This window comes from Sardina pilchardus, chromosome 6 (genome assembly GCF_963854185.1).
Source record: "Sardina pilchardus chromosome 6, fSarPil1.1, whole genome shotgun sequence".
NCBI classification, from domain to species: Eukaryota; Metazoa; Chordata; class Actinopteri; order Clupeiformes; family Clupeidae; genus Sardina; species Sardina pilchardus.
This window is the reverse complement of record NC_084999.1, coordinates 14952402-15096580: the sequence shown is the minus strand read 5'-3', so window position 1 is coordinate 15096580 and position 144179 is coordinate 14952402. Positions and strand designations below refer to the sequence as shown.

Below are 144179 nucleotides of genomic sequence, written 5' to 3'. Positions count from 1 at the left end.
TCCCATAGTGAGACACCTCACTCATGCTATCAGAGAACCAGGGTTATGCAAATAACCTAAAGTGTCCATACAACTGTCATTTTGTAAGGGCAAACAACTGCTATGGCTGCTAACAGGACCTTGCAGAAATACTGGACATGTTGTTCACCATTGTAAGACTAGCTTTAAGGTGAGGAATTCCTTCCTTCTGTAAACAGGAAGCGTTGTCTCTTCACTCTACGTGCTCCCTGGACCTCTACATATTGCTAGAATGCACAGGCCAGAAGAGCAATTAAAATATGAAGGATTCAACAGGCTAGTTTTCTCTAGTTAGCTAACTAAACTTAAATACTTAGTCAGTAGTACAAGCTAATATGTGGTACAGGTCAAACTACATAATCCAGCATGATTTTCATCTTATTTAAACCCAAGGAACACTAGATCATTTTACAAATAGCCTGCTCAAGTTACATACGAAGAATCAATTCTAAGCTTACTAAACATACTAGGAATCAATTTTCCCATTGGGATTTATCAACAGCTGCCTTGATCAAGTTAAACTAAAGCTACTTTTATAGCATATTCACAGCAGAAGTGTATATTTAAAAATAGGCTACAGTAAATACTTACATTGGCTGGTATAAAATTGGCTGAACTCTGGGTTGTTCCTCCTTGAGACAAGTGAGATGTAGAAAAGGTGCAAAGTGATGGCACTCTCTCTAGCCACGCCCCGCCCATTCCTAACTCTGTGCCTGTCTTTGGACCATCCTCCTTTTTCTCTCCTTAGTCTCTGATGTAAAGCATTTCTTTGGTTTGGAGCTTGATCAAGTTGGTAAGAGGGGGGTCACATTATCCCATAGCAATGACAAAGGTGGTAGGCCTAACTTTAAGTTTGTCCTAGTCGTCATTAAGTATGTGTTATGTAGAGGACAACATTTGCACTAAAAGGTGAAATCCTTGGCAGCTCAGTCAGTTGAAGCTTTGAACTAGGCTGGGAGGCTGGTGTGAGGTAAGCCTGTTATTATTGCATTTTATTAGGGTAACCCTGAGCATATATAGTCCACTTTTATTAGGGTAACCCTGAGCATATATAGTCCACTTTTATTAGGGTAACCCTGAGCATATATAGTCCACTTTTTCAAAGGGCATTCATTTAAAGAACCTTTTCAATATCCTTCCTCTTTTATGAAGTAAACTTGATCCCTCAATATTTTTACTCATTAACGAATGAATACGGCTTGACCCATAACTACAGCTTAACTTATTGTATAATTATTCATCCCATTCAATAAACTAGCTGGTAGGCGATGCGATGCCAAACAGCTCGGCGAGGCAATTCATGACAAGCAAAACAGCAGTATTTGCTGTGGCCCAGAGTAGAACTCATTTCCCAGCTGAGCTGGAACACCCAATAGGAGGAGTGCAGTCCTTGTGGGTGATGTGTGAGTGAAAAGTCCTATAGGGACCAGTGTTGCGCGGATTGATTCAAATTGAGCGGGAGAGAATGATTTTCATGTTTGGTTGGGTCGGTTAAAATAAAGATGCACATAAAGATAAACATTTGTAATTGATATAGTACACATAATTGTCATTGAAATACATAATTGACAAAATTTGACGTGTATAGGATCATTATGACACCCTCTGAATGAACTCTGTTCGTGGGGGGGGGGCATACAATAAATTAATTTATGTGTACAGTACATTTAGTGACTGTACACCAACTGGCCTGTAGATGACCAGACACAGTTTTCTGTGAATATCTCGAGAACTGTAGGACCTAAGGACCATGCCAACCCATCCTATAACCACTCATTTAATGTATAGAGCCACCTAGTCAAAAATGAAATAGCAAAAATGAGGCATTGTAATCACAGGTATCTTTAGTTGACAGGTTCGAAACTGCATGGAATTTGAAGTGGATCATTATGACACCCTCTGAATGTATGCCAAGTTTTGTGTAATTTGGTTCATGAGGGACAATAAAATAAATTAATATAAGTGTACACGACTGTACACTACGCATAAACAAATATAAAGATACATGCACACACATGCAGGCGCACACACATACACACACACACACACACACACACAGAGAGAGAGAGAGAGAGAGACACACACACACATACACACACAGGTACTCACACACACAAGCACACACAGATACACACACACACCCACAGATACACACGGATAAATGCACAAACACACATACACTCTAGTACGTCTAGTCATAGACATAAAACACACACACAATTGCAGGCAAGCAGACACACACACACACACACACAAACACACACACACAGCACACACACATACACACATATCCCATTGCCCCCACCTAACACACTCACAAGCAAAAACAAAGAAGCACACATACACAAAAGCAAGCGCACACATGCATGCATAAATGTTGCAGCAGGGGATGGAGTAGGAGATAGTAACAAATTGACCAGTTTGATTAATTTTTGTGGAGAGAATCAATTCAATTCAATTCAATTAAAAAAACGTGATTTATCCCAGAGGGACAATTTCTCCATGCAGGCATAGTGACATTACACAACTAGAATGCATTTCCCCGATGGGAAAGTGCGAAGTGTGCTTGCTCCGACGCGCCGCGACAGCTTCCCGGCAGGAGACGCGACCGCTCGCCCTCAGGTCAAAGCGCCAAAGTTTGGCCAAGACGCGAAGCTGCTTTGAGTTTGGCGGCGTTGCCCTCGATTGCCGAATTCTTAAACTGACGTGAAGGGTTGCCTAGGTTCATCAGTGGTATGTCCCAGAGCACCTCAATGTAAAAATGTGGATGTCATCCCAAAGACGTAAAGAGATATGAGACAAAATGCATGTTTGCTAATTGCGACGCCCCCTAGTGGCCAAATTACACCAAATTTACTGAGGCTACTTTGGATGGTGTCCAAAATCATCCCACCAAATATGGTCTTGACACCTCAAAGCGTTTCCGAGATTTGACCTCACTTCCTGTTTGGAGGCTTCGCCATCGAATTTGATTGGCTGCCATGGGCGAACGCTTTGATGTATGGAAATGAAATGTACACCTCTAAGGTCTGTAGACCTTGTGTTGAATTATGTATGAGTTGTTCACGTGTAGCCAGCATGAAACACGTAACCACTGAAAGAAGGAAGGAGCCTAAGGAACTAGGCATGTTTCTAGAACAAATACGAGTAATGTTAGGAGAATTGCGGGAACATCTACTGTTTACTCACTGTTGAGTAAGTTGCAATGTGTTATAGCCTCAAATTGATGGTAGAATAAACAGGACGACTCACCTGTTCAAATGGTGTAATAGGATCAAATTTGGTGTTGATATGTCAAAGCAACCAGGCTGTTACTGGTTAACGTTTCTGAATATGAAATATGGATTGGTTGCATGTGATAAAAGCTATGCCATTTCCTGTCCAGACAGCATTCATATTCAGAAATACTGTACACCGGCAACAAGGCACACACACACACACACACACACACACACACACACACACACACACACACACACACACATACACACACCCCTTTCAAACCCAAATATCTGTCTGTTACGTCTGCCTCTTGTCCACAAACTGCATGTTGCACAGTTCACCCACATCTACCCACAATTCTTTGATTTATTAATAATCCCTGCATTAAAAAACTGCAATGTGTCAAATCTTAATATATATATATGTATATACTGTATGGGCAATTTCATGCAAAACTGTCAAGTCCATAACCCCACACAGCGTCAAACTACAGTATGATGTGGATGATGATTTCTTAAAAGTTTACCCTTTCGCTCTTCTTGTTTGTACAACATATTCAATGATATTGTTAACTTAATCATTTGCATTATATAAATGTAACCTATTTTTCCACCCTTATGTCTCAACTTATACTGGAGTCACATTCATAAACATAAACAGGATCCTAGGTTCTCAATTTGCTGGACTCGCTGTCTACCATAAAGTTAAAGAATAGTAATAACAGAAGAAAAGGAAAGAAGATGTTGATAGCGTGATTAACTAGTGTGGTGCCTCCACTGAAGAATGTCTTTACCACTGCCCTGGTGGAAATATGTAAATCCTCAGAAATGTCAAGTGACTACAGTTACTTCTACCTGCTTTGATATAGCTTATCCTAAATGAAATACTATGCATAATGCAACCATCACAAAACATTTATTGCATCCTTTGTTTTCAACTCTTAGAATTCAGTTCAGTATGACATAATAAAATGAAAGTACAAAAATAGTTTTTAAACCCCTTTTTAAAAGTTCAACCTATCACTTTCAATTAAATCTCAATTAAGGATTACGTAGTTCTAAATAGTAACTGTGTGGTAATAATTCACCTATACCACCCATAGCCTAAATTAATCAAATGTTTACCATGAACAATAGTTAAATGAAACACACAGTAATACTTTCTATAACACTTTGTGTTGGATGTAATTAATTGGACCTATAATTGTTAACTGCTATAAGTGGGCCAAACTTCCCAGTTTAAGTCTCCACACATAAGCTTGCCTACCGAGTCGAAAAACGTAGCTCCCACTTTCCTTAGCTGTAGTGGAATTCTGGGATTTCTCCCTAAAGCGGAAACTATTATTTTTACCTAATTATAATTACTATTATTACTGGGGAGGTTATAGGTTTGCACTGATTCGGGTAGGGTAGTGGCAATATACTGGATGGTATATCGGTTAGAATATAGGACGGAGAAGAGATGGGGTTTAACTTTGTATTGTTCCAGCAGAGACATTCAGGATTTCCATACAGAGAAATATGGGTGTGGCTATTTATATATATATATATAGATAGTCTGAAATAAGAAAAAGACAAATACAATTTAGGTTCTAGTCTTACAAATAATATATCTGCAGCATACAGAAATGCATCAACACTAAGCTCAATAAACTGAATTGTAAGCCAGGACACACATACAGCAACGCTAACCCCTTCAAGATAGAAAGGGAACCTTTTTGTTCGTGACTACAGTTATTATGTGGTCAATTACGCCATCTAGCGGCGTAAAATGGTACGGTGTAATAGCGTTAAAAACTTCCTCTATTTGGAAATGCAACATCCTTACAACACGCTAAACGGTAGATTCCTAAGCGAAACACATGAAGTATTATAATTTCAAAGAACACTTACACTATATTACTTCATGGAAATAATGTCAAGAGCAAGTTTAACAAGCAAACCTCTTGCATACCAGTGTGAATTAACTCGATGTAAACATCATACAAACTTACTTTTCATCAATGACTCGCAACTCTGAATGTCAAAGACTGGATTACTCAGGATAACTGCAGGAATTGTCAAAAGGTAAATTAATTATCTCTGTTTTAGTGCACAACGAACTTGCACGTCTCTGCAGGTAGGCCTGCTAACAAAAATAAGAAACTTAACAGGAAGGCACGCGAGTTTACCACATGAAATATCGCGACAAATGCTAAATCACAGCGAACACACAAAAGTCCCGGCCTTTTCTACATAATCACTCAAACTATAATGAATTCTACACGCTAATACCTTACAGATGTAAACTTGTGCACATTCAAAGGATACACAACGAATACAAAAGCAGTAGCCTACATATAAAAATGCAAAGCGACAGTAAACAATAGGCCTAATCTCCGTTACATCTTCTAAAGACGTTAAACAACATGTTTCAGGCACGTTACAACATATGCTGAACAGTAAATATTGTAGGCTAGGCTACTGGCCTCATAAGTTCTGAGCTAGCTCAGCTATCCAGCAAGTTTACAATCACTAGGCTAGGACGAACAAAGAATGCAGGAAATCTTCACTTTTTTCTCCTTTCCTTCATTTATGCTGTAAAACTGTGGATACAAAAATAAACTATTTTCAGTCCATTTGTCTTGTCTAACCACGCATATAGCGAATTGCCACTATATCAAAAAACAAATAAATCTTTCTCTTAAACATATCTTATTTTCTGTACTTATGTCTAAACACATATTTCACCAGAACAATGTATACTTACAGGCATTGCCTTCGTATGGGTAAGAAATAACTATAGCAGGTGAAAAACATAAATTGTCCAGACAGCAACCAGTGTGAATCATCTCAGTGACTTCTCTCGTTTTAACGCTAAGCAGGAAGTATTAACTAGCCTACTACACTCCAAAGTAGATTCTGATAAGGCCAGTAGATGGCGCTCTAACATAACAAATGACTGGTAAATACTAGTGCAATAACATAAACGAAATCTTGGTCGGCTCAGACCGTGACAATATTATTGACTAAACAATAAACATGTAGGAATGAGGTGTCAAACTCATTTAATGGTTAATTATCATCACACGCACGCCAAAGATAGCACAATGTCTCTCTCGCTCAGAAAGTGCACGAACATAATGACTGGTGCATTACAGGAAGTGATTTACCCAGAATGCTCCGGTCATTTATGGTAAATAACAAGAAATAAAATCGAATTACTCTCAAAACATCACAAATATATCAAACGATATCCTGTAATCATTACAATCTCCTAAATAGCAATTCATTACGAAGAGAAACTATTACAAATTGTCAAAAACGAAACACCGTCACAGTGAAAACTCGTGTGATTGCAACCTTATATACCACCTGGACATTGATTGAAATTAACAACGAGTAAGTCCGTACTTGCCTCTCGAGGCCATGGCGTCGTTAAGATATACACAGTCTCGGGATGAGACAACGCTGCCGACAACCCACAGTGCACCGTTGCGGATTATCTCAGGCCTGTCTGACAAAGATGTCGGCACAATGCTGCGATACATCTAAGCTGTCATGATACTAACGAGATGATGGATCCTGTCCCAGTTACTTTTGCAAGAATTGGCATACTTTGATTTTTTTTTTTTTTAAATATCAACATTGTATCTTAAATCACTCTGGAATGTCCTTTTGGCATTATTTAAGCAATTTAAGATGAGCTATTCTGCTTAATAGTATACATTCGTCAACACACACGTTTTTGCTAATTATAGAGCCATCGACAGACCGAATAACACCAAATTTATTGAGGGTGCTTTGGATGGGGTCTCAAGTCATCCCACCAAATATGGCTTTCATACGTCACAGTATTTCCAAGATAGGCGCACTTCCTGTTTGGCGGCTTCGCTTGCTGAATTTAATTGGTTATCACAGGCGAACGCTTGGACGTATGAAGGCGAAATCAAGGCGGTTGATCCGCCTTGGTCTGTAGATCACGCGTGCCAAGTTTCATGACGATCGGAGGAACTATGCGGCCAGAGTCGCTTTACTTTGACTTTGGACAAAATTCAAAATGGTGGAAAATCCATCATGGCGGAAAATTACATCACATGGTGCGTTGGAATCAGCTGAGTCAGATGATTCCAATGGTATAAGTTTTATCAAAATCGGCCATACGGATCAAACGTTACAGGCATTAACGTGTTTTCCAACTTTGACCAGTTGGTGGCGCTAGGGCGTGAGAGTGGCGAGCATGAAACCTGGTGGTGTCAATCAGGGTAGTCTCCTCTATCAGTGTACCAAATTTCATGACTTTATGTCTTACGGTTTGGGCTACAGGTGGAAAAATGTGTGGGCATCAGCGCTCAAAAGTCGCTTTTCCATTCATTCCTATGGGAAAAAATCGACCGGAAAAACTGGAATAACGGGAGAACGACAAGGCGTATCAAAAAGCTGTATACAAGCCACCATCGTCGCATCAGGACGCACGCGTGAGAGGTGGAACGGCGTCTCTAGCTCCAAATCCCTAGGACAAGATAGGGAGACAAAAGTTGGATTTAAGATAAATAATATGAAACGCACGGATAACAATAGTGTGCTTTTGCTTGCAGCAAGCACACTAATGATAAATATAGCTGCAAGCAGCAATGTGGGGGCCAAGCAGGCAGGACAAAAAGGCCAGAGTTGCCATGGTAACTCAATGCTGTTACGTCAGGCATGTAGTTTTAAGCAGTCACAAGAATTTTGATGTCAAACAACCCAAGATTGGCCGAGAAGCGAGCTCACTTCCTGTTCGGCGGCTTCGCCGTCAATTTCGATTGGCTATTGCGGGCGGACGGTTTAAGATATCCTTTCGAAAAGCACAGCCTATGTTACACTCGGGCTGAAGATCATCCCTGTGACTTTTCGTGCAGATCGGATACATTTTGTGACCTGTGGAAATGTTTAAGGGATTTTTATTAAATCCAATATGGCGGCCGAATGAAATAAGGTTGATGTCACAAATTGAAATGGGTCAGCCTAAGGACCTCCCACAGTATAACTAGACATCAGTAGCAAGTTTAAATTCCAAACACATCAACAGCTACAGGCCAAAATGCCTTTTTGCTAACTGCGGCGCCCCCTAGAGGTCAAAGGTCACCAAATTTCTTGAGCCTCATCCTGATGGGGTCTAGAGTCCATGTACCAAGTTTGGTTTTGATGCGCGCATGGGTTGCTGAAATATGAGCCCACTTCCTGTTTGGCGGCTTTGCCGCGAAATTCGATTGGCTGTGTAACATACTGGCTCTAGTATGTACATTAAAGGGGAGACCAACGCAGTATAATAATAATAATGAATGAGTTTATTAAGTAAAGTTAACATAAACTAATATTAAGAAATAACGATAAAAGTGTGGTGCGAATCAGTGTAGTGGTAAATACGCAAAATGAGGTGTAAGTCAGTACAAGGAACAAAGGTAACGCAACGAAATCCAATTCAACGCCGGGAGGAGGGCTACCGCCCCAAGCACAGACGGAGCTGGTCCTATATTCACCTCCAAATTAGGCACACCTGGGCACACAGAGGAAGAGAGGAAACGAGCACATAGGCCCGTAATTGCAAAATGGGCGGGGTTAAGACATTGCGCGGCCGGGCCGTAACATATCCCCCCCCTTAAAACAGAGGCCCACGACCACGGGCCTCTGTCTCTAATCACAGCCCAATAGTGAACATAAAATACACCCCTATAGCCAACATTTCAGACTCGTCCCATTATCGCCCAACCGCATCCACCACCAACATACAGTCTCCCCTCCACCATACACTCACATAGGGCCAGATGAAAATCCCAAACCCCACACTCACACCATCACCCCTCACCACGTCTCACTCTCTGGCCCACCGGCCACCCGGCCCTCGACAATTCCAGAACCTGAAAAAGTAATCTAATAGGGACAGAGGTAGATAGACAGGGGAGAAGAGAGTTGAAACAGGCAAGCATCTCGCACATTACCTGACGGACAACTGCAAATGGACCGGTGAATTTTCCCCGAAATGGAGAACCATGCATTGGCACCAGCGCCAATACCTGACCCCCCAGACTGAACAGTCTAGATTCGGTCTTATGATCAAACATCTTTTTCATACATGTCTGCGACTTTTCCACTCCACATTGCGCCGGCAAAATCCATCTGCGCCTACACCCATTCCCAAGATGAACTGGTGACTCAGACTCTTGCAAGCAATCCTTTAAAACAGACAAAGGACCAGCGGACCCTTTTCGTATAAGCAAGCCATCCATAATAAAATACCCCTTATCTATGTTTTGTATTTCCTCTTCAGGCAAAGCCAAATCAACCAACTCAACCAAGCCCTCGTCGTATATCTGAGGCAGAATAAAACCACGGTCAAATGATATAGGCCAAACAGGCAACTGAGGAGCGCGTTCAAACGAGTTATCCACTCCTTTAGCGCAACTCTTTGCACAAGTCCCCGCGCAAGCTGTGAACCCCTCTGGAAATGCTACACACTCATCCGATCTTAAAACCTGGACAGGCTCAGTGGCAACAACAGGAGGTGATTTCCTACTAGCCCACACTTTGTCTTTAGCAAGTATATTTCCTAAAATCACGTCCACGCCAGGCACCGGTAAAGCCGGCCGAACAGCAACAATTACCTCCCCCTCCACAAGATCAGAGCTTAACACAATTCGGTGGAGAGGAACGGACATAGAGGTCATCCCAATGCCCCGAATTAAAACACTTTTCCCAGTGCTAGATTTACCAGAAAAGGGTAGGGCCGATTCAGAGACAAATGTTTCCGTAGCACCAGTGTCACGCAATATTTTTACAGGTTTTCGCTCAGAGGAACCTCCTAATGAGACGAAACCGTCTGTGATGAACGGCCCGTAGCTCTCACCTACAACCTCATCCGCGACAGTGATCTCAGCTCTAGGCGCAATTTTACCTGCAGAGCAAAACAGATTTCCATCTGCTCCACTTCTAATTCTATGCTGTTGGACCGGGACTGCACACAAACCCCACTGGGCAGGTTTTTCCTTGTTCTTATACTTTGCTTTTAACACCTCACAGTCTGCTTTCCAATGTCCAACCTCCCAACAATAATTGCAGCGATCAGGATCAGATTTAGTGTGCTCCGACGAATCTTTACTTTCTGACTTCGAACTCCAATTTTCATAAAAACGAGGCGGCCCATGTTCTTCTCGTGCAGAATGAGGAGTGTTGTAATGATCTCTAGATTTAGCTTTATGTGTTAAAACATACTCATCGGCCAACACTGCTGCTTCCATAATCGTCTTAATTTTGTGTTCATTAATGAATGTAGCCAAGCGGTCGGGGACGATATTCTTAAATTGTTCCAATATCATTAAATCTACCAAATCCTCCTGTGTGTTAATGTTAACAGAGGAACACCAACGGTTAAAAAAACTAACTAGGTCTCTAGCGACCTCGGCATACGTTTGACGGTCATCTTTTCTCCAGTTCCTAAACCGTTGCCTATAGTACTCTGGAACCTGTTCATATGCTCGTAATACCGCTTGTTTTACATTTTGATAGATCTTACGCTCCGACACCGATAACGCCACAAACGCATCTTGAGCACGACCTGTAAAAGTGGTCTGAAGCAGTAGTGTGCGGTCTGCGTCACTCCACTCATGTTCATCAGCAATACCCTCAAAGAGAGAGAAAAAGATGTCAGGCTCACGGTCATTAAACTTCGGCAAAAACCTAATCATATGGGACAGATTTCTCTCCGTGCCCATCAACGACCCAGAGGAATCGCCCCGTATTTTCCCTTCCGCAATTAATTTTAACTTCTCTCTCTGAAGATCGCTGTCTCTCTTAGATTCTACCTGGCGTTGTTTAAGTTTTTCCACTTCTAATTCATGTGTCTTCTTTTCTGCCTCCATGCGCTTGAGTTCTAACTCACTCTCTTTTTCGCGTCTTTTTTCGTCTGCTACTAAACGTCTGAGTTCCCATGCCCGGTCTTTCTCACGTTCCGTTGCCTCAAATCGTTTCTGTTCCATTTGTAGTTTTAGAATTTCAGACTGTTGCTCAAAACTGAAAGCCTGCTCAATGTTAGGAGAGGACGTCGCTGACGGGCCATAGCCACCAGGTGCTGGATTTACTGACATAATGAACACTTCAACCAATTTACTTTTCACACGTTCTTTCAGTTCTTGCTTCGTAAGTCCTTTGGGAATATGTTCAAATTGATAATGGTCAACGACTTTACATAACTGCGCCTTCGTTAGGCTTTCCAACAAAACCTCTGATGGAGACGTAAAAAAATCATTGATGTCCACTGTAGGCATCTCACAACTTTGGTGTAACTCTTCTATTCAACAATCAAAACAATAGGACAAAGATAAACACTATAAACAGGTTTAACAGTCAGGCACAGGTATTACGGCCACCCCATTTCCCGGATAGCTGACAAGAGCTTCCCCGTATCTATCTCCCCAACAATTCCCTAAATATTTCCACCTCTAGTCTTCAGTGTGCCCACATACAATTGAGTTGCTCCTCACGCAACCCCAGCGCGTCCGACACACCAAAAACAATAAACTAAAATAAAAAAGGCAAAGAAATAAACAGCGGTAAGCGCTTATACCTGCGACGGGGTTTCACATTAGCTCGGTAGGTCTAACCTACCTTCCACCCACTTAACAGAAGCACCTGTACCCAATTTACCTGTAGGCCTACGCGTCAACCCTGCAGCCAGAAAAATACACCGGCTGCACGGCTCCAATGGCTCCCCTCCTCCACGGAAACCAAAAGCAAAACAAAGCACAAACCAATCAAAGAATTACCAAGCAAACAATTTAAGCCACTTATCCAAACTAACCACTAGCTAAGCAAACAATTACTGCGTGGTACTCCCCAATTTCAAACACGTTTGCTGCAACAGGCAATTTACACCTGAGCGCACAACTAAACTAGAGGCAATACTTAACCAACAATTTAACTTATTTTTTTAAACCACCAGACGAGTTACCGAAAAATAAGTTACATACCAATTCCGGAACACTCACGGCTCGAGCCCCCACATGTAACATACTGGCTCTAGTATGTACATTAAAGGGGAGACCAACGCAGTATAATAATAATAATGAATGAGTTTATTAAGTAAAGTTAACATAAACTAATATTAAGAAATAACGATAAAAGTGTGGTGCGAATCAGTGTAGTGGTAAATACGCAAAATGAGGTGTAAGTCAGTACAAGGAACAAAGGTAACGCAACGAAATCCAATTCAACGCCGGGAGGAGGGCTACCGCCCCAAGCACAGACGGAGCTGGTCCTATATTCACCTCCAAATTAGGCACACCTGGGCACACAGAGGAAGAGAGGAAACGAGCACATAGGCCCGTAATTGCAAAATGGGCGGGGTTAAGACATTGCGCGGCCGGGCCGTAACAGCTGTTACAGGCGAACGGTTATAGTTCCGAAGAAAAAAAATAATTTCAGTATACAAGATGGTCTGTAGATTATGTGTGTGAAGTTTGGTGTCGATCGGACAAAATCTGTAGGAGGAGAAGGCTTTTAAGTGTTTTTGACAAAATCCAAAATGGCGGAAAATCCATCATGGCGGAAAATGACGTCATAGGGTCCGTTGAACTCAAGCTGGTCCAAGGATTCCAATGATACCTGACTTTTGAAATTTTACCAAAGGGGTCAAAAGTTACGTGTGTGAACGCACTTCCATATTTGACCTGTTGGTGGCGCTAGAGCGTATGAGGTGCCGACATGAAACTTGGTGAAATTAATCATTGGACTGTCCCCAATGAGTGTGCCAAATTTCACAACTTTTCACCAGTCGGTTCTATGGGCTGCCATAGACTTCAATGGCAGAAGAATTATAATAGTTTATAACTAGAAAATGTAATTCCATGGAAGGAATTACCATTGCATGTAAATGCAAAAAGGTTAGGCTACTGACATCATATTAGGCCTATAGTTAAAAAGACAACTAGGCTACACAGACGAATAGATAAATAACAATAACCCAATTACAATTCCACTGAAATTACTTGGAAAGTCACATTTAAAAAGTGATTTATGAAAATGCATCAAAATTGTGGATATAGGCTATTTTGGAAAATAACTCTTCATTTATTAGAATTTGAAAAGACTGAAATGAAGTTGCCAACTTCAAACGAGTTGCAAGAGCTGACACTTTAGTAGTGAAACGACTGGTAGGATAGCTTATAGCCTTCATATCTACACTAATGCAGGTTAAAAGTAGGCATGGAATAGGCTACGGAATACAATCTCATTCTCAAACAACGCCAATCAACGATGATGCAGCAACAAGTAGGATATCTAGCAAATGTAACGTTAGCTTACAGTAGGATATTTTATAGGCTACACATTTTACAGGATGAGCTAGTATGTTCTTCGAAGTGTGTTCAGGTGCGTGATTGTCCTAATAGGAATGTACAATAAGCTTAGGTTTTTAATTTGTGAATGATACCGAAAGCTTGAAATGATTGCCTGGCTGGCAAGTCTAACGACTAGCTTGCTAAACCCTGTTCGCCTTGCAGCCTACCCCGACGTTAAACGTTAGCCTGGAGGAAGTTTGGTTGTCGTTAGCTAAATAGCCTACAGTGTTTACATTGACGTTAGGTTAGATTGTCTTTAGCTGTTGATAACGTTACCGAGAGCAAACCGGTTAGGCTACTGTAACGATATAAACAAATCAAGTAAGGAGTAGCCTAACAGGAGACAAGACGACAACGTCCTGGATTACAGTGGCATGGTAGAATGTCTTCACAGCTGTAGACATAATAACATTCACGTTGAGCCTGGTTCAGAGATCCTTGATTACTGACAGCTGAGCACTGACGTAACAATTAGTCTTTGCCGCCAAAGGGTCTCAATGTAAACTCTATGGGAATTTTAAACTCTTTTATCGTAAATATCTCAAAAAGTATAAAGTTCACAAATGTGAAAAATACATAGAACAAATCTCTGTTACAAGACCTGTGTATGAGTGTTTGAATGACGTCAAACGGTTCAGTGGTTTTAGAGCCTTTGATCGTTGATTTTGGTCGGAAGAAGAATAAAGAAGATAACGATAAGAAGAACAGGGATAACAGTACATTGCATTTACATGCAATGTAATAATAAGAAAACTAAGCATCACTATGGGTGCCTTCGCAGCTTCGCTGCTTGGCCCCCAATAATAGGAAGAACAATAGTGTGCTTTTGCAAGCACACTAATAAGACATACAAGACAGGACAAAGGAGAACAGGACTGACAGGTGTGTGTGTGTGTGTGTGTGTGTGTGTGTGTGTGTGTGTGTGTGTGTGTGTGTGTGTGTGTGTGTGTGTGTGTGTGTGTGTGTGTGTGTGTGTGTGTGTGTGTGTGTGGGGGAGGTTAGTCCCAGGAGTGGGAGGAGGGGGCTGGGGGCATATTTACAGTTTTTGCCTTGCTTGCACGTTTTGCTCATCCTCCATACCTGTTGAAGTTAATGAACATCTCCTTGGTCTTTGTGACATTTAGCTCCAAAAAAGGAGCTATCACTCACACCATTCCAAAAACTCACTGAGGACAGAACCGTGATCTTGGACAGAACCAGATAACAGGGATAGGAGAACAGTGTAGAATGTGCAGGACTGAGTGGCGGTCATATTTTGCACTGCTTTGCGGTACATCTAGTTTGCTGATAGAATGATCAGAATACAGTAAAAGAAGGATGCATGTCATTGGTTTATTATGACTGCCGCTAGCGGTCATATAGTGTATGACTCATCTACTTCCTGAGTTTTTGGTAAACGATTCCTGGGACACCGTAATACCGGGGCACATGAAAATTGGTGGGCATGTAGCCCCACTAGACTTTTACGGGAAAAAAATGGTTTGGTCCCCGGGGGCCACTCCACTAGCCTGGATGCCAGACCGAAGTTTAGACCCGCCTACATTGTTTTTCTGCAGGGAACTTCGGTCTGGCACTGCTCCGTTCAGCTGCTACTATTCGAGATACAGAGCTGTTCGGACCAATCACATTGTCAGGGCGGGCTTTACGTGATGATTGACAGATGAACAGCAGTGAGGTTCACGGCTGCATGCGTCCTCGTTCGACGAGTTGGGTGTGAGACCGTGTTGGATTAGGTTGATTTTGATTGCGACAGAAACGCTATGGCTATGAATGCATAATTTGTTCATGCAGTTTGGCCTTTCGTTTATCTTAGCTATTGAAACGGAGGTTTTATCACGGATTCACACAACTATTTCTGAACACTTAGACCAATGTGGATATGTGGGAAAACTTCAGTTTCACTTTCACTTTCAGTTAAAACAGCATGTTTGGGTGATGTTGTTCCCGTTTGTTTAAAAATGCCTGTTTGCTCGTTGGGTTAACGTAACGACACACTTCCCCAGCTGTTCATTGCATACAGTTTGAAGGAATTATTTTTAAAAACGAAGGAGGATGTTTTCCATATTGCCTACCCTGCTACATATTTCGTTGTCTTAGATTTCGCAGATACTGACAGCCAATAACTTGTTCTGTTTGGTTTGGGCTATCCAATGAGTGCAGAGCTATCCCCCCCACCCTGTATCAGTTGAATCACGCCCCATAATCGCAGCTGAATGGAGCAGTTTCAGACTCATATTCTGATAAGAATTGAGTATGACGTCGTCAGGCTACCACTCCACCCCCGCGAAACCCAAAAAATGCCTGAACCGTGGCACCGAGGACGCTGAAATATTTATGACGTGTTGGTCTTAAGAGCTGGTTATAAACTCAGTTTATAACCAATCATCTGTGATTTGCACTCCATGGTAAAAAAATAAAATGCATTATATTACTTATATTGCCACTATCCTCAGATGAAATATTATGAACTGCACCAAAGTTCATGTGTTTGATCAACCCATCATTCTCTGGGAGTATGCCACGTTTTGTGGAATTTCATCCATGGGGGGCTATAAAATAAACACATTTATGTGTAAACAATCTTACATGTCTATTATACAACTTTAAAGTGGAAAAAACAGGCTTTAAACGGTCAGAATGGCATGACTCCCCCAGTGAATCCTCACCTGAGTAGTTAATTATTCATTTATGCATAACATTAATATTCTTAAAAACTTTTGGAAGAATCACTTAATCATTTTCAAAAGACAGCTTATTGTTTAATTGTCCACATGAGCAGAGATCTAGCCCTAAATAGGAACACAACTCATGTTATGCTAGCGTTAGCATTAGCATTAGCCAATGTAGACCCACCAGCTGAGTTGAGTTAAAGCTGGGCAAACAAAGGTATTCCTAGGCTAATTGTGTCCCTGTGATCACTTGGGGTCTTTTTTTGCGTATTTGTGCCCTTTGGATCTTCCTGGGGGGTATTGTCGTATTCTTTTGGGCATAATGTTATAGGAACTATGAAATTTAGATTTGTACTACAGTAATGGTTGCCAGCTACTAAGGTGTGTAAAATGTACATTGAGTAAGGCTGTGTCTCATTACACTTACTTCCGTCAGTACACTGCTAATGTGCACTGACCACTTACTGCTGTAGTGCTCACTTTTGATGGTTAGTACTGTCCCAAAAGGGGCCTTCCCCAAACTTCCCACAAAGGTGGGAGCATGAAACATTCTAAAATCTCTTGGTTAAATGCTGAAGCATTCAAAGTTCCTTTCACTTGAACTAAGGGACCAAGCCCTGTGCACCAGCGCACAAAGCAAGGTCCATAAAGGCATTGATGACAGAGATTGGTGTGGATGAACTTGACTGGCCTGCACAGGGTCCTGACCTCAACCCAATAGAACACCTTTGGGATGAATTAGATGGACTGAGGGGCAGTCTACTCATCCAACATCAGCGTGTGACCTCACAAATGTGCTTCTGAAAGAATGGTAAAACAAAACCGATAAACACACTGTGGAAAGTCTTCCCTGAAGCTGTTATAGCTGCAAAGGGTGGACCGACATCATATTAAACCCTATGGATTAAGAATGGGATGTGACTGAAATTCATATGTGAGTCAAGGCAGGTGACCAAATACTTTTGGCAATTAGTGTACAGTACTTAGGTTGCTTTTGGTATAGGGCAAAACTTTCAGGAAATACACATCAATAGTGTTTTCAAAACCTTGAGGAAAAGAGCAAGTTCGGCTCTCCCAGGTTTTCTCTCTTTTTCAGGTTGTGATACAACCTTTAGGGCAAAAAGTCAGCATGGGCTGCATGGAAATAATTTCCAGAAGTAACAGGTGCCTTCACTGCTATGACATTAAATCTTTTTCAATTACTTAGCCAGGAAACAAACATATTTGCATTGCTGGAGAGGTACACTTGTGTTCTTTACGATAAGACAACCAATCTTGAAAAATTCAATGAATCTCAGGAAGGATTTGTTTTCTCAAAAATGTCTCTCAATGGAAAATACCCCTACCACACAGGCTGCACTGATCCAGCATTCAAATAGTGCAGTGTACCAAGCTAGCATTTGGTCCAAAGGTCTGCAAGCTATCCAGTCAGTGCTTTCTCCTGAAAAATATGGATGGACTAAATTAGATGATTATTGGACACCTTTATGGACACTTTTACCAGAGGCAGCGAAAGTATGTAGAGAACTTCTTAATGTGACAGCAAAGCTGAGCCTCTCTGCCGAGTGCCGATGCCAGGATGCTGGGTTGCCTTGCACAGCATTATGCCAATGTGCTGAAGCATGTGAATAGATGAAAATATGCAGTATGTAGGCTATGACTAATGTACTACTGTAATCTTACAAAGTTACAGGGCACATGTGTGCATCATTTTATGATTTTATGAGATCTGCCTGAGGTGCTTCTCTGTGTTTACAGTATCCTTGAGATAGTTAGTGGATATATAGGTAGCCATAGTGTATTTCTTTTCATAATTTATTTTCTTTTAAGACAGTTCTTCTTACCCTAGATAGCCCTAGATATTTGGGGCATTCCTTCTAGGATGTCTTAGGATCACCCAAGGAACATACCCAAGAGAGGTTATTTAGAGGTTATTTAGATTCATAGAGGTTGTTTAGATGGTCTTTTGAATTAGCTGCCAATTATGTGGCGGGCACAACCTTAGCGCAACCTTTTTCAATTTCTTTAAAAACTCACTACCTGTTAGAGATAGTTTTGGCCACCCCTTCTAGGATGTCTTAGGGTTATTTTGTCTTTTTATCTATCCTTCCTTCCTTCTTCGGTTCTCCGGCTTGTTCCCACCGATCTAAAGAACACTAGATAGACTATCCCAATGTTGCTGCCCCATCATTCTTTATCTAGGAAGGAAGGAAGGGATGATATAAAAAGATGAATGAGAAGAGCCTTTAGGATCACCCAAGGAACACCAAATTTCAAGTTTATTACAGGTTAATTAGGTGGCCTTTGAAATAGCTGACAATTTTGTGGCGAGCAGCACTGCCTTTTTCAATTTCTTTTAAAACTCACTTCCTGTTAGAGACATATTGGACACTCCTTCTAGGATGTCTTAGGATCACCCAATGAACATATACCAACTTTCAGGCTTTTAACTAAAATACTCTCATCTGCTTTTATATGCTGGTTTTTAGTTTAATTTTATATGATCGTTTTTAGCTTGTTTTTATATGCTGGTTTTAGCTTAATTTTATCTCCTTGTTTTAATTCTTTTGTTAATTTTATCCTGTTTTTTTGGGTGTGTATGTGCATTGTAGCACTTTGAGGTCATTGATTTGGTGTAAAGTGCAATACAAATAAAATTTATTATTATTATTATTATTATTATTTTAGGGGTTGTTTAGATGGTCTTTGAACTAGCTGCCAATTTTGTGGCGGGCAGTACAGCCTTTTCCAATAGTTTTTGAATCTGCATCAATTGTATTGGTGGCCATTTTTAATTTCCTCAAATCTCACTTCCTGTTTGAGATATTTTTGGGCACCCCTTCTGGTGTGTCTTAGGATCACCCAAGGAACATGTATACCAAATTTCAAGCTTTTTAGAGGTTGTTTAGGCAGTCTTTGAATTACCTGCCAATTTTGTGGCAGGAAGCGCAGTATTTTTTAGTTTTTTTCAAAAACCTCACTTCCTGTTTGAGAATTTTGGTGAAATCTTCCAGGATGACTTAGGATCACCCAATGAACATATACACCAACTTTCAAGCTTTTAGGAGGTTGTATAGGTAGTTTTTGAATCAGCTTTCAATTGTATTGGCGGCCATTTTGAATTTCTCCAAAATCTCACTTCCTGTTTGAGATATTTTTGGGCACCCCTTCTGGGATGTCTTAGGATCACCCAATGACCATGTATACCAAATGTCAAGCTTTTTAGAGGTTGTTTAGGCAGTCTTTGAAGTAGCCGCCAATTTTGTGGCAGGAAGCGCAGTATTTTTTAGTCTTTTTCAAAAACCTCACTTCCTGTTTGAGAATTTTGGTGAAATCTTCCAGGATGACTTAGGATCACCCAATGAACATATACACCAAATGTCAAGCTTTTAGGAGGTTGTATAGGTAGTTTTTGAATCAGCTATCAATTGTATTGGCGGCCATTTTGAATTTCTCCAAAATCTCACTTCCTGTTTGAGATATTTTTGGGCACCCCTTCTAGGATGTCTTAGGATCACCCAAGGAACATATCTACCAAATTTCATGCTTCTATCCGCCGCGTAACGATTTTTCACATAATCTCCCCTACTACTAGACGGAGAGATGATTAGAGTATTATGTATTGTTGTTTGTATTGTTGCTTTTTTCTTCAGTGACTGTAAGTGTACAGTACTTTATATCTGTGTACAGATTTTTTATTTTTCTACACTTTAAGTGGTAAGAATATCATTTTGCCATTTTCTGTTGATTGACTTGTCACTGTAACTGAACATATGGTACAGTGAAAGAAAGATATTGTCTGCAGCAGGGCTGTACGCTAAGCTTTTTCACTAGGAGCACAGGTGCTCCTAAATGAAAAAGTTTAGGAGCACAGAAAAAAATTTAGGAGCACTATGAAATTTCCTTGAAAACCTTCTTGCCTTAAGCAGGATACAGATCATTCACAGCCAGTGGCGTAGCGTTGCGCAAGGCCCCGGTGCAAGTCTTGCGCTGGACCCCCACCCCCCCCGCTATCTCGACCATCCATCTCAAGACACACACCGACCGACCACAGAGGGAAAGAACGCACGCACGGTCATTATTACATGGACAGCGACTATTTGCGTAACTTGCACACAGCCTACGATCAAAAACAGGACGCATACAAATTCATTCAACTGAACACACCACGTTCCCTTGCAGCACAACAATGGCCTCATCAAAGAATACACTGAGGACGGCTTGACGCCGAAACGCGTTTGTTTTATAGGCATGGTGCTACGATAAAGTATAAGATAATTAATTAGAGTGCGGTTCTTTTGCACATTGAAATACGATATTTAACTCGCACCCGAAGAAGGAGATAGGCTATCCTGGAGTTTGAGCGCGCCTCTCTCTGCAAACTCATCAAAGAACAGACACATACATTATGGCACAGCGGCCATTTAACTAACCTGTACGCCGATCAGTTGCCGTATAAGCAAAAACACTTGCACTCACCCGTCAGAAGTGTACTTTGCGTGCCTTCTGCTCAGCAAACTCGTTAACTATTGTGGTGAAATCCAATTTCCTCTTCATTTTCGATGGAGAGTATGGCCAATCCACTCAATCGCTCCTGACCCATGGCACTCCTCAGATAGGTCTTTATTAATTTGCTGACTTTCCACGACTTTAGTAAGAGTAGTAGCCTATACCTATTTACATTTGCTAGCATGTGCAGCAGCCTATGATCAGAGATGACGTAAAGATGTTATGACTGGACAAACAGATTTCCCAGCAGGCCATGTTACAACATCTTGTAAATTGACGATAAAATAATCAATAATGGTATTAGTTTTATTGATTAATTTTGATTCTAACGTTGAAATGTCATTAGTTAAATCAAAATGATATGAAAAGTAGGAGAAAATACAAGAATTGGGGAATGGATAGGTGCCACCATGAGACCAAGTTGCAGGAGATAGTGAAGCAGTTAAATAGCAATCAGTTTACTTAATAAAGTAACTCGGAAGAGCCGGCGTCGTTGATGACAATCGATGTCTTTATGTCGCATAGCTGGGAGGCGCTTGATAAATTGCGAATGGTTAAGGGCCCTGCGAAGCTCAGGGGCCCCGGTGCGTTGCACCGCTTGCACCGTCGCACGCTACGCCCCTGTTCACAGCAGTGGTAATAGTCTCTGCTCAAACCCTACACACACAGAAAATGGCTTGTCTTGTTTCTATTTCATATTTTGAATTCAGAATTTGTATACATATTGGTATCTAGTGGTTTATAGCATTTTAGGATCTGCATAATTACTTATAGCTTAAAATATTCAGTAAACGGAATACTTCATATTGATTACACTTGTCTTTAATGATATTACAGGGGTGGTGTGTAGGTCTAATTGAGTGCCTGTCACTTTAAGATGTACATGAACATAATTAGGTTTCATTCGGTTTTAGGAAAAGAGTCAAGCATAGTTCAAGGATACATCATGTTTTCATTAAATAACTTAAATGTTCAAAAAACTAACAAAGGTAAAGACAAATATTTCTGGTGTAATAGAAAAGATGAGTGTCCACTGTCCAGTAACGTTAACTTGATTTAGCCTACCATGGCATGGCATCGTGAGTTGTCACTTTTTCCTTGGTCATGTTTAATTGGCTGGGTGCTTAACTTACTCTACCATGACTCGTCTTGGAGTTTGGTAGGCTATATCTGTTATATCCAATGAGTGACAACCAGTGCTCAAAATAAAACGTTACGGAATTCTCCTGATAACGTTAGTGGAATGGATTTAATGTGAACGTAACCTCCATACAAAGACGCAGAGTGGCTATATGATGTGCACATTTGCAATGAAAATGTTCCGCCTTTTTAAAGCAGGTGTAGCCTACACCAAATCGTGGTTAAATCCATCATTTAGACAACAGAATCAGTCGGATTTCTTTCATAGAAGTCAACCAGGCCTATGTCAAATGCAGGCTGGGGTGAAGCTAACACGTTTCCACACCGTGTTTATCAACCGTGATAATAATAATATTTGAAATGAACACGGTAATTGTAGGCTATATAGTTAACATTCTTATCATGGTTTGCCGTTTCAACGGTAATCGCTACAAAGTCACCAACTGATAACGAACAGATTGAAGAAAAAGAAGAATGGTTTTGGAGTGACATTTCTTGCGTGTGTGAGAGACAGCGAGGTTGGTGCTGAAAGCGTGAGTTTCCAGCCAGGAGCGTTAAAGTTATGAAATTTGTATACAGATGCGCAAAAATTGTACTAGCCTATACTTTGATCCACTTGGTGTGGATTTTTAGGAGCAAAATGCAAATAAAAGGGTTGAATTCAGTACTCGCACCTGTGCTCCCATTTCATATTTTCAATTAGCATTAATATATATTTACTCGCATTTGCGACGAGCTGCTCGCAGTGTACAGCCCTGGTCTGCAGCATCAGTTTTGTGCATTGCTTGATGAGTTTATTGTATATTTTCATTATCTCAAAAGTAATCATGAAGAAAGTCTTGGGTTCATCAAAATAACGTTGTCATCTAAATTCTCCTAATGCTCTCAAACAATATGTCTATTCATAAGATTCATATATTGGAAGAGGGTTTTTATAGATGTGTTTTGAATTTATTGTGTTGGTGTGTATGAGATGGAGACAGTGTAGAATCATTGAAATAATGTGTTAGGGATATGAGAACAGTATAAGATTTTTTATCAATTTGTTTATTGTTTTGACTGAAATATTCCATTTTGCTAACAACCTGTTGTGTTCTGCTAATTTGGTGTGGTGTTTGCTTAATTGTGTGAGGTGTTTAGAAAAAAAGAGCCCTGTTTTCAAAATTGTGTGTAAACGATTGCAAAAAACTGTATTATGTCCTGCTAATGTACTCTGGTGTAGACAATGTAGACAAATAAAAACTACTACATACACTTTGACTCTGGAGAACAACCACTGTGAAAGCAACAAGACTGTACGCCTGAGTGCTGCGTTTTCAATTTTGCATGTGTGCTTACACACCTGGTGGATGTGATTATCCAATTCGTTCATTAGTATGGTCATTGGCAATCCAGGGCTTTGTAATGACAACCTCACAATCCTTATCTGTGTCTAAGGTGTGGAAATGTAGAGTTTTACAAATCACTGTGTGTCATGTTTTGCAAATAGGGTGAAATAGACATTGTGTGTAATGTGCAAATTGTGTGGAGATTTTTATGTTGGTGTGTAAGCAATTGTAAAAAACTGTAAGAATGATACTGTCACACTCACACACACACAGGCACATACACACACACAGATACACACACATACACAGATTACACACACACACACACACACACACGCGTATGCACGCACACATCCACACACACGCATCCACAAACAGAGACACGCACACACACAAACACACACACACACACACACACACACTCTTACACAAAAGCAAACTCACACATGCACACATGTATTTATACACATGAGCTGCAAGAGTAGGAGATATATGCATATGCACAATAGGAGATACAGGAAAGATGACAAGCTTCATTTATTTTTGTGGAGAGGATGTGCAGAACTGAGTGGTGGTCATATTGTGTACCGCTATGCGGTACATCTAGTTCAAATTCACTTCACCAGGGAGGTCTCGCCCATTTCAGAGCCCCAGCCTTGACGTAGTTTACTGTTTCCTGCTGCGCCGCCAAACTCGGGGCCTTAGACTCACATCTAAAACACATGAAGAACATAGAAATATCATTTTAAATAAACCTTCCAAAAATAATTCAGTTACTTCTTTTTCTAGTTAAAGGGGAACTATGCAGTATTTTTGGCTTAATTTACGTTAACTTAACAGCTTCGGAGTCATTGAACTTGGTCATATGACTTTTTCCAGGTTGAATGGTGGCCATCTCACTTCCCCCTAGCGTCTGTGAGTGGAAAAACCAGCCTTGCAACTTTGATCTGGTGAGCCACAGACCTCAGAGCAGGGCTGTACGCTTAGCTTTTTCACTAGGAGCATAGGTGCTCCTCAATGAAAAAAAATTAGGAGCAATAAGGTTTCCTTGAAAACCTTATTGCCTTAAGCAGGATACAGATCATTCACAGCAGTGGCAATCCTAGTCTCTGCTCAAACCCTCCACACACACAGAAAATGGCTTGTCTGGTTATAGTCAACATTTTTATCATGGTTTACCATTTCACCGGTTATCGTTACATACTGTAGTCACCATCTGATAACGAACAGATTGAAGAAAAAGAACAATGGATTTGGAGTGACATTTCTTGTGTGTGTGTGTGTGTGTGTGTGTGTGAGAGAGAGAGAGCGCGAGGTTGATGCTGAAACCGTGAGTGTCCAGCCAGGTGCGTAAGAGAATTTGTATGCGCGAAAATTGTATTATACACTTGGTGTGGATTCATTTTAGGAGCAAAATGCGAATGAAAGGGTTGAAATCAGTACTTGCACGTGTGCCAGCATTTTCATTTTTATACTCGCACTAATATTTTACTCGCATTTGCGACGACCTGCTCGTGTACCTGCAGTGTACAGCCCTGCCTCAGAAAGTCTTGCTGTCTCGCAATATAACGAATTGCTTTACGGCACACACATACATGCTGGCACTGGCCAGAGCAAGGTAGTGATGGAGTTTCTCAGACATTCATGATGGCAGAGCGAAAACAAGCAGAGAGCAAGTAAACTGTTGTCGGAGGAACAGGGAAAGAGGAAACGGCAGACTGACTGAGCAAGGAGTGTTGTAGAATACTCTGAAGCTGTAGGGGTATGGTATAAAATTCTTGGCAAAAGTTTTGTGTCTGTAGAAATATTTTGAGCTCGTAAAAAGTGACTGATTTGCGGTTCAGTAAGTAGGGCTGTGATTGGTTGTTTAGGTCACATGACTTTTGGCGGTGTTTTGTACTCTTGTAAATTTGTTTCGTATCCGTAGATCTGTTTCGTGTCTGTAGAAAACAGATGCACACTTGCAAATGGTAAATCCGTGCATGCAAAAACACACAAAACGCAAACTCACAAAACTTTTTTCCACATAGTGACAAAATGGATTTGCAGATGTACAAATAATTTTTACATGCACAAAAAAAAATTACAACTACAATTTTTTTTTGCATGTACACAAAACATTTTTACGAGCTCAAAATATTTCTACAGACACACAAAACTTTTGGCGAGAATTTTATAACATACAGGGGGAGCTCTGTACAGAAAACTGAGAGCAAAAAGCGAGAAAACTGTGAAGAAATTGCCAGTACTGCATAGGGTCCCTTTAAAGGTAAATTATGCAACGTTTTTTCAGTTAATCAATTCGTTCCATACTGTTATTTATGATTAAATTAGTCATTACCAATCAAACAATGTTTTTTTCGCCCGCCCTAGTGGTCTGTAGCGGTAGAACCACCACTAGCTTGCAATTTCAGGAGCCCTCGGGCACGCACCCATGCTCTACTCCAGGAAGTCTCATGTAAAGTCTCATGAAAAGGCACGGCAGACTGACCGATTGAGGAGTTTTGTAAAATATACACGCTAAAGCTGTAAGGGAAGCTCTGCAGAGAAATATGCAAGCCTAAAACGAGCGAAAACGAAAAGTGAAAGCGAAACCGGCGATGAAATCGCCAATCCTGCATAGTTTTCCTTTAACAAGAAAAAAAAAAATCAAAAACTGCACCAAAAAAAGCATAACGGCCTGAGGCTGTTCATGTAGTCAAAAAAAAGAAAACTTACTTTGTTTGTCATCTTCGCAAAGCGTTTGGGAGATCTTCTTTTGTAGGGTTCCCAAAGCATCAAAGTTGTCCACGTAAAAGACCCTTTCATGTTTGCCTCCCGTCATTACCTGCAGCTCAGTCACTATGGCCCCTGCCACCCCAATGCCATATATCATGATGCCTGCATTCAGGACCTCCAGAGACGATACAGGAAGCAGTAAAGGGTCTGTGGCTGCTCCATCAGTAATGACAAAAAGGATCTGGGGGACACCCTTCTCCCGACGGCCACCATATGGCTGTCCAAAGTAGTCCAGCGCATAGCGAAGAGCCGCGCCTGTGGAAGTGAAACCTCCTGGCTGGACAAGGTTCGCTATGGCACTTCGTACTTCTCCTGCGGTTTTGAACTGGTTCAGAGTGAACTTTGACTCTGCAGTGTTTGCGTAGACAATGGCCCCAAAGCGGACGTGGTCCTCGCCGACTTTCATGCTATCGACAACTGACATCATAAAGCGCTCCATGGTCTTGAATTCATCTGGACTGATACTGTACGAGCCATCCACCAGGAAGATCATATCTGCCACCTGCGTGGTTGCACAATCTACAAGGAAACAGAAACAACACATGAGAGAATGAGAGAGAGACAGAGAGAGAGAGAGGGAGCAATAGAGAGGTAGACAATGGTGGAGAAAGCGGGAGCAAGCAGAGAGAAGAGGGAGAGACTGTGAATGGAATTGGTGGAGAGAGAGTGATAGAGACCAAGAGAGTGATGGAGAGAGAGGGATAGAGAAAGAGAGGGGAAGAGTGATGAAGGTAAAGGGATAGACAGTGTACAACTACTTACTAATGACACTGGTGTCAGTAGTGTCCGACTTGTCCGGCTTGTCTGGCTTGTAAGTTGTGTGAAGCTTGTCGGGCTGACAGATCTTAGACAAAATGTCACTCTCCAAATTCTGGAGGGCATCAGAGCTTGCCTCCACGAACAGCCTGCCCGGGCTACCACTAATCTCCCTCAGCTGGGTCACATTGGCGCTCTCCACACCAATGGAGTAGATGATAATCTTCTTCTCCCTCAGAGCTCGCGCAGGCCTCACAACATCATCATGTGCTTCTCCGTCGGTCAGGATGATAAGGATCTTTGGGACGCCGGGACGCCCGCCCTTCGACGTGTCAAAGAATTGTGAGGTGAGGCTGAGTGCTCCGCCAGTCAGAGTGGTCCCACTCAGCTGCTGCATGAAGTTCACCGCTTGCAAGAAGCTACTGAGGGTTTGGGGGAAGCACAGAGTGTACTCCACCCTCAGGGTTCCACTGTACTGCAGCAGACCCACACGCACGGCGTCTGGTCCGATCTGAATGGAGCGCTGAATCATCACGTTGATGAATCTCTTTATCTTGTGGAATTCGTCCGAGTCAATGCTCCCGGAGCCATCCACCAGAAATAGGACGTCAGCCAGCATTATTTTGCATGCTGTGGAGGATGAATTAAAGATAGGTCAAACTAATTTCATTCACAGAACATCTTAGAAATAATAATAAAAAAACAGCATTTTGTTCACCTGGCTGAGAGCATATGTCATTCACAATATCGTCTTTCATTGGTCTGAAGGCATTAAAGTTATTAATTAAGTACTTCCTCTTAGGGTCACCAGAAATGTAATCTAGCTCTTTCTCCTTGGCACCCTTCAAACCGATGGCATAGGTGGTGATTCCCTGCTGGCGAAGCCGCTTTGCTGGCGCTTCAACATTATCATGTGAGTTTGCATCTGTTATTACAATGAGGTACTTGGGAACCTTATAGCCACGGTCCATTATAGCTTCTTTAAAGAGTGGACTCATGAAATGTAAAGCATGTCCCATGTAGGTGTTCCCGCCAGTTTGGTGGACAGCAATCACAGCGTCCTCCAAAGACTCTCTGTCTGTGTATTGCGACAGTTTGAACTCCAGACTTGGACTGTTAGAGAACTTTACTAGGCCAACACGTACTTTGTGTGGGCCAATACGAAACATCCATATGAGCTCCAAAACAAACTTTTTAATATGCCGAAAATCCTTATAGGAAATGCTGGTTGAGTGGTCAATCAAAAAATAGATATCTGCTTTGTCTGTTGGGATACAGTCTAATAAAGAAACACACATACGCTGTAATTACTATACACATATACAAATTAGCCTGACTGCATTTGATATGAAGTTCATACATTTACAATCACTATTTCTACATTGATTTTGTGTCCTCCCAGCTCTTAAAGAAAGTACATCTTGACACACACTGCTCTCCAGGCCATTACTTTTTTCACTGGTTGTAATACCAATATTGTCCAGCAGAGACTACTCACCACTAACATCATATACTGTAATAACAGTGACAGAAAGGCAGAGACAAGTCTTGAATATAAGTGTTTTGTTTTCAATCACCATATAAGATTAAACTGGCCAGCAGCATTTCAGTTAACCATCACAAGTAAATTATTACAGCACTTACCATTAGAAACTTTGGGGATCTTCTCAGACTCAAAAAGTAATTTGATGTCTTGTGTAGGCCTACTGTGTTGAGTGGATTGTCCATTATTATAATGTCCACCTTCCGATAAATGACCCTCGATGCTTTCGGAACAGTGAGAGGTCTGAGGAGGAGTTTTGGCCATGGTTACAACGGGGGTCGGAATTTTGGGCTGCTTTATGGTCACGACAGGAGTCGGATTGTCGGACTCCTCCACAGTTACAACAGGTGTCGGATTGTCGGACTCCTCCACAGTTACAACAGGAGTCGGATCGATGGGCTCCTTTATATTCACCACGATGGTCGGATTTCCAGACTCCTCCGCGGTAACCACAGTGGAGCAGAGCACACTGACAATCATCTGAGTGACGCCCTGAAGATTGTCTTTGATTGTATCTTTGATGTCATTGGTATTGTCAGCAGTAGCTGTGTCTTGCATTATCTGGTGAGTGCATTGTCCAATAAAGACATAAGACGTTGTTGCAATGATTTCAAGCTCCACCCGGTCAGCTTGGTCAAGCCCAACAGTAAGTACAGTCACACCTTGATCTTTAATAACTTTTGACGCTTCAGTCACATCATCATCAGATTTCCCCGAAACAATGAGCACCAAATATTGTTTATATCCTCGGGTGCCATCCTCGGAGGAGAAAAAATCATGGCTGGCATAAGTTATTGCTTCTCCAGTTTTACGCATCTGACTTCCTGTCAATGTTAACCTTTTGACATGATCCACAACTTCAAATTCAGAGGTGTATTGGTTCAGCTTAAACTCCACAGAAACAGTAGGTCCAAACTGAGCCAAGCCCATGCGATTGCCTTCCTTCTTCACATTGAGTTGGGTGGCAAGTCGAATGAGCATTTTTCTTATGGCCTCAATATGGGACTGGGCTGAACTGTCCACAAGGAAGAGAACTTCGGCATATCTTGCTATTAAGACTGAAAAAAGTCATAAAAACAGAATTTACAATACTGGCATAACGTGGATATAATATTCTACATTAGACAGAGAAGGAAGGAAAATAGAATCACAATGGAGATGTATAAATAATGTAGCCCACAATGTCTTCCTTGAGATACTTTACCCTGTGCTTGAATCTCCACCGAGGTGCAAATTAGTTTCCGCATGTTGTCCATTACGTTCAGCAGCTCCTGGTAGTCGTGGATGCTGATCAAGAATTGCTCACTAGGACTGTTAACGACTGTTTTTAGTTGTTTAGCATCATAGTGGCCAACACCAACGGCGAAGATGACAACCCCATGGCCCTGTAACTCTCTGGCTGGCTCTGCCACTTCATCCATGGAGGCGCCATCTGTTATAACGATAGCAATTTTAGGGACACTGTCTCGGCTACCCCCCTCTGGGGTAAAATAGTTTTTCTGAAGGAAGGTAAGGGCACTGCCCAAGAGAGTCGCTCCTTGATAATACTGAAGTTGGCTAATTTTATCGAGCACGTCTTTGACGTTGTCATGATCCTTCAGCAGGAACTCCTGGTAGGTGCGATCATCAAACTGTGCTAGGCCTATGCGCACCTGGTTTTTGCCCACAGGCAGTCCACTTACAAATGACTTGAGGAACTCCTTCATCTGATTAAAGCTATCATAACCAATGCTACCTGAGCAATCCACAAGGAACACAATATCAGCAACGGTTGCATGTTGACAATCTGAAAGGATAGAAAAAGGGAAAGTTTACCCCTAGAGATAGCAAGTATTGCATCATATTACACTGAAGAGATAGGCTACTGATGTGCAGATCAAGAAAATACTTCTTGTACAATCTGCTAGAATGCAGACTTATTATAACTCTTATCTTGATTACTTTGAGAATTCCCTCCCTTGTACTTTATAGTATTTGCATTTGAAAAACATATACAACCAAAAGTTATTACGTCTGTCTTATGATTGTAAATGAATGGTACTACCTGTAGAAACCTGAATGGCTTGACTTATGGTCTGACTGATGACCACCTGATGAGTAGTATGAGTGATATGACTTATGATCTCCTCCACCTCAATGCACACCCTCTGGACGATCCTCTGAGAGATGCCTTGAAGAGCGGTGAAGTCAGAGACACTGTACACATGCTGGTCTGAAGGCTCACTGGCTATCTCTTTCAGTTGCGACTTGTCTGCATTTTTTACACCAATGGCGTAAACAATGATACCCTTATCTTTCAGATTTTTCGCAGGTAGCTTCACATCATCATCAGACCTACCGTCTGTGATAACAACAGCTACATGGGCCACATTTTCACGGCTTCCTGCACTTTGCACAAAGTGCTCCAACAGGATGAATTCCAGTCCCTTGCCAGTATATGTTTGCCCCATTATATAATCCATCTTGTCAATGTACTCGAGAATCTCTCTTTTATTTTGATAGGTGTTGAGACTGAATTCTGTCTGCGTATAGTTGCTGTACTGCACCATGCCAATACGAACATGATCATGACTAACATCGAAGCCGTCTACCAGACTGTGGAGGAATAGCCGGATACGCTGGAAGTTCTCAGTTCCAATACTCTCAGATCCATCAACCAGGAAGACAATATCAGCCTTCTCTTCTGTGCATTCTGCGAGAAAGATAGAATATCATCAAAATGAAAAGAACCTTTCAGAGGAACAACATTCAAATTACAATTCTTATAGAAAAAAATGTCAGAAAGTAACTGAAGTTCATAGAACAAATCAAATAAGTTATGGTCTGGAAATATATGTAGCATAAACTGTACATGTAATAAACTGAATTGAATATACCTGTTGTTTCTGATGCAACGAGGAGAAAGCAAGATGCTACGATGAAAGCACCGAAAAGAAGATGTGTCTTTGCCATGTTAACGACGTCCTGTGTTTCCAAAGTCCTGCCATAACAGGAGAGGTAAAACACAATGATTTTATCAAAGGAACCAGTATTTTGATACACTGATCCACATAGTGGAGCAGTGTTAACATTTCCACCTCACAATCAGTTGGCCTTGATTCCTATAAATCCACAGAGTCCACTCCTTGACGATCACTTTGGACAATTTGTCTATTAAATACCAGTTTACATACAATAATCAGCTTAATTTTACTCACTTTAGTTTATTAGTGTGCTACCAGTCACTTAATTACTAGTTAGTTAATTAGTTACTAGTTAGTTAATTAGTTACTTAATTTAACTCACTATACTAATTTATCAGTGTAAATACACTTTTCATTTATCTCACTTTGTGAGATACAAATCTATGGCACGCACACACTGTGATTCCAGAGAGAAGTGAGTGGGAAGAGAGTGGGAACCAACTATTGTGATGATAGTTTTGCTCAAACCAACACACACAATGTGTTACTCTGGAAAGGGGGGGGGGGGGGGGGGCGATCAGTCCTAACCTGTTCGGGATGAAGGCGTGCCAGGTGGGGAAAGCACAGTGTTTCTCTGTAATGTGAGCTGGCGTTTGAGGTGGATCAGGCAGCGGGGCGGCCTAACAGGGAAGACTGCTGGTTTTCTGGGAGTGTGAGCTAATTGGTCCTGATACTGACTGGTGTTTGTTTTAGGCTGTTTTGTTGTATTTATTTTTATTTGCGAACTGCTCAAGGAGTTTGTAACTTTTCTAGCTGGCCAGCTACACAGGGGGAGTTAAAGGGACACTTCACCGATTAGCATTAAGCTTTGTATCTTTAGAAAACCAGTCATGTTTTTGAATGGTCCTGCATCATTCCCTCGGTTTGCCATGAGACTGAATTCAGATTTCAATGAAACCCATGAATAGGAGGACTTCCTGCTTTCAATGATGCAAAATGATGATTTTTACATCATTGAAAGCAGGAAATCCAACATTGAAATCCGTATTTCTCCTATCTCAAGGCAAACTGAGGGAATGATGCACGACCATTCAAAAACATGACTGGTTTTCTAAAGATACAAAGCTTAATGCTAATCGGTGAAGTGTCCCAAGAGTGATTCGCAGGTTGGCTGGCTAGTCAACGTTTCTTTCTTTATGTTTCTTTCTTTCTTTCTTTCTTTTCATTTTAATGTGTATGTCTACATGACCCAAAGCAAGCCAATTAGTCCGGGGAAAAGACCGGATTACAGTCAGTCTGCCCTTCCTTCACAGCGTGCTGTGGGGTTTCTCATGATGAACTGAAGTGCTTTCGACAAGCTTTGTGCAATATCTTAGAATACATTGTGTATACATTGCCGTTTGTTTGTCATTCGTGTCTGTGATAATTTGTGGCTAAATTAAAAAGAAATAAAAGTATTTATTTTTATACGAGATATGCACTGATTTCTCAGTTTGTCCTGCAGAACAGATTCTGTAGCAATAGAGCTCCCCTGTGCCCTATAGTTAAACCTAGAGGTGGCGTAGTCTCCCTCCCTCCCTCTTTCCTTCTGGAGGGTAATTGTTTGTTAAGTGAGGCAAATGCAAATGCAATATGCAAATACCACTTCTCAATCATTTCTGTACCTGTATTATTTTTGCTCTGTTTGAATATTAATAATAAATATTTCCTTCTTTTCCATGCTATTCCGAATTAAATAGAAATACCCAACTGAATGAATTTTCAGAAAGGCAGAGATACAAATGTGTAATGATATGGTTGTAAATAAATCCATATACACAAGATATGACCAATTCTCCTTATTCACACGGTGCCATTGTGTAAACTAGAGAAGGCTAAAGGGTACACTAACCATATCATTAATGTGTTTCTGCCACCTGGTGAATGCATAGACCATAACAATCCTATGGTTTGTGTATTCTGTATGTCTCAGTTTACAATGGCCACCATGTGAATAAGGTGAATTACACAGATGGGACTTGTTTGGAAACATGAAGATCTCCTGGTGAAAACCTTTTCAGCCCACCTGGTCATTCATTGGTCAGGCCCGGATATGCTTTTTTTTTTTATCTTTCACTAATTCTGATGCTTTTTTGTTTCTTTTTGTTTGTGAGATATGATATTAACTGTGGAAAGCCATGCATCAGTTGGGTGCAGCTCTGTAGAACCTGATAATGTAATAACCCAATAATGTAACAGACAATAATGCTATAAAAAAAAACCTTTAGACCATCAAAAACATGTAATAAAACCTGATAGCCTATTGTAATTATTTCCCAATGGTGTAGCCTAATAAAAGAAACGTCATAACTAAAAAAAAAACATGTAGAAATCCATGATAATGTAATAGAGTGCATTTCCCTTTTCCCATGCATGCAGTTACTTAAGCATTCTAAAACGGTTCCGGTCCTTGAATGCAGTCAATGTGTGAGTTTATTGTGATATTTACAACGGTATTGAACGCGATTCAGCCAATCACAATCAAGGACCGGAACTATCCGTTTTAGAATGTTCAATAGACAATGTCACCACGCCGGCCAGCATAAAACATTCCAGAGAAGTTTTGCATTGAGTAAGATACAGTATCTTCCACTGTGATGACAAAAAGTTCAGGAGTGTCAGCAGTATCTGTCTATTTGCATGTTATCATGCTGAGCGGTGATGCAATTACATGGTGCACACATAGACAGAGGAGAAAAATAGGCCTACAACTGTCTTTTTGCAAGGACAAAAAACTATGGATTAGGACCTTGCGGAAATACTGGACATGTTGTTCACCATTGTAAGACTAGATTTAAGGTGAGGAATCCCTTCCTTCCCTGTCTCCTCACTGTAAGTGCTCCCTGGACCTCTACATATGCACAGGCCAGAAGAGCAATTTAAAGTATGAAGGATTCAACAGTTTAGTTTTCTGTAGTTGGCTAACTAGACTTCAATACTAGCCAGTACAAGCTAACTTGAAGATAGTACATGAATAGTAAGTCTAATACTTACATCGGCTGGTAAAGGTGGCTGAACTCTGGGTTGTTCCTCCTCAGCCTAGAGACAAGTGAGATGTGGAAAAGGTGGCAAAGTGATGGCACTCTCTCTAGCCACCGCCCATTCCTAACTCTGTGCCTGTCTTTGGTCACATGACCATCCTCCTTTTTCTCTCCTTAGTCTCTCATGTAAAACATTTCTTTAGTTTGGAGGGGGGTCATGTAAAAGTGGTAGACTTATGTAACTTTAATCTTGCCCTGGTAATGAAGTATACTATATTGTGTGATGTTGGACAACATTTGCACTCAAAGGTGAAATCCTTGCCAGCTCAGTTAGTTGAAGCTTTGAATCCCACATAATTGAACTAGGCTGGCTTGTGTGCTATTACAGTAGATAGGCATACAGTACTTTTATTGCCTTTTATTAGGGTGACCCTGAACATTATAGTCCACTTCATTCAAGGGGCATTAGTTTAAAGAACCTTTTCAACATTCCTTTGATCCTTGATCCTTTCCTTGACCGCTGAGTATTTGTGGTTTAGTCATAAATGAATGAATATGGCTTGACCCATACAGCTTAACCTACTGAATAATTGTTCATCCCATTCAATAAACTTACGCAAAACAACTCGACAAAGGCATGATAGGCAAAACAGCAACATTTGCAGTGACTCAGAGTAGCATTCATTTCCTAACACCTTAAATACTTAAACACCTTAAACACCTTAAATACTTAAATAAATAAATAAATAAATATTTCCAACTAGTTTTTCATGTCCAAAATATTGCATTTACTTCATATGAACTGCAAATACTTCCCCCAAAACTGCTGTTTCCATACATGGAAATATAGTGCAGCTATTTTTGTGTTAGGGTTTTGTCAGCGCTAACTTTCCCCACCATGCCAGACAACAAATTGTCACTACAATGAATAGTCTCTTCAACGTGTAACTTTGTGTTACTGTAACTGTTGGGTTAAGAGTAACCAGCTGAATGTAGCTGCATGCTGTGAGTACATAGCAGAATCATCAGTATTATTTTATGTCCCATAGTGTTAAATTCAACACCATCCCAGAATGTATATAATTCTCACTGATTCAGAGTTAATTTTACACAAAATAGTGTTAAACTATTAACTAGTGTTAAAAATAACACTAGTTAATAGTGTTGCAACAACACCCACACATTTTTGCCACATTTAGGGTTTAATGTTCACACTGGATAATGTTATATTTTCCCTGGGTGTTACTTCATAACATTAGTATTCTTTTTGACACATGTACTGTAAGTGTTCATTTCCACACTGGATTGTGCTAACTCTTTTCACTGGTGGTGTTTGAACTTTTGCATTTTCAGAGAAAATGACAGCACAATGTAAAGTCCAGCATCATCATCACCATAAACACTTTGGAAGTCAAAGGGATTATATTTCAATACAGTGCTTAAATTAATTTGGTTTCAGCTTCAAACACTGTAGACGTGAAAATGTTCACTGAAGTTTTCACTTGTTTGACTCAGCGCAGTAATATCATCCCTCTTGCACTTTCAGTACCACTTTGGAGTGAGGATATTACTGCGCCGAGTTGAAGTGCTCCCATTTGTTATTCCGCCAGTTATCCCTCTTACCTTACCGCTTAGAAATGCACCACATTTTATTTTGTCTCACCATACTTGGTGTGTGACTACTCGTGTTACTGTATTTTAATAGGGAAAACATGGAGATGTTTGGTCGTTTCTAAATTCATCTGTTTGGATCTTCACAGGTGTGTTTGGATACTTCACAGGTGTGTTTGGGACCCCTTTTGATGGTTTTTGTGGGCTTTCTGACCATTTTGACCACTTGGGCACTTCTCAGTAACCTGGCATTGTTAGCACAAATGCCTGCACGCCTTTGTTTTTCCACGTGTGTGCAAAGCTGGAAACACTACTTGCTTGCTACTGGCACTGTTGGTTAAACTTATATATTGTTGCAAACTAAGCTGAAACAACATACGTTCAGCAACTGTGGGGTAGTCTACTAGTTCTAGAAAAAATATTTTAGGATAGTTTATCGAAATGGGTTTATCACTTGTAGGGCAAATGTAGGGCTAATGGTCATACTAATCCGAGATGTTTAGAAGGCCCAAAATGAACACCGAGGGCTCCTCCAACTGACAATGGTATGGGACACACCAGACTCAAGACCCCCGGCCTTTAAGTGGGCCTCCATGTCCATCATGCATGCATCATGCTCAAATGCCCTCACACCTGTGCTTTTTCACAAAACGGTGACAGAGTGTCTCCTTCCATATCGCGGTTAGGATTCCTGGTTTTCACCCAGGCAGCCCAAGTTCGACTCCTGGTATGGGAAGCAGTTTTGTCTTCCTGACTGTCACTATAGGCTTTTTCCAAGTAGAGCCCTCAGCTTAAGGCATTGCCTCAACAGTGCGTTCTGTCTCCACCTGCATGGGCTCTCGATCCTTCTCCTGCTGGACACCTTTCACATGGCTATACTGTCTCCCTCATCTATGTGAACCATGCCCTTCTTCAGCTGCTTTTTCCAGCCTTCAGCAGCTCTTTCACATGCACGTTGGTCCCACCCAGTACCACCCGCTAGCCGGTCCCCAGCCTCTGCAGTGCCACCCACCAGCCGGTTGCCAGCAGCTGGCCCCAAGAGGACACAACTGTGTAGTGCAACATAGCAACCACTTTTTAACATAGTAACCACTATGATCACCTTAACAACTCCCACTTAAATTACCCTAGCAACTGTTTTAATTAGCATAGCAAACACATATCCAATCTAGCAACACCCTCCATCTCAAATACCTTACTAACAACCTATAGCAACCACCAGAGCCGTATAGTTCCGCCAACTAAATTCAGAGGTGCCATCTTTAAGACACAAGTCAGATCATTCATGTGGATTGCTGAAATCACATTTGCGTAAAATACATGGATATTGAATGGCAATTAAGTAGGCTGGGTAAACCCTGATCTGCCGGCGATTTGGATTTTGCCCTGCAGCTCAGGCTACATCTCTCCTGCCCTGCGTCCTGTCCACATCGTCTGGGTCCAATCACAAACTAGCTTATCCAAAAGGCGCCCCTGGATCATTGGTCTGGTTGGTTGAAGGACTGTCCAAAAGTGTACAGACTCAGAGTCATTCGAACTATGCCCATTGATCATGCTTAAAAATCATGCTGTAAAAATAAAGCACAGACTCCCCAGACTAGGCCTAATGTTCAATCTTAAAAGATTGAGCGTATGGTAATACCCAGAACAACAATTAATCGTAATTTAGAGAAAACATATTGTAAAAACTGTGGGCTAAACAGGTTTTTTTTCACACTTTTGTCGTATAGGATAGAATTTGTTGGTCCCCAAGTATGCTACAACAACGTTGACATCTGATTCTGTACAGGGGAAATGAGTCCGCCAACCTCCAGGGGGCAATAGTCACGAAATAACGCCTTTATATTTAAACACTGAGCTGCTTGCAGAAACGATGAAGAGGGGGGCTGGAAATCGGGGGTGAAGGGCTGGCCGTTTTTGTTCCACTGGAGAATCCTGCTTGAACGGTGAGCAGGAATATAACAGACCACAACACCAAACAGTGCCGCGGGCATTTCGAGTTGTCAATCCGATTCAGGACATTTCCGTAAGGGTGGACTTGAAGATTGGAAAGCGATCTTTGGGGCCCTTGTCGGAGTACTGCTTGGGGAGACCAGCAAGAAAGCTATTGTCGTTAGCTACAACTCTGCGGGTCTGGGGGTTCCAGCAGGGGCAGGGGGCGGGAGGTTACCGAGGAAGGAAAAGCTTGAATGCTGAGAGGAGGCTGGAAGTCTGAAACGCTTCCAGCCTGACGCGGCCGGCGTTGTGGCGATATAGCTTTGGACTGTGTTTTGAACCCTCGCGGCTAAGTGGATGGGATGGAGCCGGGACCATCTGGCGCTGGTAGGTCTTTCTACGCTGTCATTTCAGTTCGCTAGACAATAATTTCAGGTGGGCTATGTGATAATCATAATGGGAAAACTGTGTTGCTCATATGTGTCTCTTTACAAACCTTGTCGGTGAACATCATGTTTTGGCAGTGCATCAAACGCAAAGAACATTCTGTAACAATTTCTTACTGAATATCAATAACGTTAAACACAAATATTTACTATTTAAGGTACATTTTAATACTTAGTGAAAGGAAGGATGCCGTATGCATTGACAATGTTCGAGGTCAGGGGCGGGGGCAGGGGGTCGTGGGAATCGTTAACCGTAGATCTTCGAGGTAAAGCCCGCCTTCCACCAAAAGCAGCTGGGCGCACCCTAGGACCTCCCTGAAAATTCACGCGCGCGCACGGACCCGACATCCAGAACGCCTCTCTATGTTATTAACATACTATTACAATGTGCACTGACATTGTTGAGGACAGTGCAATTAACACTGCACTCGAATGTCCCTTTTCATTTGCATCTGGGGGGGATTATATAATGACTGCAGTGACATAAATAAGTCATTGCCCACGAACACAATAACAAACATCTCTAAGATAGTTGAAAATCACTGATAAGTAGTCATTGTTGTGTTTTCCTAATAAGTTTGCGAGGCCTTGGATGGGTCAGTACTAAAAATTGCTAAGGGTCATAGTACCATCTGTGTCGAAATGCAACCAGGTGAATAGCTGAACCCGTGTCTGAGGGCTTTTACTTTGCTGTTGTCCCGTGTGTTTCTGTAAAGGGCAAGCTCCTCAGAGATCCATGCCTTGCTGCCAAGAGTAAGACCAACCAGCTCGTTTTCAGCAGGTCCCCTTCTTACCAACTGAGGTGTTCCAGAGGAGCGCAGAGAACCATTTTGACAGTGTCATAGTTCTGGGCGCATAAACACATATTGATGGTTTTTGAAATATAGGAAGTTCCTTTTCCTTGCCCTCTAGCTGATCTAGTTTTTACTCTAGTCTTCACCTGTGACAGCCTCCGCTTGTTCATTTGTTTGCTACATACCTGCCCAGTGCCCAGACTTCATGGTGATCCTGACAGAAGTCCATGAATAAACATGGAAATGTATTACATGTGCTTCTCCTAATAATGCTACAAAGCAGGCGAGTGCCAGTGTGTTCAGATGATCTTGGGAAGTGTTTGCCCCTATGGAAAGTGTCTAGTTCACTAGTTCAGAGGTGATGATCTTCTCAGTTAATTGTGCAGTGAATTGACACTCACTGTAGCAATATGCAAGCCAGCTTCCTAAACCAAATAGAGATTGGACTGATTGTCTTTACCCGTTGTTAAAATTGAATTATTCCTCCAAACAACATGCTTCATATTTTCAGGTAATGCATGGTTTGCAGGTGTTTCTTGACCTACTTAATGCCTTATCATTCACGAGGATGGTTAGACAATGTGTGAAGTAGTTCCTCAAAACAAAATCAAAACAAGCATAGTAGTCCCAGTTCAGGAAACTGAAGTGTGAGTCCCTCATACAGGGTACCCTGGTTTTCACCCTCTGCCTCTCATCCAGTTGTCATAGTTTAGAGGAATAACCAGGCCTAGCGGAAAGTTGGCATGTTGGCCCTAGTGTTCAGGTAAGACAAATGAAAGTTCATGCCAGTTCATGTACAGGGATCTTTTCTCACCTTTTGCTCTTGGTTGAAGATTGTCTTTTGGCACATCTTTTAGAGTGCAGTCACTAAACCTCTCCTCTATCTGGTATTATTTGTCAAGGTAGTCACAAAGCATTGAAAATTTAACTTTTCTCTCAGGTCAATATTCGCTCATGTAGAAATCCTGTGTTGAATTGCAAATTTTAATTGACACTGTTTTTTTAAACAGTTTTTAAAAATGAGATTGAGACCATTCATTTTTATTGTGTTTGTGATCTGTATCCTTAGCAAGATCTATAGCCTAGAAGGTTAAAGTCAGTGCAATATCTTAACGAATGCGAGTGAAGCCAGAATTCTTAATAGAGGTCACCATGGTTACCATGGAATGACCGTCCCAAATAAAGGGACATAGAACAATCTGTCAGAGGTCAAAGGCTGGAAGAATGGGGGGGGGGGGGGGGGGGGGGCTTGCCAGGTGGTGCACACACTACTGCACACTCACTCAACAAACTCCTGTCCACACACACACACACATGCATACACACGCACACAACACACAAGCGTACTGTTTTTGTGCCTACAGTGAGACAGCTGGAGATCCTGATGCCAGGCACAACCAGGTGGGTGCTGGCAGATTTGGGGTTCTGAATCGGCAGCCTCCCCTCCCCTCCCTGTTGCTCCGGTTCTGGCTGCTCACTCCCTCTCTGTCTGTCTGAGGGTGCGGCTATTGTTCCCGGGTGCTCAAGCCCTGGCTGCTGCTTTCAAACCATCTGCTTTTGTTGGGTGAAAGTATGATGTGTCTCTTTGTGTGTGTTGGTGTGTGTGTGTGTGTGTGAACATGAACCAGTGAGTGAGAGAGGAAAACGAAGAGGAAGAACAGGAGGGAGAAGGGAAGAAGTCCGGTTAAATGTTAAATGAGTTGCTGAGTGCTGGGCATCCATGATGAGTATGGGTTAAGTCAGTCTTGGACATCCATGACGAGTAGGGGTTAGTCAGTGTTGAGCATCAGTGAGTAGGAGGGGTTAGTTATGGTTCTGGAATTTAGCAGACACTTTTGTCCAAAGTGACTTACAAAATAGAAACAATGCAATGGTTAAAAATGACCAGTAAACATTTTTTAAAAGTTAACGCTACATGAAGGATAATAGCACTAATTACAATAATGTCAGTGCAGTATCTACATATCAATATACATTATCAAAATAAACACATGCCATAAATATACAAACCATAACTTATGGTTTTAATTGATTAAGTGTAAGCTGAACAGATGTGTCTTTAACCCCCTCTTGAAAGACTCAAAGCTATCACAGGAATGCTGAGGACTGGGCAACTTAGGGTTTAGACATGCACATGCATCAATCCTTCTTGACTGCTATTGGCAAATTTACTAGCATCCAGGAGAGCTTGGCCTTTGCCCTGAAAACCCTGTCTGATGCATTACTCTTGTGAGTGTGCCAATAAGGGTTATTTGTGACATAAGCTGTTTTTTGTTGCCCTTGTTCTTTTGCACTGCATCACAGTACAACATAAAGATGGATGTCTGTTCCTCGATCATGGCCCCCTGAAGGCACTGCCGCATAGCTGACACCATTCAGAGATATGTCTTTGAAGTAACTGCTACTGCGTTATAAAATGTGACACCATGAAATTGGCCCTTTGGTTCTGATAACTGTGCACATTGATATCTTATCTGTGGTGGGTTTATAAAGTTAGTAGCTGAAATACTCTGGTTGAGTTTGCCGGTGAGGGTGGGTTTTGGTGTTGTTTTGCATGGTTTGGTCCTTTAAATGGTCTCTGATTGGGCTTATGAATGGGGGTCTGGTGGGAAGATTGGGAGATTGATGTGCTGGGGGCTCCGGTGGTGTGGGGAGTGGCTCTGTCACGCCTGCTGCGGGATGAATAAGGCTAAGATCCCCCACCCCTCAAGACACACACACACACACACACACACAAGCATATACACACACACAAGCATATACACACACAAACATGCACACACACACACAAACATACACACACGGTCACTCACAACCAACCGCACACAGACATGCATGCAAAGGCACACACACACACACACACACACACTCACTCGTCTCCGTCTCATGCACACACATAGTTCTACACACGCACTCACTTGTGCTCTCACACCCAGGTTTCCTTATCTCCATGACAATGCATGTTGCTGTGGAGTCGTCATGGTGAGCCTGGGAATGTTTTGGGGGGCCCTCGTATTTGTGTTGGTGGAGAAATGTGGGGGTGCGGGGTGTACTCCTTCCCTGTCTCTCATGCCCATCTCTTGTAAGTCTGTCTTTCTCGCTCTCTCGCTCTCGCTCTCTCCCTCTCTCCATATATATCCCCTCTCTTTCCCTCTCCATTTCCTCTCTCTCTCTCTCCATATATATCCCCTCTCTTTCCCTCTCCATTTTCTCTCTCTCTCTCTCTCTCTCTCTCTCTCTCTCTCTCTCCCTCCCTGAGTCACTTTCTCACCCCTTTTCATTCCCTGCGTCTCTCTCCCCTGTTTTCTGATGGAGATGGAGGGCAGCTGGGGTCTTTGTTGTGATGGAGGGAGGGTTCTCCTGGGATGGAGGGGTTAGACTTTGGGGCCCCTTTGAAAAGACAGATCCCCACTTATCCTCCTTGTACCCTTCAGGCCTTTCTCCTCCCTCCTTCCCTCTCTCTTTCCCTCTCTTTCTCTCTCTCTTTTTATCTCTCGCTATCTCTGATGATTACATAAATACATTACAGTATTCACAAGGAAGCGCAATGGCCACCATTTATCCCACAATCAGAGAGTTTATCCGCCAGTGCGTTTGCCAAAAGAAGTCACTCCCTCTCCGCAACAATAAATCTGTCCATTGTTGGACAGTGACATTATAAACACGACACCGCATAATATAAAACTGTTGGCCTGTTAAAGTGTATCCTGACACATCTACTAGATGAGTTACATACAACTTTATACATGGTCCAGGAGCATTAGGGAACTTTTTGAAAGGGCTGAATTAATTATACGGTCTCTACCAGTTGTTTTGTTAGTTGGTAGGTATGAGAGTTTTGCTCATAGTTCTTTTAAAGTCAGGAAGTAAAGATTATGATGTGTGATGTTGTTTCAGAATGTGACACTAACCGTCAAGTCCAGTTTATTATATTCATACACAGGGGTCATTCAATGTGCTTTGCATAAACAAAAGCAAGCAAGCAAGCAATAATAGCAAATAAGAGTAAACCGTCATTTTCCAACTATTAGCTGTGGCTCATACATTGATTTTGAAGAAAAAAAAAAAATGGCTTAATAGGCGGGACAGTTGATGATTTTGTTTCTTTTAACTTCCATAAAACACGGCCCTGCGGTTTATACACAGTGCGGCTAAAACACAGGAAATTACAGTAGAAGGGTAATAATAATAATACAATAGAATAATAATAGAATAGTTTAAAAGGTGATGTTTATGAATGTGATGCTAAATGTGATGTTGGTGAATGTGGTGCTTAATATGCTTGTTTCTCCTATTTGTTTCTCCACCTCGTCTCTCCCTCCCCCTCCCTCCTGTTGGCCACTCTTTCGTCTTTGTTCACCCTCTTTTCTTTTGTCCCTCACTCGTTAATATCCTCCTCTCCGGTCACACTCTCTACCACTCTTAATCCTGTCGTTCTCTCCCTGCCCCCTTCAATACTTTCCTACCCCTCCCTCATCCCAATGCCACAATCAATTCTTATCCTTCCTATCTCTGGCATGGCTCTGTCTCTATTCCCCTCATTCACCCACCCCCCTATCTTTCTTTCTCAATCTCTCTTTTATTTCTTTCTCTTTTCCAAAAATCACTTACAATCCTTTTGCTCTTCCTCACCTCATTTTTCCTAATCCACTGAACCCCATTTGTCCACACATCCTTTACCTTGGATTTCCTTCTCCCCCCAACCACTCCTCTGGTGTGTGCCCCTGCCTGCTTCTTCCCACCCCATCTCCAGTGCCCATGGGGCCTTACCCCCCTCCCCTGCAGCAGGTGTTCCAGGCCCCACGCCGTCCGGGGATGGGCACTGTGGGCAAACCCATCAAGCTGCTGGCCAACTACTTTGAGGTGGAGATCCCCAAGATGGACGTCTTCCACTACGAGGTGGACATCAAGCCTGACAAGTGCCCCCGCCGAGTCAACAGGTAGCCCGTCTTGGCAGGCCGCTCACACACAGTGCTTGTCTGGCCAGTGATGTAATCGATGCCTGGAAGTCCCACGTCACATGCGTCTGCTGTTGCTGAAAGGACACCCCCACTCCCTTCAGTAACCCTCAGTTGCTTTTGAACCATTGTAGACTGATGTAATAGCTCTAGATTTTAAACTGCACCGAGTTTGTAAGTCTGTAACTTGGCTAAAGTCTACAGCCTTGGTCAGTCAATTCCCTTTGCTTCATCTCAGGTCTCTGTAGTGGCACAGAGTCTAAACCTCCCAAAGAACAGGTGCCTGCTCAGCTTCATTTTGAGATCCCATCCCTTAAGATGGCGTGCCCTCTAGCATGAGATGAGAACAAGCCAGAGCAGGAGGCTTCCATCAATATCTTGTTTTCTCTGGTCTCGCTTGGGATTCTCCATTTGTCACGCAGGCCTGGTGCCTAGTGGGGTCATTTCGGGTCAGCTACATGTCACGCCAGGCATATTTACAGTCGCTCTAAAATCCATGGTCGATTAGTCTGAACACGGGTTGCATTTCATTTGACAGAGAGAGTAATAGGCTTGATCTGATAACTGAGGCTTGATCCTACCCAGTTATAAACAGCCTGTGTGGTGTGTGTGTGTGTGTGTGTGTGTGTGTGTGTGTGTGTGTGTGTGTGTGTGTGTGTGTGTGTGTGTGTGTGTGTGTGTGTGTGTGTGTGTGTGTGTGTGTGTGTGTGTGTGTGTGTGTGTGTGTGTGTGTGTGTGTGTGTGTGTGTGTGTGTGTGTGTGTGTAACAGAAAGGAAGAGAGCATGGCCTGTCTTTATCGGGTAAGGTGTGTTTCTCAACGGGGCCTGTAGAGTTTTGTGTCACAGTGATCACCTACTTTCACCTTCCATGCATAACAATTCCCATTAGGCTGCTGCAGCCTTAATTGTAGATTAAGGCTAGTCCCAGACGAGCCTCACTGCTGCTGTTTGCAGGGACATGATACAATTTGCAATCTGCTCATGTGGTACTGATAATATTGTGCATCCCTAGTGTTAGTGTTCACCGTTTTTTCAAATTAAACTACGTTATTCCCTTAACTAAGACGAGTTGATACATACCTCTCACGTTTCAATGCGTGCACTCACTGGCTCTGTCGCGCGGCGCAACTTTGATAGCATTAAAGGTATACTATGCAGGATTGGCGATTTCATCGCCGGTTTCGCTTTCACTTTTCATTTTCGCTCGTTTTATGCTTGCATATTTCTCTGCAGAGCTTCCCCTACAGCTTTAGCGTGTATATTTGACAAAAATCCTCAATCGGTCAGTCTGCCGTGCCTTTTCATGAGACTTTACATGACACTTCCTGGAGTAGAGCATGGGTGCGTGCCCGGTGTCTCCTGAAGTTGCAAGTGTGGTTCTACCGCTACAGACCACTAGAGCGGCCAAAAAAAACACCGTTCGACCGGTAATGACTCATTTAATCATATATAACAGTATGGAACGAATTGATTAACTGAAAAACTTTGCATAGTATACCTTTAAGCTTTGCATAGTATACCTTAAGCCCAATGCATTCATTCCGCCACACAATATAGTTATCCCTTTTGCCTGCTTAGAAATGCACCACGTTTTATTTTGTCTCACCATACTTGGTCGTGTGACTACTCGTGTAACTGTATTTTAATAGGGAAAACATGGAGGTGTTTGGTCGCTTCTAACTTCATCTCTGTTTGGATCCTAATGAATGCATTGGGCTAGCTTAATGCTATCAAAGTTGTGCCGCGCGCCAGAGCCAGTGAGTGCACGCATTGAAACGTGAGAGGTATGTATCAATTCGTCTTAATTAAGGGAATAACAGGGTTTAATATGAAAAAACGGTGAAGTGTTCCTTTAATGGCACAAGGGTTTCAACATTTTCTCTATTCTGATCAGGACATTTTACTATGCGTATTCTCATAGCAAAGCATCCTATTGTCTTGTGTCTTCAGTGTTCACACAAGAGCTTCGTTATTGGTTGTTGTACTGGTGATAAACAGTGGGATCAGATCAATAGCTATAAAAATCTGCCACTTGGTTCTGCAAATACTCCGGTAACTTCAATCAATACATTTAGCATCACAAGTCTCTACACTGGGTTCATGTGAGCAGCCAGAGTACAATATCTGTAGAGTCTGTGGGGGTGTGTGCTTCCTTTTGACATGTCATCTGACATGGATCTGATTGTTCCCCCACAGGGAGGTAGTGGAGTACATGGTGCAGCACTTCAAACCTCAGCTGTTTGGTGACCGTAAACCGGTGTACGACGGCAAGAAGAACATCTACACCGTGCTGGCTCTGCCAATCGGTAGCGAGAAGGTAGGCAACGCAGGGACAACGCGGGCAACACATACTTAACACACTTGGCATGTCATTTTTTTTTCTTTCTTTTGATTCTTTTTGTTTTCATTCATCCCTTGCTTCTTATTTACTTATTTATTTATTACAGTGCATGCAAATGCACTGTTCTGTTCTTCCTAGGCATCTTCTTCTTCTTCTTCTTCTTATTATTCTCCTAACCAGGTCCTAATCAGCTTCAACCGTTTAACGTAGAAACTTGGTTCAAACTTTGAAGACACAAAAGGGCTTAGGGCGCTCAGGAGTCTATAAATCTACTCAGGTGCTCTTCTGCTACGGGTGACTAAGTGGCTTCCTTTGTCTATGCCCTGATGAAGGCCAATATGGCCGTAACGCGTAGGCCCATGTGCTTTTAAATTATCCTTGCCATGAACTATTAAAGGCTTTTTATATTCATAAAAATCTCAAAGTGCCTCTGCTAACCCTTTTTTCCTTTGGTTCAAACTTTGTTACGTAGGTCTTGAAAATAAGACTAAGTCTATGTATATTTCAGTTCTGTAAACTTGATACTTTTTGAAATATTAGCAAAATATTTTTCCCCATTGACTTTTCATAGACCTCTGAAGCTGCCCTGTTGGCCATATAAGGAGATCCGGGAGTTAATTGAAGCCAACTGCCCATATATGGCAAGCTTTTTTGTAGGCGAACTTCAGAGGTCTATCGCACTGCACTGCTGATTAAGCTGATTTGCACCTGCAGCTGCTCAAGGCCCTATCAAGTTTAATTGACAGCCAGTTAAATTGAACCTGCATTATCAGCTCTCTCTGTCTACCCATTCACTCATACACACACACACCACACACACACACACACACACACACACACACACACACACACACACACACACACACACACACACACACACACACACACACACACACACACACACACACACACACACACACACACACACACACACACACACACACACACACACACACACACACACACACACACACACACACACACACACACCCACCTGACTGCAGCACTTCATATATACCACACTTCTCCATGCACTCCACAACATTCTCACCTTAACCCAACTCTCCCATTTCACTGCATCATAGAAAGCCATGCTCCTTACATCCACTTACATCCACTCACACACGCACGCACGCACACTCACACGCACTCACACTCAGAGGTGGAAAAGTCAAGCTTCAGAGAGTAAAAGTCCAATCACGTATTGGTTCTATCTGTGCACTTAAACACAGGTGATCTCACCAATTAGCTGCTCTGCCTGGCTGAAGAGTTACTACTGAGAATCAGCTGGTTGGTTGGACTTTTCCACCTCTGCCCCTAAGCCACATACATACAACACACTGCCCCCCCCTTCCCTCACCTTCCTCTGTCCACAACTGTTTGTAAATTTAAGTTTGTTTCACATTTTATCTTATGTCTTGCTTTTGCATGCACTGGTAATTTCCTTGAAATTACGTTTTCTAGTTTCTAATTTATTCTTTCTCTCGCTCTCTCTGCTCTGCCTTTTAATGTCCTACCCTGTCAATCAGTGTCTTATGTCTCTCTCTGATATACAGCTTGCTCTACAAACACCTATGTCTCTCTCTGATGCACAGCTGCCTGTATACAAACACATTTTTCTACCCACCTCATCGCTCTCTTCTTCTCTACATCCCCTTCCCCCCTCCTCCCCTGCTCCGCTAGGTGGACTTTGAGGTGACAATTCCAGGCGAGGGGAAGGACCGCATCTTCAAGGTGTCCATTCGCTGGCTGGCCAAAGTGTCATGGCGGCTGCTCCAGGAGACGTTGGTGAGCGGGCGGCTGCAGGTGCCTCTGGACTCGGTGCAGGCGCTGGACGTGGCCATGCGACACCTGGCCTCCATGAGGTGCTTCTTCTCCTCAACACTCTCTCTTGCTCACTCTCTCTTTCCCTCTCTTAACACAGTCTACCTTTCCCTTTTTCTCCTTCAATACTCTCTTCCCTCTCTCTTTATCTCTTTCTCTCTCTCTCTCAACACTCTCTCTTGCTCTCCCTCTCTTTTCTCTCTCTATTCCTCTCTCTCAATACTCTCTTATTCCCTGTCTTCCCCTCTCTCTCTTCATCCCTCTCTCTTTCAAAAAAGCTTTAAAAGTGTCTTCAATTTATGAAGTTGAGAAGGATTTTCAGCGATACTATCATTTTTCTCCTCTATTATTAAACACATACACATTTGGTACTGATTCCTTCCAACACACTGCAAATTAGTAATCCAGTACTCCAGACATCAGATGTACATGGTCCTGCCATCGCTCATTGCTTCTGCAAATGAGTAATCCAGTAATCCAGACATCAGATGTACATGGCCCTGCCATTGCTCATTACTTCTAGCCAGGTGGCAGGTTGGAATGTTCATCTTTAAAACTGAACTCCGCAATAGAGATGCCGTAACGAACGAGAGAAATTGCAAATGGTGGATTTCCAGTGCTCTAACCCTCCTGTTCTCCTCGTAAAGGTACACTCCGGTGGGTCGCTCCTTCTTCTCTCCCCCGGAAGGGTATTACCACCCCCTGGGCGGTGGCAGGGAAGTGTGGTTCGGCTTCCATCAGTCGGTCAGGCCAGCCATGTGGAAGATGATGCTCAACATAGACGGTGAGTACTAGCTGAGTAATAAGGAATCAAACGGCAGTAGCACACCTGTGCTGGTTTACTCAAGTAATTTCAAGAGTAGCGTATTGGTGTTTGATATAACTTCCTGATTAACCCATCTAATTCACTTTGGATATAGGCGCCTGTTAAATAACAGTAACCATAACCATAATCATAACCATAATTCAATGTTACCTATATTTGAATCGCCCCACTGTTCACAAATCTATCATTTTGCTATGTGAAGATGTTTAAAGGCCGTCAAAATCCTTCTGCTTGTCCTGATGATCATTATGAAAGATATTCCCTCCCATGAGGAATGCAGTGAAATAATTAGTTGCTTTAAAGAAATTAAATAAACTTTAACACCCTGGAGGTAAAAAGACATGAGGGACTTGTTGACAGCTGTGACAGAGTGCTGTCACTACAGCGAAGGGGTAGGACAGTCACCCCACCTGGCCTCGAACCTGGGTCTCCAGGGTACTGAACCTGCAACTTGAGGGAACCTGCATTCCCATGAGGGAATATGATCTCGCTGGTGGCTGTTGAAGTCAGATGCCATGTGTTGGTATACTGCATGCACTGTTAGTTGCTTTGCGATTTTTGCCACTGGAGACTGATCGCTTATTAATATAACATTTGATTGATCAATTAATGCTGATATCCAATGAAAAATCTAGCCGCTGCTGTAGGCTATTCTGTGCACCTTGGCATAATTGCCTAGACTAACGCTAGACGTGAACTGATCAGTTTTTTCATATGATTTGCCTAAGCTGATTGGTGGGTGTGATTAACTGTAGCTCATACATTGGCATAAGAAGTAGGCAGAGGAGGTAATTACAAATCAAAATGACCTGCAATAGGCTAGCAATCATTAATTTACTAGTTCACATTTTTCTCTTTCTTAAAATTCAAATGTTATGAAATTGTAGATGCTATGTGGTAGCGGCTCCTATATGCCCTTACATTGCAGTCATATTATACAGTATATTAGACAAAACAGGCTAAACAAGAAAACTATCGTATAGCAAATAATACACTCTAATGGCAGTGTTGTTGAATATGCGCTCTGACTGCCATACCAACGAGCCTGGCTCTGTGGCATCGTAGTCAACCTGTAGGATCGGTACCCTGGAGACCTAAGTTGGAGGCCAGGTGCCGTGCACTCTCCCTTTCGTTGCCTAACTCGTAGTGACGGCACTCTGTCACAGCTGTCAACAAGCCAAGGTGTTAAAGTTGATTTAATCTCTTTAAAGCAACTAGTTATTTTACTGCATTCCACTGGGGTTCATAAGAAAGAGCTGCATGAACCAATTGGTCAAAAACTCTCTGGCCTGTGTTGGCAAACCCTCCCCTTCATGCGAACATACACAAACAAAGTTTAGTTAGCATAGCGTTAACGGAGTATCATTCTGGTATCTTGAGGAGAGAAGCATGCCAACTGAAATTCATTTAATTTCGGCATGGCCGATGTTGGGACCTTTTACTGACGGTAGTTGGTGTGTTTTTCTGTCCCTCTTCTTCCCCGCTGCAGTATCTGCCACGGCCTTCTACAAAGCACAGCCGGTCATCGAGTTCATGTGTGAGGTCCTGGACATCCGCAACATCGACGAGCAGCCCAAAACACTCACCGACTCCCAGAGGGTCCGCTTCACCAAGGAGATCAAAGGTGGGCCTATAACTGGTACTGCTCCTATTACTACTACTACACTACACATTTCCATACGTTTCCCTCTCCCATAGCTGAAACAGCTTGGGTATGGCCTGTCTGATGCGTGCATGTTTTTGTGTGTGTGTGTGTGTGGCCTGGTCATTGGTGACTGTCGGCAGGCCTGAAGGTGGAGGTGACGCACTGTGGTCAGATGAAGAGAAAGTACCGCGTCTGCAACGTCACGCGCCGCCCCGCCAGCCACCAGACGTGAGTGTCCGTCTGCTCACACCTGTTTGCACGCGTCTCTCGGCGCACAGTCACCTTCAGACAAACAAATCCTCTCGTCTTGCAGTATGTCATATTTTATGGATATTATGGTCCAATAGCTTTATTTGGAATCATCTTATAAGTTAAAAGAATATAGAAAAATCCCATGACCAGCCAAGACCTTAAATTCTGATGAAAACTGCATTTGCCATTCACAGACACCCATCATATGGGTGCCACACGCTGGAGAACCATGTTCCCTTCCACCTCTCGGTTTTCAGATGTTTCCTTTTGTTGACGTTGTTCTTGTGTCCCCTCCAGGTTTCCCCTGCAGTTGGAGAGCGGGCAGACGGTTGAGTGTACAGTAGCACAGTATTTCAAGCAGAAGTACAATCTGCAGCTCAAGTACCCCCACCTGCCCTGCTTACAGGTGGGGCAGGAGCAGAAGCACACCTACCTTCCCCTGGAGGTGAGCCACGTCAGGAGTCAATTATTAGCCCCTAGTGCCCCGCTAACGAACGGGATTTACCTGTTCCGCATATGTTGGGTGAATCTGAAACGACACTTTTTGTTTTGTTGTTTTCTCCCCCTACAGGTTTGTAACATAGTAGCAGGTCAGCGCTGCATTAAGAAACTGACAGATAATCAGACCTCCACCATGATCAAAGCCACGGCACGCTCTGCACCGGACAGACAGGAGGAGATCAGCAGGCTGGTGAGTGCTGACACCTAGTGGTTGGAGGATGTACTTCAACAGAAAGTCAGCCCCATTTTTTTTCTTGAGTGTCCACAGTTACTACTTAATTAACAATCACAGTTAATTTCAATTACTTCAGATTGCCATAAGATGTAATCTGATTTTGTAATAAAATGTTAGAGATAAGGTTGGATAGTTTGATAGTAATATGCTAGATTTACACATATACAAAACTGATTACCTACCATTGAATTGCACAGAAGATGTTTTCTCAGCTTTGGTCACAAATTCAGTGTTTCCCGGCTGGGATGTAATGCTCATGTTGTACTGACTAGACATGCTAGGGCAAGTTGTTGATGACTCTGCTATTCTGGTACGAAAATCCCACATGAATGAAGCATCTCAAGTTTGAAAAGGGCCAGGTACCTTGAAATGTTGAAAGGTTGTATTCAAATGTCTGCCTATTCTCTGCTTCTGAAATGAAGAAAGTAAGGTTTACTAAAGGTGTACCTGCAATTCTAATTGTAGTTGATCCAGTGTAGGGGTTGGGTATTATGTGGAAATACTATTAGCGGAACCTGATCTTTGACCACACAATGCTTATTTTACCTAAGCGTGTTTTAGTGGGAAGTAATTATGTAGTCTCATGGAGAGGCCCACACCCACTCACACGCCACCAGCTAAGTGTCTCCATTGTTAAAATAGCTGATAATGTCCTTTGTGATAAATCATACCCGCAGCATTGCTCGGTGAATGAAGAGCTTGTTTTTAGTCATTCAGTGTCATTGATTAAAAAAAGTGGTATAACAAAAACACAGCAATTAGTTTTTAGGACTCTTTAGGACATGTAGTGTGCGGTTCTGCAAATAGACAATGTCACGAGGTGGCTGAAGAGACAAACGTCTGAGCATCTGTTCATCTTTAGAATTATTATTCCGCTGTGCAGGTAGCCTAGGCACAAAGAATACGCTTTTGTTTTGCATTTTTAAAGGTAGAACATAAGACTGAGACTGAGCTACAAAGTATCCCACCAACATTGTTACTGTATGGTGGTAGAATTCCAGAGTGAAAGCAAAAAGTCTCAACTTTTTTTGTTGGTTCCATTTAACTTGGCTAGATTGGTAATTATAACAAGTCATCGTTGAATGCATTATTTAATTGATGTCTGGTTCACTCATTCAGATTTGATAGATATTTAGCATATTTAAGTGATAATGTTACTCTGAACTGGGATCAATTTTAGCAACTCGACGTAGACATGATCTAAAATGTTAGTGACACATAAAATGTACATGAATTGGAAGAAATTTAGGATTTGCCAATGTCCAGCAGGTCACGCTAAATGGACTAGAATACAGGAAATTGCATCTTAAAAATTTAAAATTTTCTGGGGGAGGACCCCCATACCCCCCGCAAGACTAATTCCCAGATGTGCATTTTAAAATCCACCATCCCCCCTGCCATTTTTTAACAACTCGACTACTGGGCCTAGCCATCTGCAAACGTATGACAATAGTGCTAAGATATTGAGCTGAATTTTTAGTGGAAATGGCCTACTGTAGCATTGTGCTGATAGATGAAAAAAGTCGCCTATTTAAAGACAGTCTGAATTTTAATCCTAGCTCTCCATTTAGTTAGTACGTGCACTTAGACAACTAGTGATGTAGCCTACTGTATAACAGTGCCTGTCATTTATTTTCGGAGGAGAGGTGTAGGACATGTTACTTTGGAAGGAGAGGGAGTGCTGCAATTTGATTTTCTTTGGAACTTAAATACAACAACTTTCAAGCAACCTCTTCAATCAGCATCAATATCAATAGGCCTATGGTTCACTATATTGTACAGGACTAGAGGACTGTAAGGGCTGTTATCACGTAGGCCTATACTAAATAATGTAGTCAAAATGATAACTTTATGTTGGTTTAAGTTAAAACAAAACATGTTATGAACTGAGAGAATAAATGGTTCTACATCATTGTTGGCAAAATGATCATGATAGCCTACATATTTCAGCCATATCTGGTTTAGTCTTGAGTAGGCCTAGGTTACTTTTCTATAAATGAGTTTCTTTAGGCCTTATAGACTATATTGTAATATTTTATAATGTTTGAAATATATTCATCAATAGTTCTCAAAGTCATCAGATGTCGTCATTTAAGGGGTTATTTTTCAAAAAAATCTCCCGGGCCTGCCTAGTAAATTACATTTATGAAGTGCACAGTAGCCGACACTACAGTACAGCAGTTCACAAACTTTTTTTTTTTTTTGGGGGGGGGGTATTTTCCTGCTTTTCTGTCCTTTGCCAATCACATCCCTGAGTGACTGTTTCTCTTTTCATGGACTATAGATATTAAGAACAGAATGTTCCACCGCATTGTAAGCATTGCAATTTGCTCCCCAAGAAGTAGCCCCTCTGTTGCAGTGTTTGTTAAAACTGTTTGTGGTTGTTAAAACTGACCCCTTCAGACCCTTCCATCTGTCACGTAAGCTCTGCCCTGATTTTGAGTTTGTGTGGCTGCCCCCAGATGAAGAATGCCAACTTCAACCTGGACCCCTACATTCAAGAGTTTGGCATCAAGGTGAAGGATGACATGGCGGAGGTGACTGGAAGAGTTCTGCCTGCTCCTATCCTTCAGTACGGTGGTCGGGTGAGGAACTCTCCATCTTCTCTTTTGGTCTATTTGGCTCAAGTAAAGGCGTTTCCATTATTATTGTTTAGATTCTGTTCCCCATATCTTTAAGATAGACTAAAATGGACAGCAGCCAACCTCAGAACCTTCTCAAAATGTGTCAAAAAGGCATATGGGGCTTACTGTGCTGGCCTTGTTTTGATTTCAGTTTTACTTCCGTCTCTGTCCAGACAGGTTTGAGCAGACACAACTTCCTGTGCAGAGCTTAACTTTTTGGGGAAATACCCCTCCACTGTTTGACTTTGAGTCTTTTTTTTTTTTTTTTGTCATGCTGTCGTTACAGAACCGAGCCATCGCCACACCAAACCAGGGCGTGTGGGACATGAGAGGAAAGCAGTTCTACAACGGCATTGAGATCAAGGTGTGGGCCATCGCCTGTTTCGCTCCACAGAAACAGTGCCGCGAGGAAGTGCTCAAGTAAGCTGCGTCCTGAGAATACCCTCACTCACTCACCCACTTTTTTTTCTTTTCTTTAAATCTCCCACAGCCACCTGCTTACTTCTGCAAATTCTGCATTTTTCCTTTAGAATTTAAGGGCTCCTATAAGTGCATATTTTAAAGCAGCATGTTTTCCCTGAGGCTTGTGCTAGATATTAAAGCCAATTTGTTTTTCCCCCGTTTGTTCTGCACACATGATTCTGACCATCTGTTCCTGCCTGTAAGAGAGTGAAGCTGTTCCACACCAGTAGATTTTATGTTTGGTCTTCTAGTTCTCACGACACCTCCGCTCCAATGAAACAGCTGTGGTGCAGTGACTGATTTTCTCAACTTGGTACACATTGCATAATTACACAAGACAAACGAGTTCAAGCACAAGCCAGTTGCTGTAGCATTGAGGCTGTAACAAGTAGCTAGTATGCAGACAAGATTGCAGTGAAGGTTTTAGACTTGCTTGGTTTGGTTCGGTTTGGTTTGGTGTAAGATGGTTGAAGTCTAGCTGTTCACGTAATGCAGTGGTTCTCAAAGTGTGGGGCGGACATGACAGGTGGGGCGCGAGGAACAGGAGGAAATTTGTTCTTTTGTGCCTGTCTTTAATAATGCCTTTTATATTATATTATTATTGTATTTTTTAGCGAGGAATATCATAGATTCAAAATGAAATAGCTACACACAAGCATAAGTCATAAACAGACAGACATAAGAATTAAAGTAACATCTAATCCAGTGGACTGAGACAGGAAATGGAGGCTAATATGGAACCAAAATGTGAAAAAAAAAGTGATTTAACGTTACCATTTTGCTGGGTGGATGGGGTAAGATGGGGCTTGAAAATTTCCCACCTTCAAAGTGGGGAATGACCGGAAAAGTTTGAGAACCACTGATGTAACGGAACCATGTATTTCAGGAACTTCACCGACCAGCTGCGCAAGATCTCCAAGGACGCGGGGATGCCCATCCAGGGCCAGCCGTGCTTCTGTAAGTACGCGCAGGGAGCGGACAGCGTGGAGCCCATGTTCAGACACCTGAAGAACACCTACTCTGGCCTGCAGCTCATCATCGTCATCCTGCCCGGCAAGACCCCCGTCTACGGTAAGGGGAAGGGAAGGGAGGACTTTTCTTATTCCCAGTTTCAGTTGGACAGCAGTACAGTCCATTTATTCCTCTCAAGGATTACTGTCAACTCTTTGAATAACAATAGTGATCAACTGTTTAGTACGAACTAGTTTTGAATTTCAACGCTCTCTTGGTCTTTGTCTCCATTCCTCCCTCCTTCCTCCCCTCAGCGGAGGTGAAGCGGGTAGGGGACACCCTCTTGGGAATGGCCACTCAGTGTGTTCAGGTGAAGAACGTGGTGAAGACGTCACCTCAGACCCTCTCCAACCTCTGCCTCAAGATCAACGTCAAGCTGGGCGGCATCAACAACATCCTGGTACCACACCAGCGGTGAGTTGTTTTATTTTGTTGTGAAGTTGTAAATATTTGCAAGCTACTTTGAGGGGTTTCACAACAATCAACAGGGGTTGATTTTTACTAGGTTACTCTTTTTCATAATAGCAGTCTGCTAGTCGTTATGTACCGGTACAGTGTTGGTTACTGCTAATGCTAGCTATTTCATCTTTTGGATGGTCATCCTTGGCAGAAGTGTTCTTGTACATTAGTACAGCTGTACACAACTTACGTGTCACATTTTTGGAGAATTACCTCCATACATAAGAATGTAGTCACTTTTTTTAGTTTAAAGAATAGTAGTGCATGCTAAACACAGTCACATTAGTGGTATGTGGCCACATGTCATGCCATTTCATGAATTTGCCTTTGAAACAAGACCATTACCAATCCTTGCGGCACTTGTATACCCCAGGTGTTGTGGTTGGAGTTCATCTATTAGGAATGATAAAGGTCGAACAAAGATCATGAGATTATTTCTGATAGGTGTGTTTATCTTTGTGATTATCATCCAACACAACAGGAGTGAAATAAAAGGAAGATGAGGTGTGTGGTAACTGACATCTCATTGGTTGTCTCTTTAGGTCGGCAGTGTTCCAGCAGCCCGTCATCTTCCTTGGGGCAGACGTCACTCACCCACCTGCTGGGGATGGGAAGAAGCCCTCCATTACTGCTGTAAGTATGGCTACCCAGTCCCCCCAAACCGGCACTCTTTATCTAACAATGAGTATGTTTACATGGGCATTCATATTCCAAGTATTGACCTTATTCAGAATAAGACAATATTGCGAATATGGTGTTTACATGAGTTCTTAATTCCGTTCATGTTCCCATTTACATGTCATGCAGCATACTGTACTCTGATTAATAGCAACTTAATCAAAGTTCTAAACGTTCCTTCCCTGAATGTTTCCATAGTAACCTCATCTCTACCAAAGCTATGCTGCCACTTATGCTCCTACTATGCTGTCTTACTGTACATGTGTTTGTTCCTTTCCCCAACATGTACAGTAGCCTACCTTCTTCATACCGACTTCTTTTCTGAAGCTCTGCTTTCAAATAACTTTGGGCTGTCCATGGGCTGTCAAAAACTAGTTGTTATTTGCCATAATTCTGCAAAATAACATAAAAATAACATTAACATAACATAATGCATAATGCTTAATTGTCGCGAAATACTGTGAATATGTCTAGAAAGTATCTCAATCTTGCGAATAAGATTGGAATACTCCACATACCATACCTTATTATTACCGGTTATTGCTTATTCTGAATATGATATTATTCCGGTTAAAGCAATCGGAAAAAGTTGTTTACGTGGAAACATCTTTCTGAATATTGTCCTAACTGGGTTAATATCAGATTATTGACAATCTTTCTAATAGTGTATAAATTGCACACCCTTCCTTCATTACTTGAACTTTATGAGATCTATGGAGTGAAGCCAGCCCCCTAAAACAATGCCAGTCTATCTGTCTTCAGTTGCTGTAGTTTTTAAGCCACCTAACACACTGACAGAGGAAGTAAGATGGCTGCTGGAACAAATACCTAAACGTTGAGTGTTTTTCACCACACGCTTGGCCAAAGCCTTGTCTTTTTTGTTTCCTTTTTTTTTTAAAGAGTTATTTTAAGTAACAAGATACTTGAGAAGGTGGCGGATACAGCCATAATGAGCTATAATGAGGACCTTCTTGTCTTGTGGTAGCCTGTACCTCCGCCTGCTTGTGGTCTACAGAGCTACCACCCTTAGACTTCTGAGAGTATACGCAGGATGACCGCGAGGAAGGCCGCCTGGATCTGTTGAGGGAGTGAAGTGGAGAGCGAAGGGTAGGAGAGCGAGTGAACGAACGGAGTATGAGTCACAGGCAGGCAGGAAATGACATCACCCCCCCTCGCCCTGCCGATCCGAGACACTGCGGAGCATCAGAGCCCGCTCTTATGGTTGCCAAGAGACGGTGGTGACACAGCACTGAGTCAGAGAGCGAGAGAGAGAGCCTGTTGGTATGGATGGACCAAGTGTGTGTGTGTGTGTGTGTGTGTGTGTATGAATTTGTGTCTGCGTTTGAATATGGCTTTGTTGGAGTGTATGGTACGTGGTGTTGTGGTTAGAGCATGACTGTGCGTCATACAGTAATGGCTGCTGGACAAAAGTAATGACTCCACCAACAAGCCTCTGCCCCGTCCCACGGCAACCAGTCTGTGACATTCACGTATTTCTCGGCCTGTTTGTTGTCAGCAATACGCAACTGTTAGTAAATACTAGAATAGTCCATTCATTATGGTAATATATTAATTTCGTATGAGTTGGTTTGGCATCTGTTACAGTGGTCCTGCACTAATTACTCCAGCCAATCATTGTGGTGTACCTCCATGTCTGGGAAATCAAGAAAATGACGACGAGGGCTGTGATACTCGAGTCCAGTTTTGAACTCTGCGACTTTTTTATGGTCTCATCTTGGGCTCACGGTATTTGGACTTGGCCTTGTCTCAGGCTTGGCCATTGGTCTCTAGCAGACTTAAAACATTGTCGTAGTTAGCTTATGCAGGCTGTCCACATGAGTCAGTGTTTTGTGTGCTCTTTGGTGTGGCTGGTTGTGGGCAGATCAGATAGAAAATAGGGACTAATCTCGCTAAATCTGACCTCCTAAAATGAATTCGAATGTCTAATAAAGCTGTATTAAAAGCAGTCCCATCCCAGTTTTATGGCATCCATACACCATTACATGCATGTTGTGTGCAATATTCCTATAATCCAGTAGAAAAATAAAACATGACATTGTAAAGTTTTATGTATCCACAGTGCTGCCTACTTCGCACTTTCTCATCTTCAGCCTTTGGTGTCTGGTGTTTATGTCCTGCTCCAAGTAAATGAGGACATCTCAGAATTGTTTTCTTGTGGAAATTTGCGTTTGTATTAGTCACACAGCAGAAAGAGATTATGTTGCCAAAAAAAATCCTGATTATTCCTTCTGGAAATAGGAGCCTCAGGAAGTGGTCAGTGTCGGAGAAGCGCTACTGATAATTGAGTGGGTGTAGTTTGACAGGGACTGCTCGTCTTTTTCTGTCACTTGGGATTTGAGTCCATCTGAAATACTTCTACTACTTTTGAAAAAAATTATTTCATGTGACGTTAAGAAGCTTATCTCCTACAGGCCTCACTTTTGGTGTTGCAGTAGGCATTATAAAGCCCTTTCTTGGGCTGCATCCTTTTCTGTCGTCTCCAAATATGATTAGGCTGCTTTTGACCCATTTATCGATTCCCCTGTGGAGCGAGCATACATGCTGTAAGGCCTGGATTGAATCGGTGCATATCATTGTTTCCCGAAGGCTAATTACTTATGCCAACTTGCTAATTACTTATGCTAAGGCTATAACACGCCTCATTCAGATGAGAAAAGATTGGCTCAAAATTACACATGCATCCATTGCCTGTGTGCATGAACTACTAAATACACTAATTTCTATTTCAGGTCATTGTGTACTTGATTCGGTTTAAAACAGTGTTGCCCTGGGCTATTAATTGTGTTAAAATACTCTTTCTCATCACTGTTTTCTCTGTCTCTCTAGGTGGTTGGCAGTATGGACGCCCACCCCAGCAGGTACTGTGCCACGGTGCGGGTGCAGAGGCCCAGGCAGGAGATCATCGAAGACCTCTCGTTTATGGTGCGCGAGCTGCTCATTCAGTTCTACAAGTCCACGCGCTTCAAGCCCACTCGCATCATCTTCTACCGGGACGGGGTTCCTGAAGGACAGCTGCCACAGGTACACACTCACTCACACAACCTCAAGCCTCTTTAAAACTGTCCCATGACCCATCTCCAGCTCTACTGCTGGCTCAGCTGAGACGGCAGCTGAAACGGCAAACTCTATTCATATCAGGTTCACTTGAGAAAGGGCCCTTTTTATATTGAGTAAAAAGCAGCTTTTTGGGCCACCTAGTTGGTGGAAATGAGAAGGGGGAACAGAAATGAGAGTTAATAGCAGAGGCATGCACTCATTCTTCATATTGTGCCCCGGGATACAAACTCCTCACCTTTTTGATAAACAAAGTAGGTCACATGTGAGAATTGTACAGATCTGAGGAGAAATTGTTCATGCCACACCCAGCTCTAGTCTGTCTCTGATTGGGACCAAATCTCACAATTTCACCCTCACCATTTCATCCCTTACCAACAATCCAGCGAAGGCAACGAGTACTAGCCCATCAGAGGAGGAGTATGATGTACGGATGCACAATATATTGGTGGATGATATAATATTGGCAGAAAAGTGAAAAAAGATTGTTGTCACCCAGGAGGGATGTAAACTTTGACAAGGGGGAATATTTTTGAGGCTAAAGGGACACTGCAAACATACTTGGTTTAACTTGAAATGAGCATGTAAAGTGAGCATCTTTCAAAAAATGAATAAGGGAAAGTAATCCATCCAGAAGCTCCATGTGGTGTTGTGTGGTGATGTTTACCGTCTGGTCTGTGTCAAAAGGCCACAAAGAAGATTTGTATGAGTGGCTGTTTATGAGAGTGGATGACCTCATGGGATGACCTCAGCCAGTGTGTATGAATCAACATGACTGCTGTTCCTCCTTTGTGATTTAGAGAAAGTTTTGACTCTTTTTATACAGCAAAAGCTTTTTTTATATAAAGTAGATAATTCCTGACTCTGAAATCAGACCCTTTTGTTTGACTTTTCATTTTTCCTTTGTCTCCATTGCACTCTCTCTCTACAGATCCTTCACTACGAGCTGCTGGCCATCAGAGATGCCTGCATTAAACTGGAGAAGGATTACCAGCCGGGGATCACCTACATTGTGGTGCAGAAACGCCACCACACCCGCCTCTTCTGCGCCGACAAGTCAGAGAGGGTGAGTTGGTCTGTCTGTTTGTTTGTCCATCCATCTCCTTCCACTGATTTGCCCTGCCTTTGCTTCATTAAAGTTATTATTTCTATTGGTGAATTCAATTGTATGTTGTGTTGCTTTTCAACATGTTCATGTGATGATTGTTGATGTGGAGACAGAGTCTGTGTGTGTGTGTGTGTGTGTGTGTGTGTGTGTGTGTGTGTGTGGAGGTGGGGAGATATACAATTTTGTTCAATTAGTAAATGGCAGTTGGCCAGAATAGTACATCTGGACTGTGCAAGAGTGCAACATTTTTGAATAGCGATAATTTAGCATCTGAAAGGGATGATGCAGGTCTTGATGGTATGATTGGTAATGATGCATCAGCATCATAGGTCTCTGGGAACATAACTCACCGCTCAAGCTCAGCCATACCTGAACAACCAGAGGCTCTTACCTCAGGACTGCTTTTCATAAAGATACACACACTGCAGCGATTCTCTCTGGGATTGGTTGCTAGGTCTTGTTACTAAGGGGGTTGCTAGAAGACTAGCTCGGTCTGACTGTGTGTATTTTGAAGTATTCTTTCCCCCCCACTTCTTGCCAAAACCCTTAAAGCAAAGGAAATGTGAAGGTTTTTTTAGCTATGTGAAAATTAAAAATAGAAGTATCCATTTCCTGTTTGTTTTTCACCTCTTTTCTCAGATTGGGAAGAGTGGCAATATTCCAGCAGGCACTACAGTGGACACCAGCATCACTCACCCCTTTGAGTTTGACTTTTACCTGTGCAGTCATGCTGGCATTCAGGTGAGCTACCCCAGGGGTTCTTTGACTTTCCAGAGCAAGTTCTGCCACTGCTCCGCTGTTGCCATGGTGATGGTTTGCTGCTGGGAACCGTGTATTCTTGGCTCACGCCATCCCCTCTCCTCTGAGGTCTACTGCGCACGTTTTAACCATCTCTTCTCGCACACAAGGATCTATATTTAGATTATAGTTGCAGTTTACAGATATACTGATATCATTCACTGAAAGCTATTACTGTGCTATTGTTTTTGATTTGGGCAACTACACAATTAATCATTGTAAATTCATGTCTGTCTTGAAAACACAACTTTGCAATTTTGGTAACTGCATTAGTAGTGTTATTAGAGACAAAGTATAGTTTCTGTCATTTATAATAGTATAATTGAAATCAATGCAAATATGGTGCATTGTCTGTTGGCACCTTTCACATTTCACAATTTCACATCTGAGTTGCTCCGGTGAACATTGTTTCTTTACTACAGTTTGTCCTTTCCCGTTGACGCACCAGATAGTGATTTCAGGAGCGCGGCGGACTTTTTGGTTTTTCTTCATGGTGCATTGTCTCTTCTTTTACTGGACAGGGCACAAGCCGGCCTTCTCACTACTATGTGCTGTGGGACGACAACCGCTTCACGGCAGATGAGCTGCAGATCCTCACCTACCAGCTGTGCCACACCTACGTGCGCTGCACCCGCTCCGTCTCCATCCCCGCGCCAGCCTACTACGCTCGTCTTGTGGCCTTCCGCGCCCGCTACCACCTGGTGGACAAGGAGCACGACAGGTGAGTGTGTGGGGGCTGTGGGGGCTGTGGCTTCAAGCCGCCCGACTGGATGTGGATGCTAATATTGAATACTTAAATGGCAAATGAAGCAGAATTCACCAATATGCCTTAACCCATGATTGAGCTCAGTTGTGAAAGAGAATAAATTATTGAGTGCTTTTAAGCAAAACAAGACCTCACAGCACTCATTTAGGTACACTCTAAAAGATTTTCACCTTAAAGCTGCAGTCGGCAAGATGTGTTTGATCATATTCACTGAAACCGAACGTATGCTTCGACAGAACAACATAAATCAGCTGCTTCTACCTCCACCTAGAGCCTGTTATTTGCTTTGCAAAAATCCGCCGCTCCCAGTTCTTCTGGTCCAATAAGCATAGGGCTGTATGATCATTGGCAGATCTGACCGCCAATTACAGTTCGTGAACAGTCACTAACGAGCACAAACTCGATGGGAGGGTACTCGGTGGTAGTGGGGGAGGGGCATGAGAGTTGTATACATTCAAAATGTTGGTTTAAGTCCCCTCAATGTACCAGACTTGTCCACTGCAGCTTTAATATCACCTTTACGAAGCCAATTTGATGCTAAATGAACTTGTAATAGGCAAATCGTTCACCTAGCATAGCTGTACAGTGTCTAATAAGATGTACTGTAGTGAGTTGCTACCAAGAAAACCAGCCATGAAACTTCCAAGAACAGCGGCCCGACAAATCATCAGAAATCCGCATGCATAGTCGTTTTGTGCCCGTTAGCGAGGTATTTGCTGAAATCACCTTTATGACATTCGTCTCAGTTAGAAGTGAACTGAAATTAACTGGTCTCTTCTTCTTTCTGCTCTGGCAGTGGGGAGGGCAGCCACGTGTCGGGTCAGAGTAACGGCCGGGACCCCCAGGCGCTGGCCAAAGCTGTGCAGATCCACCATGACACCCTGAGGACCATGTACTTTGCCTGAGCACACACCCACACCCACTCGACCTCATATCCTTCCATCATTCTATCCCACCAAGACTGGACGCGGCACCGGACGCCTCCTGGCCACTCAAGCACCCTCCACCCCGGCCCACTCCTCACCTCTCGCTCGAGACGAACCTTCAAATGCACCACATCAGACATCATACACACTACAGTGCAGCAGAGGTGACCTTCAAACACAGCACCTTGTCCCCAAAACTATATGAAGATCATCGTGATGAAGATTTCTCTGTTTGGATTTACTTGGCAGGCCCACTATACCCCTGCAAGTTCCTCATTTTATTTTGATTTCTTTGTTTTCATACTTTTCTTTTAATGAAGAGTTCAATGGTATTAATGTTGTGTATACCTTTGCCCTTCTGTGTATGAAATGTATGCATGTATGCAATATGAAGAGAAGGACTGGATAGGGAAACCTATGAAGATGTTTTTGTTTTGTTTACTTTTGACTGCCACCACAACTCTGCCTCAATCAGCTTCCCTTGCCGGAGAACGGTGTTTGTGCCCCTTTTCAACATTTTACACACACATGCTTGCATGCAAAACACACACACATACACACACACACACACACACACATTCATTTTAAAATTTTAATTTTATAAATGACTATTGTTACATTTTTATTGTTTAAATGGAAAACGTTTTCTTTTTTTTAATATGGCCTTTATGGATGCCCTAAATGTAATGGTACATTAGCACTTAGCGTTAGCATTGTAGACCGCATAAGCCCAGCGTCCATGAATTGTCTCTGTGTATGACTTGCATTAGTGACCCATGACCGAGGCTGGGAGCGTGGGAAGAGGCTGTAGCATTACTGTAGGTGCAGAGAGCACTCCTCTGATTGTGCACTCTACTTGGACAGTGTCATTTGTAGCCAAACTTTGTATAGACTTAGCTAGCGCCAGGTAATGGCACAAAAATTAGCCAAAAAAGAAAGAAAAGACGAGAAGATCCTTAACTAAAAAAAAGGTAGAACAGAACAGACCAATGAGTGCTTTAAGTATTACGCTCAGCGCACCCAACACTGAAACCAGCATTGTAAACCAGCCAAATGTGATGCCAACCATGCAGAGTACGGGGCACAAGCGTCACGTGGGGGGGTGCTGCACCTCACATGCCATTTTATTTATTTATGTTTTTTTTTTTTTTATTGTGGCACTTCCTGTTACTGAATGGTCCCCTTCCTTTAGAGATGGAATATATATATGCTCTTGTTTTTTTTATTATTATTTGTTTCTCTTTTTTTTTAAATATTTGTTTTTACTTTGCCTTTGCTGTAGGTCTCAAAACCATTCTGACAGTTAGCACCTAGTCCTTCCTATGCACGTGCCGTAACAGCGCAGTCTCCACACTCTCCCACGGGTTACTTGAGTGAGCAATAAAGATGCTGTTTTCTCTCCCCCCCCCCCCAAATGAAGCTTGAACGCTGTCAGCCACAATCATGGACACAGGCCTGTCCATGACACAGCCTTGACAGTGGACCAGCATTTCCTGTTGCCTCTCTCGCGCGGCCCACTCCTATAGCGTACATTCCAGCACGTAGAGAAGGATGCAGCGGACAGGTGCAGCACCGGCTCACACGCGTGTAGTGCAACGCATGAACACAGACCATGTTCAGAACTAGTGCGGAATTGTTTTGATTTTTTTTTACATTTGTTTTTGTTTTGTTTTGTTATGTACATATGAACGTTCCACCATTGCTTGGCTTCAGACATCCGAGCTCCCCGCCACCAAGTAGACATACATTATGCACACTCTAGAAGCCCCTATGCACCTTTGTTGAATTCCCATGTACACCAATGCACCGCCTTAAACACTGCCACTTCTTTCCACAAACGACACACACACACACACACACACACATATACACAACATACACACACACACACATACACTCACACACACATATTCAGCACACATTTTACTGGCCTGTCTCCCTCGCTCACCCTTCGTATCCCCCGGCCTGTTGGCCACAGACGCCCATTGGTGCGCTGTGGGCGTTGGCCACACAGAAGCGAGCGTCTGGCCTCGGGCCCGTGGGGTTACGAGCATCTCATCTCAAGGCTTTGTGAACTGCATGTTCTCGTTAGTGGAAATTGGTGAAAGTTGACCCGTGCACCTTTGTTTTTTTTGTTTTTTTTTAGCAGATCATGTCTCAAGTCCTGTAGACAAGAGCTTGTGGAGCTCTGTACTCTGCCTGTTGTATGTTGCCTCAATCTGAAATTCATTTTTCTCTCTCTTGTTTTTCGTAACGGTTAAAACAATTGCACTTGTATTTTCTCATTTGACTTATTTGTTTTCGCTACAGTTGTGAGTAGTGTCAGGCGTTGTCCTCAAGGGGGAGCTGTGGAAATGTCCCTTTTGATTTTGAACTATCTGCCTCAAAGCACCTCAAGGTGTCAGATTTATACTGAGGGTGCTTGTTTAAGTCAAAAGGGATTTCTGATTTTGGTCAGCCAACCGTTGTTTTGACTCCTGTTTAATGGAATATTGTGGAATCAAAATGCCTTTGTACAGTGTTGTACCAATCCTGTGTCTCTGAAGGTGATTTGTATTTATAAGTTGATAACTTTTGGTTGCATTGATATAGACTGAGTACAGAATTCATCAGAAATGTAAGTGATAACGAGGTAAGGATTCAGTCGAAGGGAGGGGGGAGAGGGACAGGATCTAAATGGCATTTATTTACAGTGGTTCTCAGCCACGTGATTGCCCTCTGTTATAACCTAGAGCCAGTGTTTCCTCAAGAAGATAAATATGATTTCAAAGAACGATGGTTCCCCATGGAGGAACAGTAGCCCTGTTTGCTGCATTGTTGGACTGTTCTACTGCCTTCTCTGTGTGGATGCAGCTTGTAAGGCATTAATGGGTAATATGGGAGGGGGGGCTGAGGAATTCGGACAAACCTCCCTTGTGATTGTCATGGGAGCTCTCACCCTTTCTGATGCACTCATTTCACTCTACTCTGAAACAGGCATTGTATACAGGGCAGTTTAGAGGTACATTATCAGAGGGCTCCACATTCACCCTCACAGATTTAAGCAATATAAAATAGCCACTGAACAAGTCCTTGTCATAGCACTTCCCAGTAGATCTGAATGAAAGGGCACAAGCAACGTATTTTGGCTGTGTATGTCATAGTAATGGGACTTTGTTGGGGAGGGTTATTTTTAAAGAAAATAAAAAAAAATGTTTTTTATTAATCATCATGACTCGTGTGTTTTTCCTCACAAGTTGATGTGGATATAAAAGCGCTACCCCACTTATGTTATTAACCTCTTTTTAAGGTTATTTCTGCTTGATCTTATTGAAATTCTAATATGATATCGATAACATTCTTTTTGTTACATGAACAAATGCATCGTGTGATTATGTGTGTGTGTGTGGTTCAGAGTTAATCTATTGAACACATGGGCCTGTGTAGAACAGTGGATATGAACGCTCACACTGACGTATGGTGTTTCCGATTTGAGTTTCAACCCTCCTCCTTACCTCCGAGAACCCACCAATCAACACTCGATTGCCTCGCAGGTTCCTGTCGGCGTCAGATCACCATATTTAGCTAGCCAGAGAGCCCCAGCTACGGAGTTGATCACCGAAAACCGGGCTGAAAATTGCTGGTTATAACTGCGAGTGAATCGTCGAGTCGACGACTTACAGTCACCGTGACGGCTAGGGGAAACGCAGTCACATCGATGAACGCGATCTGGTTTCATGTCAGGGGCTGTAACGAAATGACAGCAGAGTTTCGGCGATAAGAAGACGTCGCTTTTTTCTGATGAGAATCCAGCTAGCAGTCCTGCTAGCAAGCAAGCTAATGTTAGTCAGCCAGCCAAGTATTGAGAAGTCAGTGGAAACAGGTTTTTTTGGGACGGATACTTCCAAGTAACAAGTCTATCTGGTTGATGAGTAGTTAATATCATATGTGTCTTAATTAAGTTATCGCTTGGCGTATAGATCGGTTACTGTGACTTTGTCAAATGTATCTTTTCGTCAACCAATGTTAGCTGGCTAACACCAGTAGGCAACCCTGGCACTGACGGAGGTTTCTGATTGGTTGTGATACCGTGAGAGCGACTTGTAGACGGGGACACGGAAGACCCCCCTCCCCTCCCGGTCCCCCTGAGTTAAGAGGACTTCGGTACATCAAGACGAGTTCAGTCTAACAGCGAGTGTGGACTACTGAAGTCAGTGTCTTACGAGAGAAGACACGCGGCTAAAGCGCCGTTTCTCTCCGGGGAACCTTGGTGTTCCCAGAGCTAAGTCGAGTGTCTACGGGGTGTTCTACAAAGTGAGCCGGGGAGGGATCCGGACAGAGACCCCATGAATGGAAATCGGAACTACAGGTAAAACAAATGCTTCTTACTGCTGTAACTGTATCTAGCATCGTGTAAATGGTCAGTGGACATCTCTGGTGCTGATGGCAGATTCACTGTAAGTCGACATTGAGAAACTTTGTGTCAACCCTTTTGCGTTAAATATGCTATATAGATCAATTATCTTGCTTTGATAACGCGACAATTGCTTGCGTTTTGTCATATTTTAGATAATGATGGTTATTTGGGGAGGGTGGGGGGAGTAAAGTAGGCTAATGTCATAGGCCTACTCAAGGGATTGATGGGCTACTTTTGTCATCGAATAACGTGTTTGGGTTATGAATTTAAGTTTAGCATTCTATCATTTCATTCTCAAAATGTGTAGTCAAATTTAGGCTTCAGTGTGTGTGTCCCGCATGCTGTGATGTCCCAGTATCCCACGTCACTCGCTCAGGTGTGTAACGGACAGATGGTAGGCTAGGTACAGGTGTGTCCAGTTACTGGCACCCGCCCCCTCGCCCTTTGGGTGGATCTTTTGCATGAACAGAAGGGAATTCCACAGGCTAGTGTATGAGTCACCAACGTGTGTTTCATTAAACCGTGTCTTTTTTTTTAATACTTGGGAACTTGGCTTTGAGATGCTGCTCTGTGTTAAACTAACCAATGTTGTGATTCACCTTTTACTAACCATGATGAATGACTGACTTAAATTAGTTATATGCAAGTGCATTTTAAAAACTGTATGATATCATAGCCTAGTTTATCCTGTATCATGACATAGATGAGAAATTCATGAATGAGCTCAACAGGGGTCTAATTAACTGTGAGCAATTTAACAGATACAATAAAAGTTGTGGTTGGAAGCATGAGTCATTGTGTGAAAGGGGGAAACAGGACAAATCCTCAAGTACAATAGAAGAGGACACATATTGACTTGAGATGCTTATTTTGGTATTTTAGACCCCATTCTTGATCAACATGCCATTGGAGCGGTCCCGTCAAGTCCAGGCAAGTTTATTTATATAGTGCATTTCATACACAGAGGTCATTCAATGTGATTTACATAAACAAAAGCAAACAGCAATAACAATTAAAAGCATAGAAGGGCAATAGTCAAAGAATAGTTTAAACGGTAAATGTCATAATAAAAAAGAAAACACAACCCATAAGGTAAAATCATTCACAAATAAAGAATAATTAAAAAGACTAAATAAGACACAAGGTTTCCAATGTACAGTAGGTTCAGTATTTGTAACTCCGTGCAGTTAGAAGAAAACATCTGAGAACAGTTTTGTCTCAAGTCTAGATTTAAAACTGGCTACAGTTGGGGCCTTTTTAAATATCATCCTAAAGTTGGTTCCAGAGCTGAGCAGCATAGCAGCTAAAAGCTGCTTCACCATGTTTAGTTCTAACAGCAGCTTTTACTAACAGGTTTTTCTCCTGAGAGGACGAGAAGGTATTTACTGCTGAAGCATGTCTGATAGGTCCTGCTCCATTTACTGATTTATAAACAAGCAGTAGTAGTGCTTTAAAGTCAGTTCTGTGACTTACTGGAAGCTAGCGCAGGGACTTAAGAATTGGAATAATGTGATCAGTTCTTATTGTTTTTGCGAGAACCCTAGCTGCTGCATTTTGAATCACCTGAAGCCGTTTGATAGTCTTTTTAGGAAGGCCTGTGAAAATTCCATTGCTGTAATCAACTCTGCTGGAGATGAATACATGAATGAGTTTTTCTAAATCATGTTTTGACATCAGCCCCCTTAATATGTTTGCCAATATTTTTGAGGTGGTAAAAAGATGATTTAGTTATCGCTGTCATGTGGCTGTTGAAATTTAGATCACTGTCGATTAATACATCAAGATTTTAAACAGTATCCTTTGCTTTCAACCCCTTTGTGTCAAGGAGAGTGACCATGGTCTGTTCCTGTCAGGGAAGCAGTGACCAACCCTGAGTAACCTTAGCATGAATTAATGACACCACTAGCAGAGGCTACTGTCAGTTTTCAGCTCCCAATTGGAACCTCCGTCTGTTTTTTTGGGACCAGATATTGTAACGGCTGAATCATTAGTGTATGAGTAGGCTACCGTTAAAATGACAAAATGAAACTGTCATTTTAAGATGAACATTAATTGATTATGTAATTGTGCAAAATTAGTCCACAAACATGGATTATTGGCCATGGCATTGTAAGTTATGCTCACAGCAGAAAATGTGTTTTAATAGAAAACCGCAGCAGTACAAATAGACTGCAATTCTTTGACAGTGAACTCCTCTCCAAACTTGAAGAGCAAAGTAGCTTAACACAGAGAGACCATATACAAAATTCATGAAATTCCTTAAATTTAATGCTCCTTAACTTAACACTTAACTGAGCTTTGAGCTGCCTTGAATGTGTGATCTGACCTTTACCGTCTTTATCTGATGTTATTGTGTGATCACTAGCGCTGTAATAGTCCTGCATATTTTCTAATCTACACCTAGACAGTATGTCAGGTGCACCTTTGGTGACCTTAAGGGTAAGGTTCAGAATCCAATAAGGTCAGCAAAAGGTGAACCAGGCTTGATGGTCCACAGGTCATGTTCTGGCCTTAGTGCAGACAGAAGGTCTCTGCATTACACGCATGCAAATGCTGCGACGTGATCCTCGGTGTAGCCTGCAGGCTAATTGAAGTGTTGATGGAGGCCAGGCGTGAGAAAATGCAAATGAAGGGTGCGTTCAGTAGAGAGCGAGGCCGTTTTCTCCTCTCTCTCCCTCTCTCTCTCTCACTCATCTCTTCTTAGTGGCACCCATCCTTCTTACTCTGTCTGATGAGTCCTCCTGTCTTTTCTAGAGTGATAACAAATCTGTTTTGTTTTGTTGTCAGTTTGTTTTTCTTATTATCCATCAGAGGCTGCTAGACTAGTGTGACCCAAACTTCCAAAGCGCCTTGTTTCCCAACCTGCTGAGTGTCTAATTGTGACCATGGTGAAGATGATGATGGATGTGGTCCAAGTGTTCCACACATGCAAACTCATTCTCACACACTCACACACTCTGTGTTTGTAACTTGACGCATAACCAGTTCACAGAAACGACAAAGGAACGCGTAGTGTCAGGTGCTTCCTGCTGGACCCCAAGTAAGACCAAGACTGAGGGGGACATCCCAGGGTCTCCAGGGACAGCACCCGGGGCCCTATGGCCCTATGGGACCACGGCTGTGGTAGGGTGGGGGGTGGGTTCTTGTTTTCTTTCTCTGAACAAACTGTTGGAAATGGTGAGGTCTGGGTTATCTTGTACAAGTATTAGATCCTGCTCTTAGTCCTGTTTTGAATGGTAGTGGTGTGACGGTGCTGGGAGTCTGTGATGGGGGGGCCATGTGGCCACGATGCTCTCCAGCGCAGTCATTCTCCTTCCTCTCTCCCGGCCCATTCCCATGGCCGTCCTCCCTCGTGTCTCTTGGTTTTCCCGCTCTTTTACAGCCTTTTTGTTTCTGTCTGTCTCTGTCTCTGCATTGGTGCTTTTTTCCACACACCACTGTCACTCAGAGACCCCCCCCCCCCCCCCCCCCCCCACCCCACAAACTTCCTCTCTGTCTCTCCCCTCAGTGCCTTTTCTCTCCCTCTCCCATGGGGTCCTGGCGACTTCTGATCCCCATGCTTCACAGTCTTTATTGTAGCCTATAGACATAGGCAGTGAGAGTTAGGAGTGGTGGATGTGGGGGGGGGGGGGGGTCATTTGCAGTCTCTATCACACTTCTCCCAACTCATTTAAACACCACCCCACCCCCATATCCTCTTCCCTTCGACTCCACTCAAGCCAGTCCACCACCCATGTGCAGACGGCATATTGTGGCCGGTTGCTATGGTGAGTGCACTTTGCCGTGCCGCTCTTGCGGGGCCATTGTGGCGAGGCAGTTCTTTATCCTGCCAGAGAGAGAAGTCGGGGGGGACCCCCACTCTCTGTTGTTCTTTTCTTTTCTTCGGTCTCCCTTGAAGTTGAAGTCGCCATGATGGCTCAGTCAGTCAGTCAGTCAGGCAGGCAGTCTAGGCTGTTCCAGTTGCCTCGCTGTCTGACAGCAAATTAAGAAGCACGTTTTGGCCTGAGCTCAACATGTTAACTTCTGGAATGTAGTATTTGTAGTTGCTTAATGTGTGGTAATAGTGGAATGAGTTTTCAACCCTTGGCTCAACAGGGGATTCTAAACCCTGTAGCCTCCTAGTGTTCCTCAGGATAGAGGTGGACCAATGAAGCCTGATGCTGAAGAACATGCTCTCAAATACTCAAGAGAGAGCATCCCTCTCTCAGCTGATTGATTACCTCACAGGTTTCTTGTCTGGCTGTTTGAGGGTGATGTTTTCTTCCATGTGTGTTGACAGTGAATAGTCAATGATTTTAAGCAAAATGCACAAATGTAAGGCATCTGTGCGTGGGCTATGAGGAAGGGCACAGATGCAGTACTTGCACTTGTGTCTTTTCTAGAAGAGGTGAAGAGAGGAGGAGCAGAAGAGTAGGATCAGGAGATGAGACCGAGTAGCTGTGAGAAGCTTCTGGAGTAAGCGGAGTGCATGAGGGCCTCTCCCTCTTCTCTGTCCTGTTGCTCTGGTGCATCTCCTGAACCATTGAGGATGGAACATTCAGTTTGAAAGTTAGCATGGTGAAAAAGGACTGTCTATCTGTCTCTGTCTCTCTCACTAACTCCTACTGTCTCTCTCTCTCTTTCTTTCTTTCTCTCTTTCTTTCTCTTTCTTTCTTTTTCCTTTCTTTATCTCTTTCTTTCTTTCTTTCTTTTTCTTTCTTTCTTTATCTCTCTCTTGCTCTGTGTATATTAGGGTCCTCAAGCCAGAATGGCTTGTACCTCGAGAGCTTGTCTGTGTTAGCAGTGGGGGGTTTGGAGAGAGTTTGTGTGTGTGTGTGGTTTCAGACAGGAAGTGGAGGCTGCAGGCAGACATCAGAGGAGGGGGCTCTTAAGGGGGTCCATGTTTAGGGAAAGATTGGGGGAGGTTGGCGACTCAGTGGAGCAGGCTGTCACCTGTGTCTGTGGCCCTCTCTCTCTGTCTGATTGTGAAGAACGCTTGTCTTTTCACGCACAGCGTCTCTTTTTGGGATACTACGACCACCCTCCCACCACCGCACGACTGCACTTATCATCCTGATTTTCCTCTGTTCCTCTAAAACCAGTGTCATTGAAGACTTTGCTGAGCCAGGGTTGGTTGGCCGTGCAGGGGTTTACTCTTCAAGAGTTTGCATCTGACGACTGCTCAGGCCTGAAATGCTCCTTACATTTTTACTCTTCGCTCTCGCCACCAGTTTTCCCCCCTCACTCTTTCTCTCTTGTTGTGTCGTTCCCTCTCTCTCTCTCTCTCTCTCACTCCCTCTGTCCATCTCGCTGGAGCGCTGTGCATTGCACTGGCCTGCGGGCTACAGAAGGCTCTATTCAGGCAGCCATCAGTGGAATCCAGCTCCAGAAAGAAGCCCATTCATGGGCCGCGCACCCGGCCACCCCTCACCCCCTTTCCCTGCCCAAACACTGGCCGACTTCTCTGCGTACGTGTGCATGATTGTGTGTGTGATTTCAGCAAGATGCACATTTCCCTATCTTGAGAGCACGGCCTTACTCATGACATGCGCGCACGCCAGACACTCTCACACACACACACTCACTCACTCACTCACTCACTCACTCACTCACTCACTCACTCACTCACTCACTCACTAGAGTGCGGTTCGGGCCACATATTTCTGTCCGAACCCGGCCCACATCCGACAGAGTTGTGTCCGAACCTGACAGGCCTTTTTTATTTTTATTTCCAAACCTAACCCGAGCCCAACGCAGATGATGCGTCAGTTATTCTCATGCTAGTGGTTCAATGTTCCAGTCTTAGCCTCTATACTAAACAGTCAAAATGGCACTCTTAATTGTCTAAAGAATCAGGTGAGCGCATACCGCATTGGATATAGCATAGCCTATTGAAATAGAATTCATGTCTTCCATTGACAAAACTTCTTGAAATGAACTGCAACAGTTTTTGAAACTATGGTCACTGTCACTGATCCATATGCAACACCAACGTTAATTGAGGCAAATCAAGGAAATCCTCTCCTCCAATTGAACGAGATGTCCTTATATGATATGCAGAGGCCCATCAGCATCACACGTTTTGCACTCTTTCTCAATCTCTTCATAGCCTCATAGTATTGCTACCAGGCAGAATTCAGTGTATTGTGTACGTCTGTTTCATGACAACTCCACCTCTTACATGGAGCATAGCCACCGGCTTCATCCTCACCATCAGCCTTGACCATTAAGCAGGAATACCTCCACATAGTAGGCCTAGACTTCCCTTCGTTGTCTTTGGTCTTAAACTCTTCCAATGATCACTTTTTTTTTTTTCTTTTTTTTTTAATATCTCCCAAGATAGCCTTGCCTGAAATGGAGTTGCATTGTCAAGGCTACATAAGCAAATCTTGCACACAGGAAGAAGGCCATTAGGTGCTATTTTATTTTATTGTCAAAAAAAAACAAACTTTTGCATGATGTGAAGCAGATCTGTTGGCCACCCAACATAACAAATAATTTTAAATATAACGGCCAATGCCATCGCGCCGACATGTCTGAAATATTTGTCCAAACCCGAACCTAGCCTGTCAGGTCCCGTTGGACACACACACACATGGGCTTCTTGCCGTTGCTGCAGTGATGCCTTTTTGTGGGGAAACAGATGTTCTGTGCTGATGCGTCTCTGGTCCATTCGCTCTGAGCCCCAACCTGCTGCCAGGAGATCTGGCTGGTGCACTGTGGTCGGGGAAGCCTGGTGGTGGTGGTGGTGGGGGGGGGCACGGACCAGAGTGAGCACTACTGGGAATGTCGGGCCTTTTCCCCTGTTTCTGTCTTTATCTCCAAAATCTTGCTTAATGCAATGACGCAGTGGAGAAGCACCTGTTTGAACATATGGACCATCAATAGGCTTCTAGTGTAGACGTGCAAGTGAAGTCTTCACATTAATTTTTGTCTCATCCGTGTGACGTTGCACAGACGTAATATCGACTGCAATCTTACTGCTAAGAACTAAAACTATATATACTTTGTCGTAGGGATGTGATGCACAAACCACGATTCGATATGTACCTCTGACTTCAGAAAAAAAGAGTCAAGGCTAGATATCTATCTGCGTATCTATCCTGCTCTTCCCGTTCTCTCTGTCTATCCCTGCATTCCCTACCTCTCTGTTTCTGTGTAGGTTTCCATCCCCCTCTCCAGAGCTGTCACTCAAGCGCTCAGTGTGTAGTCTGTCTGCAGTGACTGACCGCATTATGCCTCAGCTCTCAACTTGTTCCCACAGAGCAGCTCTCTCGGGAGTGCACATATACAACAGCTGTATTGTGTGTGTGTGCGTGTGTGTATGTGTGTGTTGGAACTGAGAGTGAGTATATGCACTAGTGCTGTCTACATGGTGTGCTTGTGTGTGTTAAAATGAGAGATGAGATGTACACTTGTGCTGGCCACATAGTTTGTGTGTGTGTGTGTGTGTGTGTGTGTGAAGCAAGGACATGCTGCTATGTTCTTGCTTAGCCTGAGTGCTGCGTTGTTGCGGTTAGCGTACACATGTGCAGTACAACAGGTAGTCAACACCACACACACACACACACCCTCCCTCTTAATTTCCAAAACACACATACACACGCCGACTGTTCTGTGTTCATTTAATTTCTCCTGGACCATTAAGGATGGAACATTCAGTTCAAAAGTGAGCAGGGTGAAAAATGTCTCTCTGTTTCTCTCGGTCACTTCCTGTCTGTTCCAGCCACTCACATACTCATCTCTTCATCTCGATGTCTGTCTTTTGCCAAATGATCTCCTTCCTGTAATCCACTGTTTCTTATTTACAAACATCTAGCTTCTAACATCTCTGCTCGAAGTCACAATATTCAGAGAGGCTCTTGAACCATTTGCACTCGAGCATAGCATGCGATTCCTGTCATAAATCCCCTCTAGAAACTAATGCAATGGTTGTTTTTAAACCAAGTCTATATCTGACTCTGTTTTATTTTCGTGTCTTTTGAAATTGAATTTCTGAGTCTCACACAGACCTACTGTTAGGGCTATAATTCCATCCACGATATAGGCATCATCCAAACACCTGTACAGTAGCATACTCTTTTCCCACTTCTGGCCTAGGTGATTATTGGTGATTCAATCTTGCCAAACACCAAACTGTGCTTCTGTGTTCGCTGCTAGCTGTAAGCGTAGCTTAAGACTGGCTCTCTGGCTCTCTGGCTCTCTGGCTCTGATAAGAAGAGAAGGATGCAGAGAGGGATGGACAGACCGAGGGAAGAGCGGAGGAGATTCCAGCAGTACTGAAAGCATGTGGGGCAACACTGTGGCGGCCCTGCCATTTCCCTGACTGCAGCTGTGAGGCTAATGAGCGGTTTCAGGATCAGCGGAAAGCTTGGAGTGCTCGTTCAAGACCAGTAACTCGTCTCTGTTCTCAAAGCCGCGCGACCGCAAAACGGCTACTCCAGAGCTCCCCGAAGTGTGCACTGGCCGTCAGATCTCCGACGTCGACGACGATCCTGGGTTTTAGCCTGGGAACGGAAGAATGGTGGAGAGCTACTGTTAATAAATGCCAGCATTGTGGTTCTCTGTTCCTTGGTGGAATTGGGTGAAGTGTGCAACACCAGGAAAGTAGATGACTGACTAAATCCTAAAGCTTCTCGAGCAGAAGTCTTGTCTAGAAGTGATGAATTACGGGTTCGGCTCGCAGTAACGACACGCAGTACGCGAGTAGAGAGCGTCTCCTGTGACTGGAGGTAAACAGTAGCAGAGGTAGACATGTACACCACTGAGCCCCGGCGGTTGAGTCCACCTCTCGAGGTCTCCTGTCGGAAAACCGAAGAACAGCAGCACGGAAGAGAAGCCGATCGATGCGTGCTGAGAAAAAGGCCTGGGGAGATCTTCAGCTCTGCCGTCTGCAGAGCAACCTGAATACGTGTTCAAGTGTCTTCTTATCTCACACACAGACATCTCGGTGGGTGTTTTTTGTGTGCCGTCTGTGCTATGATCTCTCCTGCCCTGATTCTGCTGATTTTTACAGGGCTGAAAAAGGTGATGGCATTAGTCAGATAATTATTGTATCGGCTAGATTAAATGAATAAACACTCATCTGATCAAAGGGTTATTTGTTGTTGCCGAACGCATCTATTGGGTTAGCAGATGGGTGGCCAATTTGTTAACTGAAATTTGTCTGGTTGGCAGTCATGGAAACATTGTCAGTGTTAAGTAAGATACAGAGATGCTTAAACTGTAACGATTTGGTTAAACAAATGACCCATTGGCTGTTGGATGTAGAAACAGTTTTGTCATTGGCCAGGTGTGAGTTATGTATGTTAGGATTATGGAGAGTGGAAAGTGTTATTTGGAGAGTGGTTATTTTCACGCTGATCTGATGCCAGGCTGGCCTGGCTATTGATGACATCTGCATCACGATGAGGCAGAAAACTGCTTCTGGACCAGTGCTTAGCAGAAGCTTTTTTTTCTCTCTCCAACAGTCTGAGAACAGCCAAAGGGAGATGACACGGGAGCACAGCACAGACTCACTCACTTGTAGTTGCTCTCTCTTTCCCCCTCCTCCCTCCCTCACTTGTCCTCTCTCTCTCTCTCTTTCTCTCTCTCCCCCTCTCTCTTTCACAACCCTTCACTGGGTCTTGTCAGTTCAGGAGCTGTTGTTGTTGTAAATAAACCTCAGATTTGTTTACTAATTCTGCTCAGCTGTCATCTGTTTGGCTCTAGTGCCCAGGAGCCTGAAACGCCGTGTGCAGAGTGACGCTGCAACAGCATTCCACACGCCGAGCTTGGCTGGCCCCAAAACCGCCCGATTCCCAACGTAATCGCTCTCTCCGACACGATTGTCAGTGTTTGGTTAGAGTAGTGTCATCGTATTTCTGTACTTTTAAAGTTACTGAGAGATATGGGGCACTTTGATTTTGCCTGAGGCTGGGCTGGATGGCTGGATGGGTGGGTGGGGAGGAAGGGAGGGAGGGAGGGAGAGGATGGCAGGCAGGAAAGGAGGGGACCTGCATCTCTGTTGGCCAACAGTTTTTGTTTTTCATCTTTATTTACACTCATCTTTTTATAGTATTGATAAGATGGCCAGCTTCCCTGACCTTTCTGCTGGTGGTGCCATTGTGTGCGTGTGTGTGTGTGTGTCTGTGTGTGTTTGTGTGTGTGTATACACACTAGAGTGTGCCATATAAGGCTGTGGAGTTTGGGTGACTTAGGGTCATGGTTTGGACTCGGCTGGCCAGCTCCTCTAAAGCACCCCATCCCCCTGTGCATTTCAAGAACACACCGCTCCTGGGTCACCTCTGCTGAACGGTGCAGGCTGCAGGCTGTCAATACACTCCAACAGTCACCAACAGTTGGGTCAGTGTGAACCACCAGTCTGTGTTTATTGGACGGAGTGGTTTGAGTTTGACATGTCAAAAAGTCATTCTCTTGGATTACTCTCTCGGGAGTGTGGAGCTGGAAGTTTTCAGTTTTCTGACCAAAGACAGCAACCAACAACTGCCAACTTTAAGGCTTTCGCACTCAGGCGCCAACATGAGTGTGGCGCACTACGTTACCTACGTTCGATTCCATTGGATTCCATTGTTTTCAATACAAGCCCGCACAACACCACTGAACCCTTCAGCAGATTACAATCCATTTCTGTTTTTGTCGGTGCCTCTCAATGAAATCCAATGGTAATAGAATTCTTTTCAGTTGACAATTTCGCCACTTATGTGCATGGCAAGCGGCAAAGTGTTGCCACACTCATGAAGACTTCTTTTTGGGAGGCCCTTTAGAATATTGAGGTTTGTGGGCCATTGGCCGGGCCAACAAATGTTGAGGTTTCTTGTGCAATGTCTTGATGGTGTACTAGCACCTTTTTAAAGACACCTATGTTGATGGCGTAATGTCTGCATTGGTGGGAGTACCTGTCAAAGAGTGAAGGGAAAATGAATCTGTGCGTGTGTGTCCTTGCTGTGATGTGCATGTGCTTATTCTGTGAGTTTTCTCACTTCTTGAAACAGTTGGTCTTCTTTCCTCTCCATGGCCTTCAGAACATCTATGTGTATGTGTGTGCGCACATGTGAGTGCGCAAGTGATTGTACGTAGGGCTGTGTGAATGAATGAGTGACGTTGGCAGTGTGTGTGTGGGAGGCTGTGTGAGAAGAAGCTCCCCCCGCCCTGAGTGTGTGTGTGTGTGTGTGTGTGTGTGAACCTACCCAGCAATACCCACGTTGGCTGCTTCGCTGACTCATTTGTGGTGGTTTGTGGGTCTCTGTGTGCAGCAAGTGCTCTTGCAGAGAATGAATGGAAGAAACACTTCCTCTGCCTCCTCCTACTCCTCCACCAATTTCCCTCTGTCATCTCGTTTTCATCCATAGCTCACTCCATCAGAGATAGAAAGAAAGATAGAGAGAGAGAGAGAGTCACTGACTACTGACTAGTTCCCAACTGTACAAGTACATGAACAAAACAGTGTGTTTGTGCTTTGTGCAGTTACGAAGGTCTACTCACTGATGTGGTCTCCAGTGCCTCTATAAACGATGACACATGGAACACACACATTTAGGCTACTACACACGCACACTATTTAAGTACTAGGATTCCTGACCTGAGGGGCGGTTTGTTGGATGCGTGCACGAGTGTAGCACAAGGGTTGTAGTACAGAATGAACACACACACGCATGGCGGAGAGAGAGTGTGAGGGTTGGGAGGCGATTTGACGTGTGAACAGACCGAGCCGTGACATCAATGTAGCGGAAAGCAGAACCACGCAACTGAGCAGAAAGGTGAAGGTTATCCAGGAAATGGAAGCTGTGTGTCTGTGTGTGTGTGTCTGTGTGTGTGTGTGCGTTTGCGTGTGTGTGTGTGTGTGTGTGTGTGTGTGTGTGTGTGTGTGTGTGTGTGTGTGTGTGTGTGTGTGTGTGTGTGTGTGTGTGTGTGTGTGTGTGTGTGTGTGTGTGTGTGTGTGTGTGTGTGTGTGTGTGTGTGTACAACATCAGGCACAGTTTAAATCTGACTGATGTGTGTGGATTAAAGTGACTCATGTGTAAAACACGTGTCTGGGGGAGGTGACATGTGACTGCCACACACACATGTGTATACACTCCCACACACACACACACATGTGTACACACTCCCACACACACATGTGTATACACTCCCACATATGCATGGACAGTTTATTGTTTGTCCACCCTGCTTGTGTGCCCTCTCTTCTCATTGAATATACTTCAATATTCATACCCTCTTTTAGCCACTGAGGGATGCACTGCACCTTAATTCTCTTTAATGTGTGTGTGTGTGTGTGTGTGAGAGATGTTGATATTGATTTCTAACTTCCTAGTGGACCTTATCTATTTGTGTGCGAAAGAGGCGGACAGATCTGAAGAGTATAGAGTGTTTCTCTCTCTCTCTTTCTCTCTCTTTCTCTTTCTCTCTCTTTCTCTCTCTGTCTTTTTGTGTGTGTGTCTCTCTCTCTCTCTCTCTCTCTCTCTCTCTCTCTCTCTCTCTCTCTCTCTCTCTCTCTCTGACTGACGCAATGTGTGGGACCGGAGTGAAATGCTGCTGTTGGAAAACGTTCTGTCCTTGTGTGAGACAGCCCTTAGTCACTCTTTGCATCTGGTGGCAGCCTTGTGAGGCTCGCTGAGTTGTTGTTTTCGTCCCTCTCCCTCGTTGTATCATCTTTTTTTGGCCTCCGATTTGATCTGGCCTGTCTCTTGATTTGTGCAGCGTGATTCAGAAGGGCCCAGCCACGTTGAAAAATAGCACTGCTTAAGGGGAACGGAAGCCTAAATGCAGCTTAATTTATTTAATTCTCACACATTTCATTTTGATTACCTGATGCAGTGAATCTGTCAAGGACAGTCACAGTAGGGATTTAGTTCTTGTTCGTGTGTGTGTGTTTCATTATATTTTTATCCTGGCTATGGCTTAATGTCAGTACCATCACTTAACACACATCCCAAACACAGACCCCTAGGGCTCTGTTTTAACAACTGTTTAAGCATGTTTAGGGTGTGGCCAGTCCAAAATCACTATCTTTTCAGCGTAAAAAGTTTATCAGGCGCATCGTTCAAAAGGGTTTTTCTTATGTTTCTTAATCAGTCATGGGTGTGTTTTGGGCATAACCTCCATTAAACCAATGAGAGTGACATCTGTCATCCCCTTTAAGAGCAACAAGCTCAACACCAAATGGCGCTTTGCTATTTTAAGTCGGCACATAATAGTGGGGAAGGCAGCAATTTCTCTCTGTGATTGCATTAGATTGATGGAACAGGATTGGTATGCTGTAACTGCACCTTTTTCCACTCCTCTTCATATTGGGTAAATCATGCAACTACAGTAATTTCCCGCATATAAGCCGCATTGTGTATAAGCCGCAGGACAGTGTTTTATGCAAGATAAAATAAACAAAACAAAATTAGCACCATATTAACTGCCCACCCCTGTATTAACTTCACAGCGGAAGAAATTTAGCAAACTCAATGTATAAGCCGCGGCTAATAGTCTGGAAATTACGGGTAAATGACTAAATGCAGTAAATGGCCGACACTATTGAGAAGTGGCTGACGAGCTGGTGTGTCCCTGCGTGTGTCCAGGAGCGGTTGGGGCGCAGGCCCTCTTCACCGTGCCGCGGCGGCCAGGCTATGGCACCATGGGCAAGCCCATCAAGCTGCTGGCCAACTGCTTCCAGGTGGAGATCCCCAAGATGGACGTCTACCTCTACGAGGTGGACATCAAGCCGGAGAAGTGCCCACGGAGGGTCAACAGGTAGGTGACTGGGCCGGGCTAAGAACGCCCCAGTCAGCATCTTGGTTAAGACTTGGATGTTGGTTTGTAAATGAATTTGCTAATGATGTTGTACCTGTGTGGTGTGTGCGTGTTTTATAGGGAGGTGGTTGACTCCATGGTGCAGCATTTCAAGGTGACCATCTTTGGGGATCGACGGCCAGTGTACGATGGGAAGAAGAGCCTCTACACAGCTAACCCACTGCCTGTGGCTCCAACAGGGGTAACACACACACACACACACACACACACACACTCAGACACAAGCTGGAATGCGCGCACACACACGTGCATGCAGAAGCAGAGCACTGCTCATTAGTAAACATGGTAGCACATCAGCACCAATGCCACTTTAGTGATGCTAACTTTGTTGATCTCCATTAGATGTGACAAATGGATTATGAATACAAGTGCCTCGCCAACCCATGAATATTAGCTGAAACCACACACACACACACACACACACACACACACACACACACACACACACACACACTCTCACACGCTTTCTGATACTCATACTGCCCTCCTCGCCTCCGACAGGTGGATCTGGACGTGACGCTGCCGGGGGAGGGGGGAAAGGACCGTCCGTTTAAGGTGTCCATCCGGTTCGTGTCGCTGGTGAGCTGGCACCTGCTGCACGAGGTGCTGACGGGCCGCAGCATGCCCGAGCCCCTGGAGCTGGACAAGCCCATCAGCACCAACCCCGTGCACGCCGTCGACGTGGTGCTGCGCCACCTGCCCTCCATGAAGTACGGCTCGCTCGCTCTCTCTGTGGACACAGACACAGACACAGACACAGACACAGACACAGACACAGACACAGACACAGACACAGACACAGACACAGACACAGACACAGACACAGACACAGACACAGACACAGACACAGACACAGACACAGACACAGACACAGACACAGACACAGACACAGACACAGACACAGACACAGACACAGACACATGCTGTGGATGTGTAACACGCATATGCACAGAGAACAGTATAGAGATGTAACTACATATGGACAAATACACAAATACACATACCCTTCATTTTGAATTTTTTTTTTAGATCCGAATGCTTTGTGAGAGCCTGCCTATCCCAAACACAATCATGACCTACACCAGCCAACAAGCCTGTATTATTGTTCCTCCTGATAAGAAGCTTGTAGACACGCACACACACACACACACACACACACACACACACACACACACACTGGCCAATAAAGTAGATTTTGTGGTACCTTTAATAATGCTATTAGCAGTTCCCTGCTGGTCCATTGTACAGTAAGCTGCTGTAGACCTGAGCTCTGTGGATGAGGTCATGCTGGCTCCTACTGATGGCCAGTGTGGGTGTCGAGCATGTACTGTACTGTATGTCAGACTTCATCTCTGTGCAGCGGTGTGAAGGATGAGCTCATCCAGCCCCGTAGAAAAAAAAAAAAAATCCCTAGATCTTGTATGTTGGGGCGGTAGTTGGGGGAGGTAGTAGTACACACAAGGGAAGGGTGAATGACATTTGTTTGACCTATGAGCAGGTGCATCATCCTCAGGTGTATTTCTTGCTTGATTGATTAATTTCTGTTTCAAGCATGATATGACTGTGCTTGTTTCAGTCTGTCTGTCTCTCACTCTCTCTTTTGATGTTGTACTCAGAATTGAAGTGATCTCATAGTATGATATCATTGTGTAAATTCCCTTCTCTCTCTCTCTCTCTCTCTCTCTCCCTCTCTCTCTCTCCCTCTCAGGTACACTCCGGTGGGCCGGTCCTTCTTCTCCGCTCCAGAGGGCTATGACCACCCCCTGGGCGGGGGCAGGGAAGTGTGGTTCGGCTTCCATCAGTCTGTCCGGCCAGCCATGTGGAAGATGATGCTCAACATAGACGGTGAGGATGCATTACCACATGTCCCCAGCAGGGTGGGCTTGTGAGACCGAGCTGTCAGATATGACTGGAGAGACGAGTGCTCTCTCTACTCACAAGGACAGCAGTGTTTCCCACACATAGACAAATTTGTGGCGGTGCGCCACAGATTCAGCACCGGCCGCCACATATTGCGTCTCGTTATTCTTTTATTTATTTATTTATTCTTATTTTGAAACGCTATTGAAAAACACGCAGCATTCGTAAAGCTGCATTTCCTTTCCCTGCGCTCCCTCTCTGTTACTCGCGCGTCTGTCTCTCATACACACAAACACGCACAGCCCCTATACTCTGTGCACACCGCGGCTGTCTGTCTCCATGAAAACCAACGAGATCATCCCTGGAAGCGTGGTCGGTGGTCGCACTGATGCACCTGACGCTGCTCGGGTAGAAGCATAAAGTTCTCCCGCAACTTTTGTAGTCTATGCGTGCAACTTAATTACCAAACAGTAGAAGTAAACTCATTCTCCTTGGCCCGCTCTCGTGCGCGCACAATGGACAGCCGCCCTCCACATGCACATTTAATCCAAATAAAACATTCACAATCGTGGACGCATTGACGACGACTAGCTAAATTACTGTTATATTCGGTTAGCATCATTAGTAGGCTATGCTACAGACATTTGATTAAATTGCATTCGAGTTGACTGACCACCAATGTTTTTCAACTCCAAGACTGGCCTGTCCAGAGGAGAAAAAGTATTAGCTTACCTTGAAACTTATAACACATGTGGGGAAAATGAACAGTCCAACCAGTAGAGTATGATAAGCTTAGCCTGCTATGTTTACAATATTTTGAGGCTTCAACCAGACAGCTGAATTTAAGAAGTGGAGTTGTAATATGAATAGTAGGCTATAATCTGCATAAAGTTTGCTGTTATGAATATCAGAAATGTCAGTATAGGCCTATATAATGTAAATAGTTACATAATATGTGCGTGTTTCAAATAAAGGCAAGCTTCACATCTTGGTAAAAAAAAATAAAAATTACATTATATGAAAGGAGAGCGATAAAAAGGCTATGCAATGACCGCCACACCGACCGACCACCACACATTGCCTTCTAATCTGTGGGAAACACTGGACAGTCAGGCCACGGAGAGCAGGTCGAGCAGGTGTTTAAACAGCTGGTAGCGGTAATTGTCTGATATACTGTATGTGGCAGTGGTGTGATTGTTCAGGTGGTGCAAATATTCTTCTGTCCGGCTAAACCTGAAGGAATTGACCCACCCTGTTTTTTTAAAAAATATTTTTGCATGTTTCTAGGTGTAGGAGTGTTCACATGAAAAGAATTTTCACATTAATGTTTAACCAACTTTACTGTTAGTTTCAGTTATTTGTTTTGGTTCAGTCGTTTGAACAGTTTTCAGTAAGTTGGACAGCAAGTGGATGTAGCTTCCTTGGATAGGGCATGGAGTTGTAAACAAGGGGACAGGAGAGGGGTTTTGTTGTTGTGAGGGAACTGAAAAACTAGCCACCTCCCCCTGCTTTTCCCCCTGGTAGAATGTGGCATTTCAGTTATTCTCTTTCTCTCTCTCTCACTCGCTCGCCCACCCGCCCAGTAAGGAAGTTTTCTTATTTTTTACTCTGTCTTTTACCTAGTAGTGGCCTCGGCCTCAATACGTCATTTGTAATTTAATACCATCAAAACATTATCTCTCTCTCTCTCTCTCTCTCTCTCTCTTTCTCTCTCTCTCTCTCCCCCTCTCTCTTTCTCTCTTTTGTCCTCTTCAATGGCCCTCTCTAGTTTGCCGCGCTCCCTGTCATAAATCACATGCCCCCGAGTCTGTTATTGCTCCTGTTCTCCGCTCTCCACTTGCACTCTGTCTCTCACTCCCTCCAGTCACTCTATCCCCTGCCTCCAAAAAAAAGCAGAAAACATCCAACCGCCTGAAAATAATTCTTCCTTTTCTGTGTCTTTGTTCACTCGATAATGGAGGGAATGTGTGAAGGGGAGGGAGGGGGGGGGGGGGGGAGAGCGTGAAAGATGGCAACAGGAGCGACATTGCCGGGCACGAGGATTAAACATTGACTCGGTGGGGGACCAAGGAAGACTAACCCAAACAATATCCCAAGAGCAAGTGCTTGATTAACTTCCCTGAGCGTCACCCCTTCAGAATTGATATTCCGATCTCTGAGATCAATTGAGGCGTTTTAGCGCTTAAGTCGTTGGATGACCTTTCCAGTTGATTTTCCTGACTCTTTCCTCCCCCTCGGCAAAATAATAATGGAAAAAAAAAAGCACCTCTGTTGAGTTCTCTGTGATTGCCCATATCACTTAGAATGTTGCAGCTAGAATGTTTGGAGGGATTTTTCTCTTCAGAACTTCACTCCCGTCTTTAGTATCAAATAGTTGGCCCGTCCTTTGGATTTGAGCTGGGGTGTCTTTCTGTCATTCCAGTGGATGATGTAGGGAAGGGAGGTGGTGTTGTTGGTGGTGGATGTTTGGTGGTGGATGTTTGGGGGTGGGGTCAAAGAAGGTTCACAGACAGCCAGACGAGAGGGGAGCTGCTTTTGGTTGGTGGGGGCTGTCAAGTTGGTCATGTGATCAGCGGTGCTGTCTTTGTGTCTGCAGTGCCATGCCTCTGTCTAGAAGTGTGCACGGATGCTCGTCAGAGTGAGACAATCTCTAGACCTTACACCCACTCCACCATCACCCCCTCCTGCTCCCACTCCCAGCCCCACTCAACGTCAATTGTCCCCCCCCCCCCCCCCCCCAAACATGTCTCGCACAAGCCTCGCTGTGCGTGGGGATTAGGTGACTGAATGTGAGGAAGACTGAATCTCAAGTAATGCCCTGCGCTGCTCTAATGGCATGCTCCCAGTCAGGGCATCAGGAGCGGATCAGGTGCCCGCAGCTCTAATCAGGGATGGCTTATTGCGCCTTTGGACCAGACAAATACAATTACAAAAGGGCATTTAGCACTAGACTGCTCAACATCACAATTCAAGAATGACATTTTCCGCTATTCAGCATTCCAATCAGTTTGTAGATTTTGAGCAAGCAAAACCGGTTATAAATTGGTCATAAAGCTGTAAACTGTAAGACCTCAAAGAGAGGGATTAGTTTAGTCAAGTATAAGTTATAATAAAGTAGATATAGCCACTGATTTAGCATTATTGTCACCCCATTACCTCTGACTATTATTATTTTATTACCAGCTGAAGTTAACTTTAGAATGAATCCATTTGATGACAGGAAAATCATATTGATTTGGAATTGATGTATATGCGGTCTCCAACATAGTCCAGCTGTGTGTGTGTGTGTGTGTGTGTGTGTGTTCAAATGTACCTGCACGTGTGCTTGTGTGTAACGTGTGAAAAGCACATGGGACTGGACAATGTGGTCAGGGTCTGACAGACGGCCAGGGACGCGGCGTGCTCCGGAACGCTCTCTCTGCCAGCAGGCCTGTGGCCCAGCGTCCACTCCGACGGTAGCAGGCGTCTGGTGCTCCCTGCCGTCTCCCTCGTCCTGGCCCTCAACGCCGCAGCGTGCAGGACACCAGCAGAAGCGCTGTGCGCCATAAGGATGCCAGTGTTGGGGTCGGACAGACATTGTGCACGTCTATGCCCTGTCTGCACGGTATTTGTTGGACAGAGAAAGAGTTGGAGATATTTTATTGCGGCACAGGCTGTTTTGATGTCCTTGGGCAAATTTTGTGTTTTATCTTTGTCATTTTCTGGTTTTGAAATAAGGCTGTGAGTATGTGTCCTTCTCTAGTGCTGATCAAGTAGTGGTTTGTGTTGTGTGTTTTTAGTTGTAGGCCTTTTGCACTTCTTCACACAGGTTATTTCTGTTTCACACAGTGTCCGCCACGGCCTTCTACAAAGCGCAGCCAGTCATTCAGTTTATGTGTGAAGTCCTGGACATCCACAACATAGATGAGCAGCCTCGTCCCCTCACCGACTCGCACCGGGTCAAATTCACCAAAGAAATCAAGGGTGAGTTCAAGTGTGTGAGTGTGTTGCTGCTATGAGCTTGTGTTCTTACATGCTTATGTGACCTTATTTAAGTGTGTGTTGGTTGAGATTGTGTGTGTGTGTGTGTGTCTGTCTGTGTCTGTGTCTGTGTCTGTGTCTGTGTCTGTGTCTGTGTCTGTGTCTGTGTGTGTGTGTGTGTGTGTGTGTGTGTGTGTGTGTGTTCTAGCTAATGTTAATGTGCGTCTGCTGTCCATTTCCAGGTCTTAAGGTTGAGGTGACGCACTGTGGAACGATGCGGAGGAAGTACCGTGTGTGTAACGTAACCCGCCGACCAGCCAGCCACCAGACGTGAGTCAGTCAGGCCCCTTGGGACTGTGTGTGTGTGTGTGTATATGTGTGCATGCGTGTGCCGTGTGTGCATGTGTATGAGAGAGAATGAGTGTGCGTTTTGCTGTGGATGTGTTGAGATGATTCATAGGCCTGCCTCTCTTACCTTTGGTTTACAACAGAATCATTATAAGTTAGTGATGGTGGTGATGACTGCTCTGTCCTCCCTATGACACCTCACTGCCACACTCATTTTTTCCACTCCATGCTTGCCATTAAAAAGGGGGCCCGCCCTCTAGTGGCGGCCTGTGATAGTACTCTAGCGCACCAGTTCAGATGGGATAAATGGTCCTAACCAGTGTGCCGTGAAATGTTAAGGAACCCTATAGGCTTTATTACAGGCTCACGAAGAGGACTATTTTTAAACGCCTCAAATGATGGAGCTTCTTAATTAAAACGGGTTTAGGTAGTCATCAAGTGGTTGTTATGAGGTAGCCTAATAGGCATGTGCTCACATGATGTTTATCTGTAGCCTGTCACTGAACACTCTGTATAGAAGCACATGTGGAAATGAACACCCCTGTTATAACCTAATCTAATGAATGTGATGCTTCATAATCATTAACCAGAAGTCTGTGTGCCTTGGCGTTTTGGTTTGACCTTTGATGTGCCTTAGCTCCCAAAAGGTTGAGAACCTCTGCCAGTATTAAATTCTGATCTATCTATCTTTTATTAATTAACTTCGGCCTGACTCTCACCTATTTTTGCTTATATTTTTGTTCAATGTTCAGTATACATTACATAGCGTCAAAACCTAGCATGAAGCACTGTTGGTGTTTATCCCGCAACCATATAAATATGAGTATATGCGGTCCTGTAATTCTACATTTGTGCTTGTGTGGTCAACAGGTTTCCCCTGCAGTTGGAGAGCGGGCAGACGGTGGAGCGCACAGTGGCCCAGTACTTCAGAGAGAAGTACAATCTGCAGCTCAAGTACCCCCACCTGCCCTGCTTACAGGTGGGGCAGGAGCAGAAGCACACCTACCTGCCCCTGGAGGTGAGCCATGTCACTCAAGTCAATTATCAGCCCCTAATGCCCCGCTAACGAACGGGATTGACCTGTTCCGCTTATGTTGGGTAAATCTGAAACAATGCTTTTGTTTTGTTATTTTCTCCCCTACAGGTTTGTAACATAGTAGCAGGTCAGCGCTGCATTAAGAAACTGACCGATAATCAGACCTCCACCATGATCAAAGCCACGGCACGCTCTGCACCGGACAGACAGGAGGAGATCAGCAGGCTGGTGAGTGCTGACACCTAGTGGTTGGAGGCTGCATGATGCCTTCATTCATCACACTTAAGCTTGAAGATGAGCTCACTCTGCTATTGCAATGGCATCATGCAAACATGACGGCAACAGATACAAATGCATTTAGTATGATTTAGGTTCATAAAGTATGAATGTGCCTGCTTTTACATAGTTTTTTTTATTATGAGGTGTTGATAAAGATGTGCAGACTCTTCTTAGTCTTGTCCTTAATTGAAAAAAAGACAGCCGCATGGTAGAACATGAAGTTGTCCATTTTCTGTATCAGACAGAAGTGTACCAGAAATGTATGTATGCATTTATTTACAAATGTGCTTGCTCAATCTGAGTACTATACAAAGGGGCACCCTTCTGTGAGTGTAGATGGGTGGGTTTGGCAGCCCTGAGGATTGCAATGAGGTGTGACAGACCAGCTGGGCACTAGAAAAAGATCTTAAAATATGTATGTTTTGCCTGTGATTGTTCAAGTATGCTGGCGGAAACAGACTGTCGAACACAATGTGCATGGGCCGCTTCCTTGGCATTCTCCATGTTGTGATGGTCATTGATGGGTCACAATGTCTACCTTATTCTGCATATTTTACCTGGGATTCTAGAGCAGCAATGTGGGTATGGGGAGTTTGTTAAATGTTGGATTGATGTTTGCTGGCGTAGTGCTATTCAGAGATCATCAGGGGCGTAATAAACTACCGTCAGGATGCTTCCGAATGATTTGACATGTATCCTCATCCGAGTCCCTGGGTTGTTATGTGACGCAGGTACGGAGTGCAAACTACGAGGCGGATCCCTTCGTGCAGGAGTTCCAGTTTAAGGTCCGAGACGAGATGGCCCACGTGACGGGGCGCGTCCTGCCGGCCCCCATGCTGCAGTACGGCGGCAGGGTGAGCTCAGAGCCCTTTATGGTACCTCCCCCTTAAATCACACACATCTCACCGCAGATCCACCTTCAAGCACACGCATCTCAATGCAGATCCACCTATAAAGCACACGCATCGCAACGCAGATCCACCTTAAATAACGCACATCTCACTGCAGATCCACCTTAAATAACGCACATCTCACTGCAGATCCACCTTAAATAACTCGCATCCCACCGCAGATCCACCTTTAATGACGCACATCTCACTGCAGATCCACCTTAAATAACCAACATCTCACCGCAGATCCACCTTAAAGCACACGCATCTCCATGCACATCTCCGCTTCAGGGTTAACAGAAATGACAGTCTACCAACAACCTAGGGTCTATTTTTGGATGATCAAATACTCTTACTCAGAACTTCACTAATTGACGTCAAACTAAAATGTACAGTTGTCATCAAAAAACAGACATAAAGTTGTTGATCGACCGCAGTTGCTCTTTAAATCCCACCTCAGCCCATCCAGTTCAAATCACTGGCATCTTACCTCAGCTGTACTCAACACCACAGGCATCTCAGCTATTCTCCAGAACTCTGTGTTGCATAACCTTGATCTTGACCCTACTCCTCCCCTCTCACTTCCACGATAACTCAAAAGTTATATTATTTGATCTGCTCTATAATTCAAGTCATTCCGTTATTGATTCTGAACAGAAAAACACACTTCACTATGACCCCCCCCCCCCCCCCTCCACCCCATCCATTTGAAATCAACATCTTCCATTCATAAACATTTCATCTCTCAAAATCTCACCAGTCACCCACAGCCTTATTTTGTGTCGTAATATCTCATTATCTCCTCAACCAATGCTGATTAAGCCAATCATGGGAGGGCCGGGGCGGGGGTGGGGAGATTCTACATATCTCACACAACTCTGTCTGCTTTGGCTTCTGCTTGTGTGATTTCTGTGTGCGTATTCCTAAGGATGTTTGATTGCTTTTATATCATGGTGAATTATAGATCCTTTGTCAAACTGTGATTTTAAGTCTTTGAACTATTATTAGCTACTATTATTATGCAAGTCTTCACTTTCTCCTATCTTGCTTTTTAAAAAAATGTGAATGCACCTTACATTTGACCGGGTGTGTGTGTGTGTGTGTGTGTGTGTATGTGTGTGCTTGTTTGTTTGTTTGTTTGTTTGTGTGTGTGTGTGTGTGTGTGTGTGTGTGTGTGTGTGTGTGTGTGCTTGTTTGTGTTTGTGTGTCTGTGCGTGTGTGCACGCTTGTGTGCACACACCTCGTGCAGCAGATGACGGGTGTGGTGTCGTTGCAGAACCGCACGGTGGCCACGCCCAGCCACGGCGTCTGGGACATGCGGGGGAAGCAGTTCCACACCGGCGTGGAGATCAAGATGTGGGCCATCGCCTGCTTCGCCACCCAGCGGCAGTGCAGGGAGGAGATCCTCAAGTAAGAGCACACACACACACACACACACACACACACACACACACACAGAGAGAGCGAGCGAGAACTTGTATTTATTCTATTCAGACATACCCAAAGTTACCCAAATGTGTTGTTATAGAAGGTAATTCACCGTACGCCAATGAAAGACAGAAAGATTTGTAGAATACAGATTGGAAGACACTTTTCTATTTCACAGGCACACTTGCCTTAATACTGCTATACATATATTACAGGTCAGTATTGAGAGGGATTTAACGAGATCTTGATACGTTTACAAACCTCATATTATGTTTCTACTCTATGGTCGTTGTCCATCCTTGTCCAGCTCTCCTGGACAAGGCTGGTTTGGCTGGTAGTGCTCTATGTAACTCCTTCCTGACCCTCTCCACAGCTGTTATCTGTTATCTCCCAGCGCACGGCAGGGGCTCACCTCACAATGCTCTCTGTTCTCTCAGGGGTTTCACCGACCAGCTGCGCAAGATCTCCAAGGACGCGGGGATGCCCATCCAGGGCCAGCCGTGCTTCTGTAAGTACGCGCAGGGAGCGGACAGCGTGGAGCCCATGTTCAGACACCTGAAGAACACCTACTCTGGCCTGCAGCTCATCATCGTCATCCTGCCCGGCAAGACCCCCGTCTACGGTAAGGGGAAGGGAGGACTTTTCTTATTCCCAGTTTCAGTTGGACAGCAGTACAGTCCATTTATTCCTCTCAAGGATGACGGTCAACTGTTTAACATGAACTAGTTTTTCATTTCAACTCTGGAAAAGCTGGGAGTGAGAATTGCAATGTAATGTCCCCTAATTCTTCATGTAGACAAAGCATTTCTCTCTCTCTCTCTCTCTCTCCATTCTTCTCCTCCCTCCTTCATCCCCTCAGCGGAGGTGAAGCGGGTAGGGGACACCCTCTTGGGAATGGCCACTCAGTGTGTTCAGGTGAAGAACGTGGTGAAGACGTCACCTCAGACCCTCTCCAACCTCTGCCTCAAGATCAACGTCAAGCTGGGCGGCATCAACAACATCCTGGTGCCACACCAGCGGTGAGTCCCATTCGCTCTGTGAGGACACCATCGCTCCTGCCATGGGTTCTTTTAAAGAGGACATAGAATGGATGAATAGAGTATTGCACTGTGTTCTCTGATGTTACAATTGTATATATTCAGCTTTGATTCATAAAAATTCAGCTCAATTGCAATTTTACAAGCCCAATTAAAACCTTGTATTTAGGCTGGGTATTGAAATGTCCCGCTTGACTAAATGGCGCCCTCTTTGGCAATCCCAATTCAACTTCAATGGCTTTGCGATGTTTGACATCACAAGAAGGCTATGTTCTAATTCGCCCATTTTTTAGCGCCTATTTCTAAATTCAAGATTTTGGTATGAAGGAGGGCACAACCACGCCTCATGTTCATGATAGGAGAGGTTGTGCATAACCAAAGAGCTAATTCATCAAAACCAAGACAAAAATGATTTCCATTCTATGTCACCTTTAAAGAGACCCTATGCAACTTTCTGCAGGAGACGATCGCTCCTTGTTTACATCTGGAAGTCTGAGACGCAAGGAACAAGAAGAACCACGCTTGCAATTTATATATTTAAATATAGCCTATATATGTATAAATATACACGCTAAAGCTGTCAGGGAAGCTCTGCAGAGAAAATGCAAGCAGAAAACGAAAAACGAAACCGAAACCAGAGATGAAATCGCCAATCCTGCATAGTTCCTCTTTAAGTCGATGAACAGCCAGCCACAAATGTCAAGCTTTGTCTGTGGAGTTATTGTCCGTCCTTGTGTCTGTGTCAGTGCATGATTGTTGTCTGTTTCTCTCTGCCCCCCATCTCTGGCCACAGGCCATCAGTGTTCCAGCAGCCTGTGATCTTCCTGGGGGCAGATGTCACGCACCCACCTGCTGGGGATGGGAAGAAGCCTTCTATTGCAGCGGTCAGTTGCCAATTTACACACAAACACACAAACACACAAACAAACACATTCACACAGTCAGTCATAGGCATATGCACATACACAGAACTCCTGTTACACACACTGAATGGCTTGTAGGCAGGTTGGAAAAGCAAAAACGTAACTACAAGTATCATAAATGACCACCACTTCTGTTGCATAGCAACCTTAGCCTCTCCTAGTCTTGCTCTTTTTGCACTATAGTCCACTATGCTGACTGAGGAAAACATGGTTATTATCAACAATTATCACACACGGAAGAAAATGGCACATAATTACTGGCATAAATGTTACTCTTTTTCCTTGCCCTGTTGTGCTTATCACCCACTCTCTGACCATCCCTGTTCTGGTCCGTCTGTCTGTCTGTCCCTGTCTGTGTGTAGGTGGTGGGCAGTATGGACGCCCACCCCAGCCGGTACTGTGCCACGGTGCGGGTGCAGAGGCCCAGGCAGGAGGTGATCCAGGACCTGGCCTCCATGGTGCGCGAGCTGCTCATTCAGTTCTACAAGTCCACGCGCTACAAGCCCACACGCATCATCTTCTACCGGGACGGGGTGTCCGAGGGACAGTTCAGACAGGTGAGAACGCTTTAGTTGGACGCTCAAACACACACACACACACACACACACACAAACACACACAGACCAAATTTCATCAGATGAAACTATACAGAGCATACGTATGCACTGCCTACTTATTCACCTTGTCCACACAATGCATATCTAATCAGATATGTCATGTAATAGAGTGCAAGAGTAATATTCAGGCATACATTTTCAAGTAGCCTCTCATAAATGTAATACGTTTTGTGTGTTTATACAAACACACATACACACACACATACAGTATAACTCACAGCTCTGGTGTGTGTGTTGAAGGTGCTTTATTACGAGCTGCTGGCCATTCGTGAGGCCTGTATCAGCCTAGAGAAGGAGTACCAGCCCGGCATCACCTACATCGTGGTGCAGAAACGCCACCACACACGCCTCTTCTGCGCTGATCGCAACGAGAGGGTGAGTTGAAGCATCACACTGAGGGGTGCAATATGTGCCACAATGTCCTTCATGTGTAGTCTGTCTTTAGTTCATACCTGTGCTGTAGGTGGAACTTTCAGAAGCTCAGGAGGTTTTCTGTGTCTCTGTGCCAGCTGAAGGCTCATATGAACTGCCATCATTTCCTCATCGTTTTCCTCTGCGTTTTTCACTTCCAGGTTGGACGAAGTGGAAACATTCCTGCTGGAACAACAGTGGATACAGACATCACACACCCTTATGAGTTTGACTTTTACCTCTGCAGTCATGCGGGAATACAGGTAGTCCACACACACACACACACACACACACACACACACACACACACACACACACACACACACACACACACACACACACACCCTACCTAAATGATTGTCTTGGTATGCTGGTATGTCTGAGGACAATCTCTCATCCTATACTGTGAAACTTTAGTAATTGCCTCCCCGCCTGCTATGGGAAATCCTTATTTAGCGGATAATGTCCCACTAGGAAAGACTGACTACAGTGACCCTAAGCCTCACTGTCATGGACTGTTATTCAAGCTGTAAGTCAATGTCACCGACAAGTGCCTGCTTAACAGCCTGTAAAAGCAAACTAAAACAGGCGGGCAAGGATGATCTCCTTTTCCCCACTGTTATCCTCTCTTGTTGCTTCTTTCACATTCTGTATCATGATCTTGTACTGGTAGATATACCGTAGATGGCTCTTCTGTGGTGCTGCTCATCTTGACTCTGATTGGCCCATGGAGGGTGCTAGCTGTGCCTTCCCACTTACCGTGATGGCCTACATACAGTGTTGGGAATAGCGTAGATGGCTATTTGGCACGGTTCACGTTTGTCCACGATGGCTAATCTTGGTTTTGATTGGACGCAGGGCACGAGCCGGCCCTCCCACTACCACGTGCTGTGGGACGACAACTGCTTCACGGCGGACGAGTTCCAGCTGCTCACCTACCAGCTGTGCCACACCTACGTGCGCTGCACCCGCTCCGTCTCCATCCCCGCGCCAGCCTACTACGCCCACCTGGTGGCCTTCCGCGCCCGCTACCACCTGGTGGACAAGGAGCACGACAGGTAGGGGGCACGAGAAAGTTGCTGAAAATCGGCATCTAAAATCTGAGGCCACAATAAACAATGTTATACTGTATGTTGTATGGTTTCAATTCCAAGTAATACTCAATGCAAATGTAACGCACGCCATGGACTATTGATGAGCTGCTGGCCGCTGGCAAATTACTTATGTCCAGAGAAGCGTTGCACACGCTGGCTCCATATTGATGTTTTTATTAAGGATAGTGTTTCAGCCTGGGGCCTGAACCACTATCATGAATAAAAAAGCATTGATATGGAGCCAGAGGATGTGGTGCTTAAAGTAGTGCCAGTCAATTTGAATCTGTAAATCTGAAACATTTAGCAAGTGCTTTTTTAGTCCCGAGTGGCAATAGTGTACAGATGGCCTTTTTTGTATTTCAGTGTATGAACTTCCAGGGTGCAAATTCAGACTAGAGGAGATAAGTTCCAATGTAGCTACAAGAGACCATGAACTCCAAATGAAATTCAGATTGATGAATGAACCAGGCAAATTAAACCATTGGTGGTGTGAATTTTTAAAAAAATGTCACCGTTTGCCAGCTGAGTTGATCAGGCTTCACACTGACCTCCCTCTCCTCCCCTCTCCTCTCCCCCCACTTTAGTGCTGAGGGCAGCCACGTGTCGGGTCAGAGTAACGGCCGGGACCCCCAGGCGCTGGCCAAAGCTGTGCAGATCCACCATGACACCCTGAGGACCATGTACTTTGCCTGAGCAAGTGCACACACACACACACACATGCACACATACTTACAGTACATGCATACATATACATGTTCATACATTAATGCATACTTGCGTACATATATGCATACATACCACATTTGGTGGCGCACACCTTTCTTCATACACACCTACACACACACACACACACACCCACACATCCTACCAATCTGTGCATCCCAGAGGGTCCACATGAAGAGCCAGCCAGTGGAGCCTGACCTGGTCAGTCTGGACCCAGCCACTGTGTGGAAGAGAAGAGATGGAAGGTGATTGAGAGTGACAGAAGGAAGAAGAGAAGAACAGAATCTATGTATGTATGTATGTAGTGTGAGAAGAGAGTGATTGAGCAGGCCAGTGTTGAAGAGCCCACCACCCCCAAACCCCCCTCCCCCCCCCCCCCCCGTTCCGGCCCAAAAGTACAAGTCCCACTTAATAGAAGAACAGAACTCTGCACTTATATGCAATATCAAACCAGCCAACCTGCTTCTATGACCTGATCCTCCCCATAGCTCTCCCATCTCCTCCTCTTTCCTTCCCACAAAACACCTCTCCAGCCCTACCCTCAGAGAGGAAAACACACCTCTCCATCCCTACCCTCAGAGAGGAAAACACACCTCTCCATCCTCACCCACAGAGGGGAGAGTGGTGTTTGTGTTGTACCGCCACCCCCCTGCTCTTCTGTTTTGTAATTGTCTTCTGTCGTTCCAGTGTCTCTCTCTATGTCATGCCTCTTACCTCAAGTTTTATCCACTGCACTTTTTTTTCCATTGTTGTCTTGCTTCGTTTGAACTGCTCTTTCCAAATGCAGCTGAGGGGGTTGAACGAAAGGAAGGATTTAGTCTCACAGCTGGTGTTGCTGCAAAGCCGGAGAGACTGTTTCTCTGATTGTGTGAATGAAGGGGAGGGTACGTTTGTGTGTGTCAATTTCCGCATACTCTAGTGTTCAGTAACACATTTTCTTTTCTCCTACCTTTTTTTTCTTTTTTTTTTTGTAGCCAATGGTGACTTAACAACGTGTAATTGTGTCAATTATGTGTCAATTGTGTCTGAGGTGATGATGAAAAACATTGACGTGTCAGTAAGCTCAATGGCACTTAGTCACATACGATTACAGCTCCCAACTGGGTGTTGGTCATTTTTAAATGTATCCTCATCATACTGAATGATCTCGAGTCTCGACCTTTGATAGCCTGGGCCTTAATAGAGCCATCAAAAAGCTTTCATGTATAACTGCAAAGACATCCCGATATAACAGTCTTTCCACTTTACATCAGGGTTTTTTTTTCTTTTTTTTCTATTCTTTTCTTTCTCTCTAGCAGTGTTTATGTGAGTGACTGACTTTTTTATTTCAACAACATCTTTTCTTTTCTCTGATTTTCTCACCTGTTTGTCATTTTTGTTTTCTTCAAATGATGGCGTGTCAGTGGCGAGATAATTTTGTCTGATCGATCATGTTGTTGCTATGTTTTAGTGCAATAATGCATTGACAGGAGCGTGACCTCTTCCTGACTGGAAGGTGTTGTGATTGGAGCTCTCTTGAAGTAAGGGGAAGTGTAGCAGATATGTGTGCTGCTTTTTCGCGTGGAATATTCCAGAAAGCTGAAAGCCGAGTTTGATTCTAATTGAAAGGGAATGTAAAACCTTGCAGTTTGTAATAATGGCTGAATTTGGCCCTACCTGCCTTTGGCACAAGTTATATTTTGATATGACACTTTTTTCCCCTTCTATTTTGAATGAAATCGCATGACGAGAAGGTTTTAAGAGATTGCTAATGTGCATGATTGTTATTGGGGAGGGATGTTATTAAGTGCCTGGTTTTGGAGACAATAGATTTTCTGGATGTTGGTTAGAGGGTGAAATGAAGAGAAGAGGTCTCATGCAAATATAAAAACTGAAGCCAAGAAGTATCATGGGGGCACAGTTGCTCGTCTACTTGCCTTTCTTTTTTTTCTTAGCCATTTTTTGGTTTTGATAACCTTGAAATCAGCACTGATGCAGCAACCATTGATTCTTTTGAAAAGGGGTGTCTATAGTTCTTGTTTGTACCCTCCCTTTTAGCCGTTGAGATTCTCCTCTTAAGTCTGCCTGCCATGCAGTCTCAACTACGTCTTGTTAGATCTCCTGGTGATTCAAACTGTTTTTAAACCTAGACAGACAGACTGGAGACTGGGGAGAACAAAGAGCCAAGGGTCGAACTTGAGGCCTCCAATACTGCTCAAGCGGTTCAACTCGATTTCTTCCTCTGTCTGACTCTCCCATTGATTCTAGTATTTCTCAGTGATCTGCATATCACATTTTTTGTTACTATATGTTTTTTATTTTTTATTTTGAAAGAAAACAGGATTTAGCTGCTAATTGAGAAACGTAAAGCTTCAGGGTGTCAACAGATGAGAAAAATAAAAGTATTTGACCCCACACCAGTCAGCCTAAATAAAATGTGATCGCACCAGGAAGCTCTCACACTTCAGTGCTTAGGGCACATGTATTCACTGTTGGCCAGTAGAGGGCAGTGTGGAGACTTACTTGAAAATGGGGAGCACTATGGGTGACCATTAAGTTTCTTTCATGTACACAGTTATTTTGTACAGTGAGTGCCTTGCTCTCTTGTGCCACGCCCTGCCTAAGGAAGGCAAACCCAGTCTGGGGCAAAGAAGAATGACAATAAACTGCACTAAACGCTGTACATTACAAATGTGTGTCGATCTGGACACAAGTCTGGTGCTATGAAGTGTGGCCTTCGGGCTACACCTTCACAAGAATAAGACTGGTGTCTGTTGAGGCTGAGGGGGAAGGGGGGGGGGGATGCTGACTACATCTTTGTTTGAGCTCTCTTGAAAGTCACCTTTCCTCCTTTATACTGTGTTTTCTTTGGAGCTGAACTACAGTTGGGGGATAACCTTAAATAATGCTGTGTATGCCGAAGCAGTTTCCAGTGAGCAAAGGTACACATTTGACAGACTTATTTCCCTACAAAGTTGCTATGTCATGTTGGTGGATGAATGTGTAGCTACAGTGAAATAGTGTAAGTGACATTTTTATTTCTTTTCATAGTCTACTTGATGTACATGTATTTAGCCGTGTTTCTTGGTACTCTTAATTTGGAAAGCCCACTAATCTTATCCATATTTTTTTCCCATGGAATGGTTTTAAGGACCTTTTTACACAGTCTCGATATATATATTTTTTAATTATGAAAGTATGCAATGTACACTACTTATTTTTTGCTCATCAAATTCTAAAAAGTAGGCCACGTGTATAGAGGTCCAGTCATCATGAAGAAGCTGATTACGTGGAAGTATTTTGTGGACGTCGCAATAGATTGCTCCTGAGATTCACGCAGTTGTCGTTCAAAGCATCGATTTATGTTTTTAGTGTGTGTTGTGGCCCATACTGAGACCGAAGTCGTGTTGTGTGAATACCGGGTCATTCCGACTGTTAGCATTATGGCCCACATGTCGCTCTGCATCTGCATATGTTCGAGTATCTATGTTGATGCCAATGGGCAGCTCACCCTTCCTGTGAAAGTGACGCATGACATACAATTGTGTTTTGGAGGACTTGAAATTTGATCTGTTGGAGTCAGCACTAAAGCACAGAATAAGTATAAGTAACGATAAGAAATGACATGGCATAACTGGCTACAGGAGGATTGATGCTAAACAGTCTTTAAAAATGCTGGTACTCCTCATTTGTTTTAGGCTGCTGCCAGCAGATTACTAAAACTGTGCTAGTCTGCTGCTTTTGAAGACTTTTGGACTTTAAGAGGCGTGACTTAGCTTGGGATTTGCATTGATATAGTGAGATCACTTAAACTGGCTTTCCTTTACCTTTAACATGTTGTTTTATTGGGCAGTGAAATAATCCAGTGAATACAAAAAAATGACTGTTTTCCTTTTGGCTTGGTTAAACTGGAACCACTATCTGCCTTGTTTTGTAGTGATGGCCTTTTGGCTGTGTCATCAGAGAAATGCTCGTTTCTCCATCAGTGGTTACTCACTGTGTTCTAACTGCAACCTCTAAGAGGGGTTTTGTCTATCAGCTAAAACATGTCCTTACATGCAGTGTTACTGTGTTTGAGTGCAAAAAACAGCAATCTTGTTCAAAATGGACCAGATTGGTTGCTCTGCGACCTCCATCCTGAAGTGGTAGCTTATCTTCAGCTGACTGGCCAAGACTGCGCAAACCATAGCCTGTATCGTGGTGGGGTAGAGGAGCTCTTCTTATGAGTAGATGGTTGGACAGTTTTTTTTGTGTGTGTATGTTTGTGTGTGGGTGGGTGTGTATGCGTGGAAGTCTAAATGTTAAATCTGTATAAAACTCCTCTCACTGACACAGTGGTTGTTTTAAGTTAAGTAAGGGAAAGCATGCATTACATTTATGTATGTATGAATGCATCTCTTTCATGGTTGATTATCTCCTCAAGCTGTTTGTGATTGTCAAGACTGTTGGTGGTGTTATGCTGATGAATTATTGTTATAATGGTTTATTATTGTTTTGGCAGTGAGAGAACAAAGAGTGTGTAGCCAGTTGAAACGGGCGTGTTCCCTACTTCTGCAATCCTGTTTTGTGCTAAGAAAGTTGAGTGAATTGTATTCACAGAAAGTGCCTTTCTTAATGATGGTGCTGAATAATATCGTACAAGAAATTTAGAAGAGGTATTTATCTAACGTTGAAATTGCAGTGCAAGGATTAAAAATATATATTAAGAGGTGTACAGTTAACACTTGACCCTCACACCCTTTTATATTCAGAGGGGGAGGACCTCATACCATTCTCGACACATACCCCCCCCTTCCCCACCCCACCCCGGTGTCCCGCTCTCTACTTCATCTATATACTGTATATATTAATATATTTAGATGTTACCATAAGAAGAAATGCCAAGTATATTAACATGCGGTTGATCTCTTCATTCTCCTCTGATAAGAGTCAGGACCGATGATTGTGTTGGTACCCAGTGGGCACGACAGGTGCAGTGGGCAGGCGCGTGCCACCTTTTGGGCTCACGAGAGGGTGTAGCCTAGCACAGCACTTTATAGACTGCCGACCACACAGGAGACTAAGCCACAGCACTTTTGCCTTCAAACACAAGCCCCTCTGACTCTAACCACCCCCACGCCATTGAGCGCCATTGAGACAAACTCTTCAAAAGTCAGTCAGAGAAGACCACAAAAGATTCTGACCGTAGACAGCTGATAATGAGAGGAGAGCTTTATCTATATTTTAAAAATGACGACAGTGTTGCTCCTAAGCCAGGAATCATGTTGCAAGCTGTGTTCGACGTTGCTCATCACTTAGCGAAATGCTGAGCCTCTCGCTGTCTCCATGGAAACTTGCCTTCATTTTCTTTAGCATAGTTTTTTTTTGTTTGGTGTTCCCAATGGCTCCTCACCACTTGTGCAGTACCCAGAAACATTTGTACCCCAAGACTTGGATGAGTATGAGGGGAAGGTGCATAATACCAGAGCCTAACCCCCCTCCAACCCCTCACCCTATAGCCCGTTTGAGTCACATAGCTGCCTGTTGGTCCAGGAGAACATACCTCTATGAGAGATCTCCAAAAATACTGCACCTCACAAACCTTGGTATGCTGCAACAAAAAAAAAAAAAGAAAAAGAAAAAAAAGGAAAAAGGAAAAAAAATGTTACTAAAAATGAGACAAACTGCAAATACCGCTTTGATTATTATATAGTGCTTGATTGCCTGACAATAATATCCTTGTTATTTTAGAATAAGAAGTATAATTGTAAAGTTATTCTTTTGTCTTAACACTTATCTGACCTTTTTATTGTTCTTCATTGAGCCAACATTTAATTTTTTGTTGTCCTATTTAAATGTGTGTTGTTGTTTTTGTTTTTGTTTTCTTCCTTTTTAATATATTATGAAATATATATGGGAAATATTTTATGGTGTATTTATTAAGAGTGCATATGAGTAGCTGGAGCCTCCATATTAACAGACAGCATTATGGGGAGGTGCCAGGCCTCTGTCACCCAAACTGGTTTCCAAGGATACAGAGCCTGGGCCTCCCCTTAGACACAAGCACAACACCATGATGGGGTGGAGAGAGCCAATCGGAAACGCTGAGAGGAGGGAAAATGGCAAGTGGAAACGGATGGAGTAGATGTAGGCACAAGGAGCCAAACCTTCGGCCCCATATACCAAAACCTTGTTTTTCTTCAGTCATGAAGTTTTAAGTTCTTCTTCAGTGAAGGATCAGCCAGACAACTTCAAGCCAATGTCCATCCGTTTACCCTACATCTCCCAGAATGCCATCTTCCTTTCTCCACTGCAGCCAGAGCACTCTGCAGACCCCACATGTTGCATTTCATCTCTTTAGGTTAAGGAGAACCACACTGAATTAACAATTTTTTTTTTTATGTTTTGTTCCGTTTCTTCTGTTAGCAACAGCCGTCCCTCTCGCCCAGAACCGCTAAGTATGCTAGCCATATGCATCTGCCTGATCTGGGTGAAGGAGAGAGGTTGTTTTGGAAGCGCCAAGGGTAGGGAGATGGTGCAGAAAAGGGACTTTGGTCTTTGCAGTCCTCTCGGGGTCATGGTTTTTTTTTTTTGTTTTTTTTTCTCCTCCTTCTGTGCCAGTGCTGTGTTATTTTGTTTTCTTGTCAGACTTTTTTCTTCCCTTTTATCCTTGGTTGGAGTATGTATAAATCTGTGATAGTCCTATTCCACTCGGATGTACAAGTCTCGGCCTTTACTGTGTTCTTTTGTGTTGCTGGGGTCCTAGTTATGTCTTTCCGAGTAAAGCAGAAGTATACTTGCCTTCCCAAGCCCCCACCCCACCCCCCCTCCTGAAACCACTAGCTAGTTAGCCAAGCAAGCCGGAAGTGTTTAATGTGTTCTGTCTAAAGTGATCTGTGTACTGGGCTAACTTTGTGACAAGGGGAAAGAGGCTGTTCTGATGTCCATGCTTTACAGTTTCTGTGCCTGTATCATCCGTATCACCCGTGCTGTTGTCGTGGTATTCACTCTGCTGGGTGACTTTCTTCTGTTATTCGAGCCTCTTGATTTCTGTTTTGGGTCTCATTTCAAAGTCACCCACCATCACATTCACTAGCCAAGAGGCATATTGCTCCAGTGGGAGTCTTGGGTCTTGCTTTTTCAACAAAAAAAACACAGATCTTTTACTGTCCAAAACTAATTGAGAAAGTCACACTTTTTTTGTCCACTTTATGTAGACGTTTACATGTAAACCCTGTTTACTAAAGCTACTGATCATAGCATTCCAGCCGAAAGGGTTCTGAACCAAATCTTGCAAGTGTGATATTTTTTTATTTTTTTATTTTTTTTCCTTAAGAAAAAAAGAAGGAGAATTTCCGGGTGACACTGGTGTTGATGATGGCTGAACAAGACCCCCTTGCCACTGCATTTGGAGCTCCTCTAGGACTCTGTGCTGGAACGCTCAAACATAGCCAATAACAAAGATACCGGTCATTCGCTCTTCTCGAGTCATGTGGCCTCGCAGAGGTGCTGAAGCACAGTTAAGGAGGCCCAGTAAGCATGGAGGGTGTGGGGGGGGGGGAGTGGGAGTGGGAGTGGGTGGTGTTGCAGTGGTCTGGAACGCATGAGCGAGCAGAGAAACATCTTTCCCACCTGTAGCTTTGTGCCTCGGCCTCAAGTTCCCCTTCTCCATCTCCGGTGTTCTTTTTTAATTTTGTTTGTTTGTTACCTTCTCTTTGTAGATGACATGGCCTTTATAGTGTTGCTTTGCTTCAGTTTGAAGTGTATATTTCACTAATACCTGCAATAAAAAGCTTTGCTTTTCAAACATAAATCTGGTTTCATGGGCTCATCTGTGCAGTTACTCAGTAGTCTGTAAGATAAATGTTGAAAACTATTGAAATACACCCGAGAGTCCTATTTCATTCATATTTCTTCCCCATTTAATTTAGACAATGGTTTGATGCATGCAAGTCTGTGTAATGTTAATAGCTCAAGACCAATTATTGTGATCTCAGTCAGAACAAACGAGATGTGCAGAAACTCTGAAATTGATAGATCAGGTCCATTGGGCCATGTGACACAAAAAAGTTATTTGTTTTGGTTCTCAAAGCCATCTTAATTATGCAACTAGAGGGATTACCCTCTATTGTCAATCGCTGCCTGCAATTCCTTACATCACCAGAGGTTGGAGCACAATGTAATGTTGTGTAGTGTCATAATCCCTGATGTCCTGTTGCGGAGACACATCTGGTTTGACTGAAACCAACTCTTCTCAACCCAATTCTCCTCATTCTTAACCTTAGAGGGAAGCAAAAGTCCTAAAAAAGAAAGAAAGAAAGAAAGAAAAGCAATTTGAACAAAAACAAATGGCACAATTATTGGCACCCCTGTTTGTTTGGTAAAGCCCCGCCTTCACCAATAACTGCTCAGTTAGAGTACTTTTTTATTCTGAGGAAATACTTTTCTCCACAATGACTATAATTCTTGGGATTTTCCTTAGGGTTAAATAAAGATGATGAGAAAGAGAAATATGTGTATAGAAATAGCTGAAGCAAAGAGAGATGTCTAAAGAAATAGCTGAAGCTGTTACGTCTTAATATTTTATACAGTCTACAGTATGGTGTTAAAATACTGTTTGTGATGTACTCAGACTGAAAACGGTGATGAAAGCATGTATGTGTGCATGGATGAGATAACCGTGTAATCAGATTTCAGCCGTCAGGTTGAATGGAAACTTCAGGAGCGGTCGGGGCAGGGGAAGTGGTGCTGGGATTGCCATTGCCATGGGTATAACGGGTCACTTCCTGTGTCAACAGCCACAACGGTTCCTCATTTTTGAATGCATAATAAGTAAAGGCAGCACACTTAAATAGTCTGAGACAAGTTTGACTCCCTGATGAAGGCTACATTGCCGAAATGCGTTTTGAAAGAAAGGTTTAATGTGACCAAGCCGCTCCAATAAAGGCTTTTTAACTTTTGCTATATGAGAGTGCCTTGGAGCTCCTCTTGCTTTTTCATCTGAATTTTCCCCATCCAAAGAGCACCTCAAACAAACCTTTTCTGAGTCCAAGAAGCGCTCCTAGACAGAAGTTTTCTGAGACAAGGGTTGGAGCATATTTTTCCATGATAAGTTGCATCTGGTAGTTTTGTGATTTAACAGCCTCATAGGTAGATCTCCTATTCACAGTTAATAGAATGAGAAGTGACTGTTTTTCTACTGTTACACCACAGCATTTGTGCAATGTGTCCTGATTACGTTGAACGTTGACACGCTTAATTGTCATGAAGGCCAGATAGACTGATTACTTACTGATTGCTACAACACTGTTTGCACGAGTAAAGGTACAGTAGAACTAATGCACTGAGTAGGTGGTTTAACTGAAGCATGAAGGCTGGAAAAAGTGAGGATGATTATGGCTTGTCCCTTGACTCGACAGCATAACTGTGGCTATGACATGGTAGTTCATGGTAGAGAATGTGACATGACCGACCTACTGTATAGGTGCTGACACGTCTGATTATGGGCCATATCAGACAGGAAAGAATGACATCAGATGATGAAAAGGTGGTGCAGTATTTACTGTGGGCTACTAAATGATTGCCGCCTAAACATTTCCTGGCACAATCTATGGCAGAACTGCATTTGAGTTAGACAAAGGTCAAGACTACAAACGTGACCAGGGACATGCAACAGCTTATATCTCAGTCTCACATCACGATAACGATCCCGATCCCACGAACAAAGGGGAAAAAAGGAAATGTGGCTATGTGCCAAGCATACACACGACTGTTTAATGTAAAGCAATCAGCCTATCTACAGCTGTGTTATCCTTATTAAGAGTGTTCTTACAGTGGCGTTGATTGAGAATATCCTGCATCGAGCCTTGCATAACCGGATGCACATAGATTGGAGTCCTCTCACACCCCTTTGCCTGAAGTTTACCCTATTTCACCTCATCATACAGGCCCTGAAGAAACCCTTCTCCTCTTGGGTCCATTGTCTAGTGGAGAGCCCCGCAGGAACACTTACTGCCCCACTGATCTCCATACGTAAACATGAACTCAAACTGCAGACAAGGTGGCACGGAAGTAGGGAAGATAACATGAATGCAATAGGGGGGTGTGCTGATACAGATAAAAATGACAATATTTCAGCAAAGGTTATGTTCACAAAACTGACCTTTGTATAGCGGTGGGATGTAGAATAGAACTGGCCTATGTGTAATATAACTATGTAAACTTAGATTAAGTTCAATGAAGAAGGAGTGGGCCTACCTACAGTGCCCATGTTGAGTGATCTTTAGATGAACTGGATTTGAACTTATGGATGTACAGTCACAGTGGAACACCGTGCATCGAGGACTTGCAAAGTGCATTGGACAACTCCACTACATAGGCCTACTGGCCATTGGAAAAGTTAGTTGGATCATAATTATCTTTAAAGATCTCAGTGGACCAGAAATAGACCGTTATTATATCCATCTCCTTGTTATGTATATATGTTTATGGTTTTTAGCAGACACTTTTGTCCAAAGCAACTTACAATGACATTGATACATTAAAATGAACAGTTTAAAAGTTAAGTCATATAGCAAAAAAAAAATAAAAAATAGTGTCATGAAATGTAACAGAATAACGAGAATAACCATAAACATCATTAGATACAAGTTAAACAAACTTTCGCTAAAACAAAGAGCATTAATGTTAATCATTCCGCCAACAAAGAACCGCCAACGAAAAGTCTCGACTGTGATGACACAGTGACAAGTGTTGATGGAAGGCATACAGTATATAGCAGATGCTAATCAGTGGACCGCAGCGGATCCGAGGGGACGTAGAGCTGGATCATGCAATTAAAGCCTACCTTACACTGACAGACTTTGACAAGATTTGGGAAAGATTCTTGAAAGATTGTAGTCTTTTAACTAATGCCCCTCATTCAAACTTTACTCGAAAGACTACAATCTTTCAAGAATCTTTCCCAAATCTTGTCAAAGTCTGTCAGTATGAGGTAGGCTTAAGATAGCAAGGTGCAAGTGTCTTATAGGCCAGAGTGAGGATTTTGAATTGAATTCTGGCTGCTATAGGAAGTTAATGAAGAGTAACTACGGTAACAACAGATGAGTTACATCTGTCTTCTTAGGCTGATTAAAGACTCTCTCTGGTAGTTCAATTTATTTGAAATCAGAGAGGCGAGGAAATTCCATCATATAGTCACAGAAAATATTTCAGTGCAGTCACAGTGTGTTCTATCCTTTACTGGAATCAGTGTGGATTTCTGTACTGTGTGTTTGCTGCATATCACAGACCATAATCCTTGGTAACACCAAACACAGAATCAAATGTGGTCAATTTGGCCGCAGGCAAGCCTTGAATATACATGTACATTGCGTTTATTCACAACCAGGGATTACATGATGTTTCAGGGTGCATGCTTAAAGCACCACTAACTTTGATAATTACTGCCCAGACATCTCTGCAAGGTATCATTGGTGAAAATCATCAATTGACCATCAGCAACTAGACTACAAGGTTATTATGTGTCCTTGCCATATGCAAATAAATGGCTCCATATGGATCATTGCATGCTGAATACATTATGCATCATTCCAGCCTGATACCTTTGTCTCCATCCCATGCTCACCATAAAGAACATCATGCTAACCATGCTTCGTTGTAGCTCAACAGAACTACGTGCTGATCTGTCTTATAAGTACAAGGCTATTATTGCTATAGGGTATTCTATCTTTCCAGTGTTTAAAGTCTTCAACAGACCAGTGCAAGTTTGAAATGAGCAGTGGTTACTTTGTAAACACTACAAAATCACAGCTGTGATATTGAACAATACTGACATAACTATTAGCACTTTCAGTAATATGGACACAATCATGGTCTGAAATAACACACTTTGTTATAAATAAGCAGCTAATAATACCGCCCAGAAGAATGGAGAAGTCTGAGATGTGTTCATTTGTTTGCCAGAGAACTTCAAACTGCTGCCAAGCAATCAGCTCCATACTGACATCCATGTTGTGTGTGTGGTTCAGTTCTCTGAGGTCACCATGCAGACCCAAACAGGAAACCCCTCCTTAAAGATTCTGGGTGCCTGAGAGGGGTTTCTCAGTCAGGACACACAAACACACACACACTTCTAGGTGAGTGTGCCAGATGTCCTCATAAGGGGCCGTCGTACTCCCTCAGCCTTTCTCCTCTGCTCCTGTGCTGCCGTCGTCGCCTGAGAACAAGGGTCACGGAACAAATGAGGACAAACGCACTGCCGAGATATGACACCGCAGCACTGGGATTATCTTTGGACTGAATGGTTCATACAGGGTGCTACTGTGAAGCATTAGTCTACAGATTCACAGCATAGTTAACTGAAGTACTGCTTTAAATAATATAAAGTTACAAGCTGTAAGAGCAGAATTATTATGAATCACTGACGGTGAAATCACTGAATCAGTGACAAAATCACACCATATTACGAAAATACACTGCAATAGGTAATGGGAAATTTATTATGTATACATAATGTCATGCATTTTTACTTCACTAAAGCTTGCATCTTTTTTTTAGGAAATTTAGCAACTGTTCTAAACATTTAACCAGATGCTTCCAGTGTAGAGTGGACAGGATAATGTTGGCATGTGGCATTGTGTTTGAGTCCAGGCCTAACTGGCTTACCTCCACAGCAGGAAGAGCAGAGCCCCTGCCCCGATGAGCAAGAGGAAGAGGCAGACCACCGCCACAGTTCCACCATTCCCTTTCCTCTCACACGGTTCTAACACACAACACACCCAGCACACCAGAACAGAACACACACAGCCAAACAGTGAGTAATGTTCTCCTGACACAAAACTAATACACATGGGGTGAAAGGGTGGTGACAGGAAAGGCTAGATTAACAAAGCCTATATTCGTACATTTGTTAAAATGTTTAAATGATACTTTTCAGGGACCAACATTTGAAATAATGAATATAAAAAATCTATTTTAGCAAGCAATATTTCTGAAACTTTAACCTGTGACTCCTATTTACTCATTTATTTTATTTCTGAGACACTGAAATTCAGAATGAAAAACATAGCATAGCGTAGCTCTTTTCGTATAGGATGAAAAGTTTCCTCAAATCTGCTCACATTTACCTGAGAAGTTAAAGGCTTAGTCAAAGTGCCATTTCAAAATATCTCAAAATCATGTTGAGACTAATGTCAAGTTTCACTAATATCTCATAGAATCCACTATTGCCACTGTACTGTATCTACTATTACAAACTGTTGGGAACCATGGGAAAACACATCTTATCTCATCCGCCCACCATAACTGTGGCACTGCATAGACTCTTTCCAGAGGTGTAAAAGGCCGAGCTTGTGGCACAGCATAGACTCTTACCGGAGGTGTAGGTGGCCGAGCTGTGGCCCAGCCTGTTGCTGACCACGCAGGTGAAGAGGCCACAGAGGCGCGCCGTGACGAAGAGGGTGGAGTTGTCTGGCGAGAGGCGGCCGTGCGAGCCGTCCACCTTGGCCTGCTCGTGCATCCAGCTGAAGACGGGCTGGGTGCCCCACGCCTCCTTGCAGTGGAGCGAGGTGTGAGACACGTTCACCATCACCGACACGTGGTGCACGGCCACTGGACACAAGGAAGCACAGAGGGCATGAGACGCTAACCTGCTAAACATTCAACTACTGAGAGCAAGACGTCACAGGAAAAGCTACGTATGAAGTATGAAAAAGTGAGTTTTTTAAAAATATATACAGTAGAATAGATTTATCTACAGGTTTGGACATCACAGAGGTCAAGTTAAGTCATAGTTGGAGCGAAGTTGTGGCAAGTGCAACACATTTGGCCAGAGTGTACAAATGAATATTATTTTAAGCAGCAGTACACATGGAAACAGAAAATGGCACTTTTTAAATAAGATTTTATAATCAATGTCTTACTATACTCTTCAACAATGTGCTGAGCAGAGGCTACGCGTCCCAAATGATCGGTCACATTGATGGTGTACACTCCGCTGTCGGCATGGACAAAGTTGGTAATCTTTAACACAGCGCCTTGCTCTTCTATGAATATACGCTTGTCTGGTGCCTGCCCAGGGTACTCGGCAACCTTGACCGGGTGCTTGGCGTCGGGGGACACACGTTCCCACACCACCGTGGGAACCGCCTCCTTGGTTGTGATGCCGATCTCGGTGTGCAGAGCCAGAATCTGCCCTTGGACCACATACAGTGGCTTTGGGTCCAGGAAGTGGACAGATACTGATCGGCACACCTGGGACCCTACACAGAAACAGCAAAACAAATGTGAGAAGTCTTCTCTTTGCAAATAGCAGAACACTGTATCACACAATAAGCAACTACTGCAGAAAACTGGTCACGTAAATAACTACAACTGTGATCTGATTTTTGTTGCAGACAGTGAACCACAACTGTTTCTAAAACAAGATTCACAAAACAAAGCAACACAGGTTGAAGGTAAGAAAGCCTTTTAAATTTTCACTTCATTTTACAAGCCAAGAGATTTCTGTAAAATAAATATCCATGATTCGTCATAGTAGAAATTCTCAGGAACTGAGAATGTAACTTGGTTTCAGACTTCTTTCACTTGTCTATGATAAGTCTAAAATGCAGAGATGGGAAAAGGCTGCACTTTGCATAGAAACGTGTTTTATTGCACATTTTATGAACAAATGTGCAATAAAACACGTTTATGCAAAGTGAGGCTTTTTTTCCTTCTCTGAGTTAACATGTACGTTTGGCCAAGCACTCTAAAAACAGACACAAGAGACTAAGTGAAGCCTGCTCCTACCATACAATTGCTCTAAGTCTACAATGCAGCCATGAGCCACATGTTAGGATGAATTATTTATCTATTTTTCTGCTCTACTATTCCCTCTTAGAAAGTCACAGATGTAACAGAGAGTGCATCTGTTTATTTGAACTTTAACACGAAAAGTGTGATGAGGGAGTGTTGCCATTACAACTCCTCTGTAAAAAATAACAGGATAGCTAGGTCCAGGACATGATATCAAATCACAACATACGCTTGACAGTGCGTGCCTGCCTTCCCTGATTTACACAGTGGAGCTGCCAAAGAATCTAGAACAACCTCCAATTGTCTGATTCACCTCAAGTGACCACTGCTTCACACAATGCAAACATAAACAGACATGCACATTCACACTGCTTCGGCTATAATGTCTGGGTTCCAGTGTCCCAGCAGAATTTGAGTATGGCAAGATTATCCATGCTAGTTACTTTGTGTCCAGACAACCATGCAGAAATCACACCACCCATAACCAACCACTGGAAAGTCACATATGCACACATGCATTAGACTGAAGGTCTAACAGTCCAGTTGCTCTGTTTCTAACTAGTACATGTAGCACTTGTTTCTTGTAAACACATCATAAGTGAACAAAATAAACCTTGGCACTGAAGGTACATTTCAAAGAGGGGAATAGCAGCTATTCAGTTAACATACAGACTTGCTCAAAGGCGATTACACAACCCATGTTCTACTAACTTTCCCAAGACAAAAGACAATAAAGAGAAGTCAGAAGTTGAACTGGAAGCGATAGACAGAAAGAGAAGAGAGACACTGAAAAGAAAACTCACACAAGCTCAGCATTAAGAAGAAAGCCCAGAGAACTGGCTGTGTCTTCAGTTCCATGTTTACACGCCTGGGAGGGGAAAAAAACAAGTCCAGCACAGCAGTCCAACACCAACATAAACTTCTCTGGCACAGCATGAACAAAATGGATCTATGGATCACTCTTCAGATAGCAACAGTATCAGTAGCAACACACAAGATACTATCAGTGCCTGCTGCGTGGGAATCACCTACCTTTCTTTTGTTGAGACACGCCGATGTTGCTCTGGGACTTTCGTAAAAAGAGGGGCTTCTCTCTACCACGCACACACACACGCAAAAGGTTTTACCGGCAAGGAGTGGCTACACGATCCACCCGGGTCACAAGGGCCGACCATAAAATCCTTCCACTGCCGTTAACAAACCTGCCAGGCCGCCCTCTGAGCACAACAGATGGGAGAGAGAGACTGAACGCGCCTCAGAAATCCTCTGGCGCAGATAAGGAAACACTTCAACAGGAAACGTCAGTGAGATGAGTGACAAGCCAGCGAGTTAGTATGTCTGTGCAGTTCAGGTTTGGCTCTGAACATGTGCTTCCTCCCTGTAGATCAACACAGGCAGAGGTCTGCGAGGCGTCAACTTGTTTTTCAGTCAGACCAACTTCCTTCTACTATCCTGTTCAGCAAGGGGCACTATAGATAGTGGTGTCCACTTCAGGCGACCTGATCTCTCTGAGCTGATATTACAGCATGTTATGTGTAGGAGCAAAGATTGTCTCGCGACTGAGTTGAAATACTGGCACAAAGCAATTTTTTTTTATTGTCTCCACATAATGTTTTTTACCATATGAGTCGGTGTTGACAATAACCAGAACAGTGCAACAATAAAAGAAACGTGAAAGCATATTCAGAACGTGAAACAATATACAAATGTTTTCTCAAGAGAATGGCAAGCTGTAGGAACAAAATGCCTTTCTTTCTTTACATGTTGTGTGAAAATCCTAAAATGAAACTTCTCAAACTGGCAACAATAATGCACATTCCAAGGAATCTAGAGTTGGAACTATGTAGAGTAACAATAATTTCAACAGATATTGTTCAGCATGTCTGAGCAGGCACTATATACCAATTATAACAATGGTATCACTTGTCATTATTAAGCATTGAAATTCCCCTGTCTTCTACATTCAAACATGACAGGTGGCTGAACTGAGGTAGTAGAACTTTGGAAAAAAAATATTATTATATATTATATACCAATAATTACAGCACTATAACAAAATCCAACTAAAGCCATGGTCAAATAGTTGGTTGGCACTGGATCAAGTTTGGTGGCCACTGACGTACTTCCTGAAAAAAAAAATGGTTAAATATTACTTTTGCAGAGTAGCTTGAATGTTAAATGCAAAATGTAACATACTTTAGTATCACACATGACTATGAAGGGAATTCCAGGAAAGCGGGGACTGCCGGGTGGAAATTTGCCTAAAACATGAAACATCAACACTGAAATCAGTAAAATCAGTGCTTCAATGGTCAAGGCTATAGCAACACTGGAGCAGACAGATTCTTTGGGACATTCTGAATAGGAAAGAAATATCAGCACATTGAAGTATTACATGTCAAAAAGATCTAGGGTCCTCTTTCTTACCTGGTATGATGAAATGAGCCACACTGGTTCCCAAGCTGCTGTTACTGATGCAGGTGTAGTTATGGCCGTTTGCCTCCTGTAGGTGGATTTTGCTTCCTCCATCAGATATATTGGCTGTCTGGTTGGTCACCTCCACACCGTCAACCAGCCATGTGACTACAGGACTGTCCCACTGGGCTCTCTCATGAGACACGTCACACCTGAGTTGAACAGAGGCCTTTGGAGGCTTCTCTGTGGGAGGGGGGGCACATGCACATATATGCCAGAGAAAGAGAGAGAGACAGAGAGAGATGCACAATAACACAGCTGAAGCTTGATCAAAACTCTATTTAATGCGTGTCAGTGACTTAAAAGTTAACACAAAGTCTACGTACATCACCATGTGAGGGAAAAGAGCAAGTCCAATTTAAGCAGTAAGCCCCAAGAGGCCGTTCTATATCGAGAATATAGTTTACCAAACGCTTTTGCACACCTCTTTTGTGGGGACAGGTGCGTCGGAATAGGTTACCCAGTTATACTTGAAAAAGAGAATCCCGCACACTGTCCATTCCGCATGCAAACATCTATTTAGTATTCACAACGTTTCGGTCATGGACCTTCCTCAGGTGAATTATCGAGAATATGGCACAGCTGAGGGTGCTGGGGTGTTGTACAATATGTGGCTTAATGTTCTGCATTATGTCCAATATTCCAATATGTGGTTTAATGTTTGGTATTTCTGATTACTTTGACACTAAAAGCATGCTCCTACATTGTGACCCTGTATGATATACTGTTCCTAAACATGGTAGGCGCCAGGGTTGTTATCTCTTATTATTCTCTGTTTTGTGTCAACAGCCATTGATTAGGGTAGACTGGATGTCTGCTGACTTTGCCACTGTTACTGTATGATTATCTATTCTTTACTGTTGAATACTTAAACCCTAACTATGTCCTTGTCTAGTTAGAGCAGCTGATGGATCTTTAGGGTGAAGTCATGCTGTCTCTCCCTTAATGCGCATCATTGTAAATAAAACTCTGCTCCTGATTTTTCATGGTCTGACTGGGTCTTCATTCATCTGTGGTATCAAAATTATCACATGCTAGTATTGGACATGTTTCCAAATCGTGAGTCTCCAGACTAGTTTTCAGGCTAACAAGAATAGCTTCACAGAGAGAACTTACCACTTTTGCTAACGTATTTTTCCATTGATGTTTGTCGCCCGTCTTGGTCAGTGGCAGTGATGGTGTAGCGGCCAAAGTCAGACTCTCGAACACCAGAGATCTTCAGAGTAGCTCCTCCCTTCTCTATACTGATTCTGGGGTCTTGCATATTACCAGGGTCGCCCTGCCAGGTTGCCAGCCTCCTAGACCCTGCGGCAGTATTGCACTCCCACGCCACCATGAAGATGTTTTCAGCAGGAGTCTTCTCAATGGAAGCCTCCAGTACAAGCTCTCTGCCCAGAGCAACATAGAATGGATGTGGATTTTTGAAGCGTACCGATAAGCCCTCGACCATAAGCACACCTGCGGAAGACATTACAAGGGGCTGAATCTTATTGTTATCAGCAGGTAATTTATTAGAGAATGTAAATATGAAATTGAGGCTTACACATAGCCATGATAGAACAAGCATTCCATTTCAGATTCATCTTCAGCTTTAAAGTTGATCTGAGGAGTATTTCACAAAGGCAGAATAAGACATCCAAGATAAGTGATAAAGCGTAATTAAAGATAATTACTTTGTCTAGTCATCCTAGCTCAACTCGTTTCACTAAGGCCAATCTAATGCAGGAGACGGAGCGACTAGGACAAACCAAGTCATTCTCATGTGCGCATTCTCATTTCTCCCCCATAGAACTCACGGTTGGAATAAAATAGATGCACACAAAGTGTACAACCGCTTTTGATAGACTAACAAATGACACGTCAACCCACTGCTTCCTTGTCTCGGCATTAAAAAGAAAATGAAGAAAGCGCTTGTCTACACCACTATTTCCTCAGTAGGCCACTGATCACGCATACAATTTTGTTATACTGTAAACGTCTGCAATTAATTGTGTGAAGACATTGAACTCTACACCGCATTCCAAATTATTATGCAAATCAAATTTTTCTCAGATTTTCCTAAATAGTTGATGCAAAAGCCAGTCAGTCTAATTTTAAAGTCATCAACTGTAAGAGAATAATTAAAATTTTAATGAACAAACCTCCCAATGATAGCAGTATTGTTTTTTTAAATAAAAAACGAAAAATGCACTGTTCCAAATTATTATGCACAACAGAGTTTCAAGACATTGTATAGGTTATAAAGAACAAAAAAAATGTAATTTGTTGAATTTGCAGCATTGCAGAGGTGATGTAAATTAAATCAAGTTATTTCAAAAACAGCTTAACAGGACAAGTTCCATGTTATCATAGGACCCCTTCATTGATATCACTTTCACAATTCATGCATCCATTGAACTTGTGAGTTCTTGGAGAGTTTATTTTTTAATGTCTTTGCAGAATAGCCTCCCAGAGCTGCCAGAATGTCAGAATAGCATCCCAGAGCTGCTGCTTGGATGTGAACTGAGTTTTAGACCATGCCTTAGGCTAACCAGCTACGACGTGACTCATACCAGAGCCCATTTGGGGAGAGCTGGTTCACTCCCTATTAACTCCATTATACCGGCATTTTACCTGCAATCTGTTGCAGTTCCACTAGGGGCAATCGCAAGTAAGTGCAAATGCAATGGGGGTCTATGGGGCTAGACAGCTAAATTGGTCTGTTTCACCTGATTGTCATTGAAAAATCGAAGATTGGATTTTAGTTTCTGCAAGCTCAATATGGATTCTAGATCGAAAGTTTAATGAACAAGTACTTATGGCCCTTTGGTTTCTTACAGACTTGGTCGTCGTTGCCCATAACACACTAGCATCCTGCTGATGAATGACGTCATTGACACGTTTGAAAGGCTTTTTAGAACAATTAAGTGACTTGAAAAATCTAATACACAGCCATGTGTATTTTCTTTGACCCCCCTTTCAAATGCAATATTCCAATGTCTACACAAAAAATTGTAGTCTTTTCAAACGTATAGTAGCCTTTTTTTATTTTGCACATTTTTGGCGTAATGATAGTTTAACATGCTTGTATTCTAATCTGAGATAAGAAGATGATTAACCTCCTACCATTTCCACTGAGTAAATTCAACATCCAAGATGAGAAAACTGCTTTTATTGGACGGCCACACATTGGTTCTGACCATAGAAATAAACACTAGAAGTCGCGTTGAGCCTCTTGGAATGCGTCGATACGGCCGCCATCTTGGTACAGGGGTTCAGTCATTTGACTACGCCTTTTCACAGTGTGAAAGCAGAGAAGATGCCGGACTTTTACGCCGCATGCGGCTGTTCAAACGAGCGAAACAAGAAGACAAAGGAGAAAGGCATAACATTTTACTTTAACTTTAACATCTTCCAAAACAGAAGCAACAGCGGCTGCCGCTTTCGTTTCGTTGCTGCTTAAAGAGAAACTCTGCAGGATTGGCGATTTCATCTTAAGTTTCGGTTTTGTTTTTCATTTTCGCTCGTTTTATGCTTGCATATTTCTCTGCAGAGCTTCCCCGACAGCATTAGCGTGTATATTTATACATATATAGGCTATATATAAATACCGTATATCAATTGCAAGCGTGGTTCTTCTTGTTCTTTATGCGTCTCAGCCTTCCAGGTGTAAACAGGGAACGATCGTCTCCTGAACAAACTGCAAGGTTGCAATAGCGGATAGGGACACTGGGGGCGGGAGGAAATATTACTGTTTTCGATAAAACTGGTCAGTCAAGCAAAACAATGATTTCTAAGCGATTTTATGACTATGAAAAAGTTGCATAGGGTCTCTTTAAGTTTCGCTATCGTCACGTCACCGACCAATAGCGTGCCAGGACTAGAGTATGGCCGTTTCTGATTGGAGCCAAAGATTCTGGCAGTGAAACAGAGAAGATAGATCTGCTGGTATCCAGCCTGAGCTGCCGGGCGAAATTCAAATTCCCCGGAAGTTCAGGCAGGGTTCACCCAGCCTAGAATGTAGGCCTATCGTAAATAAATAAATGTTATTCCTTAAATGGCCTACAGAGGGTATAAGTATTTGACCCCTATGTTAAATTCCTATAGGAGCAGGAGGATTTTTAAAATATGTATATGTTTTTATTTTTAAAGGCCAGCTATTTCATGGATTCAGGATAGACTATGCATTCTGATAAAATTCCCTTGGCCTTTGGAATTAAAATAGCCCCACATCAGCACTAGAGATTGGCATGGTTTTTCCAGTTAGCCTAGCCTGTTTGATTTGTTTGAACAGGCCGCCGCTCGAGTTAGGCCATTTTCATTATGATCGTGGCCAGACCCTTAATCTGAAAGATTCCAGGGTCTGGTTTACTACCAGGCTACAGGGAAATTACAACGATATACAACAGCACGACACACGCATGGTGCAAGTGTCAAACGTCTTTGTTATGAAACATCGCAAAGGTAGCCTACAATCATGTTAACTCGTTAGTACGTCCAATTCTCTGAGCTCATGTGGTCTCACATAGGCTACACTTAAGGGCTCACCTTGGGATTAAGCTGTCAAGCTTGTAGCCTACTATTTTCTGTCATCTCCAAATCAGGTTGCGCGAGCTAATGGTTATGCGGGGACTACATGTCCCAGTCAGAAGCGTCACTCCCCGGTTTCCCCCAAGGCAAAGCGGCCTACTTCTGAAGCTGTCTTGCCCTATCGTCTTGCCTAGCAAAGAGGCCCATCACCGCACGTTATCACCAATTAAGCTGATCTAACAGGCTGAAAATGCCTACCGGTCTGGAACTGTGAATAAAAACACTCAAACACCTAAGTAGTTATGTAAAACGATTGTCTGTTAAGGGGGAACACATCAAATTTAAAGAAGCATTTGGGAACACATAGATAAACTTGAACTTGCTATTAGGCTATTGCTCCAGCAGGGTGTACTCATGGCTAGCTGTTTTAACATCACGCCATCTGCAATTAGAATTATGACAATGATGTTGATGCAGTGAAATAGTTACATTTCATGTAAAATTGTCTTCATTTGAAAAAAAAACTATTTAGTGTTTTGAACCATTGGTTTGGGCATTTTGTTTCTTCTTGGAGTAGGTTACACCAGAATGCTTTATTTAAATGTTAAATCCCAAAATGTTCTTCTGGGTGATGTCCACTTGTTTACTTGTGAATATGCTTTTTCAGCCCTTCTCAGTTTGCAGACCTAGGCCTATCAGTAAGCACTGTGATTTAGAGTAGGCTATCACTAATTTATCTTAGTAGGCTACTGTATATTTTATTCATTGTAAAAATGTAATAATATAATAGGCTATTTGATGTCTTGATACCCGCTAATAGGCCTACATGTACATCGATACACCATACGATACATGATGAGTTAGGCCTACTTTTTTTTCTCCACTTCAAGCACTGCCCTTTGTGCTATAGCCTGGTTAACACCAGAGACTTTTCAAATCTCAATTTAATTATGAGATCATATCAGCGGAGTAGCAATCTTTCTTGTAGCTCATAATGCATTGCAATAGTCCTAGTTGAGAAAGAACTGCACTTGTGCAGCCAGAGGGTGTCTTACTGTACTTCTAAGCATATTTGGTTGGCAATATACTGCGAGTGCTTAGACATAATGAGAGTCTGGTCATCAACAGGTAGCAGACTATGGGAGAGCTGGTTGCGCTGATGCAGCATTTCATGGCCAGTAAGGCCACGGGATCTCACAGAGCTGTTCAAGCATGCTGTGGCAACAGATAGATAGATAGATAGATAGATAGATACTTTACAGAGAGGAGTAAGGGGGTAACTGCTCTGCAGTTGGGCTCAGCAGTTGGGCTCAGCACGCAAACTCTTACCTTTGGAGCTCTTGAACAGCTTTCTCCGGTAACTGCTCTGCGGCTGGGCTCAACACACAAAATCTTACCTTTGGAGCTCTTGAACAGCTTTCTGAGGTTCTCTTGGGTTCTCGGTTTTTTATTGACATTCTTGGTATTGTACCTCACAGCAGTCAATCTGTGTTTAGCCAGCAGCTCATCTCCAGCCAGTGCAGCAGGCCCTGGATCAGTCCTAATCACTGCAAAAGAGCCATCAAGGGGACACAGACTGAGGCACAGAGCTGTCTCTTTCAGAAAACCAATGTAAATGATGTGACACCTAAACTGCTAGTCACGTCTGAACATAAGCCACAGAGCCGACAATCTCAGGGTGGGTCACCTGTTGGCTGGGCACACATGAACACAGGAGCCTTTCTCAAAGCTGCACATTCATGGCAGCCATTGGTGACACGCTGAACACCAGAGTCCATGTCTAACGCATAAAAATAACCCTGCACAATCATGGAGGTGGGGTGGTCAAGCGTTACATGAAGAAAAGTGAGCAGACCATTGAGGACAGACCTGGGAACCACAGTGCAGTTGGTTGACGTAGTAAGAGGAGTGTGTCAACGGACAACAAACAGGCTGTCTTTAGACAGGGTGGTGACATACAAGTTAGGGTTGGGAGTTACTACAAACGACACTAACTGAGTCACTCTGAAGAAGACGCAGTGCGTCGAAACGTCAGTCATTTGTGCACCACAATAAAAAAAGTTATTTAATCTGAGTGCTCCAGTCATCTCTGGGTTAGTCTTTTAGAGGTAGCCCAGCCAGTGTTTCGCATTACTGCAATGCCATGAAGCAGACGCAACCTTTTATGTGTGTGTTCCAACATTCCATTTGTCTTTAGGCCTATGAGTAGGGGAGAACCGGTACAATCTTAAAAGTTTTCCATTCTTTGTTTAAACTCAATTTAAGACGATAGACTTGAAAGCTGTGAAATTTGGTTAGAAAGAAGTCATACATTTTTACTCTGTGAAACTTAAAAAGTGACATGGATACCTTTGTTACAACCTGACATTAAAAACACTATAGGCTAAGCACAAAACAGACATGCACTTTCATGGGCAGTTTAAGTATAGGGGAATACCTAATTGGGTGCATTTTTATGTCGCTCCCCCCATTTTTTTTACATAAAACTCATACTTTCCCCTGACACTCCAATGAAAGCATATGCAGGAGATGGAAAAGCGCACTTTGACATTCTCAGCTCTCACGACAGGCAGTCTGTGCGAGTCTGCCCTCGCCATTTTTTCACACATACGAAACAAATACGCCTGAAGTGGGTGCAAAAGTGTTAGAACATCTGGCCCTCAGACTGAATAGCCAGCCATGCTGGTAAAAGGCAGCCTTCAGGAACCAAACATGATGTCATTGGCAGTAAACTAGCACACAATAGTGTCAGCAGTGGTGTGGACAAAGGAACATACAGTATCTGGCACGTACTGTAGGGCTGTCATAATCATCATAGGGCAGTTTGGAAGGAATCTCTCCATCACGTCTTTGAACTGACATCATGAGGGTGGGCTTCAGCTCATGCAGTCCGTGGAAAGACAACTGCAAAAACTGGATGCAGGCGCAGACACCCGTCTGTCATGTGACATTGTGACACGAAGGTAGGTTCCTCCCCGGCTGCCAGAAGTCGGACAGTATGCATTGCGTTCATCCCATATGCATCACATCAAGTCAGATCTGTGCAGATCTGCATCAAGTCGATTGGGCCTATTGGCACAGTAGATATGGCCCAAGTCTTATCAATACTTAAAGTTAGCAGCATTTCTTTAGAAATTAATATTTGAAAATACTTATAGCATTTATAGAAATAATGTATAGCCATTTTGCGTTACATTAGTTGTTTGTGTCACATTTTGTGTTATCATTCAAATATTATTACATTGGTTATTTCTAACCATATTGTTAGTTGTTGTTGTTGTTGTTGTGTTGGGGGTAGGGGCGCCGTCATCCATCTCTGCACCAGGGCCCTGTGTGCAGTTGTTCTGCCAATGTCATCTCTATTGCAGCTACTCTGCTGCACACAGGAATACAGTCCAGCGGATTGTTAAACTGGCCCAGCAAACCATCAGCTGCAGCCTACCCAGCATTGAGGACATAATACACCATGCAGGTGCAAAAACAGAGCCTCCGTCATGAAGGATGACACAACCTGAACACAGACTGTTTGCCTCCTCCCATTGTAAGCAACATTAGCCTACAGAGTTTTGGTCTAGAATAAAACTAGCATAGGTCTACTGAAAAAAGTATGCAAATACTTCACAAACACCACCACCTAGACGATAAATGGTTTCTTTTCACAATATAGTCGGCAGTGTTGCGCTATTATTTGGAGTGTTCCTATCTGGAACATAGAACTCCACAATGCAGATTCTGGATGGCTGGTAGTAATGCAGCACTTGTGTTCACCTGAAACAACTATTTCACAAATTAGTTTGCTGTAAGTCCCTACAAATTAGAAATAGCTGTTTTCCTGAGACCTGACTCCTCATCTGATGTCTGAGACCTGACTGATAACTTTTCACCTGAGACCTTTTCGTCTGACGCTTTTTTCTGACAGCAGTTTTACTGACACCTGCACCCTTTTCTTCTCGTCTTCAAAATGATTGTGTAATTTTGTAAATTTGACAGCAGTTTTCCTGAGACCTGATGCCTTTTCATCTGATGTCTGACACCTGATTCTGACAGCTGAGGATGTCCTAAAATGTACACCTTAGGCCTACTTTCCAGACCCATCAACTTCTGGTGCTGTTTTAGGCTAAGCCGGCTGTTATACGCAGTTGTCAAACGTATTATGAATTCATAACATTATTTTGTCATTGTTCGCCCTACTCGTGCTGCCCTTTTCCGTGACGATAAACAATGCAGGTCGTTTATAGTAGCCAATGTAGCAGCCTATGATGTTTTCGTTAAATGCATTGCTGAAATAATGTAATATTTAAAGCAGACGCGGGTGATTGGGCTATGGTTGAATGTCATTGGACGGACACTGCACTTTAGCCAACACACAAATTACTGAAAGAGATATTGCTGTCTTTATAACTTACATCAAGGAGAGTTGCAATCGAGTTACATAGGTTGGATGCCATGTAGCCTATTCGAAATATTTCTTCAGGTGTGTTTCATGTTCTTGATCCCCTCGTCAGCATCGTTTTCCCTATCGAGTCCGTTTCAGCCATAGTTTTCAGCACAGAGACGATGGAGTCTGATGCACAGCTGACGAGTTTGTTCAACTCCGTCATCAATTCTGGAAACGAGCCAGTGCTGCGGTAGCTACTGTAGATAGCCTAGGGCTCTTCAATTAGCGGCCCACGCGCCGGTGAAGCACCCGATTTGGTTCCCCCCCAGTTCGTGTTTCCCCTAGTAGGTCTTCCTGCAGAAGCTCTAGTCGGCTACCGTAGGTGAAGTACCCGATTTGGTTCCCCCCCAATTCGTGTTTCCTTTACGCCACTATACTAAAGTTCTTGCGTAGTGGCTAGGTTACCGTACGTATTCTTAGTACTGAATTGCGTTTTCCGGTTTTCAGCTACGGTAGCCGACTAGAGCTTCTGCAGGAAGACCTACTAGGGGAAACACGAACTGGGGGGGAACCAAATCGGGTGCTTCACCGGCCCCCGTGATACTTTGTAGTGGCCCTTGAAATGTTGGCTGATGTTATCTGAGCAAATCTTTATATTCGGTAGAGACGTAAATAGCTGGTGGAAAACACGATAATGGAGGTAGGCTACAGCAATAGGCTACACTGCGAGTAGCGCCTATAAATAATGTTCTGTGTGGTGCGTTGCCGTTGTAGGCTACTGTGTTATTATGCAAAGACGTTACTTGTGCCTTGCTTCGTTTTTACGCAGCGTCACCAACATGTTGACGTGCGCCAAATCCAAGTTGTTTTCCTTAAAGCATGAAGCATTTTTGGTGCATGAAATTTCACCGGTAGTGTGCCTCTCCAGTCCAAGCAGGTCCTCGCGAAAACATTCGCCCTTCGTAATGTACTGTAGCTATTGGAGCAAATAGTCGGTTTAAAAGTTATGTTGCATGCTCTCACTCGCTCTGAAGTCCTGCAGCCACTGCACCTCAGCCAATTGCACGTAACGTTTACGAGTTGAACATAAGTTCCATCTTGGCTTAGTTTCAACGTAAATTGCCACTACGTTGGAGTATATATGCTACTAACATTTTAACGGGTTTCACCACGTAAATAGTTTCAGTGTGAAACTACACATCCATCGCCTTGATGTCAAGTCCACTGTAAGTAACATTGATTTGTGAACGCGTTCATCCAATATAAATGGTGGGAACGTTAAATGTACAAGTATGTTGAGAAGAGTTACATATGCGACCGATTATGCACGGCACATTTGATTCATTTGAGAAGAGTTACACATATGCGACCGATTACGCACGGCACATTTGATTCATTTGAGAAGTTACATATGCGACCGATTACGCACGGCACATTTGATTCATTTGAACACTGCTTGAAACCTGTTTGTACCCATTGGAAATTGTATGGACCTAGCAGTTACTGAGCACAGCTCGGATATACAACTCAGCTCAGCTGTTAATGTTATCACAGATTTCATATTAGCCATATTAGCAATGTAGATTCAGTGTCACCTTCCCGATGCCTACCATTGTGGTAGTCTGAGCCTGTGGCAGAAATATTCCCAAAACACAAACAAAATAACCACCAAAAAACGATATTATGCTTTTACAAAATGCAACATATTAGCAATATAGATCCAGTGTCACCTTCCCATTGTTTGCCTACCACTGTGGTAGTCTGGGCCTGTAGCAGAAATATTCCCAAAACACAAATACAACAAAATAACCACCAAAAAACGATATTATGCTTTTACAAAATGCAACATATTAGCAATAGATCCAGTGTCACCTTCCCAATGTTGGCCTACCACTGTGGTAGTCTGGGCCTGTGGCAGAAATATTCCCAAAACACAAATAACGACCAAAAAACGATATTATGCATTTACAAAATGCAACATTTGAACACCCATATTGGTGCTGTTGTAGTTTATTGTATCTACATTTCATACGTGATTACTCATATTTCAAGCGGTAGGCCTATTTCTCCGGCCCCTCAGTTGTGATACTTTTCATGAACTGGCCCCTATTACAAACTAATTGAATAGCCCTGCTCCAGAGGGTTAATACCACCATCTACAGGCCGATGGGTATACAGTCCTGAATGTACACATAAATCCATTTATTTTATAGCCCCCCATGGATGAAATTCCACAAAACTTGGCATACTCCCAGAGGGTGTCAGGTTAATCATACACATGAAATTTGGTGCAGTTCATAACATCTCATCTGAAGATAGGGGAAATTAAAGAAATATTACATTGCATGTTCAATTTTTACCATGGGGGTGCAAATCACAAATGACTGGTTATAAGCTAAGTTGATGCAAGTTCTTAAGACCAACATACCATAAACATTTTGTCATCCTCGGTGCCACAGTGGTAGTTATGTAGGAAAAACTGCAATTTTTAGGCTTCGGGCGGGGCTGGAGTGACCCCCAGGGACGAAACGAAAATTTTCTGCAGAAGTCTACTGGGGCTACATGCCCACCAAGTTTCATGTGCCCTGGTGTTATGGTGTCCCGGGAATCGTTGACCAAAAATTCAGAATCAATGACGAAAAAAAAAAAAAACTTTGACAACAACTATATAATATATAATAATAGGCTAGAGATAATCATGGGTTGATGTGACAGTCTAGGCCTGAATAGAAAATAGCCTACTTCATAATACTTCATAAACAAATACAAACAAATACAAATAGATGTAAACGTTCACTTTGGATAAAGGTGTCAGCCTTGCAGTGCTGCCATTTGTGCCACAGTCCATTCATATAACCTATCACACAACTGTGTCGTGAGGTAGGCATTGTTTCCCAACAGGACCCCGTGTGGGGTCGCCTGAAATTCAAATGGGGTCGCCTGAGATACAGGGTAGGCTATATCTTACAATTTACCTTTGCATTACATTAAAATACACGTAGGCCTACATTAAATAACCCCATAATATCAAAGTTAAGCAACTAATTGGATCCTTCATTACAATCTGGGCACAAAAAAATAAAAATGAGATGTTTGATTGGTGTAATCATGCCTGATCAATGTTCCAAACAAAGTAGCAAAACATCCAGACATGCAAATGTTAGTCAAACGTTTTGTGACATCAAAAAAAAAAAAAGGGTTACCGGCCAAAAAAGAGTGGGAACCCCTGCTATGGTAATGTAGGACTGTATAGTACTGTAGTAAAGTAGAGGTGATAGCATAGCAGGGTGGTGGTAGTGTAGCGGTTAAGGAAAGCGGCGAGCATGCAGTAGTTAGAGAAGTTGTAGGTTCTGTCCCTGGCTTCTGCCATTGTACCCCCGAGCACATCACTTAACTCTGAGTAGTTCTGGGAACAATGAAACAATGCCCTAAATATTTGACATATGTTGATTGTTGAAGAAACTGTCTTCTAAATGAATAAATAAATTACATTGTATTACATTTAGCGGACTCTTTTTAACCAAAGCGACTTACAACATGATAAAACATTTAAGCTTTTAAGAGCACTTTTAACAACAAATAAAAAAGCCCATAATACTGTAAGTGTAAGTGCATCAATGAGTGTAAATAAATCTAGTGACTGATGTTTGGCGGTAACTACAGATGTCTGTCATCTGTCCTTCGTCTCCTAGAAGAAGTACAATAACATGAATAAATTAATAGTACATTTCTTCTGATATGTAATTTACGTAAGAATATTGCAATTTCTGTAGTCTTACTTACCGATACAGAGATATCACTATTGCAAGCAGCGTAATGGCCAAAGCAACCCCTAAAACAATTGCTGCGGTGCAGCATGATGGACCAGGTATGTGCTCTGAGGAATTTAGAAATGAAAACAAGCAAATTACACAACTGATGCACTGCTATTTTCTAATAATTCATTTTTTTTATTTTTTACCTGGTATGATGAAATGAGCCACACTGGTTCCCAAGCTGCTGTTACTGATGCAGGTGTAGTTATGGCCGTTTGCCTCCTGTAGGTGGAGTTTGCTTCCTCCATCAGATATATTGGCTGTCTGGTTGGTCACCTCCACACCGTCAACCAGCCATGTGACTACAGGACTGTCCCACTGGGCTCTCTCATGAGACACGTCACACCTGAGTTCAACAGCGGCCTTTGGAGGCTTCTCTGTGGGAGGGGGCACATGCTCATATATGGTGGAGAGAGAGAGAGAGACAGAGAGATGCACAATAAGCCTCCTTACTTTTTTCCTACTAATATTTTGCTCTGAGCTGTTTTTAATCTAGTGACAGCAGACGCTGTTGACTACCTGTAAACTCTGTTTAATTTATGCTTTGCTAACACAGAGCAGCTATAGCCTGGCTATCACCACACTAAGCTCAATCTTTTAAGATTGAACATTAGTCTGGGGAGCCTGCGCTTTATTTCTACTGCACAAGAGGCCTGATCAAGAGGTGCGGCTTTTGGATAAGCTAGTAGTTTGTGACTGGACGCAGAAGATGTGGACAGGAAGCAGGAGAGATTGATGTGCAGTTTTCCATCCCGAGCTGCAGGGCGAATTCCAAATGGCTGGCAGATCAGGCAGGGTTTACCCAGCCTAGGCTACAGAGCAGTATGATAAATCTTGAACTGTGAGGAAGTGTCTTTATTTCATGAAGTTGGTCATTGAACAAAGAACTCCTGCAGAAAAGGATTTGGGTTGGATTTGGATATCTCATAGCTTTTTAGATATATTTTATACAATTTAATACGTCTGTAAATGCATTTTATTTTATTTTCAATCTGGCAAGAGGTGCAAAATCTCATTTCCATAAAGTGTGCAAATGAAGGAGACAGACCTACTTTACCACAAGTTGTGTCCAGTTAAGGTAGCACTTTACTGTATGTGATGATTGTGGGCTATTATACCCATTTAAGTTACTGGACTTTTGTAAATTGACCTGCACCATTGCAGCATCAGTGAGCGCACCCTAATACACTGTATGGTAAATTATTTATCAAATGACCTCATATTAGAAGAAAACAGTCAGTATTTTAAATATGTCTTTACGTTTGATGTCTATGAATGCAAAATACGCTGCTTAACCGGTAAAAAGCTTCTATTTTTCCCCTAAAGGCCCCATCACATTACACACGGCATGCGCTATGAAACCCATCACTTTCAATGGTTTGAGCGCGCAAAAACTGGTCTGCCGCTGCCACTGCGCTCTGTACTGAGCGCAGCGGCAGACCAGTTTTTGCCGCTCTTGTGCGAAAGTTGAAATATGTTGAACTTTGACCACGCCGTGCCGATAGCTTACCGCTAGGTTGCTCTTAGTCTCTAACGATGTTGTGGTTACCGCTGGGCTCCATGCAAAAGACCATTGACTTACTGTACAGCGCGCCGTGGTCAAAGTTCAACATATTTCAACTTTGACCGCGGTAAGGCCCCAATCAAGGCCCCATCACATTACAGGCGGCATGCGCTATGAAACCCATTACTTTCAATGGTTTGAACACGCAAGAACTGGTCTGCCGCTGCGCTCAGTATAGCGGCATTTTGGCCGCTTTGCCGCTCTTGCGCTACCGTGGTCAAAGTTGAAATATGTTGAACTTTGACCGCGGCGCGCTGTAAGTCAATGGTCTTTTGCGCGGAACCCAGCGGTAACTACAACAACAATCGTTAGAACGTTACCTCAACCTAGAGCATTCTAGCGGTGAGCGCAGCGCATGCCTCCTGTAATGTGACTGGCCCTTGATGGGGCCTTCACATTGCACATGGCATGCGCTATGAAACTTTCAATGAGTTGAGAGCGCAAAAAGCGCAGCGCCGGCGGCATTTTGCCGCTTTGCTGCTGTTGTGTGTACTGCGGTCAAAGTTGAAATATGTTGAACTTTGACCGCGGTGCGCTGTAAGTGAATGGTCTTTTGCGCGGAGCCCAGCAGTAACCATAGAAATAGGAGCGGTAACCGCAACAAAAATCATAGAACTTTACCTTACCCAGAGCCATATAGATACATCTATATGGCTCTGACCTTACCTATGCCTTGAGCGGCAGAGCAGTTCCTGCGCACTCAAACCATTGAAAGTAATGGGTTTCACAGCACATACCGTGTGCAATGTGATGGGGCCTTAATGCTTTACAGAGAGAATCCACCTTACCGCTTTTGCTAACATATTTTTCCGTATATGATTGTGTCCCGTCTTGGTCAGTGACAGTGACGGTGTAGCGGCCAAAGTCAGACTCTCGAACACCAGAAATCTTCAGAGTAGCTCCTCCCTTCTCTATACTGATTCTGGGATCTTTTCCCAGCGTTTTAGGGTCGCCCTGCCAGGTTGCCAGCCTCCTAGACCCTGCGGCAGTATTGCACTCCCACGCCACCATGAAGATGTTTTCAACAGGAGTCTTCTCAATGGAAGCCTCCAGTACAAGCTCTCTGCCCAGAGCAACATAGAATGGATGTGGATTTTTGAAGCGTACCGATAAGCCCTCGACCATAAGCACACCTGCGGAAGACAATGACAAGGGGCTGAATCTGACTGTTATCAGCAGGTAATTTATTAGGCTTAAAGGGTCACTGCACCCTAAAATAGGTTTTTTGAGCTGTTGATTGATTGAAAATACTCATAAGTGGTGAACTGTACTATTACCAGGGTTAATATTGACAAAAATCGTGTTTCTCGACAAAAGTAACATTTCGTCTGATTTTGTATTGGAGATATTGCTCTCTCGCGCATACTACCGTTTGAAAACATGCCATGGCATGTTGGTCCAAAATACTATTGGAATGCTGACGTTGTCCTGTACTTCTAGTCCGACACTACGTCACCGGGTCGTTACAAATTAGGACTGAAACGCCCCAACACCTGCTGCCCTGATTAGCCTACCTGTGATAAGCCATGTCTGCAGCACTCATTCCCAGATTGAGTCCACCCACTTTCAGAAATGTGAAGTGGGTGGAGTTATGGGGTGAAGTGACTCTTTAACTGTTGTGTGAACTGACAATGTGAACATGAAAATGAGACTTACACATAGCCATGATAGAACAAGCATTCCATTTCAGATTCATTCTCAGCTTTGAAGTTGACCTGTTGTGATTTTCTTTCTCTAAGAATAAAGCAGTGTAATTAATACAAAATTAACATTTAGTAAAATATGTAGCATACTGTCATGTAGGCTATTTGTTACGTGCTGTAGTTATATTGTTGTGCTGCCTCGACGGTGGATGCCCAAAAAACCTTAGATCTAGTGTTAACCATAAATAAACAGAAATAAAATGTTCAATGAGAACTAAAGAAGTTGCTCTTACTCAGTTTGACACTGTCTGGATAGCTTCTTCTCATACAAATGAAATGGTGTGCAGCTTGTTTTTGTGGCTTGTGCTAGACCAGCCCTGCGCGGAAATACAGTAAAGGCCTTAATTATCCATAGGCCCTATAATCACGCTTAGATCACGCTTTCATCTTAGCCTGGCTAACGCCTCCCACTTCTCAAATGAGACGTGGTCTGGCAACCAGACGTTAATTTTCTCGTATTTGAAAAGATGCCCAGATCCGTTCATTGGGCGCCACGGATGTCAATCAAATGCGTCTCTGCATAGCTCTTCATGGTCTTGCTTTCTCCCCTGTTCTGTGATTGGCCTCCAACATCAGGCGAACATGGGGGCGTTAGTTTCCAGACTGCCTTAGCAGCGTGAAAGAAATCACCGCGCAAGGCAGTATGGGAAACCCAGGCTACTTTCATCTCAGCATGGGCAACAAAACAGCCAAAACAACTATAAATCTTTTGCAACTATGCATTCCAGAAGGTGGTTCTTAATTGTTAAGAAGAGGGAATGGGTTTCCCATTAAGAAACTGACTACAATACAAACCCAGTGTACCCATAAAATCAACCGTCTAGCCTATACTTTTGCCTTCTCTGCCCACAGGTTCTTTCTTACTGTTGATATTAGCCAAAAAGTTTAAAATAAGACTTACACACAAACAGGATAAAACATGCCATCCACATCAGATTCATCATCAGCTTCAAAGCAGAATGATCTTGTTCTGTTCTGTGGCATTGTTTGGTACAGAGTCAGTTAATGACAAGCTGTCACCTTGGACACTATCTGTAACCTATACAGTAAACTAATGTACAGTATATTCTGTATTGCCTAGCAAAACGAGTGTTTGACACCGAAATCTCGACGATTGAGCCTGTTTGTGGAATTTTGCAGCTTTAGAGTGGAGCTCTGTATGGCTTTAACATTGCTCGCTTTGTGCATGGACTATTCTGTCCTTAAAGGGATATTCCGCCATTTTTGGAAATACGCTCATTTTCCACCTCCCCTCGAGCAAAACAATCGATATTTACCTTGTTCCCGTTCATCCAGCCATTCTGTGAGTCTGGCGATACAACTTTTAGCTTCAGCCTAGCATAGATCATTGAATCGGATTAGACCATTAGCTTCTCGCCTGCTAGCTTCATGTTTAAAAGTGACTAAGATTTCTGGTAATTTTCCCATTTAAAACGTGTCTCCTCTCAAGTTAGAAAGTGCAATAAGACCAACTGAAAATGAAACCTGGCGTTTTTCTAGGCTGATTTGACATGGAACTACACTCTCATCTGGCGTAATAATCAAGGCAACTTGCAAACGTACCATAGGCGCAGTGATATCGTACGCAGCATCTGAAAATAGTCCCCATAGACAACAAGCAGTAGTAGTGCCAGTACTATGCAAGTTGCCTTGATTATTACGCCAGATGAGAGTGTAGTTCCATGTCAAATCAGCCTAGAAAAACGCCAGGTTTCATTTTCAGTTGGTCTTATTGCACTTTCCAACTTGAGAGGAGACACGTTTTAAATGGGAAAATTACCAGAAATCTTAGTCACTTTTAAACATGAAGCTAGCAGGCGAGAAGCTAATGGTCTAATCCGATTCAATGATCTATGCTAGGCTGAAGCTAAAAGTTGTATCGCCAGACTCACAGAATGGCTGGATGAACGGGAACAAGGTAAATATCGATTGTTTTGCTCGAGGGGAGGTGGAAAATGAGCGTATTTCCAAAAATGGCGGAATATCCCTTTAAAACACCCCTAAACGTTCGTTTTTAAAAATGTGCAGCTCACCGAGTGGTTACTGGTCTTCAACAATCTTCTATAGCAAGTTTAGCAGCGAAATACAGCTTCTGCCCAGAGCTACGCGGATTTGAATCTTCCTGTCAACCTCTTCTATAAAAAGCTCAAATGGTATGATTAGAACCTTCTTCCATTTGATGCTGGAGTCTGCCACATGTCTTTGGCCAAACTTTAGTCGTAGTTACATTCTTTTGCTTATCTCCACTAAAGCTTTGACTGATGAAGAACCCAGGCAATAATTGACGTATGCAAAGGTGAATATTTACTCAACCACTTATTCTACAGTAGATATATAATCTTTATTAATGAACATTTCTTTATAGAAATCTGCTTTTTCTTTGACATGAAAGGTTCTTGTCAACAAAAGGGGTAAATATCCAAGGGGGTGAATACTTTGTGAAAACTTGACACCAAATAAAATAATAATTTATGGTCACACTCAGACAGGGGTATAGAAACTGTTTGATAGTTAGTTGTAACATAAATGTATAGGTCAACAGACCCCCTTTTTTCATTGTCAAGAGTTGGGAAAAGACAGCAAATACAGTGTAAGAAATACTGTGTGAAGGACAGTGCAGGCCACCGGTATTTCCTGGAAACTCCCTTTCATCCTGACCTGGTAGCACCTACTGTATGACAGATAAATCACCTCCTATCCAATGGAACAGTTCCTTTGAAAGCACGCATAGCCCAAAAGCATCAGCCAAATTAATGATAAAGTCTGACAATTTGTGTGTGACACTCAAAAGTGCCTCTCTGTCTGTGGGATAACTCTTCTGCAGGGTGGTGGATATCTCTTGAAACCTCAATTTTAAAAACATGTTCACATTTCGAAGTGTCTCTCTGTCAAGATGGAGCCGAAACCAGCTGGTTTTCCAGGAGCACTTGATACTGAAAAAATGTTTTCACCAAGTACTGACCATAATTCAATACAGGAAAGCAATACAAGGGGGAATTTCCAAGGGGGAGGGGTATACTTTGTACAGGCACTGTATACTGTATTTTTGATATTAATATAATATAATTATGTAATTATATAATATCAATATTAACTATACACATTACATATCTTTGATAGTTTGGTTTTGAATCTGTTCACACATATACAAAAGCTCAAATGGCCTATTAGCTGGTATCAGGCAGCAGCCAAGAAAGCCAGAGCCAAACATTTCTCAGACATCATAAATAAGAATTCTCACAGACCCCAAATTTTGTTTGGCACCATCAACTCTATTATCAACCCCCGCTTAGCTCCAGAGGCTGAAGCATCCACTGCCATCTGTGAGAAATTCTTAAAGTTTTTCACTGACAAAATTGAAAACATTAGATCCTTGTTTAACCCTTCTCTGTCTGACACCTCACCTGGTTGCCCTGGTGCTATAGCTATTTTTGACAGGTTCCAACAGGTTTCTTTATCAGAGTTGAGGGACATAGTGCTGCATATGAAACCCACATCTTCCCCTTATGATGTTGTCCCCTCCCGTATCATTAAGGATAGTTTTGATACCGTTGGCCCCAGTATCCAAACCATCATAAATTCTTGCCTAGTTGCTGGCACCGTCCCCTCATGTTTTAAGCATGCGGTCGTCCAGCCTCTGCTTAAAAAACCTAACCTGGATACTAAGTGTCTAAAAAATTACCGCCCCATTTCTAAGCTCCCTTTTATCTCAAAAGTGCTGGAAAAGGTTGTCCTGTCACAACTGCAACCTTTTTTAGACTTGAATGAATTGTTGGAACCCTTTCAGTCAGGTTTTAAAGCTCGTCACAGCACCGAAACAGCTTTGCTAAAGGTGACAAATGACCTGTTACTCACATTAGACTCAGGTGATAGTGCTATCCTGGTTTTATTGGACCTTAGTGCTGCCTTCGATACAGTGGACCATAACACTCTTCTGAGCCGCCTTGAACAGTGGGTTGGCATCAAAGGCACAGTCCTTCAATGGTTCAGCTCTTATTTGAAACACAGGACTTTCTCAGTATCTTTAAGCCAGTTCTTCTCATCCACTGCCTCAGTTTCCTGTGGTGTCCCCCAAGGGTCTGTCCTTGGACCAGTCCTCTTCTGCCTGTATATGCTCCCACTAGGCAACATTATCAGAAAACACAACATATCATTTCACTTCTATGCAGACGACTCACAACTTTATCTGCCACTGAAGTCTAGAGACTCCCTTCAGCCTCTCCTGGACTGTCTGGATGATATTAAAGGCTGGATGGCAAACAACTTCCTCCAGCTAAACAGCGACAAGACAGAAGTTATGGTTTTTGGCCCTTCCAAATCAAGACACACACTTGTCAGTCATCTAGATCACCTTGCCCCACATGTTAAGTCCTATGCTAGAGACCTAGGTGTCATTCTTGATTCAGACCTTTGTTTTGACAAACAAATCTGTGCTGTTGTCAAAAATAGCTTTTACCAACTAAGAGTGATTGCCAAAATTAAGCCTTCCCTGTCATTTAATGACCTAGAAAAAGTCATCCACGCATTTATTACATCACGGTTGGACTACTGCAACTCTCTATATCTAGGCCTCCCCCAGTCCTTACTCAATCGACTCCAGATGGTCCAAAATGCAGCTGCTAGACTGCTGACAGGTACCAAGAAACATGCCCACATTACCCCAGTCCTGGCTTCCTTGCATTGGCTCCCTATTAATTTTAGAGTCCAGTTCAAGGTCCTTCTGTTTGTTTTTAAAGCTCTAAATGGGCAAGCCCCGAGCTACATCACTGACCTTCTCCACCTGCAGCAAGCCTCCAGGTCTCTCAGGTCAAATAATAAAGCTCTCCTCCATGTGCCCCGGTCAAGGCTCAAACAAAAAGGTGACCGAGCCTTTGCAGTAGCTGCGCCACGGCTGTGGAACAACTTGCCCCTGGACATTAAAAATGCTTCCTCCATCTGTGTTTTTAAGTCTAGGCTCAAAACCCACCTTTTTACCTTATCCTTCTCAGCTCCCTAAATGTTTTGCCTGTTTTGTCTTGTCTGTAACTTTGCACTTGTCGCCTGTGTTTGTCTCCTGCTGTTATTGTTGATCTGTGTCTGTCTGCTTCCTTTTTTGCCTTATTTTTCTTTATTTATATATTTTTACTCTGTACAGCACTTTGGTCAGTGAAAGCTGTGTTTAAATGTGCTTTATAAATAAATTTTACTTACTTACTTACTTACTATCATTCTCTTTGAGCTCAATGCAAATCAAACCAGATGAAAAACACCATAGGCCTATCTGTAAAGGGTATGATGATGTGGAGCTATTTTAATTCCAAAGGCCAAGGATAATTTTATATTCCTTTTTTAATCAACTTTAGCATTGTCAAATACTTTTGACCCTCACTTCTATGTTGTATATTGATTGAAATGTAAAGCACATCGAATGACCATTGTGTATGATGATGTGATACAAATACATTTGGACGTGAACTTGAACTTGAACTATCAGTCTGTACAATAACATAGTCACAGTTGAGTGTTAGCTGACACAAATGCATGCAATTTAACCATGGCATAATCACTGAAAGGTAGTGCGAGACAAAAACAGGTTTTGAGAATAGGAGTTAGAATGGCATGTGCAGCTCAAAATGTTGTGATATGTCAATATCTATGCTGTGTTACATGTCTCATTTGATGGATGTAGCAAAAAAGGCAAGCAGGTGTGTGATTATGGTCAATGGCAATGAAAGACATCTGTGGATGAGGTACAGTATATCAAATGGAAATGTACAAAATGACCATTTTCAAAGCAGGACACTCAGGCATTCAATAAAGTATTATTTTTTATTTTTATTTACATCTTTATTTTCTTCCTATAAACATTGTTATTGTTCGTACTATGGTTGTTCTTTTAACCTCTCATACCAATTACAATACCATGTGCAGCTCAAAATATTGTGATACCTCAATATCTATGCTGTGTTACAGGTCTCATTTGATGGATGTTACAAAAATCGGCAAGCAAGTGTGTGAATATGGTCAATGGCAATGAAAAACATCTGTGGATGAGATTTACTGTATCAAATGGAAATGTACAAGATGACAATTTTCAAAGCAGCACACTCAGACATTCAATAGAGTATTATTTTTTATTTTTTATTAACATCTTTATTTTCTTTATTTATTCTTTTAACATCCATACAAATGCAAATAACACAAGCATAAAATATGAACATGGCTTCAGAATGCAGTCAGACAGCTACTGCTGTGTAACAGGTCTCCACCCATAGTTTTGGTGGGCCCCACCCAGATCTGTGTCATTGCCTGTTTAAGATAGTAGGTGGGGCTGATAAGGTAGTTTCAGGTAAGAAACAGGAAGTGCAAAGAAACTATCTTGTACCTCCATGAAATAGTAACCATTTGTACACCTCACTGCTGTAACCACAATAATGAAGGATAAAGAAGCTCATTGGTGAGTCATTTATTTTGTTACGTTTGGCAAAAACAGGCAATAATGGTTGAGTACATGCTTTTAGTTGTGAGTTAGTAAGACAGAGATAGAGTGTGAGTAAACAAATCAACTTTTCATGCCTAGCAACTTAGCTGAATCTACTCGCCGTACTGCCTTAATTCAGCTGATAGTTTCTCTCCCTTTAGCCAACACTGGTCGAAATGACCCCAACGTCGGCTGCTGTGACTGTTTTTTTGATCGGTAAGACATCATTTCCTTCCTGACTGTAACTGCGCTTGCACATTTTGCTGACCGGATAAGGTACTTTGTAGATCTAATCTCTTCTGCAGGGGTAATTAGGACACGAAACATCTTGGAAATGAAAACAACAGAGAAGTCACAAGTCACATCACAGAACCAGTTAGCTTACATTCTTGCCTTTTGAATGGTCTGTTGGGAGCCAGGACATACCCAGTTTTTATAGCTCTGTATCTGTGAGTAGGCGTTACCCACATGTTCATCTATGGGTGGGAGTTTAGTGTTTAGCTTTACATGTTAATTCACTGTGGCCATGATCTGGCTATCACCATACTACTGTATGCTCAATCTTTTAAGATTGAACATTAGTATGGGGAGTCTGCACTTTATTTCTACTGCACGAGAGGCGTGCTCTCTCGGAGGATGGGGTGGGACTGTCAAGCTCTATTGGCATCATTCAAATCATGACTATGTATGTTTGGATAATCCTTAAACCAATCAGACCAACGATCCAGTGCATCTTTTGGATAAGCTAGTTTGTGATTGGAGCCAAAGGTTTTGGCAGGGAACAGAGGAGATACAGTATATGTGCAGGTTTCCAGCCTGAGCTGCTGAGTGAAATCCAAATTCGCCGACAGGTCAGGCAGGGTTCACCCAGCCTACTGTGGCCACACATTAGCTTGTTGACATCTATTACAGTTTTTCACAATTGCCAAAACACACTTTTTGAAACCTTCCACCCTTTCCCCAAAACTGTAAACACACAACCCAAATCTCAAACTACATTCACAAAACAGTTGAACCTGTGCTCAAACCAAATAATGTCTTCAGATCATTCACAAAACAGTCCAAATTAAAACAGTACTGAGCAGTCATTTCATATTACATCACAGTTTTCAGGCCAGAACATATAGCTCTAGGAAAAACCGTTATGGTTTACAGTAAATGCATCTATAAAAACAAAACAAAGCAAGAAATAACTCAAACAAAGTAAAAATGGGATGGTGTTTACAGTTTTGAGGAAAGGGTGGAAGATTTTTTAACAAATATACTTGAGCAATTGTGTATACTGGAAATCACAGACATTTCAGTGTAAATGCAGTTTACTGCCTATAGTGCGCTCAAATGCTTCACTGAGTTTATGTCTGTTGATGATATGAAGCTGGACTGTTCAGCAACCGGTTTGCACTAGCTTATTTTGGCTATGCCACATCATTTGCATGACCAATGCAGAGTTGTTGTCTTTGTTTATTTTGCCATTTACCAAAATGTGCAAAATGTGCTTTATTGCATTAGTGTGTTTAGAGTTGTGCAAAAATACTCTATGAGATCTGCAAATTGTGTTTTTAGAACTGTTTTGATTTTGCCAAAAGAGTTATCAATTCAATAAATTGTTCAGGCAACTGAGCATTTGGTTCAGAAATTGGGTTTTGTGTTTGAGCAATTGTGGAAAATTGTATTACCACAACTGACTTGAATTACTTAGAATAGAATAGTCTTTAAGTCTTTAATTGTCCACCTGGGTGGAAAATTGTCTTAGAGCACAGATGCATTAGTGTCTGACTGTAGCCTCTCCTAGCTAGATATCTGTCTGCATCCTGAGTTGAATAGATGTTAACCACTTTTTTGTATTTTTTTGTATTATTTAAATTCTCTCTCTCTCTCTCGCTCTCTTTCTCTCAGCCTGGCTCAAGTGTGGGTATTCTCAGGATCCTGTTGAAATCAACTTTGCAACTGCTCCGGTGCTGGCCACGTCGGGAGCGCCAGCAGAGTTCTCGATCATAACCTTGTCAGCCATTTTCACCACGCAATGGCTCGCACCAGGTGGTGGAGCGATCGGGACTTGGACCTCCGCGGGGCCAGTGGTCAACGGCGATTACACCGGTCGGGTCAGCCTCACGGCCACTCGGCTCGAGATCATCACCGCGGAGCTGCGCGACGCAGGGAACTATACCGTCGTTGTGACACCCAGTGACACCACAGGCCTCATCCAAAACTCACGCTCAGTGGAGCTGAAGGTGTTTGGTGAGGCGTCAGTCTTTATTCCAGTTTTGTCCCCAGTTCCCTTCTTTATGGGACTGTTTGCAGGGCTCCTCCACATCTTAATTGATCTTGTACTACTTCAATGGCTGCTTAGTAAGTAGCTTAGGATAAAAGTGGCTGCTAAATGAATAAATGTAAAGGATGAATGTACTACTAGTACTACTACTACTTGGCCTAATGATACTACACTAGTTATAGCCTAGCTGTTGTTACAGAAGTAATAATCATAATTGGGGAATTAAACTAAGTTATTGATCCACCTAACTGTATTGCAGCTAGACTCAGATATCACAGCAGTGCCCTCTGAGAACATCGTCAGAAAACTCTCAATGGTTTCAGATGGACTGAGGAATCATGTCTCAAAATGTCAGCATTGACTCTCCCCTTAAAGAAATATTCCTCAATCTTATTGTGAATGCCTTATTTGGTTCTCTGTTTTGTCACACTCTCTCAGTCGCTGTGGCAGGGGTGAGCCTGAGTGTGGATCCGTCTGTGGCAGTGGAGGGGCGGAACGTGACCATCCGGTGCACCTTTTCGGCCGGCACTCAGACCACTGTGTCCTGGGGGCGAGGGGGCACGGCCCTGACCTCCGGCGACCGCATCACCATCTCCGGCGGCACCCTCGTGATCAACCCGGCCAGGAGAGACGACACCGGAGACTACAGCTGCACCGTCAGCAACCCGGTCAGCGCCCGGACGACAACGATTAGTCTTACTGTTTATTGTGAGTAAACAACAAATCACAGCGCTGTCTGCAGCAGGCGTGAACCTCAAGTCTGAATGAAAGTAAAGTGACTAGTATTTTACAGGCTTTTTTATCCAAAGTGACAGAGGGATTTGAACACGGGGCTGACCGTTAGTCAGGAGGCTCTGCTACCGCTGCCCTACATCACTCAGCTGCAGCTGAGAATGCAGCTGCATTCTCACTGACATAATGCTTTGTTATAACAGGAAAACCTCATGAATAGTGCATTCATAGCCTCCACTCCCTCCTATGTATAGAAACGGGAAATGGGTGTTTGTATTGCGCTGCGGGAGTTGCTGGGGAGCAGTGGTTTAGTTGGCCGAAAGCAGATTTGAGACATGATAGCTGAGTTTGTGGGCCACTTATTAGACAGTGAAATATCCATAACTCATCTTGCATGATGCCAATACAACATATGATGATTGTTTGGGGGGGAAATCGTTTGTAGGAGTGCTGCTAGGGTTTTCTACAGGGTGGCCCTCTGGTGCTCTTCAGTATTGAGATCCCAGTAGTTCAGTAAAGTCTGTGTGCTTCAGATGATTACATTTTTACTGAGCTAATGTGATGATCGTGGCAATGCCCTTCTCTCTCTGTGCTTGATGTACTGTATGTAGATGGTCCAGACACCCCAACGCTGACCAAGGAGGCAGAAGAATGCGTGGGAGGTGGGGATGCAGTGGTGGGCCAGGCGTTGGAGATCACCTGCGCCTCGGAGTCTCTTCCCCCTGCCACGTTCTCGTGGCAACACGACGGCCAAGCCGTCTCCTCCAGCCAGTCCAGCACGGGCTCGCTCGCTCTGCAGATCTCCTCGTCCGACTCGAGCGGCCAGTACGTCTGCACGGCGCAGAACTCCATCACCGGGGGCTCGTCACAGCAGGAGACAGATGTGTCTGTCGTTGGTGAGTTCGCACCAGTTGTGTATGAAAGAGGCTGTTGAGAGAAATGAGATGAATTTGGTCTTGAATCTTTGCACCACCTACGTTATATGGCTTTTTGCTTCCAATAAATTCTTCCTCTGAAAAAATAAAATGAGAGTTTTTAAAAACATGTAATGGCAGACATCACCAATGTTATCTTCTCTTGGCAAAATAATAATACATTCCTGATAAAAATCAAAATGCCTTGCCTTTGACTCGGGCATTCCACAGCCTGTTGTCTGTATCTGTGGTCGGATTTGACTGTATGATTTCTGCTTCCTGTTTCCTTCTCTCTCAGCTACGTGCCTGAATGGTGGAGAGGTGGCAGGAATTGTTATCGCCTGTTTCATCGTCATCGTCATCATCATTGTGATCATTATAGTGCTGCTACGTCAAAGGAACAGTATGTGTCCTTCGTCTTCTGGCATTGCCAGCGATTTATACACACAACAGTTGGTCTACATCTGAGATTTGCATTTACGTTTGTTTACTTGAGGTTGAGTATCAAGTATACTAAAGCAACACTGGGGTCAATGAAAGATAATTTAATAACTTAAATAGCTCCCTACAGATTCACTCCATGTAACCCAATGTTTTTATATCTCACAGTGGATAGGAGGCTACGTGATGCCATCAGTCTCCAAAAGACAGACCCTGTGGTAAGACCAGCAAAACAGCTTGTACAAGCTTGTTTTCCATGAATGCTCTCGTCAGTTATATAGCTTGCAACCTTAATATGTGTGTGTGTGTGCGTGTGCGTGTGCGTGTGCGAGTGCGTGTGCGCGTGTGTTTATATGCTTGCTTTGATTCACTTCCTACTTCTCCTCCTCTTTCCTCTTCCATATTTCCTTTGGCCCTTCCATTCCACATTCCATTCCCTACCCACTTCAGAAATCTATTTCTTACACTCTACTCTAGGGATGGTGACATACATGTAGTTTTCTCTCTTTCTCAAGCTTATTCCTTACACACGCTCTCACTTTAAGTGTTTTTGTGAAGTCCCACATTTAAAAGCGCAACATATCTAAAACTACAGTATGTAACATTTTTCATTTCAAGAGTAAGACATTGCATCTGCATTTTAAAAACGATCTCATGCCTTTGATCTGCCCTTAGGCTCGTCCACCTCCAGCCAACGTCCGAGCAGAAACCGCACCTGACCCACCACTGCATAACATGCCTCAGTTAAGTTACCGTCAGCCAAATGGGACAACCGACCGGCCACACAATGGACTTAACAACAACAACACAAACAATGGCATTCAACAAAATGGCCACCTCAGTAATGGCACACCACATCGCATGGGAAACACAACGACCAATGGGAACCCAATTGACATTAGTAATGGCTACAGTGGTCACCAGAATAACAATTTGTTTCCAAACTCTGGCCAGCAGAATCCAAACATTCTCATACAGACTGGCCAAATGCCAGCTGGTACCTCACAGCCTACGGTTCATGTCAACTTGAACACCTTGCCAAGGACTGACCAACAGAGTGCCAATACGCTGCCTCAAACTGTCAATGTGAACTTGAACGCATACCCACCGCCATCCCCAGGCCGTCAGGAGATTGTGGCCCTCAGTGCCCAGCAAGCCAACACATTACCCCAGAACAATGTGAGCTCTGTGGCTAGGTTCCATCAGAATTCCCATCAGAATTCCCATCAGGATGGCCTCATACAGACTGGTCACTCGCATGTCAATCCTGCGTTTGAGCCAGATGTGGCTGAAGCCAGACAACCCCCACCGTACGGCTATGCAGCTCAGAGATCTGCAAGGAGTGACCCCCACGTCCACAATGACTTTGCTCAGGCACGTCAGTCGCGTCCGACTGATGTGACCCACACTGGCCACCGTAGTACCAGCAGACAGCCCTCAACAGATCGCAGTCTCCGGCATTCGGACCATGCTCAGAGTAGATCCAGGACAAGGGACGGCGATCCCCGCGACTCTCCTGGTCCTGTGGAACCTAGCGCAAGGCACCGCCAGAGGCCTTGGGACACGTTGCGGGGAACTCCGGCGTACCCCAGCCAGCAGGCACGTCCATCAGTCTCGTCCACCAGCAGCAGCGCTGATTCCCAGTCCTCTGGCCAGCAACCCCGGCCCTTTCCGCCAGCTCCATCCAGTGGACGGCCCGCGCAGACGTCCAGACCAGGTGAGAGGGGGGGCAGAGCACCAGGGCGAGAGGCCCAGAGAGCGAATGACCGGAGGGAGGACCACAGCCCTTCCTTCATGGACCCCAACGCTCAGAGACAGAGAGCACCGCAGGTCCTGAGCGGCTCTCAGCCTCATGCTAGCCAACAGCACAGCCGGCCCTCACAAAGCCACAACACGACCACTCACGCTGGCCAAATGGCCAATGCTGCGGCAAGATCAGCTACAGCACAGGTGCTAAATGTGCCCCAAACCTCAGCCGCTCAGCCCCAGAATCATCAGCCTCCTCCTCAGGTAAGCCAGGTGCGCTCCCACGCACTTGTCCAGAGTAGGCCTGAGCAAAGGCAGACCGCTCCACAGGGGCCCGGCACTCAGGTTCCGGTCAGAACCGGCCCAAGCCAGCCCGCTCCGCTCACGCAGGCCACTCTTCAGCATCACACCCGCCACGCCAACCCCTTCGCCAACCGGAACGAGCAGACCCAGGCGGCTCTTCTGAACGCCGGACCCCAGGCACGGCAGCAGCCCCGCACCCAGGCGGCCCAGCCTGCCCAGCGTCCCGCAGCCAACCACAACACCACCCAGGCGGCCCAGCCTGCCCAGCGTCCCGCAGCCAACCAGAGCACCAACAATGCGGCCCACCGGCCGCCAACGCCACCCCCGGTGCTGCAGCCCCTCCAGTTCCAGGCGCTGCCCAAAGAGCGGAAGCAGCAGCAGCACGCTAGAGCGGGCGGCGTGCCTCCTGCCGGCGCAGTGCCGGTTGGGCACAGACACCCAGTGCACATGCCACCGGGCCACAGACCACCAGGTGCTACACAGAGACCTGTATGGCATGAGCCCACTCACGCTCACAGACACCCACGGGATGCCCATCTACATGCCAACCTGCAGGGGCACGCACCTGCACACAGGCCGCCTCCTGCACATGAGAGACAAGTGAGTGACTTTTTTTTTTCTTTTCTAAATTTGAACACTGTTAGGTCTCATGCATACTGTGTACTAATTCATCACTGCCACTGAGAAGAGAATGTCGAAGGCTTCCAGGATTTCAGGGTACCATTTAAATGGATAGGAATATATAAAATGAAGATAAAGCATGACTAGTATAGTTGGATTGTATTCCTAATTTATAAATTTGAGCAGAATTTGATGATTTTTAGCAAAAAAATAAATCATCATGATCATTCTTAATGAATCATAATCGTTAATAATTTGCCTACCGTACCTAATGCTTTGTTCATGTATGAGATCTGAAAAGCGGATGCGCTCAAACTCCGAATATTAGAGTCTTTGGGTGCGTAAAAACAAAAACTAGTATAAAGCAAAATAAACGCACTCTCGAATAAATCTTATTATTTTATTGACTTGAAAGCATGAACCAAGACGGACGCGTTTCGGCTAACAGCCGTCCTCAGCGTCTTGGGGAGGATAGGGCAGGTGTAACTAATAACAGGTACAGATAGGTTACGTCACCAAATTGCCAATTAGGCGCACAAGTCATAGCAAACATGAATATTCTGAATTTTATCAATAATGTGCCTAAATAGGACAATATGCAAGTCAACAATTATACAAAATAGAAAAAAAAATAAAATAAAAAAATAGCAAAATATATTACAAAACATGAAATAACAAACTCAGAGGAAGCACTGTAGGGCCAGTTCTTCATTAAGGCCACCAGGTTGGACTGTCTGCAGTTCATGAATCCAAAAGGCCTCTCTCTGAAGCAGGAGACGCCCCCTATCTCCACCCCTCCTAGGCTTATGTACAAGTTCAATGCCCTGAAATTTCAGCATACAAATATCATGATTATTGTTATTAAAATGTCTTGCCACTGGGGATTTTTCATCTTTATTTCGTATGTTACTTTTATGTTCAGTGACACGTGTACGAAGTTCTCTGGTGGTTTTCCCTACATAACAGAAGCCGCACGGGCACTTCAACAGGTAAACGACAAAGGACGTCCGACAGGATATTCTCCCTCTCACGGAGAATTTCCTGCCGGTGCGTGGATGTACAAATGTGTCTCCTTTTATCATTGCATTGCAATTGACACAGTTACGGCAGGGAAAATTGCCAGGGGGGAGATTAGAGAGCCAATTGGAGGATGCAGTGTGCACGTCAGCTTTGACCAATGCATCTCTCAAATTTCG

General features: G+C 43.3%; 6 protein-coding genes across 14 annotated transcripts in view; 3 read left to right on the top strand and 3 right to left on the bottom strand.

Moving 5' to 3' along the window:
• Positions 1 to 37802: 37802 nt before the first annotated feature.
• On the top strand, positions 37803 to 66720 carry ago1 (argonaute RISC component 1). 2 transcript variants are annotated; one of them, XM_062538605.1, is made up of 19 exons: positions 37803 to 38170; positions 43777 to 43963; positions 46178 to 46298; positions 48006 to 48187; positions 48794 to 48930; positions 50462 to 50596; positions 50758 to 50845; positions 51167 to 51314; positions 51441 to 51560; positions 54068 to 54190; positions 54516 to 54649; positions 55578 to 55762; positions 55957 to 56116; positions 56704 to 56794; positions 59687 to 59881; positions 60846 to 60980; positions 61662 to 61763; positions 62342 to 62541; positions 63383 to 66720. In XM_062538605.1, the coding sequence occupies exons 1-19, from the start codon at positions 38146 to 38148 to the stop codon at positions 63489 to 63491; spliced, it is 2577 nt and encodes an 858-aa protein (XP_062394589.1). In that variant the 5' UTR covers positions 37803 to 38145; the 3' UTR covers positions 63492 to 66720. The 2 variants fall into 2 exon arrangements, with proteins under 2 accessions (XP_062394589.1, XP_062394588.1); XM_062538604.1 differs by having other exon boundaries at positions 50462 to 50611.
• A 409-nt stretch (positions 66721 to 67129) lies between these two features.
• On the top strand, positions 67130 to 96640 carry LOC134082696 (protein argonaute-3). 3 transcript variants are annotated; one of them, XM_062538603.1, is made up of 20 exons: positions 67130 to 67860; positions 68791 to 68838; positions 81459 to 81630; positions 81751 to 81871; positions 82192 to 82400; positions 83399 to 83535; positions 87379 to 87513; positions 87753 to 87840; positions 88729 to 88876; positions 89003 to 89122; positions 89905 to 90027; positions 91340 to 91473; positions 91929 to 92113; positions 92351 to 92510; positions 93322 to 93412; positions 93814 to 94008; positions 94309 to 94443; positions 94641 to 94742; positions 95338 to 95537; positions 96158 to 96640. In XM_062538603.1, the coding sequence occupies exons 1-20, from the start codon at positions 67842 to 67844 to the stop codon at positions 96264 to 96266; spliced, it is 2631 nt and encodes an 876-aa protein (XP_062394587.1). In that variant the 5' UTR covers positions 67130 to 67841; the 3' UTR covers positions 96267 to 96640. The 3 variants fall into 3 exon arrangements, with proteins under 3 accessions (XP_062394587.1, XP_062394586.1, XP_062394585.1); XM_062538602.1 differs by having other exon boundaries at positions 89905 to 90048; XM_062538601.1 differs by having other exon boundaries at positions 89905 to 90048; positions 91313 to 91473.
• Positions 96641 to 106719: 10079 nt separating this feature from the next.
• The window catches only part of si:dkeyp-97a10.2 (uncharacterized), a 360817-nt gene continuing 323357 nt past the window's right edge, over positions 106720 to 144179 (bottom strand). Inside the window, exons 2-7 of the mRNA XM_062538594.1 lie at positions 112083 to 112130; positions 111854 to 111918; positions 110177 to 110515; positions 109629 to 109865; positions 108921 to 109017; positions 106720 to 108471 (exon numbers count right to left, since the gene is read on the bottom strand). Of these exons, the coding sequence (XP_062394578.1) occupies positions 108411 to 108471; positions 108921 to 109017; positions 109629 to 109865; positions 110177 to 110515; positions 111854 to 111908 (789 nt within the window). The 5' untranslated portion in view covers positions 111909 to 111918; positions 112083 to 112130 and the 3' untranslated portion in view covers positions 106720 to 108410. The remainder of the gene's footprint in view (positions 108472 to 108920; positions 109018 to 109628; positions 109866 to 110176; positions 110516 to 111853; positions 111919 to 112082; positions 112131 to 144179) is intronic.
• Positions 112621 to 122596, bottom strand: LOC134082694 (uncharacterized). Of its 5 annotated transcripts, XM_062538598.1 has the most exons (8): positions 122441 to 122596; positions 121292 to 121410; positions 120812 to 121103; positions 118053 to 119581; positions 115069 to 115127; positions 114642 to 114983; positions 113478 to 113708; positions 112621 to 113176 (listed from the first exon to the last, which is right to left on the bottom strand). In XM_062538598.1, exons 5-8 carry the CDS (start codon positions 115106 to 115108, stop codon positions 113076 to 113078), a joined length of 714 nt encoding a protein of 237 aa, XP_062394582.1. In that variant the 5' UTR covers positions 115109 to 115127; positions 118053 to 119581; positions 120812 to 121103; positions 121292 to 121410; positions 122441 to 122596; the 3' UTR covers positions 112621 to 113075. The 5 variants fall into 5 exon arrangements, with proteins under 5 accessions (XP_062394582.1, XP_062394580.1, XP_062394581.1 ...); XM_062538596.1 differs by lacking the exons at positions 120812 to 121103; positions 121292 to 121410; XM_062538597.1 differs by lacking the exons at positions 120812 to 121103; positions 121292 to 121410 and having other exon boundaries at positions 119432 to 119581.
• LOC134082692 (uncharacterized) lies at positions 124103 to 129812 on the bottom strand. The gene is made up of 6 exons (XM_062538593.1): positions 129728 to 129812; positions 129448 to 129525; positions 128580 to 128924; positions 126374 to 126604; positions 126196 to 126289; positions 124103 to 126100 (listed from the first exon to the last, which is right to left on the bottom strand). The coding sequence occupies exons 1-6, from the start codon at positions 129759 to 129761 to the stop codon at positions 126070 to 126072; spliced, it is 813 nt and encodes a 270-aa protein (XP_062394577.1). The 5' UTR covers positions 129762 to 129812; the 3' UTR covers positions 124103 to 126069.
• si:dkeyp-97a10.3 (uncharacterized) overlaps positions 135349 to 144179 on the top strand; it is a 10841-nt gene continuing 2010 nt past the window's right edge. Inside the window, exons 1-8 of one of the 2 annotated variants that reach the window (XM_062538592.1) lie at positions 135349 to 135930; positions 136101 to 136170; positions 137851 to 138192; positions 138665 to 138934; positions 139570 to 139854; positions 140171 to 140275; positions 140482 to 140531; positions 140989 to 142962. In XM_062538592.1, coding sequence (XP_062394576.1) covers positions 136131 to 136170; positions 137851 to 138192; positions 138665 to 138934; positions 139570 to 139854; positions 140171 to 140275; positions 140482 to 140531; positions 140989 to 142962 — 3066 coding nt within the window. In that variant the 5' untranslated portion in view covers positions 135349 to 135930; positions 136101 to 136130. The remainder of the gene's footprint in view (positions 135931 to 136100; positions 136171 to 137850; positions 138193 to 138664; positions 138935 to 139569; positions 139855 to 140170; positions 140276 to 140481; positions 140532 to 140988; positions 142963 to 144179) is intronic. The other variant, XM_062538591.1, reaches the window with a different exon arrangement.

What these genes read in the sequence shown, in the direction of transcription:
- ago1 (XM_062538604.1), top strand. Translation starts at nt 38,146, where the DNA reads ATGGAGCCGGGACCATCTGGCGCTG. An exon ending in GATGATGCTCAACATAGACG is followed by an intron (nt 48,931 to 50,461) that starts GTGAGTACTAGC and finishes TCCCCGCTGCAG; the next exon opens with TATCTGCCACGGCCTTCTAC. An exon ending in GCAGTCATGCTGGCATTCAG is followed by an intron (nt 61,764 to 62,341) that starts GTGAGCTACCCC and finishes TTTACTGGACAG; the next exon opens with GGCACAAGCCGGCCTTCTCA.
- LOC134082696 (XM_062538601.1), top strand. An exon ending in TGCCTGTGGCTCCAACAGGG is followed by an intron (nt 81,872 to 82,191) that starts GTAACACACACA and finishes CGCCTCCGACAG; the next exon opens with GTGGATCTGGACGTGACGCT. An exon ending in ATTCACCAAAGAAATCAAGG is followed by an intron (nt 87,514 to 87,752) that starts GTGAGTTCAAGT and finishes GTCCATTTCCAG; the next exon opens with GTCTTAAGGTTGAGGTGACG.
- LOC134082694 (XM_062538598.1), bottom strand. Translation starts at nt 115,108, where the DNA reads ATGAATCTGAAATGGAATGCTTGTTCTATCATGGCTATGT. An exon ending in TTGTTCTATCATGGCTATGT is followed by an intron (nt 114,984 to 115,068) that starts GTAAGCCTCAAT and finishes TGTCTTCCGCAG; the next exon opens with GTGTGCTTATGGTCGAGGGC. An exon ending in GGCTCATTTCATCATACCAG is followed by an intron (nt 113,177 to 113,477) that starts GTAAGAAAGAGG and finishes TTTTTTTTTCAG; the next exon opens with GAAGTACGTCAGTGGCCACC.
- LOC134082692 (XM_062538593.1), bottom strand. Translation starts at nt 129,761, where the DNA reads ATGAGAAGAAGCTATCCAGACAGTGTCAAACTGA. An exon ending in AAAATATGTTAGCAAAAGCG is followed by an intron (nt 126,605 to 128,579) that starts GTAAGGTGGATT and finishes CCCCTCCCACAG; the next exon opens with AGAAGCCTCCAAAGGCCGCT. An exon ending in GGCTCATTTCATCATACCAG is followed by an intron (nt 126,290 to 126,373) that starts GTAAAAAATAAA and finishes TAAATTCCTCAG; the next exon opens with AGCACATACCTGGTCCATCA.